A 122,105-nucleotide genomic window follows, 5' to 3' on the forward strand; every position below is an offset into this window, starting at 1 on the left:
AAAAAAGGCAAACCGAGTTCGAGAAGCTCAGTGACTGCGCAGAATCACAAGATCTTGTCTGTTATCAGCTAGAACAAGATAAAAAAGAAAGTAAACTCAAATCGAATGGCCTAAGGAATACAGAATAATAAAGTGAGGCCGAATAAAGCAGTAGAATCAATAATAAACAAAGAAAGAAACAAAAAACAGAAAAGAAAAGCAAATAGAATGAATGAAGAGAAGTATTCACCAGTAATAACAGCTTACGGATTAGAGAGGACAAGAAAAAGGCAAAAGATTGAGTTGGAAAACGATCACGTCGAGCAGTCGCTTTCCATAACTTTCAATCAGGACCCGTAGAAAGAGAAGAGAAAAAAAAAACAGATTATGAAGAAGAAGAAGAATGAGGAAAAAGTCGATTGGATTGGAAGTAATCGAATCGATTTGGAATCGTTGGGATTAGAGAAAGAGGGTTTCTACGCTACAAAAGAAACTTTAAATACACAAAACTCATCAGATTCTTCCTTCCTTCCTTCCTTCCTACAATCGCATTCATTCATTCGCGCAGGCTTTAATCTTCTTTTTGCTTTTTTGCTTTTTCGTTTGTGATGATCAGCGTGAAAGCCAATTACGAGGAGTGAAATGCACTCAATGGTTTCTTCATCTTCTTCTTCGTTCTTTTTCCTCTGGTTCGTCTTCTTCTTCCTCTTCTTCTCTCTCTATGGACCATTGAGATTTGGGCTGCAGCAGCGTACAGAGACAGAGCCCTACGCTCCGTAACGCTCGTTTCGACGCGGCGCGGCGTAGCGCAGAGCCGGCCTATGTGGCTAGGTCTTCAATGCATAGCGCAGCCGAATGCCGCCGCCGCCGCCGCCGCCGCCGCAGCTGTAGAGAGAGAATGAGAGAGGCGTTTTTGTGTTTGGGAATTTGATATGATTCACTCACGAGGATGGTGCCCCCACTCACGTGCGGTACCAACGTTTTTTTGGATCCAAATAAATTCTAAAGTAAATATTAATTATTATTATTATTTTTTAGTCAGATTCGAATATTTGACATTTTTATTTAACAATAAACTAAAACACTCAATTGGATTATGAACAATAATTCATCCTTCCAACCGGAGCTCATATCAACCAGCACTTATTTGTATTTGAAACTAATAATTTTTAATAATGAATATAATATTAGTTTCAACTTTTAACTAATAATTTTTAATAGTGAATATAAAATGAACTTTTACACCAAATGAGAACTCTACCCATACTCTCTGTACTAACCTAGACATCGGATTGTGTTCAATTTTACACCAAATTAATGCGTACTCTCACAAAAGTTAGGAGTGAACAGCGACTCTCGAAAAATTGATCCAAACGATCGAAATCGACCGAACCAACATCTGATGGTCAGTTTTATTAAAAATACGATGGTGGTCGGTTTAATTAAAATATTTCAAAAACCGATCGAAACTAACTCGTAGAACATTGTTGTTGGTTTCCCTTAGCATAAATCGACTAGGTCGGTTTTCGGTCCATTTTTTTTGTACAAAACTGACCCCGTCCAACCGATAATCACCTCTAACAGAAAATAGTTCGAATTAAAAAGTCTAATCAAAACACCCATAAAAATCGATATTTAAGTTTCTCGAGCCAACATAACCTATGACCTGTATTTGTTAAACTTAGAAATGAGAGACAAAATAAAATAATAAACCTTTTAATTCAATTAAGGAAATTATAGTCATGAAGCCCATTCCATTGTACTAAAAATAATAATAATAATTAATTATTATTATAAAGGGATGCAAACAAATTAAATTAACGTTAAAAGGAAGAAATAGAGAAGAGATTGGCTGTCATTTTGGCAGTAGTGAGGAGGAATAGGCTCAATCCTCCAAGCCGTTTAGGATCCGAGTCGACTTGGGAGAGAGAAATTGGCTCAACCTTCACTTCCATGCAAAACCCAAGGGAATGGAAACCCAAGCACTGTGCGCACCGTTTTTGTCGCTAGTTGTGTTTTTGACCTAAATCCAAAATATTCCATTTTGTTATTTTTATTTTTTTAAAAAAATTAACCAAGTTTATGTTAAGAAAAATATTAACTAAAAATAATAATGTTATGAGTTTTTAATTTACTCTAACAATAATGCCGAATTAGTGAAAATTGGTTTAATTATAATTAATTTAATTATTCTAATTTAATTTATAAACAACCAACTAAAAATTTGAGTTTTGTTTGTGTTTTAATCTCTAGATTTCAATGTTTTATATTCAATCATTTTTTATTTTAATCTAAGATATTACAATTTTATAAGTTTTTTTTCTATTTGTATTTTTAAATATTATTTTACCAAGCAAACTTTGATATTTTGCATCAATTTTTACTTTATTTCTTATTCTAACATTGACTAAATAATTAAAAATATTTCAAAGTTAAAATTTTGGTTTTGGTTTATAAAATGGATGGTATAATATCAAAATTTAATTATTAAACTTAATCAATAAACATGGATGTTTGAAGCAAGAAATGAGTTATTGTAGTCTAAGATTATTCTAGTTTGATTACAATGGTTTGTGTTTGATGCATAGATTATTTTAGTTTAGGTTATAGTAATATGTATTTGGTATGTAGATTATTTGTTTATATAATAATTAATAACAAATTGAAAGTTTTGAAATAGTATTTATTGTAACTAATTGTAAACTTTTAAATAATATGATAAGGAAACGATTGGCTCTTAAATTAGATTCGATTAAAAAACAATTGTTTGCGTCTAACTCCTTCCGCAAGTATCTTTATAAAATATAATTTTCAACTCGACTCGGAGGTGTAAGAAATATATTTTTGGAAATATTAAAAAGGATGGAATAATGAAAATTAGGAGAAGAGGCGAAAGCAATAGGGCAACAGAAGCATGTGAGATTGGAGCGCATTCGTTTGGAGCATTGGTGTTTGGTTTGTGGTCGTCCCCTACTCGAGGAATACGGCGTGTTTGGATGTGGGCGCAAGTTGTCCCTATCCCAAACAAACAAAAACCTGTCACTATAATAATAATATTAAATAATAAATAATAATAATATGGATTTTCTCTACCTATGTGTGTGTGTGTGTGTGTATATATACACACACATTTATATAACAATGATACTATTTGTACCATCATGTCACTTCCATGTTTCCTACTAACCCAAATCACACCAACAACATCCTATCCATTTTTCTTAGTACACCTTAATAATTATTAGTATTTTCAATACAAACATCCCCCCTCCATATATTATATGATTATTAATTTACAAAGAATATAATACACCTCCCACGTTGCAATCTTAATATACGTTGATGTCAAAATTTGGATGGGGGAGAACGCACCTGACCTTCGATGTATAATTTGTAAAAAAATAACATGGAAAGTAAGTTTGATGCGACAAAGTCGTAGATATGGAGAATAAATTAGAAGTTTTAGTTGTTTCATACGAATCTGTAATAAGTGTTTGTAAGAGATTTAATCTAAAGTTTGCTTAATTATATTAGGATTGAGATCATATGAGTTTTTTCTTGGCTCGAATATGTTAGGATTAAATTGTACTTTATCTTATCCTATCATTATTTTTGAGTTATTATTTCGTCATATGATCAAATTCATCGCTCCCATACACAATATCAACATTTTTCATAAATGTTTCAAAGACGAGTACTAGCTAATAAAATTTATTTGAATAATATTTTGTTCTCTTAAGCAAAAAGAAAACACAAAATAAACCTTGTGTTACGTTGTAATCATATATATATATATATATGTATGATCTTAAACACACACAAGGTATTGACGTAGCAGCGATTTTTTTTTTTTTTCTTTAGACAAACGTATTAAAAAAATTGAGTTATATTTAAGTTGACATTTATACACATTCTACGCTTTGTTAGAAAATAATACTACAAATTAAAATATGAAAATTTTATAATTCAAGCTTCCAACCTATAAAAAAAATACTGCAAATATGATGTTTAATAGATAAGTAATCCTTAAGTTGACTTCAAATAAGTAATTAAAAAAAATCAATATAACTAAGAATAGTTTTATTGTTTTAGAACTAAAACGTTTTAAATAGTCAAATTAATTTAGAGTCTAAAATCATTATGAATTGTTTGTTTCTAAACTTTAAAATAATGATGAATTTGCTTTTGTATGTGCATATATATATATATATATATATATATATATATATACACAATATTTAGTATATAATTAAAATACATGTGTGTTAATATCTTATTGATTAAGAAAAGCAACACATGATAATGAGGATGCTTTTGTTTGGAGTGACAAGCATCGATTATGTCTTTCCAAACTCGATAAAGTCATCAAAATAAAGCTTTATAATAATATGTTTCATACATACATTAATATAACATGTAAAATTAACTCATAAACTTTATATTAAAAAAATGAAAAATAGTATTTGGGGAGACTAAGATTACAAAGTGTATTATATATAGTAATGCTTAATTAACTTTTTGGATGTCTCCTTGCAGGCTAAGGTTGGAATTTATGTAGACTAAAAGGGATGGAGTGTTTGTGAATTTCAAGGCAATGGGGTTATTGTTATTATTATTATTATTATTTAAAATTTTATTTATTTTGTAGTCTTAATGATTATTCATAAAAATTACAAAAAGCAAAAACTTTAGGACTTTATGCTTTGCTTGCATTTGGTAAGGTTAAGTATGTGAAAAAGGTGAGGGTTTTCCAAAGTGATATAAAGAAATGAACTTTTTGCTTTTGGAATATCAACTGCCTAACTCACTAGATATTGTGTATGTTCCTTCTTTGGATTTTTGGATGCATTTAATTTATATATATATATATAGTTAGCATAAAGTGTACTAAATATTGTACTTTTAATTTTAAATAAATAAAACAGTCCAAAACCCACATTTTAGCTTTAAAAGTATGCATTAAAAATAAGTTTACTCGTACTATATGTTTTAAAAACAATATGAAAAAATGCGACCTTATTATTTAGGTATATAATAAAGTTATGATATTTGGTAGTTTTTTTTAACTTATATTTTTATTTTGTCGACTATTAGATTCGTAAGTATTTATCGTTGGCTTGACTTCTAATTTGTTTCTCTTAGTTTAATTTTGCTTTCTGGGTAGACTTACAACAAAGATTCTTCAATTATGTGGTGATGAGCCTACCATGCAATGTCTAAGTAAGTACAAATAATGTATAATTTAGCTAAACACATGTGAGTTCGTTTTATTGTATTTCAGTTATATGTGATTAATTGGGATCCGTGAAAATTTGAGCATCCATGAACTTTTTGAATCTCAAATTACGTGTACACTAATACAAATTGAGTTAAGCTCCTGTTGATATATGGAGAAAGTTTGTTCTTTCGTTGTATTCATAATTTTGAAGCTCTTCATTGCAATTCTTAATTTGTTTATAACCTTTTTTTTTTTTACAAATCAAAATCTTTTTAACATCAGAGAAAATACTGTTTTATTTTTCCTAAAAACGTTTTTTTCTTTTGTTATTAATGAAAAACACAAGTCAATTCCACTTGTTTTTACTCAAACAAATATTCGTATACTCGTTGATACAAAAGTACTAAACCATTATTTGTTATTCTTTGACCTCTAACCAAACTATACAAAACTCACTATTCATATTCACGTAAAGTTATCTTCTTTCTTGCTAAAAACAAAAATCTTCCCAACAAACAAGCATTACGATAGTTGTATTTGATATACAATTGATATTGACATTTTACACAAAATTAGATTATACAAAACGATATTGATTGATTTTTAAAAGAAAAATTACAAAAATTAATCATATATAGTTACCATTATGCCCTTAAACCTTTCGATGTCAATCAAATGTTAAGGCCAAACTCTCAAACTCTAAGAGCGTACAAATTACGATAATTGTATAAGTTTAACGTTGAATTTTTACAAATATTGTAAGTTCGAGGGTCAAATTTTAATACTTATAGAAATATAAGGGTCGAGTTGTTATTATGAAAAGTTTAGGAGTTTGATTATTTTTAAAATTAAAAGTTTTAAGAATTTTATATTTAAAAGATTAGTGCTAAAAGTGTAATTTAATTTAAAATTCAAATATTGTCCTCATCGTCCCTCTAATTAAATAATTTGTAAAAAATAGTAAGTAGGTTTAGCTTTCGGTGTACATAAACACAATAATTATTGTTAATATAATTAATTTATGAAAATGCTTAAAATAATTAAATACAAAAATTAATATTAATTAATACTATGCCTTTAAGAAGGCAGCCCCAGCAATCACATGCAATTGTATTTTGGTGTAGGTGTGGAGGAAGTTGTAGACATAATTTTGTAGACTTCTTAAATGGAATTAATATATTTATTATTTTAATTTATGGCTACTAATTAAATTAAATTATTAGAATGAAAACGACAAAAGAAAAAAAAAAAAAAAAAGAAAGAAAAAGAAAAACAATTAATATAAATGAAAGCCGTTGGAAATTCAAAACTTCTCTATTTGGAAAACCCTAATTCCCAACCAATAATTTTTAATAAATTCTTAATCCCATCATTATTTTAGATCAAGTTGTAAGGAATTAAGAAAGTTTTAAATTCTCCAATTTCAAGTTGTCAAGAAGGGGTCTCCTTTAGCTTTAAAATAATAATTTTTAATCAATTCTTTTTCCTTTTCTTTTATAAATAGGCTAAGTCTATATATATATATATATATATATATATATATATATATATATATATATATATATTTTTCGATTTAGTTGCTATTGTTATAAAGTTTTGCTTAGTCGATAAGTTATGAAAATCTTTATAACATCGTTTATTGGTTTAAAAAATTACGAGCATAACAAATTTTATCATGGATAGAAATGGATAGACCATCATATAAAAATCACTATTTTTACAATATTTTATAAACGCTACTATATATATATACCAGTTTTTAAATTTTGATTACTATATTTGCAACTATCTCTATGTTAAATTATAAATTTGTTATCATTATAAGCCTAATTTAACTGCCCATCTATCTATTTTTTAAGACGAGAAGTTTCGAGTTCAAATTCTTTGCCCTCCCATCATACTTAAAAGGACATTTAGGATATGTTTGAGATGAGATTTTAGGGGGAAAAGGATTAGGAAATTGGGTCAAACCATGTTTGGCCCAAGGACTATGATAAATGGGATTAGGGTTATCCTAATCCCTAAATAACCTTATATTATCCTCTCTTCTACTCTTTTACAATCCTACATTGTTTTTTAAATTACTACGATTACGACCCTTTCCTAAACACATGTTATTATAGCACTGCTATCATAATCTCTCTCCCAAACACATACTATCATAATACTACCTTTCATATTATTTCCCACAAACACATACTATCATAATACTACCAATAATAACTTTTCCCCCAAAAAAATACTTTTCCTCCCGTAATTTTTTCCCTCCCCAAGCACACCCTTAGAAAAAAAATCTATATTTTAGTTCATAGGTAAATAATGTTGCAAGGTCGACAAAAACAAGGACAATCACCAAACTGAACTTCTCTAAAAGCCCAAGTGCTTCCTTTCTATTAGAGAGATGGAACTGTCCCCTAAGGCCCAATAGATAAACGCCGTCTCGCTTCATGGGCTAGAAGTAGATACTAACTGGACCTACATAATGGGCCAGTTTCATATGGCCCAATTGATACACAATGACGTTCAAACAATAAAAATAAAAATAAAACAAAAAGGTGAGCCGTAGCCTGTAATTACATCAAATTGAACCCTACAACTTATACAAAACTAAAATTAGACTTCCAACACATGCAATAGTTGTAAAAAGAAATTGAATCCAAAATTTGAACCTTCATATGCTAAATCAAACATGAATACATACACCTTTCAATATGTAACCTTATTCGAATGATATATATGTTAATAATATGCTATATATAATAATAATATATATTAAAAGAATAAAGGTAAATAATAACGATAATATAACTTTTGAAAAGAAAGGGGGAAAGTTCGAGGTTTTAAAGGAATTATCGAGAAGTAGCATAATGAATGTTGGAAAAACAAATGGGGGCATCGCATTCGCATCTTATTACATATTTTCGTGAAGACAATACGACGACGTACGCGTGCGACTCACACATGTTTCACGTGCCGGGGCCCATGAGACATTGGAAATTAAAATCGAGTGCAGTTGCGCACACGGAAAAAAGAACGGTCCTCCATAATCACGTCATTAAAGACAGCCAATCAAAATGGATCAAAAGAAAATATATAAAATAAAGAAAACACTGGACCCAATAAAACACTGCCACGTAATTAGAGGAATATCTAATTTTGAAAAAAATTGCAAATTTTATCGATAAAGAAAGATCGAGTCAAAATCTGAAAGCAATAGCAAACACGTAGAGCCAGCACAGTTTCGTTTCTTCGCCATAATTTTGCTATCTTGCTTAGCAGTCGGCAGCGCAGCTCCTCCCGATCCGACCCGCCATTGATTTGATGAGCTAAAGCTTCTGTTTGTAACTGCTAAAATGTGACGAGAAAGCTTCCATTTCATTTCCAAGGAAGTCTTTCGGTTATTTATCTCTTTAAAACGGCGTTTTCTTTAGCTTTTTTAGGTATTTTTTTTTCAGCTTTGAATTGCCGCTGTTTGTTTGCCCAGAAAAGCAACTTTTTCCTGGTGGGAAAGATACATTCCTTCTTGTTCATTACATTAGATTTTTGATTTACAGATTGTTTGGGTTGTTGGGATTTCGTTACCTTTGTTTTGCTTCTTATTGTTCTGTTTCTGAGAGAATTTTGATGGAAATTTTGGTGTAAAGAATTTAAACTTAGAGGGTGTTGTAGAGATGATTAATTTGTGAAATTTTAGTTAGAGGTTCTGTGATTGAGTATGCCAAATATGTCTTTGATTCGTCGTAGAAAGGGGGTGGAAAAAGATCCCAAAATTCAGAAGGATGAAGACGAGGATAAGAAGGAGAAGGTTAGCGGAAAAGGAAAGGAAGCTAAGGCGAAGAAAAAGTGGTCGTGTGTAGACAGTTGTTGCTGGTTTGTTGGGTGTGTTTGTACAACATGGTGGCTCTTGTTGTTTCTGTACAATGCGATGCCTGCGTCATTGCCCCAGTATGTGACAGAGGCAATTACGGGGCCTTTGCCGGATCCCCCGGGTGTCAAATTGAAGAAAGAGGGGTTGAAGGTGAAGCACCCTGTGGTGTTTGTGCCGGGAATTGTCACCGGTGGGCTTGAACTTTGGGAAGGCCATGAATGTGCAGAAGGTTTATTCAGGAAGCGTCTGTGGGGTGGCACGTTCGGTGAAGTGTATAAAAGGTATTTGATAATATGACCCTCCTCTGTACCTTTGTTTTGATGGTTTAATCTTTTCACGTTTGGTTTTCTAATTGTCGGAGTTTTATAAATAATGATAAGTTTTAGTAATTCTTCTACATGAATTGAAGATTGATATACAATAGCTATATCGTGTGAGGTTTTAAGGTTATTGATGTATTAGATTATCTGAAGTTGTGGTTCCTGGTTGTCGTTGATATTTTATGAATTCGTTACGAGGTTGATATTTGCAATGAACTTTGATGATGTGCACATTCAAAGAAATTTGTTGCCATGCCGGTTGGTTTTATATAACTGAATTTGGTATTCTTGTTGAACCTTTTCCCTTGCAGACCTTCTTGCTGGGTAGAGCATATGTCATTGGATAATGAATCTGGATTAGATCCTCCAGGAATCAGGGTCAGGCCTGTCAGTGGCCTTGTTGCTGCTGACTATTTCGCTCCGGGTTATTTTGTGTGGGCAGTCCTGATTGCTAACTTGGCTCGAATTGGTTACGAGGAGAAAACTATGTATATGGCTGCATATGACTGGAGAATTTCATATCAGAACACCGAGGTAAATCATTTGGTGGAATACAATTTTATACTTGATAAACATATCATCATTTTCCTGCCGAGCAAGTTGTTCCATTTTTACCATTACTAACTGTTTGTAATTGCTTGTTAAATACATAAATTCTCAAATGATGAAGGTTAGAGATCAAACTCTCAGCCGAATAAAAAGTAACATAGAATTGATGGTTGCTACAAATGGTGGAAAAAAGGCAGTGATAATTCCACATTCGATGGGTGTTTTATACTTCATGCACTTCATGAAGTGGGTTGAAGCTCCAGCGCCAATGGGTGGTGGGGGAGGACCGGACTGGTGTGCTAAACATATAAAAGCAGTTATAAATATTGGTGGACCTTTTCTAGGTGTTCCCAAAGCCGTTGCTGGGCTTTTCTCTGCTGAAGCCAAGGATATTGCGTTTGCCAGGTCTCTATCGCTTTAATTCACTGTAGTTGGGTAATTTGGCTGTTTTGAATATGCCTATGTGATACCATGGTTAGGGAAGGAAATTTCTACTTCTATAGTCGGTTCGGCTCATGTACCTTGTCCTTGAATTCATAAGTTTGGAAGTTTTCTGGGGTGGAGTTGTCTAGGTTACTTAGTATGTCGGCACCTGCTTTTATGCCACAAATCCTCGGCTATAGCAAGCTATTTCACTCCTTAGTCTATGCCAATAGTTATAAGGCTCTAATTCTTAGCTTGTGGATTTCTCCTAGTGTGCCTAGATGAACTTCAAGTCACAATGATTTCCAATTTTGTTAAATACCTATGATCTTTTTAATCATATATGCAGTACATTTTGGAGTACTTTTTTTCAGTCAGAAGGCTGCTCTGTAAAATAAAATGCTAACAGCTTTTAATTTCTGTGAGATCACTTCACTGACAATAGTTTTGTTTGATTATCAATCTAATTGAATTCTTACGTTTTTGTTGACTGAAAGATTTCATGTCTCTTGCATCCCGCAATGCAGGGCTATTGCACCGGTCTTCTTGGACAATGATCTGTTTCGCATTCAGACATTACAGCATGTTATGAAGATGACTCGTACATGGGATTCAACCATGTCAATGATACCAAAAGGAGGGGATATTATATGGGGTGACCTTGATTGGTCACCTGAAGATGGCCATGTTCCCAGCAAAAGGAAGAACAAAAACAATGAGACACGTAATGGTGATGGAGATACTTCTTCAAAGAAAGTTCACTACGGACGAATTATATCGTTTGGGAAAGACATAGCAGAGGCAGATTCATCTGAGATTGAGAGGACTGAGTTTTTGGTAAGGCTCTATTATTTAGCCTAATGATTTTTTCTAATTAATCAACCCTGGATGATTTTCTTCAAAGAATTCTTATGTTGCACATTTTATTATCTTGTAGGATGCTATCAAAGGACACAATGTTGCAAATGCTACTTGCCAGGACGTTTGGACAGAATACCATGACATGGGAATTGAGGGTATCAGAGCAATCTCAGATTACAAAGTTTATACAGCTGGATCTGTCGTAGATCTACTTCATTATGTTGCCCCACATACAATGGAACGTGGGAGCGCCCATTTCTCTTATGGGATTGCCGACAACCTTGATGATCCGAAATACAACCACTACAAGTATTGGTCGAACCCGTTGGAGATGAGGTGAGAATCTTATTCTCTTTATTTTACATATAGATATAGTTTTAGGTTTCATAACACCATTTTGGTAGACCTCCTATCCAATACACTAATGTTAGAAGAAAGAATGGCGAAGATGTGGGGAGTTTGGAAGGAAATTTGCTAAAGGAGAAATCATTGGTTGGGATTGGAACCATCATGAATTGATCAAGTGGTAAATAAAAGGTTTGAGTTGTACTGTGTACTACTTTTATCAGATATCACATATTGAGATTCTCTGATAGCTTTTCTGGCTCCTGCTTATATAATCTGTTTAGTAGTGGTTTAAAAAAAGAGAAAAAAACTAAGAAGTAATGATCAATACGTGGTGGTTACATACTTAACCTTTGATATCCTACAAGTTTCCTTGAGATTCAAATATTGTAGGGTCATGCAAGTTGTATAATGAAATAAGCCGAAGTACATGTAAGCTGGTTTGAACCCTCACAGAAATAAAATTGTTTTGAGTGTGTTACAAGGCATACGAATGTAAATTTGGATCCAACGGTTATTTGGAAGCCACCACAATATTACTGAGTGGTAGCATGTTGATAGTGTGGTAGAAGTGTAGGACAACACAAATTATTGTGTGTTTTCTAGCAATTTTGGAGAAGACTTATGCCTCTTGAATTGCCTAAGACTCGTATTTTATCCTCTCTTATGCTATATTAAACTTTGTTCAATATTAAAACTGCTCTACAGATTGCCAAATGCTCCGGACATGGAGATCTTTTCTTTGTATGGAGTTGGGATCCCGACCGAAAGAGCTTATGTTTATAAGCTATCTCCTGCTGCTGAATGCTACATTCCATTTCAGATTGATACTGCAGCTAATGATGGTGATGAAAACGGCTGTCTGAAGGATGGAGTTTACACCGTCGACGGAGACGAAACCGTGCCTGTTCTAAGTGCTGGTTACATGTGTGCCAAAGGCTGGAGAGGCAAAACTAGATTTAATCCTTCAGGAATCCGAACATACGTTAGAGAGTACAATCATTCTCCTCCATCAAACTTGCTAGAAGGACGAGGAACGCAAAGCGGCGCTCATGTCGACATAATGGGGAACTTCGCATTGATTGAAGATATAATTCGAATAGCATCAGGGGCTCAAGGGGAAGATTTGGGAGGTGATCAAGTCTATTCTGATATATTTAAATGGTCAGAAAAGATCAAATTGCCTCTGTGATGATCCTAGTTGTTAGTTGATTATATATGTTCTTGAAATCATAGCAAATTCAGCACACCCACAAAAAGAAAAAAGAAAAAGAAAAGCTTGAAACTGTATCATTTCAAGCAACTTGGGAAATTTTTAGGATTATGGGAAAACCACCCCTTAATTTGGTTGTCCAATATCATTTTTACATCTCTTGTATTTTTCCATCAGAACTGGTTGAATTAGCTAAGCCCAAAATTTTCTTTTTACCATTGTTTTTGTTTTACATAATTAATATTGTAAACATTAAAATTTTCATATCTTGATGTATAAAAATTATAAATTATCGGTGCAAATTTGATAATCTTAAATTTAGCGAAGGTTGCAATTATAGACCGAAAAAGATTACTTCGTCTCTTTTCTGTAAATTATTTATTACATTTTCTAATACTTGGATTTAAGTTTAATTGTAAAATAAAGTTTTGTCTCTTCAAAATATAAATATCAAAGAGTTACCGACAATTTTTTTTTAGAGAAAAGTAACATACATCTTTTTTTTGCATTTCGCAAAAATGATAAATATCTCAAGTAATTAGATATATGATATAGGTCTTATTATCATAAACTTTTTTGCTATTTTTGCAAATGTCCCAATATCAGAAGATTAATACTATTTTGGAATGTCTATGTTCAAAATGTTCCACTTAGTTCATTTTAGTCTATATAATCCTAAAAATGACCATTAACAAACCAAACATAAAACAACTAAGATTTCTGATAAACCAAAATCGAAAATAGATTGAGTAATATTTAAATTCAATTATTATAATATATTTTATAAATCCTATTGTTGAAAATAGAAACAAAATATCAAGCTTTATTTTATATAAAGATGTATTTTATATATTTATTATTATAAGAATAAACTATTAAAGGAAATGAAAAAATATATTTAAGTTTGAATTAAAATTAGAATAATATTAGCATTTAGATCCAATGATGGAAAGATATTGAGAGATCTCAATAGCCCGACTTTACCCTTTCAACAAATTCAAATTTCGCTGTTTCACGATCTATAGCCATATATATATATATATTCCTTTCGCAAATTGTTTGTTTTCGATTCTCTCTCATTGTTTAGGTAATCTGCAGTTTTTTCTTTGATTTTCTTTTCCAATTTTCGACTCTATTTCGTCTCCGGAACGAGGAGGAGGAGCTTGAAGAAAACCGCCATGGATGGAGGTGGAGCAGTGCACAATCGCTCAGTTGAAGATGTTTTCAGTGATTTTAGAGGACGGAGAAATGGCGTCATCAAAGCGCTCACCGTAGGTATTCTTCTTTCCTTTTCTCGTTGACTCTCTCCAGGACTCGGAATTTCGAAACTACCCGTGATTGCAAATTCATTGTATGTTTTTGCTCTTTTCATTGCTTTAATACTAAATATTTTACGTCCTTCACCTTTCTTTTCGGAATTGATTCTTTTCTCCTTCGTTGTTTATGGTTTATTTTGGCTGATTTTTGGCGTTTTTGCTCGTGATGTTGCTGTTTGATTCTTAAGAGAAAACTAGGATGAAGGAATTTGTGTTGTCTAATGTGCTACTCTTCGCTTTACATGACTGTCGCCGTGAAATTTTGAATCTCAGTCTAGTTTTCGCCTGTACAAGCATTGAAATGTATTATGAATTTTGTTCCTGAATGCGGAACGATTTTTGTGTACATGCGCGGCTCTTGAAATAAGAGAGAGTATCGGTATTGTAGCCGAAGAGCTCTCTTCCTTTGCCTGTAATTCTTAAATTGTTGCGACTAATCTTGGCTGTATGTCGATATTTTGGGTAAATTTCTGCAAAAACTTACGAGTGTATGTTTCTTTATAGTTTGTTCACGACTTTTTTAACAATGGACTAATTTGTGTTTGGATGAAGTACTTGATAAATGTAGAATGTAAACTCCATTACTTACATTGTTCAGTTAGTGGAGAGTTCTTTATTAGTTTTATACTGTCCATGTTTTATGTCTTGCTGATTTTTTTGTTCAAGAAAGGTGATGGCTGGAGACTTTATTCATGTAAATTTGATTGAGAGCTAGAAATGCTTGGTTGTTTTGGTTACATTTTGGAGTTGTGAATGTCTAATTCTTTTCAGTTTTATCATTGCAGATGTTGAAGAGTTCTATCAACAATGTGATCCTGGTACATTCTTGTATCTCTTCTTATCTTCTTAGCTACAAATTTATTGTAAATGAAGTTGAGTTGTGTGTTATTGTTATCTGGAATATTAACTTTTTCCCCATCTCCTTTCGTTTAATACTATGTACATTTAATTTGTCCATTTCTTGCTTGTCTCTTGTTCATCACAAGTACTAGATTTTACATTCTTGATCTTAAGTTTAGAACTCCCTTCTTAGCTATGTATATCGGTTCTTTGATGCTTACAGAGAAGGAAAATCTATGCTTATATGGGTTTCCAAATGAAGTATGGGAAGTTAATCTACCTGCTGAAGAAGTACCTCCAGAACTTCCAGAGCCAGCACTGGGTATTAATTTTGCAAGAGATGGCATGCAAGAAAGGGATTGGTTGGCTTTGGTTGCTGTACATAGTGATTCATGGTTGCTCTCTGTTGCCTACTATTTTGGTGCGAGATTTGGATTTGATAAATCTGATAGGTATTTTGATTTTGACTTTAGTTCATATAGGAGTTATTTCAATAACCATGATGATTGATCTTGCTATAAAATATTTTTCCATGTTCTTTTGATGCAGGAGGCGACTATTTAATATGATAAATGATTTGCCAACTGTATTTGAAGTGGTCACCGGTATTGCAAAGAAACAGGTTAAGGAAAAATCATCAAGTGCTAATGGTAGCAAATCCAAGTCAAGTTTTAAATCGGTATGTGTATACTGATCTTCATTTTTTCAGTTGGTTAACTGATTTTACTTGTGGCAATCTATTTCTGAACATAACTTTTTTTTTTTATTTCATATTTGTACTAAATGATGTAGCTTAGGCATTTCCCCCTAATTCTACATATAGTAAAAGAATGAAGCTGGGACACCGATACTAGTTATGATAATGTTTATTGCTCTGCTAGACTTTTTTAGACAATTGAGGGGTGGGGGAATCGAAACCCTAATCTTGAGGTTATCGTACATAGTTGATATCAGTTGAGCTTTCATCTGTCCAGTGTCCTCTGCTGGATAGTCTCCAATTTTTCAGTTTGTTAATGGTGTCTTATTATTATTTTTTTATATATCTATTTTTACTAGAAATGAATTTATTTTCACTTGATGCCTGTTCCTGGGGCTCAACTAATTTCCCCTCCCACCTATTCAATGAAGAAACTGAGCAGGGATAAGAGAAGAGACAAGTGTATTTATTAATGGATGGGATAAGTGTGTACTTGTTAATGGCACTTGTTGATATGATGTAATTTACCATGTTGATTACTCGGATTGGTTACTTATTCTATGTTTTAAGAATTTTCAGAGGGAAGCTGACGCGCAAGGAATGTACGCAAGGCAGTCGCAGGCACGGGAAGAGGTAGAGACGTTGTATGAAGAAGATGAAGACGAGCACGGCGACACCTTATGTGGGGCATGCGGTGAGAATTATGCTTCAGATGAATTCTGGATTTGCTGTGATATTTGTGAGAAATGGTTCCACGGGAAGTGTGTTAGAATAACTCCCGCAAAAGCCGAGCACATTAAGCAGTACAAATGCCCATCCTGCAGCAACAAGAGAAGCCGCATTTAAATGGTAAAGGAAATTTTATGTTTTGATTGATAAATTTATATCACAAGGGCCCCAAATGCTTTTGCTTCTTAGCACATTTCATGTTTCTTCTAGTTTTGGGCAACAAAAATGCCTTTTTAAGTTTCCTATGTAAAGTCTAGATCGCTTAGTCTGTAAGATTGCTCTCTTAGTCTTTCTCTTTTAATTCTCATCCATGAGAGTTAGCTTATAACTTTTGAAAGCTCTCAAGAAATGAACCATTTTTTATCTTTTGATTTAGTAAAGAAATACTCAGTGATCTGGAAACCGTGCTATTTCTGATGATTGCCTCTTAGATTTTTCTCTCGTGGTCGAAAGATTTTCTTTAGGTAAATAGTAAAATCCTATCACGAAGTTGTATTCACACCTTCAAACTTTCAAACTTTCAACAGCGAGACCTTCTAACTTACTAGTTGTACAAATTATAACAATTGTGTCAAAGCTTCGATGATTCAATTTTTATCGTTGAAAAGTTTATTGAATCTATGATTATGACCCCACAAATAGCCAAAATTAGAACATACTTTTGGTCTCACCGCAAACGTTATAATTTCAATTATCATTAAAGACTCATAGGGGCATTCGGCCCACTTATAGTTAGAGTACATGAATGTCTTTTCTGGGCGTTATGATTTATTTTGTTGAAATCTTAAGTCTGAAGATGGAATCTTTTAATTATCATTTATATCTATGGACTTTGACAAGGACAATCTTTTAATTCATATGGATAAGCTTTATTAATCTCATAGTTTTGTTGGCGACGTTCTTTTGTTTTACAATAAGGAAAATCTCACGAAACTGTTGAATGGCAAATCCAATTTACTTTTGTTTTTTTTTTCAAATGAACTAAACAAATATAATGTACTGAATATATATTCAAAGTTGAAATAAGCGAATAAGCGAAGAGAAGCCACCAATTTTACAGAAAGTAATTATTTCTATACATTTTATATATGAACAATGGCTATGCCTTACATTATATGAACAAGGTAGGATTCAGATTGGATTCATTAAAGTAGAATTAGAAAGAAAGAAGAAATAAAAAGAAATCCAAGAAGAAAATTATCAGAAACAGTTTTTTAAAAAAATGACAATCTTCACTCACCATGAAAACTCCCATCTTCCTGCTATGCGCTTTAGCTTGTTAAACTCTCTTGATTCTTTGTTGATAGCCGTTTCAAAAACTCATATGTAGTGATCATTGTCGTTGCAGACATCGACATCGATGCACACCGTGGTGCCAAGCCTCGGTAACAAGCCGTCCATCCTCCTTCCCTCACCAAATTCCTCAATGTCTGTCCTATAGTTGGTCCTCTTCTCCCATTTTCATCCCCATCTAACACTTGCAATCTCGTCTTGATTGTATCGAGTGGCATTGTTATCAAAGCTGATATACTCCCTGCCATCGCTGCGCTCGCTCCTTGAACCGCAATCACAGTTTTGGAATCGGGTTTGTAGACATTGCTACTACAACCTCCGTTTTCATTATCTTCATCAACCTGAACCTTCTTTGCATGATAACAGCACCCAATTCCACCCCAAACCAGCCGCTGTGCTACATAATAAGATGCCCACCACATGGCATTCGACGGTGCGTAGGTCAAAATCGATATCCCAAATCCTCGGTAGAGGCCACGGATGCCATCGGCGTTGAGGATCTTTCGAAACGCATCAATTCCATTGATGTAATGAGTTGAGGGGGAATTGAGATTGTTGTATCTAGGTTGAACCATGAGTCTTTGACTCACAACATCAACAGGAGTCCATACAAGCTGAGCTGCCATTGCAGCACTCAATCCAGCAGCTGCGTTAGCAATTGTAGCTGCACTAGTTTCTGGAAATCCGACTCTAATGGTGGCAGTTCCGACATAGCTCTTTGTAATCTCAAGAGCTCCCATGTATAAAGCTCTAGCAGGGATAGTTCCCATTAGAGAAGTACCAAATCCTCGGTAAAGAGCTCGGAAACCTTCATGGCGGACAAGAGAAAATGCGGTTCTGATGCAAGAAAGTTGCGAATGAGAAACCTGTTGACGAGTTTTCAACACAACCATAGGGTAAAGAGAAGCGGAAACACCTGAAAACAACGCCGCACCGAGAAAGAAGAATTTAGATTTATCGAGCATTTGCCAATCGATTTCGGCCGGAATATGAATTTCTTGCGGCGATTCTTCCTCCGCCGCACCTAGATTCATCTTCGCCACCTTCTCTAAGCTTAAAAACCAGAAAAGAAAAAACGAAAAAAAAAAAAAAAAAAGAAAAGAAACAGTCAAGAATTCCAAACTTCAAAACTCAAATCTCCAGCGCCATTTCTTCTGTCTGCAACCGAATCTAAGATAAACTGTACAAAATTTTGGATTAATATACAAATTTGAGAGAGGAGATGGATCTGGAGTGGATTCAATTGAGAAGAGTTTTTTTCCTCTTATGGAACAAGGTTTTGGATGGAACAGAATCAACGACGTATTGTTCCACCATTATCAGGTGAAACGACAACATTCAGCAGAGAAAAATTCGTCGGCAAGCAGAGGAAGAGAGAAGGAGAATTAGGGTTCCGATTAAGTGGCAATGGCGGTCGGAGAAGGAAAAGGAGAAAGGAAACCGGATGAGTGTGGAGAGAGGAGTGAAGGGAAAGATAAAAGAAGAGGAAAAAGATGACTGACACGTGGCGGTATGTGATTAGGAAAATTGGCTGGCTTTGCTTTGTTAGGGTTTCCTTCTTTGTTGGGGCGCTAGGCGGCGGCTCGTTCGAACCTATGAGTGACGTGTCGACTCTATCCATCTGGACCGTATTTTTCTAGTTTTTATCCTCTGCGGCGCGCTACATGAGTATCCCACCAATCATATTTCATTCTTTTTCTTCACACACACATAGATATATTAATAATTTCATCCTTATATAGTTATATTAATACTTCACTTCAAGATTTAAGCTTTTTTATTTTTTATTTTGATGATATAATTGATTATAAACAAACTATTTTGATAAGAGAATAGTACAAGCACGTGTTAAGATATTGTGGAATACAAACTTTTTTTTTTTTTTTGTTGGTGAACGTATGGTGATCTAATCAAAATATCTTTAAAAAGGCAACATGTAATTTATAAATATTTGTAGTAGACACGTCCAAGTCAACTTTTTTCTTTTTTTAGTTGTTTGTGTCTTTTAATCAATAGACAATAATATATTCAACCATACTAGTCTTTTCTTCCTACCAAAATAATACTAAATAAATAACTAACACAACAAAATTTGAATAAAAAATTACGATTACTCCAATTTAGTTTTGGTCTAAAAAACAAGACCAAAATAAGTTGATGACAGGACACCTCACGAACTTGCCTCCTTAAAATCATGTTCAAGGTCTCATAAATTTACAAGGGCAACAGAACTCTGAGTTTAAAATCGATGGGTATCATATGTAAGAGATTATTTTTTGTTGTTTTCATATTCCAGGTCATTTAGCCTTTAGCTAAGCGCAATCAAATAACTAAAATTTAGGTGATCCGAGGTAAAAAAGAAGGAAAAGAAAAAAAGAAAAAACAAAGAAGGCAGGTGAAGGAAACTTGTGATCATATATTGATAATAATTGTGATCTTAGTTACATTTTTGAGTAAAAGATACAATTTAAATCGATGTTCCCTCCACTGAAGTTCCATAAATTTAGTCCCCGGAATTTTGCATAAGCTCAAACCACTGCAACAGGGAAACAAAAAAAAAAAAAAAACGAAAGAACATCATTAACGTCGATTATGTGAAGGGAAAAAGTAAAAATGAAAAGAAAAGAAAAAGGAAGAGGAAATTAATTTTACTTGTCTCAGTAGATCTCCAAGGGTTCTAGGAAGTGCTTCAATATTCCTTAGAATTATGTAGTATGGGAATGGAAAGGAGTCCAAGTACTTTGAGAATTTAACATTTCCACCGTCAAAAGAAGCTTCCTGGAAAACCAAAGAGGGATGGATTGTAGTGAATGGGAAGAAGATTTGTAACTAAAATCAAAATCCTCAAGTATTATACTTCATATATGAAAAAGAAAAAATATTGAAGGGAATACCATGAGTTCCATTATGGATTCTTGAGGACTATCAAGAAGCAAAAATGCAACCATACGTTTTCGACTTAGAATGTCCCTCACATAACGTTTCAATTTATCCTGCAAAAGGGAAAAATGGTGTTTGTAGAAAATAGAAATAATCCAATAAAAGAAGAAAAAAATGGCCCAAGATAAGATGTGTTTATCACTGCGTTTATATTTTTATTAAAACTGATGATAAGAGTTGGTTACCAAACAAGTTCTGACAGTTTGGCTCATGACTAAGAATAATAACCAAGAAAAAGTATTACCTTCTCATGAAATCGTCCATCAGCAATGATTAAAACAAGCTGTTGTAAAGGATTGTGTCCAGATGGAAGGCGAGCTTTGGTGACTGCATTATCCAATGTGTCATTGAGATATTTCAAAAGGTCAACAACAGGTTCGTCGGTGATGCTATTCTCTTGTTTGAATGTTAGATTGGAGATCATCTGTGTCCACATTCATCGGACAAAAAAGAGGGTTGAGTTTGAGTGTGGTGTAAGATAAGGCGTAAGCATAACAAAAGAATAAAGAATCTTTCATTTCTAACGTCCTAGTTTCTAGATGAGCAACAGAAAAGTTGATACCTGGACACCAGCCTCTGCTGTGAATGATTGATCAAAATCATGCAGTAACCTTATGTTTCCCTTCTTCCCAAAGCTTGCAACTGCTAAGCTTCCCATTTCCAGTTGGGACATGGCACGGCATACAGTCACTAAAGCTTCAGTAGCAATATCTCCACAACAACTTTCGGACATGCTCCGGGAATCATCCACGGCAATAACAATTTGGTAATCACGTTTATTAGGTCTCGTCCTTCTCATCCATATCTTATCTTTACGATAATGACTTGCTATATAGGGAATGACCTGGATGATTACAGAATTGAGTTTTTTCAAGGGTGAAAAAAAAAAAAAGAGGAGAAAACAAAAAGTTCAAGAAGATTTCGTAGAAGGTACCTTTTTCATATTGATCCTTTTGCCAGTTTTGTAATCCCCCTGGAGCTTGCTAGCAAGAGTTGGTTCCATGACAAGACGCAGTTGTTCAGCCAACTCCTGAGATAACCTAGTTGTGCGCAGTTCATATTTCCTCCAGAGAGTGGTTGCACTATCTTTAACCTCGTTAGATACTACTTCAGTACTGTTCACTTTCCCCAATTCATCATCATTAACAGTTAGCTTTTCAAATTTACGCATTGGCTCGTTCAAGTAAGTTCTATTGACAGATACCAAGTTATCTGAAATGGGTGTAGATTCAACATCTTCAGTGTTATGATGTTCCTGGGATTCCTCCTCAGTTGGATTCTGCAAATTTGAAACAGGTACGGCATCATCTACTGTACTTTTATGAATGGAGGTACGACTCAAATCACGAGTTTCAAGATTCTGTCTCTCAGGTTCCATTGGCTCGGAGATGTCAGACTTCATGGCAGTACTATCTTTGTCGAAGTTATTACCATTGGCATCTGTATCGATCTGCTCAGATGTTGCGGGTCCCATTGCCTGTGCAGAACCCTTTTCCAATTCAGAAACAAATCCATATTCTTCTGCATCTTCGTCCTCCATCTCGTCTTGTACATCTTCATTATTTGCCTGGAGATCGACAGAAACTTTTGCTCTTTCCTTCCACGTGTTTAGTGCATCACCAACATTACGGTAAGGATTTGGTTGCATTTTCTGAAAAGATGATGCTTCAGGCTGAGACAATTGAGTATTTAAAGGATCGTCAGTGAATCTCCCACCACTTGATGAGTCTGCTGCCAAGATATCAGTCTCAGAACCATCGCCATTAGGCATGCTTCTTGATGAAGTACCATCATTTTGTATTTCATTACTTCTAGACCAGCTTTTCCCCAGGTCAATTTTCCTCGAGTCTGATGACTGCAAGCCACCATTTGGTTGTGTGGCAGATTCTGCATTTTGTGCATTTTCACCTGCCTCTGACGCATCATTTCTTGGTGCCATAGCATTCAGCTGATTATTTTCCTCATGGTCACCACCCTCAGTGTCCATTTCAGAGGTTTCATGCTCAGTCTCCGCTTCAGTCATATTTTCATCTATCTGATCTGTCATGTTCTCCTCGATATTCCCATTCTCGGTACAATTTTCATCCTCGTCAAGATCATCTTGCACAGAAGATGCCTCCTCTTTTTCATCCATCTCCAGATCTGAACATTCATTCGACTCTTCATGCTTCGATCCTGATGGTGGTTCAGCAACTTCTTGCTCTTTATCAAAATTCATGTTTTCATCTCCCTCTGCATCCGAAGGGTCAGTATTATTCTCACCTTCATCATTCCTTTCTTTATGCTCATCATTCATATCTTTCTCACCATTTTCATCTCCAGAAGCCGAAAGTTCATCGTTGGCTCTAAGTTCACAAGAGCTGACATCCTCATTCTCAACAGGAGGCCCTGATTCAACCTTTTCATTCTCCTTATCAAGACATTCATCTTCCTCCTTATTCCACATTTTCTCATCAACTACTTCACTTTCAGCTCCAGTTTTTCCCATGGTGGACTCTAATTGTTCATCTCCCTCAGCTTCATTGTCCTCCTCCTCGTCGGAATCCTCACTAACACTATATGTCTCTGCATCAAAATCTTGCTCCATTTCAATACCTTTGTCACTTTTACTTGGGTTTGGAGCATCCATCTCGCTTGCCTAAACAAATAATTAATTATTCGAGAGAAAAATTTGAGATCGGAGAAATGAAAAACAAAAAACAGTATCCAGCAAGAGAGGGACTTGTACGATTATGCATACCTTCTCATTAGCACCAAGCAGCTGATCCTCATCAATCATCTGATCACTCACGTCATTTAATCCTGCACCCTCCCCCATGCCAGTTCCACTCACGTCTTGATCCTTTTTATCAGTAACATCATCGTCTGGATTTTCAGTAGGAAGGCCAAATCCTTCAGAATACAAATTAGCCAAAACTGTTGCTAACACATTGGTTGTTACTGATACCTGGCATTGAAATTTCGTTAAAACCAAAAAAAAGGTGACTTCCAGGGGTCTGAGGTATACTGCGTTAATTAAGGAAATGACAATGCCATTGATTTACTTCTAATTGTAAATCAAATTCACAAAACGATAAAGAGATAAAAGAGAAACAAAAATCATCAAAGTGCCACGCATCTAAACATCAGCAAAATTTGAAAAGAAATACAATTGAGTTATGACCAACCTACCGAGCAATTGAAGTCGAGAACATCTTGTAGCAGGCGCTCACCAATATTCTTTATTAAGTCTAAAAGTACATGTAATTGCTGAAAATATGCGCCCACTTGCAATGATAACGTGCAATCTTCAGAGAGAGAATTGCCATTGAGTTTCATACCAGAAGTATAAAGCAGTTTATCCTGGACACAACTCCAAATGAGAACCCACCATAACTTCAGAAAGGAAATGCAGAAAACGAGAAATATCAACTTACAGCGTAAGAGACTGTATTGAGAAGTTTATCGCATAAAGTGTCCAAACTCAAATTTTTCATAAACAAGCCCAACAAAGGTTCCCAGGAGGTAACATTCCCTATATTTTCTGCTGGCAGACTATGCTCAGAGCACGATGAATTAAATTTTCCCAATGCACTAAAAATATGCCGGAAAGTGTCCTCAAGAGCTTCATTAAATTTGCTACAAATCTCGGAAAAGTTTTCACCATAACTGATACTACTCACTGCCTCCAGACCAGATCTGAACTCTTCCTCAACAATACTCGCCTATAAAAAAATTAGTTTTCATATGACCATATGTGAAAAGAGACCATTTTATATAATATATTGAATAAATCAAAGTGTACATAATAGCCTATTACGTTGGTGAATAAATAGAAACCAAAAAACTAATAAAGGAATAATACAAATATGGGAAATATTAAATAGGAATAAACCCAATAGACCCTAATTTACTTTAACAAAAAGTTGAGTTCACTTGCAAGCATTGGCATCAGTCAGCACAAAAGTAATGGGGATGAAAAATATACAGGCATACCTTCTCAAATACTTCATCAAAATGACCAAGCAGAATATTTTCAATTGATCTTTGATTAGCAACACGCTTGGACAGACCAGAGAGATGGTCCCTGAAGATATTGATAACTTCAAAATTCTGACTGACAAGCTCCTTCATTTGTTCCGTAACAACATATGGTCGCAAGACCATAGCAGGGGTTGATATAACTTCCTTCTGGCCAAGAAGGCAATTATCAAGGCATTCCTGCAATATGGATTGCATGATTTTTATTTAATAAAATACAATTTAATCGATAAACGACATAATCCAGTCAAAAAATGAGAGCCCCTACATAGGGAGGACAAAAGGTGCAAGGAAGTGCAAAAAGGATTAAACATTAATTGCAAACATATAGAACATCACTGCATCCAAATAATACAAAATTACGTATTAAATTTGAACCTTTGACTTCTGGAACCCAGGCAAAAATGTCTCTATTGCTTCAATAATCCAATGTTCTTCAGATTTGATGCTTCGGCAGGACTTCAAATGCACATTTTTGAAAGATTTTAGCAGGACTAATTCCTCGTGAGCCATTGTATTCAAACCGTCAAAGATTTTCTGTAAAAATCAAGAAGGTCAAACATTTCTCACAAAAGGATGAAATAGCATTGATATCACACAATGAAAATCAAACTGACCTTCTGCTGCCACATGCATCTATATATGATTTCCTGATTACAACTAATTCTGCTTTCATAACCATTCCGAGCACTGGGATCCTTAGAACTGGAGTACAACTTTTCCAAAAGAGATACACAGCTTTTCAAATGACTCAAATGCTTAGCAAAGCGATCAGCAACAATGTGTTGCTTCTGCTGTATTGCAATAAGTTGGTTCAGAAAAGAGCATGACCGCTCCACCTGGAAAAGAGAAAACCAGGATATAAGGGTCAGGTTTAAGTTGTTGATCCATAAAATCTGAAAAAACAGAAGACAGTAGAAACCCAACCACAGTGCATTATGTTATAGCAAGACAGTGTCACATAGCAACAAGAATGGGAAAACATTATTTAGTTAGTACAGAAAACGATGTCCTAGAGAAAGACGAGCAATCCTGCTGGTTACCTGACAGCTGAATTTCTAAACTATTGACTACCCACAGATTCAAAATAGGAGTTACCTGCTCGCGTGTAACATCTTTATGAGAGTTCAAGCAAGTCTGCTGCAAGAGCAACACTGCTTTTACACTCTTGAAGTAGTATTCAATGGCTTCACTTCTTTTCACACCTAATCCTAAATTCTGAAATTCTAGTACATCACTGGAAGGAGTATCAACTGAAACTCCACGTAGTCTACTTTGAGATAGAAGCAAATACTGAATGTCATCTGATTGCTGAAGGAACCACCAGGATTTACGATTCTCCTGAGAGAGCCAAGCCAATATTTAAGCAAGCACAACATACAATTCAAGTCAAAATTTAAGGAAAATTTGACAACTGACGTTCACTACCTCCAAATAAATAGACTTATGCCTCGACAAACCACTAGTTTCCAAAAGCTTCAGAAGTTCAGACAAGGCCCTCCGCTTCCCTTGGCTCTTTTTTGATTCCTTCCAAATAACGTCACAATAGCATGCTCTTTGGTATATTCTTTCAACTGTGCAACTTAAAGATTTCCATTCTTCTTGATAGGAAAGGGACTGGGTCTGAGATGCTGGTAGCTGAATAATACTAATCAAATCTGAAAAGTTGCAGTATCCTTATGTTCATAACAATTAAATAGGAAACAGAACTAAACAATCAATAATGTAAATATGAATTAAAAACCTTCAGCACTTTTTAAACTCGAGAATGATTGCTTGTGTTCAGGAGTTCCATTCAGACACAAATTCTGCAGCACACTTTCTACACTTTTTCTCCAGTCGGAAAACCAATTAAACCTAAAAACCATACAAGCCATATTCCAATACAACGAGGTTCAGGTCACAATCACAAAGGAACAGATTTTTCCAAAAGAAGAATAAGAAGAGGAACAGGAAGATGAAGAAAGCTAACCTATGTTCTGCACTGGATTGAAGAATTTGTATTTTGCTCTCTTTGCTCTCTTTTTTTGCTGCCTCTTGGTTGAAGAAAAGCAACACAGGTTGCTGCAACAGATCCTATAACGGAAAGGAAAAAAGTATAAACAAAAGAAAAAATATAAGAAAAATGTCAAGGCTTGATTCATGTTGATGCCTATCATCCTTTCTAACAGTGGATGCAACCCAAGAGTTACATTTACTCACAATTCCAGATTTGATTTCATGAATAGAAGAAATTACCTACAAAATCAGTATCTGATTTATAGATATTAATATTACACCGATTTTTTCAATGAAGGCACCCAAGACCCCAGTAACAGACAAAAGCAAGTTGAAATGATTGTTTATCACTTACACTGTATTTCTTAATAAGTTTCCTGAGCTTCAGCCTGCTTCTCCTTGAGTTCTCAAGAGAACAATAACTCTCAACGCGTTCCCAACGACATAATTTCTGAATTTCCTTCAACTCCATTTCAATTTTCTTCCGACAACCTTCTATATGCTCCAAAATTCTGAAGTGGAAAAAAAAATCACATCTCATAATATATCAATAAAAGAAGCATCCAGTATTCTAAAATGGGTGGAAAAAAATCAATCCTCAAACTCACATTGGTAAAAATTGAACATAATATCCAAATAAGTTGTACAAGGCCTTCACAAGTTCCATCTCATAAGGACTGCAACATTTGGGACGATTTCATAATTAGAAGGAATAAATTTAGAGTACAGATAGCTAACTGCAGAAACTAGTCAACATCAAGCGAGAAGGGTTGCTTTTGCCAATATGCTTGAATTTGTTTGTACTAGATCTTAATAGAATGAATAATAATCACAAACAATCCATTTTGTCGATCTTTCTATTTATACTTCTGTTACCTGGAAACTATAACACATGCACCAGTTCTAATTTGTCCAAGGAATGAAAAAAGAAGTTCAAGGCGTTTTCTGAATTCCCCAACACTTGATGTGTGAATGAAATCCTCCAAACTGCAATAAAATGATACTATATGAGATAATTAGCAGAAGTACAAAGAACATTTAAGCTGCATGGAGGGTTTTAGGTAAAGGACATGCCTACTGATGGTAGAGTCAGAATGCCCATGCCGTATAATTGCAAAAAGAGGAAACCACAACTGCAGCAAATATGAGACAGACGAGCGTTATTAGTACTGAACAATGTATCGTATGGGTTTTTTAGGACAAGAGACACTTTGGCCAGAAGCAGAAATGAAAGTATCTATGCTTCAGCCACTTGAGACTTTATTTAAATAATAGTGCTAATAATAAAAGTAAAAACAATGCAGTTTCCCCCGATTTCTAGTTCAGAATTAGTGCTTTTGTAGTTTTGACGGACTTTAATATGTATTTCTACCGTTAAGTTTTTACTTTTCAGCTTTGCTTATGTCTAACGTAGGTAGCTTATATTGTTATTTTGGTCGTTAATTTGGTCTTTTCATGATCTTAGTATTGTTTTTGTATTTTGGATATGATGAGGGTGCTACGGGGGTGTCAACCTAGGATGTCTGAGTGCACCTACTAATCCTCTCTCTCTCCTCCGTTTCTAGGCTTCTCTGCTATTCTCATGTATTTTTATTAATAATATAGAAGCTTGTCTCCTTTTCAAAAAAAAAAAAAACGGTAAAAACAAAAAAATAAAAGAAGTGAAATTTAGGAGGTCAAGACTAAAACAATTCAATATTAAGCACGGATCAAGGCAATGAAAGAAAAGATTTTCTATGGCCAAATTAAAATTTAGGACCCTCCCTCATCCCATGGAACAAAAGTGGTCTTTATCAATCAAAATTGGTCCATAATATCACCTTTCCACAGTTGAGTTCGTACTGGTCCTGCACCTCATCGAGCAATGCTGGCCACGAGTCAAACTCGATCTTTTTCCATGATGAAACTAATTCAATTATAGTCTCCAGTTGCTCTGCAAGTCATTATAAAAGAGTTGTAGACGATGGGTTTCCAAGAGCAAATCCAAAAAAAATTATTTAAAAGTCCTTACCAGAGGAAGAAAACTTTGACCCATGTTCTGGTAATGTTTGCACCTTGTTAACCAGGATTTGCAAACCTGATAAAGCCTGTAAAGATCATGGTGTGAATCAGGACAAAAGGTTTAATACCTTATAATATAAAATGCAAAACATAAAATCTTCCAAGGAAATTATAGAACGACAAAGGATATCATCAACAGCTGTATCTATGCTGCTTTTTTTTGGTGTACTGATTTGCTGGCTATTCATAGCCATAGCTTCCCTTTCTCATTGCAAATAGGAAACATTTTTTGTAAGCCCTCTGAATGGGTCTCTTTGTTCCATCATATCCTTGGATATCTTTGAATATGTCATTCAATCAATGAAATCATTTCTTATTACAAAACATAACTACAAGAAAATTAGAATTCCCGCATTTAGTACTGGAGTCCATAGCTTTTAACCAAGGACAAATTATCTTTGGAGGAAGTTACATTCTTGCCTTTTCTTGCATAAGAGTTCACTCAATGCAGAATTGATACTTACGTACCCCCCCATCTCGATAATCAATGATGATCTAATGGGTTGCTCTTACGAATAGCAATTTCAATCAATAATCATCTTTGAAGGGAGTTACATTCTTTCCCTTTCTTGAATAAGAGTTTATCTGTGGAGTCTGAGAAATTGATATATAAAAAATTCCCTAATCTCAATAATTAAGGATGACCTAATGGGTTGCCCTTACTAATAGTAATTTCAGTAAACAATCTACACCCCCTTGAAAAAAAAAACTATCACTATTACAAATTAGCAATACATAGCAGGAAATGTACCTTTGCTACTGGAGTGTCTGTAGAAAAATTTTGAAGCATGTCAATTATATCCAAGATCTTCTGAAGAACATGATGTTCTTCGTGATCCAGCAAAAGTGAAGAAACACGTTGTCGAAGAGGATCAAGTACCTTGACCATGTTTGCTATCATTGAAGGATTTGAGTCCTGAATAAAAGTATTATCACCATAATTAAAAAAATTGCATAGTACGTTAAAAATTACAACAATACATAAATCACTTTGCAAAACCTTGTAGAAATTATATTTCCCAGCCACTCTTTCAGGAAAACCCCAGTTTCTGTCATGCTCCAAACACAGACGTAATACATGCTCTGGTGCAAGTTTGGCATCCAGACTTGACATCGACAAACCACCAAAATCTGAAGAAAAAACAACAAGCAAATTTCAACTTCAACAGTTCAAGAAAATAATTACAAAAAAAATGACCAAATGTCTCATAGACATGAATACCTTTAAGTAATGCTAAACCCAAATTATATGAACCAGAAAAAGAAAGTAACCGGGATGCATCTGATACTTTGAAAGTTCCAGGCTGAAACCAAAGGAAAAACATCAGATAATGAAGTGCTACGGCATCCTAAAAAAAATGACATAACAAAAGTAGGAAGCAGAAAGCTATACATTTAAAACCATAAAACCGAATTTGCATTAGTGTTTAGACGGATACAACTTTAAAAGTTTCTTCAAGGCCAGTGGTGAAAAAAAAAGTGGTGCAATAATGTATCTGAAGTAAAACTGTAAAAGAGCACCAATTTCCCATAATGACTAGAAGTACAAGTTACCAAGGAAAGAACTTACAACTAAAACAAGATCAGGAGAGCCAAACAGCTGACTATGAATATGGATCATCTGGTCGATCATAGACTCATCTATTGACGTCCATTCATCTTCTGAATTATCATATTGCTTGCTGGCATCACTCTGGAAGATACCATGTCACTTCAGCCAATTAATAAATGAAAATAACACAAGAACAACGATGCATTAAATAACTGCTTATAAATCTGCAGGGGGATGGTACCGTCTCAGTGGCCTCATCATCTGAGAGTAACTCCGTTTCTGAAGAATTTTCGTTATCAAATGACTTGCCAACATCAGCTTCAATAACCTTTTCAATTTTGAATATACGGGGCCTAAACTTGTATAATTGAGAACTAATGTCTTCTTTAGTTGTTGACTGAACTTTCATACTCATCCAGAGATTCGCAAATTCGTTGAAAATTTTATCCAATAGCTGTAGAGTACATACATAAAAAAGATTGTTGAAAATCAGGACAGGTATTTGCAATTCTCAAATAAAACATCGTAAGAAGCTTCACCAGAAAAGATGAAGTATCCATCAGCCTGGAATCAGCAACAACATGTGAAGCACGAACCAAAATATTGTATTGTAGGGCACTTTTAAGTTGCATTATGCAGGCCTGTATTAGAACGAATGATGTTGAAAATAAATAAAGATCAGATTTTAATAATTATTATTTATTTAAAGTGAAATAAAAAATACAGACCGTATCATTATCTACAGTTTCTTTCGAACTAACAACCAACTTTTCCAGCAGGCCCACATCCATTGCGTAGAAACAATCTGTATCAGCACTAATGTTGAAAGAAAACCCAGCCAGTCCATTGTTTAACCTAACAGACATCTGATTGGAAGGAAGCCCTCGTGGAAATCTCATGAAGGAATAAATTGATTTCTGGCACAATTTTCAGGATCAGTATTTGGACTAATGAAATTTAATATTAAAGTTCACAAATAAAAGCAGATACTGAAATAGAATACCATAACTCGCTTCCCGTTATATGGTTCAACTGTGCCAGTAAAACACAAACTTGATAACACAAGTGACAAGCCTAATTTCATTTCATAAACTGCAAGCTGAATGGGTTGAATTATATCAAGATATTCAGTGAATTCATCCGATAATCGATCGATAAAACGAGTAGCCATCTCCTGTGTATTAAAACAATGTAATGTAAAATGTGCCAAAAAAATCAATAATATTACTGAGAAAAATAATAAACTAGAGAGACGCAACAAATACCTCCCAGTTGCATAGTCTATCAATTTGGTATGAGTCTGTTGCTTCAATATTTGTCAACAAAATATCAACAAACTCAAAAAACTCTTCACACTCGTGTTTCAACTTCTTAAACTTCCCAGGTTCCACACGGAAAACAACCTGAACGAGAAAAGTTTATCACAATGACAAAACAGTGACTATAAATGAGTATCCACAAGTCCACAATGTAGCTTCCAACACATGGTCGAATAATGTATAATGGGAAGTGGTTTTTACCATAAAAAACGCCTAGCATATAGAATGCAAGCAAAATATTATCTACTTAAATGAACACCAGATACAAGAATTAATGAAAAAAGACAAACCTTTTTCTGCAACTTGGTGCTCTCCAGTTCAAGATTTTCAAGGGTCTGTTTTCTTTCCTTATCAGCTTCTCCGACAATGGAAAACAATCCTGCCAAAAGTTCGCACTCTTGCCTCACCTAAAACAACATTTTTTAGCAGCTTCAACTTATCATCTAACAAATAGAAGGTTGGCTTTTGGTTGAGAGTAGACAAGAGTTTACACAAATGAGCCTGAGGGAAGTAGTTGCACTCAATACAATGTGGTTTAGAATGTTGTTAGCAAAACACAGAAAGATGTGTGAGCTGTGGGTGTAAAGACTAAAATACCGTCCTTATTTTACTATGGCTTGTTTGGCATGTAAGGTTTGAAAGATCAACAAATCTTCTCTTGAGAAGAGATTAAAATTAAAAAGTAAAATAATTATGAATAGTATGAGATAATACCTCAGTTTCAACTTGAAGTGAAGATTTCTTTTCCATTAATTGTGAATATTTGTAATAATATTTGATGGAAGGATCCAAATGACAGCAACTGAGCAACAGATACAATCGCAATCCTCCAAGTCGTAACCACACACGACCAAGGTTATGATGCAGATCTTGAACAAAGAACAGAAGTTGTAAGAAAACACAACGGAGAAGGCTAAAGTTAAGCAATTGTGTCATTAAAGGGATTCTGGTCAACAAACCAATAGTTACTTGTCTGCATAAATGTCAATCATATTAAAATTTTCAAAATAAGATAAAAGTAAAATACCGTGGTAGAAACTTATGCAGTGGCCATCTAAATCCAATATACATAGTTAGTTATCCATATGCAAGATAATGAAATAATGCAGAGATGATATTCCTCCATGAGTTTCATCAATTATGTTATATGAAACAACGGGGCTGGAGTAGGATCCCCCATCTGTTCATTGTTGTTTCACTAGATCTCAGAACACTGAGGCTTTCAGAAACATGTGGATTATCTCTATTTGCACATATGTTTTCTGATTCCAAAAGATTGTAGAAACTACACCCCAAGAATCAAGGATCTTGGCAATAAACCTATGCCTCAAGATTGTTGGGCCTGAACCCTAAACCCTAAACCCCAAACCCTTCCCCTCTTCTGTGAATTAAAAACTTTACTTCATCGGGTAGAAAATATTTTCAGCAGCAATATGGAACTTTTGAAGAATGATTGAACCCTTTCAAACTCGAATTCCACTGAACCCCTTTGTTAATGGCCAATTACGTGTATATCTTTTTGACCTCCTTAGCTCTAGGCTTGGGTTGAGTATCTAGTCAGCTTCATATATGCTTCTTAATGATAATGCACGTAAAAAGTAGTTGACACAATGCAAAGTAATACTGTTAGATGCTTACCTGTTGTTACATCATGAATAAATAGATCTTTAAGCATTGGTTCAATGAACAAATGCACAGAGTTTCTCAATCTTTGTTGCCCTGACTTCGCAACAAGGGAGCAAAACGACTGGATGTTTTCTTCCTGTTCAAAAAGTAAGTAGAAACTTGAAGGGAAAATGATGAATCATATTTGTAAAACCTAGAAAGCAAGCAACCATTTTATACGAACACTTTTTCTGAAAAATTGAACAATAGAGTAGTTGACTCAACTAGATGCAAGGCATCTCCCTGCCCTGTGGTTTAAATTGATCCACTTGTCCCTTCCTTGGGATATTCTTATTTCATATTTAATCTACTTGTTTCTCATCATTATAAACACACATCCACACTCAATACAGTATGCCTTGACCTATAGGGTACCACTTACAGCAACAGACAACATCCCATGAACGTGATATTAATTGAATATTTTGTAAGGTGCATAAGTCAATAACTTTCGAGGAACATACCTTAGTTTTTTTGTTGTAAAAGAATCCAAAGGACTTTATCTCAACAAACTGGTCTGGATCAAAAGATTTCTCATGAGAGTAAATAATCTGCAAGCACACATAAAGCAGGAGTCAAGTCAAATACTCTGACTTCCACACATGATAAATAGGATCTCCAGAACAAAAAATGTAAACTACCTGCTGGAAAAGATTACAAGCAGCCGATAAAAGAGAAGAGTGCGCATCTACTTCCCCTAGTGGTCTGTGCCAAAGATAACAAGCAGCTATTTGTATCTTCAAACTCTTAGCAAAAAAGTCTCGGATAGCAGTAGGACGCCACCTGAATGGAGAGAAAATCATGAGGAATACACTCTGCAAAATAGCAACCTTTAAATGTGAACCACAAAAGAGACCCTTTCAAAGGTATACAAAAAATGATTTAGTGAAAGTCTTAAGGGGCAGCCTTCTCAACCTTCTTAGAATCTCACATTTCTAGATTTCATAAAAATTAATCAACGATTAGTGGCACCCAAACAAACATCAACCAGCACTCTCGAGCAATTTTCCCCTTTTTGCATACTAGGTTAAATATCATATCTCCTGATGGAAAATGCCAGCTCAATTTCACTTCTATCTAAATAAATAGTAATTTAACAAATATCTTACAAAATCTGTGAAACTGTTGCCGAAATCACAGGCTGAACAAGTACATGAGGAACAGGAGTTCTGTAATCAACAACCTTTGTGAAGTTCTGCACACAAGAAAATCATAAAAAAGGGTCCCTAATTATATACCAGAGGTACATATTGATAATGAATCTAAGAGTGTAAACCTACCTTTACAAAATCAGGGCAATGAATCCACAGGGACTGATGCCATCTAAACCACATCTCAAGAAAAAAACCAGCTGCCTTAGCACGCACTGAAAAGCAAGTCAGATCAATTTTATGAGTAACGGAACCATATATGAGCTAGACAAATGCATGCATAATAGGAGAGTTTCAAATTTTCATCCACTACTGAAAATGCAATAACTATAATATGAAGGTGAAATAATTACAATATAATTGTTGTACAAAACCTGTATCCATAGAATCACACTCATCCAATGTCCATAGCAAATTTTGATGAGCAATAAACGTCTGGGGAGGTCTTGAGGAGAATTTCAATGAAAATTGTAAAGTCTCTTTCATGAGGTTGGACAGGCCGTATAGTGCCTACCATCAAATCAAAAAAATATTATAATGAAAGCATGTAAAACTAAAACTTGGGATTGAAGCTTATAAGACGTGGTACATGAAAACAAAACAAATAAATAAATAACCCTAACATCTATTTGCAGAAATACCAATTTGCACAATGGAAAAGAGCTTGTTTCTGTCATGATTGAAGTTTTACAATTTTCAGACTTAAAAAAAATTGGGAAATTTGCTCAAACCACCCCTAAACTATAGGATTTGTTACAATTACCCCTTGATTTTTTTATTTGATCAATTAGTCATCTAGGTTCATTAAGTGTTGCAATAAGCCCCTTGTGTTAATTGATGATCAATCAGAAAATGGCAAACTTGTCGATTCACATATTTCTATAAAAACCCACACTCCCACCACCGCTGCACCACAACCTATAGTGAACCCACCTCCATCCTGAATATATGCTGCAGCCCTAACACCCTGGTGCCAGACAACGACCGCCACAATAATCCTTCTCTAGACTGAGATGAACATACTCATCAAACCAGACACCTCCTTCCCACTGATTTCTCCACTTCCAATCCTTGGATCAAACCGGTCACCTCCCCACTGATGTCTTCCTGTTTGAACCTTTTTCCAATAATCACTCCCCCACCATCCTCCAAAACATCAATTCTTCAATTTGGGCTCCAATTCCAACAACCCATCTCCTGATTTCCTCGAAGATCTGGTTGCTGCTGCCAATTGCTTCGATTCCAACGATTTCCAATTTGCTCATTGGTTTCGCTCCCTTCTCGACATTTTGCCATCAAACAATAGGGTTCTTCTCTCTTTTAGTGGAAGGAGTATCGGAAGACATAAATTTTTTATACCCAAGTTTATACGAAAAAGAAATATTAGAGACCTCATCAGCAACAATCTACAGATCAATGGCAAAATAAACTTCACTCTTCTTCTTTTACATAGCGGGCTTCTTGCAACACTTTATAAATTAGAGGGCCTAATTGATCACATTAAAAGTTTAAGGTCATAACAAACCCCATAACACATAGGTGGTTTGTGTAATTTTCACAAAGAAAAAAAACAAAAGAATTATTCTTCTAACAAGATAGGGGTTTCTTAAGAATAATAAAAAAACAAACTATATACACTTCATAGCACAAAGCCACTATACTTGATTGTCATGAAGTATAAATATTTTGCGCACTCTGCCATTTTTGACAATTCCCCAATAAGATACATAACTACAATTTTTCGTTGATAGATGAGAGGAAAAAAAGTAATCACTACCGACAAAATTGCACAAGTAATTTTTTTTAAAATATGTTGTTTCTTTTTAATCAAAATAAATAAATGTAATCAAAGAAAAGAGGATTATAGGGAAACTTCAAAATAACAAAATTAATTATTGATGAGCTGATTGTGTGCATATTATGAAGCATAAGGATTATAGACATACTTGCTTCAGGCTTCCCCGATCAACCAAAAGAATTGATGAAAGCTCCTGCAGCAACAACATATCTAGGAAAAAACTGGTACCATCATTTATAGGAAGAGTGTCCAACCAAACATCAGGATCTGCCTTTGTAAATATATCACAGCCAGACGGACGACAGATAAATGACATTTCGTCCTGAATGGGACGGTCCTTTGATTCCAGAATGCACTTTGCATTGTTTTTCTCATGTTTGAACCTTGCCAAGAGCACCTATCACAAACAACGATGATTTCCTTTCAGTTAATGAAATTATCAACTTGTACAATTAAAAAGGTGATACTAAACCTGATAAATGTCTTCCATATTTTGAGCAACATCATCTTCACCAGATTTACCAAGTATACAAGAAGACATGGAAAGGCCTACAAAAACATGTCCACTTCATCAGTTAAACCAGCAGTGGCGGCAATTTCCAGAAACAAGAGAGACTTAAACTAAAATTTTATAGTGAAGAAACATCATGAAGATATTTTACATAGGTCCAAATTTTGCATAAAGAAAACTAATATGTACTTCAACCATTCTAAAGAACTAGGCGTATTATGTTCCTTCGATTTCCACATGGAAAAGAAGAAATAAGAAAAAGGTGCGACCCAGTTCCAGTTACCAAAACCAAAAAATGTACAAGTGAGCACATGTACACACGCACTCTTTTACATGTACCCCCTTGTTTTCGCCAAAAACGCAAGTCCCAAGGAGATATCAAGAAAACTACCTTCCATTGCAAGACAGCGTAGCTCGGGATTGGATGACGTGAAAACTTCAATTAAAAGATCCTTCCCTGCTACAGCTGAGACTGCAAAACAAAATGTATACAGCTTGTTGTTGGTCTTATAAAGATATAGAAGATAACAAATGAACATAAACTGTACAGGATGGAGTATCAAAGTCTCTTACCTCGATCATGTAATTTTAGCTTTATTGGCCATAGAGACTCACATAGTCTACAAAGTTGCTGTTGCTTATGATACAGATCAGCAGAAGAAGGTACTGCTGGGTGACCACCATGAATCCATAGTAAGGACTTTTCCAAGTGAAAGGACCAGGAAGTCTTTTCAAGTTTCTTAGTCTCTCTCTACAAATAAGAAAATCCATTACCAACAGAAGAATATTAATATACTAACAACCTTTCCAATCCATTACCAGCTTACCAGTATGATTTCAACGGCATCTGCAAAGAAATCCTTGAATCGGAGGATATCTTTTATCAAAAATCGTCCAGAAACTTGTAACAGCTCAGAATTCAAAGAGACGAGACCATCCCACAGCAATATGTGATCATCAAGAAGAGTGCTGTAAGACTCAATAAGCATGTCAAAAGTATCCGACTCAATAAGCATAGAAGATGGATCTACAAGCTTGATAAAGATTTCCTGCTCCAGTGCTCGCAGAGAATTCAAAACTGGCAAGAACCCTCGAATTTCACTACTTAGCTCATGCCTGCTTTCAACATTCCACTGTTGAAATGTAAGCATTAAAAGACCAATGCACTTAATAGCATTACGTAGGGATGTGCAGGACAACTGAAGCTCATCTTTTGACAATTCTAATATGCCTTTTGAAACATTCAATTCAGCAATCTTGTCTTCTTCACCCACCATAGCAACAAACTCAGATGATAAAATTGGAATTGGTTGCACATCAAAATCTATTCCAAGAAGAGATTTGATCTTACTGCGAAGGTGACAAATAAAATTCCACAATGGATGCTCTATAACCTGTTTGATTGATGTCAAATACAAATTGAAAAATTGGCAGAACGGCTGCAATTTAGAGCTAAACCAGCTAAACCAGATGATATAGAGATCAAGATCCATTTCGGAAGCTTGCTCCATAGCCCAGTTGGCAGCAAAAAATAACTTGTTATTATCTAATTTCAAGTTGAATTCATTTTTTACTTGAGAGTTCAATTTCATAGTGTTTGAAGCATTTGGAAACAGTAGTTTATGTAACGTTTTGAAATCCACTAAATATCTCTGAGCATATCCATCAGCAGACAGGTTAAAGTCAAGAGAATAACCCTTAGCAATTCCAAGTTCATGCAATGCACATTGAGCTCCCAGGAACTCCAAATACATACAATTTTGCTTTACACAGGCTTCTTTCGAGTGCCAGACAAAATCTGACAATTTTATAGGCCTTGGCCATCCTCCAGGCAAACACAGTGGTGCAAATAATGCATCAGATTCAGAGAGGCAAGTGTCAGATAAATACAAACGTTTTGCATTTTGGACAATATGCATCCCCTCGGCCTCACCAAAAGAAGAAAGATATGTATGCTCCCAACTGACATGAAGGCTCCACTGTGGCTTACAGCCATTCATGATGAGTTGCTGAAACAACTGCACCCAGCGTGCAAGTTCAATGTGCGTTATGCGAACATTAAGGTGACAACCTTCTTCCCTTGCATAGACATGAGAATTTGCCATGGATTCAACCAATTTTGCACCAGGAATACCAGATAAAGCAAGAAATTTCTGAGTGTCATTCAGTTCAATGTCTTTTTTACCACACTGAGCTCCATCTTGGAGCCAATGCGGCTGTAACATGAATATTTCCACTCCCCTATTTCTCATTGCACGAGAAACCTCACCATGAATCGGATTAACCGTAAGGAATATCCGAAAATTAGCATGTGGATGCAGGACTACTGGTTCCCCGTCAATGGTCCCACATTCATTGATAGTAATTGAGCCGCACGACTCCACCAATGAATTGATTCTATCAAGTACCTATGTTACAAAGAAAAAGTAAATTACACGACAGGAAGTGTAATTTATCATAGAAATGAAAGACAAAAAGGATGATGATAGCTCTCACTTACAGTGGGGTTGCAAGAATTTGCGTTCTTGAGAATGATCCATTCACCACGTTCAATAGCTTTCACTAGTATTCCAGTTACCCATTCAAACTTTGCTGAGAATGGATGTTTCTGATTACTCTCTTCCAACTTTAAAACTGTCTTCAAGCATCTTTCAAGTTCCTTTTTGGCAGGAACCTCTTGCACGAACAACATTAGTTGTTTAATGATATCAACTAGCAAACCAAGAGAACACACAATTCTGTTCCAATTCTTTGCGTACACACAAGCAGAACTTGGCAACTGGAAGCTAATTTTTGATGAGAAAGATAGCCATTTTGTCATTATACAGTTTCCATCACTATCAAACTCTTTCTTAGAACATCGTATCTGCACACTACAATATTTGTTGACATGAAAGCCAACTTGATCGATAACATGATGGAAATTCCGAATGGCGTCATATTGCTCAAAGCAACCAAGCAATTCTGATATGTCAGTTGTGGACGAAAGATTCAACTCATTTAGTACATTGCCTGTGAGCTGGGCAAGCAACCTTACAAGAGAAGTTTTGCCAGATGAAGATGGGCCAACCAAAATGCACATCCACTGATGTTGAATGCAATGTGCAACAGCTTCTAAGCTTTGACGAATTCCTGGCAAAATCTTAAGCTGGCTACTTGCTACGTTACATGCTTGAATGCTATTCCTTCCAATGTCAATATTGCCCACAATTAAAAACCGAGAATTAAGTTGAACTCGTGGATAAGGATTTATTAAATATTTTGCACCAAATACTTCCTCATAAAGTCGCAGAACTTCCCTGCGATCAGCAGCTGTTCGCATCCGCTGAACATAGACAATGTTGAGGAAGCAATAATTTCTTAATCTTTCAGGCGCACCTACAAAAGGTTAAAAACAAATAAATAAATAAGCACGAGTGGTTGCAAAGGAACCAATCAAGTCAAAACAAAGAGGATCTCAAACCTTCAATTATCTGACAAGATCGAAGAACATCGCGGAGGTTGAATTCCCAAGGTGACCCATCCTGAGCAAATTTTTTATGCAGCATAACTTCTTCATGCAACCTTTTATTAAACAAGATCAATTTTGATAGCAATGGCTTAGGGATTGATTCATAAAGTGAGCTACAAATGAAGAGGTAGTCGTCCTCAATCAACTCATCCAAATATACCTGAAATCAAATTGAAACTCAACTCCCAGCCTGATTTATATAAAAGTAGGAGTAAATAGTTCAAATCAGTAAAACTGTGCAGCAAAAATACCTTGGTGAACCGATTGAGGAACGACTTAGGAAGGCCTTTCCTTCCACCTCCTTGATATGAAGGATTCTGACATGCAAAAACTCTAAAGGATGGTGGACATTTAAAAGTAAGTGCCAACTCAGGAATAAACACCTCCGCTCGATGGTCTAATATGGCATTCAATCCCTAAAAGAAAAGTTACATTCATTACATATCTAATATGAGGAAGAAAGTCAACTGCATAAAAAATTATTGGATCTTCAAACCCTACCTCTAAAACGGATTGTGGAGCAAGATTCAGTTCATCTAGCAAAACCCAACACCCTTCCTTCAGAGCCTGCAGAAAGATGGGGAAAAAGTTATATACTAAACTTCACGACATTGTTATTTCCAATACAAGAGACTCTAACCTGCAACAAGATTCCATCAGACCATGCAAATTTTATTCCCTCATCACTTTCAACCGGTAAATCAGACCCAAGCAAATCCATCATATCAGTCTGTATCACAAAGATAGAGCATTATTTAGGTATAAGCCAAATGATAGACGGAATAAAAATGAGCAAAGATAGATACGTGGAAAATTATTACCTGCTCAGACAAATTTATGCGTACAACCTTATGTCCAGAAAATTGTCCCAATGCCACAATCAAACTCGTTTTCCCAACACCTGGACTACCCTCTAGTAAAACTGAAAAGTACAATTCCGTTCGGCATGCTTAAGTATGAGAATTTCATAGAAGATGAAATTAAGAAATGAGTTTACTCAGACAAACCAGGTTTTGAAAGCTGCATAGCTCGTAGTACCCTTAATGCATTTTTGTATGTCGTTGGTGCCATGAACTCATATTTACCCGTGTCACCAAGCTGACAGCCTATAAATAAGGGCACCATTGCTTAAGTACTATGTGAAAAATGAATATTTCTACACTAAATAAAAAGAAAAAATCAGATTTTGGCTTCACTACCATCATTATGAACACAGTAAAATGTATACCTTTCTCAATAAAAAATGGATCAATACCAAAGAGGTTGCTGTCTTGCATATAATCGGTGTTTGAAAAATTAGAAACTGTTCTAAGCTCTCCCCAGCCATAACTTTGAAGTCTCACAAGTTTCGAGCATTCAAGTAAAGTGTCATCCAACTGCAAAACCAAATTCTGATTGTTAGAGCTGGGAAAAATCCACAGAGGAAGAAGAAACCTCTCATCAAACAAAAAGTATCAAAATTCAATTGACTTCATAAAATAAATAACTACAGAACTCCACATGAGAATGCACCCAGTGATTTTTTTCTTTTTCTATTTTCTTTTGATATCCGAGAGTGTCCGGACCAACTTACGAGCACCTCGACTAATCTCACAGGACAACCCACCCAACCCTACAACATTTGGGTGTCAAGGACACTCGTAGGAAATTAATTCCTAGGTAGGTGGCCTCCATGGATTGAACTCATGACCTCTTAAGTTAGATATTGAGACTATATCTCCTTCTTTACCACTAAACTAGGCCAATCCATGATGGTTGAGAATGCACCCAGTGTTCTAAAAGATGTTGCGGGTGCACACCGGCTCAAGCCACAGATTTGGTGATCACCTTAAAATGGCGAGGTTCACAAAATAAGCCATGTCTCATACGCATGTCTTCTGTCAGTATGTGAAGATCCAAGGCTCAAAGCAATAATATTTAAGATTTTTCCTTCTTTATTAACTAAAAAAAATCAAATTTACCAAGTCTAAATGAAAAGAGTTTGGTGTTTAGGGGTCCTTTTTTCATATTTCTACTTAAACTCTGTTTTCTCTTCTTTAAATAGCACTTTTATGTAGAGTGCGCCTCACAACAAAAAGCCCGTGTCTTTTTGGTGCCTTGAACATAAGCCCTAGAAGACTTACCTTGAGCTTTAAAAAACGCTGAATACACCATCTAAACCCAGAGATTATTTTATTTTATTGTAGAGTCGAAAAGATGTCATCAAAGGCTCACTAGGTCATTTCAACCAAATAGCCCAAATGACCACATGCTCTCGATTTCCAAACCTTCATCTTGAAGGAAAAAAAAACAAACAAACAAAAAACAAATGGAACTCATACCAAAGGACAATTGGGATATGACCTTTATATGTTATAAATAGTTGTAAACACCATTATTACATTTGGAGTCACTCTCCACAAACTTAAAGTTGGAGGGCAAACACCCCCTAAGAGTTCCACTGATGTAATGAAATGGTTCATATTGTTTCCTATCAAATAACTATTTTATTGTTCTTAAAGCAAACTAACCCTCTCATTTATATAATTATTTTATCAAACAATTATTTTATTGTTTTATAGCAATTAACTATCAAGAAAAAAGAACGTATAGAACAACCCCAGAGCAATTATACCGAAGTCATATAACATGAAGTTGACAGAAGATTGATAACCTTTAGTTTCTCTAAAAGAAATGAAAAGCATTTTTTCCGCAATTCTTCTGCATCTCTTTTTGACATACCAGTCCCTGAAAATAAATATAAGAAAATGAATTTCATTATAAAAGAAGAAAAAAAAGCCACACATCTGTAAACAAATGGCTAATAACATATAAGCAAGTACCATAAGCAACCAACATGAAGAAAGGACATGACAATAACACAATTCACGGGTTAAAAAGCACGTGGTCCAGTTTCTTTTAATTCCCAAGCAAGGAGGGAGAAGGTTTTCCATCCAACACATTTTTTTAATACAGCCACCGGACCATGGCCCATTGGCAGTTTATCACGCTCTAGCTGCGAGGTAGCAGTTCATCCACCAGACTTTGGTTCTTGACTCCTTAGAACTCAAGGAAACAAATGTACAACCTATATAACATATCCTGTTCAAGTAAGATCGTTTCCCATCCTAACACATTTGATAACCAAGCAACCAATACACCCATTAGTGAAGAAGGTTCTTACCAATTTTACACCTGAAGTCTCTTCCAACAATTTTTAACATTAGAACGTAACTTTTCCTTGAATTAACAGTGATTGCAAGAGAGAAAACACAGGCGAGATTCAAGAAATGATACTAAAAATTGAAGCAGACCAGCCTCAACCTCTCTGTTCAAGAGAACATTATAATATCATTCACTCGTTTGCCATCAGCTTAATAAAATATGTGTTCCCTAGGCTTCATGCTGCTTACTTCCCTATTTTTACTCTACTTGCTTCCGTTTTTCCATCCAATTCCGATTATTCTATCAAGCTTAGTCCCTTATTAAAGTTTTTGACTGTGTTTCTCCATCAATCATATTTGGCGATCCTAAACATAAGCATAAATCTTCTATAGAATATCATTAAAGAAATGCAAGGAACTTAGCAAGCAGATAAAGAAGTAACACTGCAGGATTTACCTAAACTTAAACCATCTAGAAGAATAAGGAATGCTCCATGAAGGAATGCATATTCAGGCCCTAGATTCCTCTCAGTTGAGTCAATAAAGGAAACCCAAGAGAGTAGATCTCTCACTGTGAGCATTCTCCCAGACTGAAGGTGATTGAACCACTGTAGTAGAAAAAGACAAACTATTAAATCGAAATAAATAACCCAAGCTGCAGAATTGACATAATAAAGAGGTGCTTTCTTAACTAGCTGGAGTATCAGAAACCATCTATTTCATTCATCAATGAAATGTTTCACCCAGACCGAAGGTGAGTGGTGTTTAATATTAATGGTAAACTACAAATACACTAAGAAAAAGCAACACATCCCTAAAAGAACAAATTTTGTTCATAAAGCAATGGAACATACCTCCCAAAAACTTAGCATTAGATCCACCAAATGTGTACCTCCAGGGTTGGAAATCCTGTAAGAAAATATACTTGTAAAATCCATGGAAGATTACAATAAAATTTGGGGCAATGGTAAAACATGTTGAAACCATACCTTGTCAGGGCAATACTCCTGAGCTCATCCAGCTCCCCAACAGGAGGAACCCATATCTCCGTAAACCGATTACGAAGTGCAGGAGATAGCTCCTTCTTGCCATAATCACCACCAGGATTCATTGTTGCAAAGAGAGAGAATTCAGGATGAGCAGTCACTGTTTCCAAAAATTCTCCTCCTTTCTCAGCCAAAGCCTACAAATTAAAACACAAAGTAAACAATAGTGCAAAATCCAAATCGAAATGGTAAGCATCATAATAGGTACAGCAATTACAAAGGAGCATGAATCTTAAACTCGTATATAGAGCAAAAAGGGTTTATTGAGGGAAGTGATTGCTAATTGCAGAAATATCCCAACCAGAATTGAATTTCACATCATCTGCCTATCACATTGTCAACTATGTAAAACAGTAAAGCTAACTGTCCTAATGTTAGTTAAAACTATGAATTAGCATTCAACTGTGTTTGCTTTTATCCCACGTGTGGAAGCAGAGAGGATGCAAAGAGGGGGAAATAACATTTATACTGTGAACGAAGATATAAGATAAAATAAAAACGAAACCAATACAGAGAAAATAACAAATTAATGGGTCAGAAAATAAACCAATAACGAAAACAAAGCATAAATGATATCGAGAACTTTTTAAAATGAAGAGAAACTCTTTAAACATTTTCCAAACAAGTCCTAAGACCTTTCAAAGCCAGAAGCATCAGTAGTCCTACAATTCCTTCCCTAAGTTTCCCACCAATGTTTAAAGTGTAATAGTTTCTTTCAATATCTAAGATAAAAACTACAGTAGCATATCCACAACTCACTAGCTTTCCCTATAAAAACGACAGCCCATTAATAGATTTGAAGAAAAAATTTAGCTATTTTATCAAGCCGCTGAAGTATATTTGAAAGCAAGCTTTTAAAAAAGAAAAGAGAATAACAGGCACAAGCAAATATATTTGCATGATATGTGCAAGTCAATTGCAGACAAGAACCCTAAAAGGATATTTCTTTTATTACCGAATAAAAACCTGTTTCACAATACAAGCTAGAAGAACGGAAAAACTATTAAAATCCAGCAACTTCTTGTATGAGACAAAAATATGAGGGTTTAAAAAAAATTAAGCCCAAAATGGCAAAACAGGTAATCATAGAATAGGTTAGTAATATTACCAGCTTTCTTTCCGGTTCCAACACGCTGTTAATTCTTTCAAGCACACTATCATCAGCAAGAGAAATTTCATCTATAAGAAACATATCACCATCTCTCATTGCTTGCACCAGAGGCCCATCCTGCCAGGTGAAAATTGTCTGCCACTGTTTATACAACTCTGTAAGCTTTGTTTTAATATGCTCAATCTCCTTTATGCATAGACTATGGCAATTACCCCTGCCTTCTCTGAGAATTTTCATGATCCGGTCCATCGAATCAAGGGTTAAGGAAGTTTGACCTATATCAGAAGAAATAGACTAGAAATGCAAAATTATTAGATAACCTTCACATAAACCAGAAGTATTAAAAAAGGCAAAAAAGAACTTACAATCCCAAGGTTGTACTTTGCTATCTTCAATATTAACTCGTGAACTTCTTTTTCATATTGTGATGTAAGCTTTGATCTCTCTCTATTCGGATAAAACCCCTAGCACAGTTCATAGTTATTAGATTAAGGAACGGTGAAAATTCGTAACATTTAACTCACATAGGCTGAAGTAGAAAGCATTAGAATAGATAACACACCCCAATGAAGTCTGACGTCTCCGTGTATTGATGGCAATTCAAAATGTGTAATTTTTTTTTCATGTGAGCACTCAAAAGTTGACAAATGGTAGTCTTCCCACCCCCAGTTTCACCAACCAAGAGAACAGGTTCACGGTTTCTGGCATTTCTATAGCATCTTTCCACAAGAAACCATAATCTTTGCATACTCTTGGTCAAGGTAATACTGCAATTAAAGATAAAAGTCAGGAAAATGGCTCATCCAAGCTACTAGAACAAAGTGGGAAACAGGGTATTTGAGCACTTACTTTGGAAGAATTCTTGAAATTACCGCACCATCACTCATCCTAAATGAAAACTCCCCTCCATTAGGGTCCTGGAACAAAATTGTGGATACCCATCGTTGAATGTAAGTTTTCAGTAATCAAATGAACAAACACATCATAGCATAACATCTGACTATCCACTGCATTTTTATGATATACTATTAATTATTATTCATTTTGGTTGGTCACCACAAGACCTTCATGCTCTCCAAAATGTCTATTAATCATACATCAATTATCAAAACCACCAAACCGATACAAGTGCCAACAAGAATAAGCAAGGAGGAAGGAGCTTCCTATTACAAAAACATAGTCTTAGTTCCTTTCTAACAAGTAAATATAGTATTTAGCCGAGAGGGATCCATTTTATTGAAAAATTATACTAGATACACAAACGAGAAAAGTACCTGCTTATACAAGTCATCGATCACAAGTTTAACTCGGAGATTTCTCTCCAAAACATCTCGTACTACTGATTTCTCATCCAGATCGCGTAATCGCTCTGCTAAAAGATAATAACCATCTCTAGCTAAATCTTCATACGAACATCCAAATTCCTTAAAACGATATGCCCAACGAAACAAATCCCGTGGTGTTATAAATCCGTGCTTTCCAGAAAATACTTTACTACGTTGCCTGAATAACTGCAATTCCTTCATCACATCTACCATTTTTTTAGCATAGTTTTGGGGGATTTCACACCTTTTCTCTACTATTGTGCTCAACTCGTCTTCTGGAATTTCATCCACATGGATCTCCACAAAACGATTGCGAAAAGCCCGAGAAAGCATTTTACGACCGCCATAGAAAGTGGGAGGGTTTTGGGTGGCAAAGAGCATAAAATCTGGATGTGCCTGTATAGTTTCCCTAAGTTCAGGTACAAAAAGTTCCCTATTGTCATCAAGTAGCCTATTCAATGCTTCAAGAACATCAGATGGAGCCAAGTTAAGTTCATCGAGAACTATCCAGTAACCATTCCTTACAGCCTTAACTAGCATACCTTCTTGAAACACAAGATTGCCCGAAGAATCAGTTAGGTAAGAACCTAGATATTCCTGCAAATCCGTGTGCTCATGATTATTGATCCTTACAAATTCATGGCCCGTAAGTGCAGCAAGGTACTTAACTAAACTAGTTTTCCCACTCGAAGTGGGTCCTTGCAGAAGAACAGGATAGCGTTTAATCAGCACAGCACGTGCCAAGTTCCTAAGATGCTCCTTGACACTCTTAGTCAATACGTAATTCTCAGAAAGCTCGGGACGGATTTCCTTTTTTGGGGATAAGTAAGCATCAAAAGATAGGTAAGGAGGTAACTTTCCCCCCAACAAATGTGATAAAATCAACTGATTCACTATCTGTGAACTTGGATTATCCAACATAGTCAAGAAAAACATGCAAAAACCGTCATATAGTGCTCTGAGAAAGCCAAAACGCCTTTCAGCTTTTCTAGTGTATTCCAGAGCACGGTAAAGTGACCGTAAACTATATTGTGGCTTCTGGTTAGCACCATCTTGTAGCCTCTCTTCTGAACCCTTTTTTACTGCTTTATAGAAATATACAATTCGATTTACTAGTTCCCGATTAGATTGACAGTCATCCATGAATTGATTAACAAATAAAGCCAAATCTTCATCATCTAGAACATCATCCACAAAGAACTCTGTAAATCTACTCCTAAGAGAGACAGGCAAATCACGCTTTCCAGCATCGGTTGCAGGATTCATACAGGCAAATATTCGAAAATTTGGATGTCGGGATATGTACGTGACATCACCTCTTTCAGCCAAACAGAGTGAGCTAGTATCCCCTTCAAGAACTCCAATGACTCTCTGCAAAGTCTCAGGCGGTGCCAAATTAATCTCATCAAGTAAAATCCATTCTCCATTTCTAAGTGCAGTAACAAAAGCTCCTTCAACAAATGAAAAAACCATTCCAGACGATGCATCAATCTGTACATTTGCAGCATCAAGCTTCAAAGAAAAATCTTCCCAAGCTTTAATCGAATCTTCAACAATTGGCTTCTTCCGTTTTTTATCAGAACTAGCTCGCCCCACTTCAACTGACTTCTTGAAAAATTTAACACCTTTCTCAAACCCAGCTAGTAGCATTTTCCAATTCTTATCTCCAAAATACTTCTGCAAATGAGCTAAAAATTCGACATTGACCTGAATTTTAAAATGGAACAAGTTAATTAGGATTACAATATAAGACTCGCAACCACAAAAGGAGAGAATTAATAATTATGTATACCTTAAGAGAGAATGTTTTTGAAAAGAGATCCTCAAACTCCTTATAAAGGGAAAAGCATATAAACCGTGCATCAATAGGTTTAAAACCACCTAACAAATCTGCGACGTCACTTTGCTGGCTCAAATTCTGAAACAACACAGTAATAACTCAAAAATTTAACTACTGTAGAAGTTAACAAATGGAAAAAGAATATTAGAAAAAGAAAGAAAGAAAGATAAAGAAGCATTTTACCAAAACAGTAAAATTATGACCAATCCTTCTTGCCAAGCTCTGGACAAGCGTAGTCTTCCCCGTACCAGTTTCACCAACCAGAAGAACAGGTTCATTATACTTAATAGAACAAGCTATCCTCTCAAGCATGTGCAAAGAACTACGAATCTCAACAAAAGGCTGCACTACATGTTTCGACTGCAAAGCAGACATAAAAATAAGCAGAGAACATAACATATAAGAGAAAAAACTAAATAAATAGACTTAACAGTTGGTTCAACTCGTTGAATATCAACTCGGCCAACTCTTAACTCTGTGATTGAATCCTGCAATATATTTGCAAAAAACAAAAAACAGAACAAAGTATATGTCATTCTAAAGGTAAAGATGAAAGCAATGCAATAAACCAAATAAAAGCTCCTCCAACATAAGCAAAAAGAGATGCATGAAACATTAAAATGCGTGTCACCTGAATTGCAGGTTTATATTGTGGGTACAGTGTCCCAGGTACTGAAGCATCTCCTAACCATAACTTAGCTATTTCCTTCATAATAGTCAACCGGTTCTCCGGCGAAGTTGAGAAAGCAGCAAATATATCAATTGCCTAGAATCAATTCACAAGTTAACTGATTTTCTATGGCAACGCAACTTTTATAAGAATAAAAAGCTAGCATAGATAAGAAGCATCAAACCTCCTGATAAATGGACTGGCATTGATAAGCTGAAAAACCATCGCCCATAAAACTGAAACCTAAACCTACAATGCGTTTGCACCACTTAAGAAGATCCCTGTCATGAAGCATTACAACCAATTAAATCCAGATAACACCAAGCACCACACAGAAAAGATCCAAAAAAGTACCTCAATGAGAACCGGTTTGGATAACTAACAGAGGCAGATTCTTCGCAGCGGAATCCTAGAAGTTGTTGGGTACAAGAATTCACCTTTTCCAAGGTTTCTACAAAACAAAAGAGAAAAAGAACTGATAAACCACATATAACTCATAGGCAATGAAAGGCAAAGTTAAGAAAGCCTTGTACAAAATTATAACACACCAACTAGTTTTGAAGCAATAGACTCAAGAATTGGATACTGAGTTTTAACTATACTCTGCATGTCCACGTTGTTTGGAGGTCCAATCATCACTTTCCTCCAAAGCATACCGATTGTACCTCCACCTGCCACCAAATAAAAAAGACAGAACAATCACTTCTTAAGAACTTTTTCAATCAACAAAATGATGCAAATAAAATATGCAAAACCTTAATAAAAAAGACTGTGAATCTATTTATCAAAGAGAGCAAAGAAAAGGAAGGGGTGGAAGGAGGAACAGAGGGTAGCTAAATTTTGTCGACAAATTACTTGAAATATAACATAGGCTATATAGTAAAGGCATGTCCATGATACATAACTCCACATATAAAGACTCCTAACCTCTCTACTTTTCAAAAAACGTGTGCACATGTGTCTGTGTGAGAGAGAGAGAGAGACAAAACAGAGAATTGAAACCCAAAGAATTCAGAGACATGGTCGGAGGAGAAACTGGTACCGATGGTAATTGTTCAAGCATTGCAACCACGACCCATAATCAGATACAGTGCTCTAACACTGAACTTAATAACATCAAGAGTCCTACAGTTACTGTAATAATTTTTGGGCTTAAGTGTGAAGCAATGCATTAGTGCAATGAATATTTTAATTTTAGAAACACATGCACACAAAGTATTGGAACTCCAAACAATGTTCTAAATGTTTCATATCAAATGCAAGTAGTTGAGTGTTCACAAATGGATAAAATATTTACACAGCAAAAATTGCAGAAATAAATTTGACAAGGACATCAAAATTAAGCTATATTAGTTAACAAACCTTCTTTATTGCGAAATTGATCAAGCCTAAAGGCCGATATGGTAGCAAAAAGCCTAAAATTTTCAGCCACTCTTACTTCCTGCAAATGCACCCTAAACTTTTCAAGACAAGGAAGAAACGTAGGATAAAAAAGAAAAAGCAGCATAGAGGTGGAAATAGAAAAATAAATAAATAAATAACAATAAACCCCTAAAGACCCCACATAACTTGGAGGCCTTTTTTTATGAGAAACAAATAATCGAAACCAACGAGAAACAGATAATTTTGTAAGTTCAAAAGGCCTCCAAACTTAATGATCTAAATCAATCCAACTATATCCAAGGATCTCAAAGACAATCGTGTAAAATTTACCCATTCACGAAAATACAAAAGAACAGAAATGAGAACAACATTAAGGACTGCAATAATATTGCCAGCATGAATATCAAACTCAATGTAAAAAAGAAAAAGAAAATACCTCCCCACCCACACCCAGTTGAAAATAAAAATAAGAACATTAAGGACTGCAATCATATTTTGCTTTTGGGTAAAAAAAACATTCCATTGATAATACTAGTCCGCATGAATGTTGAAATCAATGGAGAAAAGAAAAATAAAATACCTCCCCACGCCCAGTTGAAAATGTGTTTCCACCTTCTAGTAATGGTAATAAAATGGACTGCACATCAGATGGTGCTTTGTCTACATCCTCAAAAACAACCCAGAGCCCGTTCTGAACAGCCTGAAAAACAAAAAATTGACAGAATAGTTGAAATGATAAACATATACGAAAGCAGAATGAATATGTCTTCATATGATAACTAAACGCACCTGTGTAAGTGAACCAGGCTGCCATCTGAACTCACCAGGACGTTCAGCACAAACATAACTTCCAATCAACATCTTACCGTCAATTTGATCATCCATGTGGATAAAAAGAACTGAAGAGGGGGGGGGGGGGTGTCAGGACCTCAGAGGAAAGAAGTAAGATGGGTGGAAAAATAAATAAAGTGGGGAGCAAAATAATCAGTCAAATCTCAAACAAATCAAGAATCAAGAAAGTTTTAAATTAAAAATTGACAACCTAAAGCTATTTACGGCCCATAAATCCTGATGTAAACAGAAATCTAAAGTGACTAAGAAATTCAACCAGCTCCAACTTATGAGTTCAAAAAGCAAATGCTCAATAAAGGTTTAGACGGTAAAGGGAATCAATGTGTGAACCAGTTTTGACATCAATACAAAACTAAGAGAAGTTACCAAAAAACTATGAGTAGGATAAGAAAAGGTTACCATAAAATATACGAAAAAGATAAAGAATATGCAGATGCAAACATATAAACTTGAACAAAATTGTCAACAGACACAAAGCAGGAGATGTGAAGCTTATAAAGAGATCATGCCTACTGAACCATAAAAACAAATACTACCTTGGTTATGGCTGTCGCTGGCTATCTTATTTATGAGAGCAGATTTCCCAGCTCCAGGGGGGCCATACAAAAGAACTGGCCACTTTTGACTTAGTGCCAACATAATCATCTCATAACCTTTCTTTATAGATGATGTCATAAAAAATGAATTTTCAGCCTTCAGACTGCCCCTGTGTGAAGTAAATTATTGTCTCAAATATAAAGAAGGAAACAAAGAAAAGGAATCCCCAAATTATCGCTAATGAGAAAATACAGGATCGAAATAATGCAAACTCTTCTTCTGTTCTTGACAACAGAGAGAAAACAAAACAGTTTACTTTTTAAAAAAAATGAAACAGAACTTAATAAGTAGGCTAAATTGAAGTGTCATAGCGCTACCATGTAGCAAGTCGTTGACTTCTAATTGGTCGTTCAATCTCATCATGATTCCAGAGAATGGCAGGACCACAGAAGCTAGAATTGGCAAGCAGGCAGTTTTCTGAGTCAAAATCAGTTTTCATGCCTTGAGAAACCGATTCCTTCACAAATAACTCAGCATAGGAGCCAGCCTTCTCCATGGATACATCCTGACAGAATTCTTCCCATCTGCAAAAAAGATTATTGAAATGAGCGGATTTCATTGAGAAAAAGAGAAAGATTACTGGGCACACAAAAAACCAAGCCCCAAAAGACAGGGGACCCCCACTACAGGAAGGGGGCCCAGCTACTGCAAATGAAAAGGGCAGCATGAAGTATAGAAGTAATTTTTGTTATATTACAGAAATCAGCAAGGTTAAAAGCAAACCGCAATAAGCAAGCTAATGTTTCTTCAGACCCAGACAACAAATTTGTGGTTGCTTCATAACCCAATTTAAGCAAAATTGATAGTATCTGTATCCCACACCATCTTATGTCAGGTAAAAGTAAAAATTTCGCATGATCAAGGTCAATGTTTGGTAGCTGCTTCATAAAGTCCAAGAAACATGACCAATCCCATAGTTGAGTAAAAGTTTCAGGCTCCACCAGTAGGAGGCGATAAGACAACCGAACAGCAAGCAATCCACCCTATATAAGGAAAAATCAACAGGTGACTTATGTTCTTGAAAGATATAGTAGTACGCTTTAGTATGACTTACATTCTTGGAGAAAAACGAATAGCCAGGCAGAGAAATTAAGGATTATTGGATTGAAGTCTTGTTGATACATATAAATATATACATAAGAAACAGGACTTATAGACGAAAAGAAAATGAGAGTGCACCTTATAGGTAGAGGGATAGAAAAGAAAATCCCATCTAAAAAAGCAATTACAAGTTAATTAAAAAAACACCAAGATTACAGGGTGCAATGTAAATGACCACAATATAAATGAAGTCTTTCTGTTTCTTTGGTAGAATTATTTGGTTTTATCCCGTCCAAGTAAGCCGTAATAAACTCTAGCCACACAACTCCAAAAGTTTGAGTTAATGTTCTAATAAAATCCATCAACTTAAGAGTTCATATTCGCTCAATCAGTGTTGGTAACATCCCTGCATATGTCCATTCTATCTTTAAAATCCCTAACAAAGTAGCTAAAGGGTGGGAATGAATATTAGAGAGTTTCTGTTGGAGGGGAAATAGAAAGAGGAAACACAGTTACTCCACCTTCGGAGGCTGGCACCTTGGTCATTGGTAATGAGACTTCGTTAGCAAAGAGGATTCAAGACACCCTGCAGAAGGTGAACCCCTTTAGTATATTAATTCGAGAAAGTATGAGAAAGACTCTACCTGCTAGTTAACTGGACGGGATTGTTATTATGACAATCACAAAATCACCCAGGAGTGATCGCTCTTCAAAATGGCTTGCAAGGGTATCTGGTGAAATTATGGCAGCACAAATGGCCGATAAGGTCTTAAAATATTTTTCTTTATGGCATGCCAAATATTATGCATATGTTCGACTGCTGAATTCATGAGGCCAGAGAATGGAACCTTTGCTTTACAAATTCAAATGAGGGAGAGAGAGAAAGAGAGAGGAAAGGGCATGTTTGCCCCAAATATTGCAAATTCATTCCAAATGCTTCAAGGTATAATTCTTTGAACTTGTAGAATTCTGATCAATTATAATAAATCATTATCCTATAGAAGCGGATAAAATCTGAATTGCAGAAGACAAAGGAGAAGCTACAAGTTGTTGAAGAATTAAAAACTCCATCATTTATTGGTAGGCCTGTTTTTGAAATCTCAATCTCAGTTTCTATGGTTAAATGCAGTTAAAGTTACTCTTGCGGAGATTTAGTTTGAAAGAATCAGCATGTTTTACAAGAAAAGTCTCTTCTTTGGTTTGAGGTTTGATCGGTTTGAGTTCCCCTAGTTAAAGCCTCCTCTTGGTGCTCTTTCTCCAAATCGTTTGCAGAATTCTCTATTCAAGATTTGTGTTTAATTTGGGATGACTTTGTTTTCCTTGCTTTGTTCATATGTACTATAGTAATTTCCTTCTCTTCTTATTTTTTGTCTTTGTATTTTGAGCATTAGCCTCTTTTCATAAAATAAATGAAAAGTTGCAATCCATTTTAAAAAAAAAATAATAAATCACGATTCTTAAACTCACAGCCTTGTTCCTTTGACCATAATACGGAGAAAAGTTGCAAGCTTTTAAGGTGCTCTTGACAGGGATGGAAACTGTTCATTTTTTCTTTCTTCTCATGAAAACCAACTCATTAAGAAATATGCTAATCGTATTCAGAATGCAAGACAAATAAGCTCAATACAAATCTTCTATAAAACGCACAGGCATGCATTCAGAATAGATACCTTGTCATAAACCTCAGAAGTTGTTCCTTTGACCACAATGCGGTGAAAAGGGCATGGAGCAAACTTGAAATAATCTAAAATAGTCCTGTGCAAAAAGAAAATAACATATATTACAGGGTATATTGACCATGGAAAACATGAACGCAAACATAAAACTAAACAAACCCTAAAAGCTATAAATCCGAAATCCAGCAGAGTAAGTGGCAAACCTTAATAAGAAAGGGGCTAAATCAAGGGCACGACAGAATGCTAGACAAGCAAGCTCGTGAAGATCAATCCCCCTCCCTCTGTGATCATAAAACGAAATTATATTGACCACTCCATCCAGCTCCTTTTCATGAATTTCCAAGTACATGGAGTTTGATCTTAAATTGGGAACAAGCCTTAACAGTCCAATTACCCTATCCACAATCTTTTGAGCAAGTGGAAGGAAACAACCTAGTAAACATACTGAATAATTTGGATTCAAAAACAGCTCAGCCAAAAGACTCAAGACTTCCTCTTCAGTCACTCCATATCCCTACAAAAATCAAAGAACAAGAGCGATAGATTAAGATGTGATTAGAGGCAGAGAAACAAATCCTTTCATTCCTAACAGCAACTTCGCATATCAATCAGAGGCAGAGAGCCTTGCTGTGCCCATTCATTGAATAGCATTCAAAAGTAACAATATCAAATTTGTTGCATCACTAGACAATTCGAGAAACCCTTTAAAAATGTATATCAAAAGGTGAAAAAGAAAATGCTTGTACTCAAATTAATCAAACATCACATGCATGTGTGATAAACAAAACTACCTTTTTAATAATTGTATCAAACGGAGATTGGTGTGTAAGAGATGGGCAACGGGAAAGAAATCTTTCCACTGCAGATTCAAGTTTGAAACTACCATCGATGGCCATTGAAACAGAATATCTCCTGGCTCAAAAATCTGTAATAATAAATATACAACTAATAAGTATGAAACGTATTCACAAATATAATTGATAAATGATGCCAAATATCTATAATTTAAATCGTAAAGATAATGAATTCCAAAGGTAAATCTCCCGTCTTCCCAGCTTCAATCTGTTAATGTTACAAAATCAAACAGTCAATAACGCATCAAAGGAAAAACTCATATGAACAAATTTCACATTAAATAAATACAAAAGTACATAAATTTTAAAAAAAAAATGCACCACAAAAGCGGCTTAAACCATGTTTCATATAAATTTCAACATCTCCATTGGGACTACATATTAATATGAAGTAAGGAATAAAAGGCATATATATGTGTGTGTTCTGGCAATCCAGTCCGAGGGTGAGTGATGTAATTAGTTGACTGTTGACTTTTGGGTTTTAACATAAATACCCGTAGTTTTTCATTTTGAGAAAATTAATAAAAAAATTCAGAGAACATTTTCCAATCCAGTCTCGTGTCTTCCTTCCAAGAACACAGACACACACCAAATTGGTATCAGAGCTTCACCAATAAAGGAAGTTGTGACTGCCAAGGGAAAGGATGTAGTGCCGACTGAAGAAGAAATCTCATCCCCACGCACTTCGGCTGCCTGATTGATGGCCGTTGAAGAAAGTATGGTAGATATATTCGACCGAATGGGAAATCTTGAAGCCACCGTGGAGAGACTTGCTCAACGGCTTGAAGTCCTATTGACTGCCCCTCCTCGATAGCAAAGAGTCGACAACAGAAACCACCAAGAAATTCGGTGTATTGCCAGCCGAATTTCCGACCAATCATGCCACGAAGACCCCCGAAATCATCAAGAAAGAAGGCTTGAAGTGAATTGGAGGAGACAAACCTAAGCAATGGGACCTTATCCTAGCCCAAGCAGAATTCGCTTATATCTCTTATAATCATATGAAGAACCGAACAACAGGGAAGTCAACATTTGAAATTGTTTATACTAAGCTACCTAGACTAACTGTTGATCTTACTAATATACCTTCCAACGATTGATCTTAGCTCCGAAATTGAAAATATGGCGGAAAGAAAAGCAAAGCTCCATAAAGATACAACCGCCCAAATTGAGGAGATGAACCAAGCATACAAAAGTTAAGCCAATAAACATTGAAGATTTAAAGAATTCAAGGAAGGAGTCCTAGTAATGATACACCTTCGAAAGGCAAGACTACCGGCTAGAAAATACAGCCAAAGAAGATAGGACCCTATCCAATAATCAAGAGATTTGGAGATAATGCGTACAAGATTGATCTCCCCGATTACATACACATCAATGTATCTTCAACGTGGCCGATATCTTCGAGCATTTCCCACCCGACCAGCTACATCTTTCAACCTTAAACTCAAGGACGAGTTCATTCTTCCTAAGGGGGAGGAATTTGATGGAATTAGTTAGTTGCTGTGGTTGCTGTTATTTTAAATATGTTTTTGTCATTTTAGTATATTATTCATTCCCATACAAAATACACAATCTTGGTTCTCGGAGGATTTCTCGTAGAAGTTACTTAAATTACTGATAGCGAAAAACAACAACAAAAATAAAAAGGAAAAACCTTTAAACGCAAGTAACCATAACCGAGGGCGAGACACAAACAAAAAAAAAAAAAAAAGGCGAAAAACCTTTAAACGGAGAAGCAAGTAACCAGCGCAGCTGGTCTGATCGAGTTTCAGTCGCCGGAGTCGTCTGACCGGAGGAAAGGAGCCGAAGTTTAAAGATTGGAGAGGACCAGAGGAGAGTGGAGGGTGTTGGGGTTTATTTTGAGGAAAGGGTTTAGGGTTTTATTTTTTCTTTCAAATACTTTTTTTAGTGATGTTAAAAAAATCTATCTTATCCTAACCTTAATGGATAAAAGGGCGGGTTATTACCTACTTTACTTTAGTTAAGAAAAATAATATTTTTGTTAGTATAAATTATTTTAATTTAAGTTATAATAATAATTTTGTGATATATAAGATATAGTTAATAATATAAAAAAAATATTAGAGTTTTGAAATAACTTATTTTTTATTTATATGTGAACATTGTAGTATTGGTCTCAAGCATTCCCAAATAATTTGTTTTTTTATTTTGAGTAATATTTAATTTAAAGAATATATATCAATTTCAAAAATTTTAAAAAATTATACACGTGAAATTTGATACTATTTTTGGGAAATTATAAATTTTCATGTTTATTCCAAAAATTTTACCATAAACGCATAAATATATATAAAGGAGTAAAAAATATCAAAATTTATCCCAAATAATCCAACAAAAATTCATGCCAAAGCTTATATAAAGTTTCTTTAAAAAAAAACCAACATACGTACACATAAGTTTTTTATAAAAAAAAAATCAGAAAATTAGATTGTTTGTGATAAATTAAAGAAAATACATATTTCATGATATTTACGAGTTATTTTGATTTTATCTATGATGATCAAATTTTAAAAAGTTACAAATAACTTTATAAGGTTGACACCGTCTTAAAACTATCTTTTTATAGTTTATAAGGTATTTTATCTCTTTTAAAACTCAAGCATATTTTTTGACTTCACAGATGGAAGCACGATACTCAACAATTACATCTTTAAATCGAACATGGTTGTTCAATTCACGATGTTTCAATTATTTTTCGTCACATCTTGAAATACGATATCGATGGTTTGAGTGATAGTCGTTCAAATTATTTTATGTAGATATTATTACTTTTTAACTTGATTTGACTCATGTTTCGATTCTCGACCTTGCATTTATATTTTTTAAAATTGTTTTAAGTACTTTCAAAATAGGAAAGTCTATGTAGCAAATTCCTTGACATATTTATTATAACTTTGTTTTTTAGTAACACTTTGCAAGTTGGTCATTCCCTTTTGGAAGGGAAGCAGTGATGTGTTGCTAGGGTGGCCCAATTAAAAAGTGCATGTTGAATATTAGTGTCAACGTGGTAATAGGATTCTCACAGCCTGGCTAGCTAAGCTGCTGTTATCTGTTGCTTTGTTGGTGGCCAACCTTACCTACATTTTACCATATGCATCCCTTCTATGTTCTTTTCTATTTCCCATAAATTTCATTACAAAGTTTGGAAGTTCATGCATCCACTTTCAATTATGTTTTCGAATGTTTCAACTTCCTATGTCTACTTGTAGTCAACTTAAATTATCGATAAAACCTTTTGTGTTACTCGTTCTTTTTTTTTACACGTTCATTGAATAAGGTTCATCCAATATAATCATTGATTGCAAGCACAAAATGCCGTAACTCAATTCATTGCTTCAAACATTCTTATGTAAATATAGAGATCGATGAAGATTTTAGTTATATTTACATCGATAATTAGATAGAACCCTAGCGTTTTGTCTTTATGTGAATGACATATTCCAATAAACAATAAAGTCTAGGTGTGAACTGCAATCATAATATCTCTTTCTACATGTCTAATAAATGCACGTTGTTACACGACCCACATTAATAATTAAAAAAGAAAACCTTAAATTCAACTTCAATTTTGATTATAGGAAAAAGAAATCAATTGAAAGGATATCAATAATTCACACTATGACTGAAAGAATTCAAGCCATGTCTTTTTCTCGTTCCATGTTGCTTAAATTAATATACGATTCTTATTTAATATAAATATCTTTGATATAGATCGGAAATATTTAAAGTGTAAAATTCCTTTTATTTCTACCAAGCAAATAATTAAAAAAAATGAAATTCCTTTTATGTCCAAAATATTTCACAAAAGCAACATAACCTTACGTGTCTCTCTAATTAAATTATCATCTCATAGTATTCTAAAAAATCTTAAAACAAACAAATAAAAAAATTTGAGAATTATTATTATTATATTGTTGAAAAAAAAGGTATATATGGGCTGGGCCTTATCTAGTTTTACTTGGGCCTGGACCTGAGGTACGGCCTAGGTTAGATCTCTTCCTCGTCGTCTTCTCTTTGATGGAGTTCATCTTCTGCAACTTCAAATCGGCTCTGAATCTTGCAATGAACTTATCGGCTTTACTGTTGACGTCCGGGCTTGAACAGAACATTGGAATTGTTGGGTCTTTCACGAGCTTTCTTTCGCTGGTCGCCGGTGGTGCATCGGCTTCACTTTCGTCCATTTCCGGGGAAATGGCTCTTGGTGTACTGCTATTGCTTCCTACACTGTCAAAGTCTCCGTGCATTCTGAATGGCGGAGGCGGCGGAGGTGGAGGAGGGATCGGATGGTATGGCGACTCACCGCCAATGCGGGTGTGGTACTCTTCGTCGTTTAAACTGCTCAGTCTGTCGAGCTCCATTGGAGGGTCTTGAGGTTTGAGGATCTGGTTTTGATCTTCGGTCTTTGGTTTAGGCTCTGAGGAGGCTATTGATGGTGGAGGTGGGTCTGGTAGAGATGTGGACTGCACTTTTTTGTGTTTACCTTTCCTGGATGAAAATAGGTTTTGAAGAACTGATGGGGAGGGAAGCGGCGGCGGCGGAGGAGGCGGTGGTGATGGTGGTGGTAATGATGATGTTGAAGCGCGTTGCGATGCGATGATAGCCTCGAAGCTTTCGACGCTTTTTTGTCTTTGCTTTTTCTTCCTCCTTCTCAGTGCGGACCAAATTTCTTTCGAGGCACCGGTTCTCTTCTTCTCGTTTTTGCTGCTCTTCTGCTCCGATTCTCGATAGAACAATGGCGGTGAGAGTGGTGGAAGCTGAATCCGTTGAAAATTCGCGACGTCGGAATCGCCATTTTCGTGCTGTTGATTAATCTCTTCTTCAGGTGTATGGCTATGGACCTTGTGCGTTCTCTTTGGCCTTCGTTTTACCATTTTAGGAATGGTATTAGCGGGCGGCGGAGGGGTTGGAGGCGGTGATGGAGGACGCGGAGGAGACACCTGCGGCGGCGGCGAACGTGGCGGAGAAGGTATTACCGGTTCTGAATATACATCACGAATCTCAGATCTGTCGAAAACAATACTTTTCGCTTCAGAATCTTGCCGTTCAAGCTCGGGCTGAGTTTCACGACGACGATGAAGCTGATCGGAAGACGAATACCGATGATTAGTCACATGAGTATCGTCGTAAAATCGCCACCGGTGATCACCAGCATCAAATGAAGACTCCTGCAAACGTAGATCCGGATACGAACTGCTACTCCTCATCCGATTAAGAGTAAAATGATTCGGCCGATGATCGGTATATCCATCCCATCGACGCGGAGTCGTAGGGTTTGACTTCATTGATCGTCTCGAAGAAACGCTCCGATCTTCAAAAGAACCTCTACTATCATCTCCCCCAGCGTTTCTACCTAAAAATCCACAAACAATGGCGAAGAGAACCAGAAGCAAATTGAGCGAATCCCAGCTCTTCTTGACCGACTGAGGCCGAATCAATTGAGAAGTGAACTGTACAAATTTTGGAATGACAATCAAGATGAAACAAAGAACTATTACTAACAAAACAATGAGAAAGGCGCTGGAGTTAAGAAGGAAAGACGATGCACGGCTTAGACGACGGCGGCGACTGTAGTGAAGTTCGTGTAGAGAGGAGTTGGAGGATTGAAGCCAGAACGGCGGAGAATGCGCGTTGCCATCTTCCTCCATTTTCGCCGGATTTCTCCCTTTTTCTTTTCTTTTCTTTCCTTTTCTTTCCTTTAGCTTCGGCTTTGAGTTTGTTTTTGGTTTGAGTGGGCGTATTATTATGAGATCGCTTTTGCGTTTCTTTGATTGATTGCGTGTGAGTATTTATAATGAAAAGCTAGTGGTAAAATGCTCATTGCTAGATGGTCATGTGACCCACTTTTCATTCCCCAACCCTTTTTTGTGTCACGCCAATTCTTGGTGGACTAATACATTTTCGTATCCGTATCCATGAAGTAATAATTTAGTTCGTAAATTTACAATGGTTTAATTTACTGATCTAGTTTTTACGATACCAATATAGACCTTCAAACTTTTTGATAAAAATAATTCAACTCAATTATTATTAGAACATGTTATTGTTTCGGTTTTTGTGATCTTTTTATTGTTTTATTTTAGTTTATTGGTTCGGTTAAATCTTAAACCTAATATAAAGACTAAAATTGATCGATTGGAATTGCAGAAACTGAATATGAACAAACTTTATAATATGACGATGAAAATTGTATTTTAACCATAAATTTGATTTTCAATTAGTTTTTCGGTCTACACTTATAATAATTTTCATCCAGTTGTTATCTTTTATTTTTACGATATAAATTAAATTCTTACAAAAGACAAAACACATAGACTCAATTCTTACCTATTAAACTTTATAAGGGGTCGTTTGGGGTTTAGGTACCAAAGGTATGTTTTAACCAAACTTCCACGTTGAGTTATGTCATATAAAACTCTCAATGAGCTCAATACACTTTTACTTTAAAAAACAATAGTATGAAAATCGATGTAAATTAAGGGTAAGATTGAGGTTTTAGGTAAATTGAGAGCATCGGGTTGGGTAGGTAGAAAAGACTCACCCCACCACTTATTATTGTTCGCATCAACTTATATTTTTCACCCCAATATTCGTATCAAGCGCTAATTAACTTTCTTGCAATAACCACCAATTCAATCAAACAAAAGAGTGTGGTTTTATAGGCATTAACATCCCTAAAGTTCTAAGTACAACTACTTTTTAAAGGTTGAGATGTCACTTTGATCTCTTTTATGGATTTGTTACACTATACCTTTATTTTATTTTTTATTCTTTGTCAATCTTTTCTGAAAGGACAAAGGATAGAAATAAGAATAATATTTTTTCCATGAACATGATTTAATTTAGTGATTTGAATAAGAGAAGCCAATTATCCAAATGTCTAATTGGAGAAGAAGTATATTGTACAAAACCTTTTTTTTTTCTTAACTTATCATGTTCTTGTAAGAAAAGCATTAATAATTTATTTAATTATGATTGACTAATCTTCACGTACAACTCGTCTCTAACCAACAATTGAAGACATTAAAGTAAATGACGTTTTTTTCTTTTTTAATCTTGAAGTTAACATATGAAAACTATTTACACCATTTATGAGAAAGTATACATTTTATACCTTTTTTTAGATCACATCCTTTATGAATGATTTTATGTTTCAACTTCAACCTTTTACAACTTTTTTGTCGAGTTGTATTCATCGATAGTTTTCTCTTATTTTGAGAAAAGAAAAGGAAAAAGATCATATTGTTTCAAGTAATTATAAACACATGTGTGAGAGGTACAATAGGTGACGTGTCCATTAAAAACAAATTTATAGTGCTTAATTACTTTGACTTTTTGTGGTATGTGTTTGACATGTAGACTATTTTAGTTCGATAAAAAAATAATAAACTTTTGAGCAAGTGATAAAAAAAATGATGAACGTCGAGCAAACAGCAGCAAATTGGGAATTTTAAAAAGTATTTATTATAACAAGAGGTGGTTATTATAATCATATATAATATTTTCCCCAATCTTCCCCTTGGTTTTTAGTTTTAGTTTTTTCGTTTCAATGTTGTTTGCTTACTATTTGGTTGAGATGTAATTTTCATATTTCGTAAAAACAGATTTGGATTACTAGGTGAATTTAAAAACATGAAAACAAATAATCGATAACCATTTGAGTTTTTTTTTTTATTATTATTAAGTCTATAAGTATGACTCATAGTTATAAGTTGTTTTGTTATTAACCTTCCACACGCCCTTGAAAAATATAAACCAAAATTTAAAAGTAAAAAAACAAAGTTTAGAAAGGTTGTCTTTGTCTTTAGAGTTCGACTACAAAATTAGAGTACTCGTATAACTAATAAGTACCGAAACAACGTTAAACTTTGTTTTATAACTAATAGTAAAAACACAATTTAAAAAAAAAAAAAAGAGTGATTCTCACTACATGCAGATACTAGTCGAGCTGATAGAATGAGTACTGGTTAGGTCAATCAATTTACTGTCTTCCAATTTTCATTATAAACATTATGTAAGTACATTTACTTTGGCTAACTTTGTATTACTGTTTTATAGTTCAACATGGACTATGTATTTGAAACTCACATATATTTTAATCAATAACACGTACGTTATGTCAATCGAGCCATGCTCACTTCAACTAAATCCTAATCAACTCGTGGTAATGAATATAGATATGGTCACAATTGTTGTATATGTTTTTCCCCAAACTTAAAACTTACGAATAAGCACATGTTGGTTGTCAAAAGTCAAGGTCAAGCACGCCACAACGGACACTCCTGCCAAACATCTAATTTCTCCATTCATACATAGTTTGTTTGTCTTCAAATAACAACACTCAACTATTTGTTGTTTTGATTAAAATGATAGTTTGGATTTTTTTGTGCATAGGTTTTGAAGTTTGTTTATTTATTTATTCTTTCTTCTTAGTAGTTTTTTCTTGGTCAGATCTTAGGATATGCATATTAATAAACTATAAAATATATACCTCTAAAATTAGTAAAATATTTAAAATTATTTACAAAGTATAACAAAATTCATTAATTTTTTTTTTAAATTTAAATTTTCAAATTTATTTTTTACCAAAGGTGGTTAACTAATAGAAATAATTTTAATGTAATAAAATGAATAGGTAAGTATGTCGTGAAAAGAAAAACTATTGTGAATAAGAAAAAAAATTGAAATTATTCCCATGAAGCAAACAAAATAAATAAATAAATTTTAAATGATTTATAGACTTATTTTGAAAAAAAAATTTGAACTAAATTTTTTACCATAGGAACTAAAATAGATTGAAACTAATTTTGAAAATTACTCATCACAAAATTTAAAAAAACTATATTTGATAAATCATGATATTCAATATATAAGGAAAATGGTAAAAAATATAACACTTGACAAAATATTTACATTTTATACAACAATAGTATAATAATTTTTTTGTTTTATTAAATAGTTTGTTAACTTTTTTTTTTAATTTTTGAAAAAATTCACAATATTATGTTATATTTATAAGGTTTTTAATTTATTTTTACTAAAGGTAGTTAACTAATAGCAATAATTTTAATGTAATAAAATGAATAGGTAAGTATGTCATGAAAGGAAAACTATTGTGAATAAGAAAAAAAATTGAAACTATTCCGATGTAGCAAACAAAATAAATAAATAAATAAATAAAACTTAAATGATTTATAAATTGATAGATTTTGTTACATACGTACATAATTTTAATTTTCTTATTATATTTGATAATATCCTAAACTTTAAAACGATAATTCAATAATAAAACAAACAAAATGAGAACCAGAATTAAGACTTATTTAAAAAAATAAATAATATTTTGAAAATTATTTGTCATAAGATTTCAAAAAACTATATTTGATGGATATCAAGAAAATCGTAAAAAATAAAATATTTCACAAAATATTTACATTTTATAAAATAAAAGTATAATAAATTTTTTATTTTATGATGCGTAAATAGTTTGTTATTTTTTTTTTATTTTTGAAAAAAATCATAATAATATTATGTTATATTTATAAAATTTTAAATTTATTTTAATTTAAATGAAATTCGAAGTCGTCGGACTTTTTTCTCACTTTCTTCCAATAGCGTATGAAGAAAGGAATGATAACAATGGTGAATGCGTGATAAGGCGACGCGGTTTTTGGTTGTTCATTTTAAAATTGATTTGGTTGTTTATAAGAAATTAATGTCACTGTCAACATTAGAATAATAATGACAATTTTATATGCAGAAAATGGGAGCATTGGCTGTCAGTTTTTTGTTTTGTGGACTAAAATCAAATCACTATGCTAAGCTTTGGTTGTAAGTATAACCCTTTTAAAATTGACCATTCACATTTTAAACTTATGGTGTAGTCAAAGCAAGTTGATTATTGAAGTTTTGTTATTGGGATATCTAATATTGACTTTAAAGTATTTATCATTGTTGTTTGAGGCTCAAGCATGGATTATAGACTGCTCGACTTTTAGAATATATGGGTATTTTATCGAGCATCACGGTATTTAGGTTATAATAGTTTGTTTTTTGAACAAACTATGTTAACACGAGCAAAAAATAGTAAATAATGTAACAAAAAAAGAAAAAGGATAATCAATAGAAAAAAAGTAAATAGTGGAATTTCTTTTGGAAATCAAGTATAGTAATTGTATAGTGATGACCTAAATGATGTACGTGATCCAAATTCTCATAGTAGGCTATTGTCATTAGTCATTGGAAAAGCATGGTTGATCGAAAGATCGAATTGATTGACCAAACAAAAGTTGATTAGTCAGATAATGAGAGGGGTTTGTCGGTATCAGTTTGGAAAATTTTAAAATAAAAGAAAAGTTTAGAAAAAGAATTAAACTGATTGATTGACTTTTACTCCTTAATAATGAAGGATGGTTCGAACATCAACTAAGTTGACCATAGCCAATTTAGCGATGATTTGGTTGAAAAATCAATCAACTTTGATCGGCCGATGAACACCTCTAATTGTCGCACATATTCACGTTACATTCAAGATATTTAGTAAAGTTCTTATTTTTTAAACAAACGTACAAAATCGAGGTTATTATTTCTTTTTATAATTTTACAAAAATTTTATTCTATGGTTGCATAAAACCCTTGAAAAACCTCTTACACACACAAAGGGTAGCAAATTACAATTTTTATCCAAATGGGCTAAATTCGTAAATAAACAGTAAAAGAAAGAGAAGAAGAAGAAGAAGAAAAAGCCCCTAAACCCTTCGTTCCCCCCCCCCCCCCCCCCCCCCCCGCCCACTTCCTCTCTCTTCTTCTCTCATATTTTTTTGCCGCCACGCCTCTCAGGCCGCCACGCCAACCACCAATCGCCGTCGATGTATGTCTGAATCAAATGTTTTTTCTTTTATTTGTTATTTTTTCGATTCGTGATTTGTAACTAGTAAATTTGGAGCGATTCTAATATGGCTTCTTTTTTTGTATCTGTTCTTTTCGTGGACCGACCCGATCCTTTTTTGCCCTTGGTTCCTCATTCAGCGTGTCTTGCTTCAACCGCTGCAGCCGCCCCCAGTACCGACGGAAAATAAGTCTCCGCCGTCGTTCATTGCTGTCGGACTGTAATTCCCGAAGCCACTTCCTTCCTGTCCGGATTCTTCGGATTGATATCTTGAAATTTAGAGTTCGTCGACGGAATCAATGGCGGAAGACACGAAATCTCTTGAATTTGAAGAAAACCATAACGCAGAACCAGACGCAAACTCACAGTCTCCAGCGAAGAAGAAGAAGAAGAGTGAAAAGAAGAAGAAACGAGTTCTATCAATGAATGCTAAAATCCAAGTTCTCAGCAACCAGCCCCAGAAAATTCCGCCGGTAGTTGGTTATTTCCCGTCTGGGTTTGATCCTCACAAGGATGCTGACAAGGAACAGTCCCATTCTGTAAGGGCTAGGGTTTATAAGCACAGGAACAAACCAAATAGGATGCAGCTGGTTGTGAGTCCAACAGGGTCGAATGTGGATTTTGTTGGTACCAATTATTTAGGCGAGGCTACCGCTGGGAAACAGCATTGCACCTATGCTCTGGGTGTTCTTGATAAGGCCACACAAAGCTTAAAGATAGTGCCTATTGCATCGAATATGGTATTTTATTCTTCATAGTGAATGTAGAGAATTAGAATTTGTGAAAATTTGAATTCTACTTGATGCATTTTTGTTTTTGTTTACTCACTTAAGTTATAAACGCCTCTTCTTCTTCATCATCATTATTTATTTACATATCATCAATTTTTTTGTATATTTTCCTTCGAATGAATTGGGCTCCTAGATCTGCTTTGCTCGATCTTTTCTGGAAAGACCACTAAACGGGGTGTGAGGCTGGGAGATTACACCACTGAAGTTTCTGAACTATTAAGTTTGTGCTATTGTGAACTTTGTTGGATATGGTTTTGTTTTTTTCATTTTGTTTCAAACTTACTACATAATTTTTTTAGAATTAGGCTTACCTTTGTGATGCATTTTATCTACTTTACTAATTGTTAATACTGTACCTAATAATCATAATTGTGTTGCTAAGTTTGATATTTATGTCTGCAGATACTTAGATTAGACCCAAAAGTCAGAGGTTCAGACGTTTCTGAAAATGAATCCCCAAGTGTGGCAAATGAAGAGCTCTCTCTGCAGGAGAAAGCTAATAGAATGAGAGAGCTCACCGCACTCTATGGAACAAAGAAGTCAAAAAAACAGGTAGAAATTGAATACTGGAATTGCTCTCTTGCAACCAACTTTCCCTTGGGCATGTTTGAAATGAATTTTCGACTGCCCAAGCTTGGGAGTGATTTAAAAAGGAGTTAAAATAATTTTTGTCATATTTAAATTGTTCTGAAACACATCTATAATCACATTATCGTATCATCAAAATTGGTTTAAATTGGTTTTGAACTATGAAAAACATGTTTAAGAATAATTTTGAAAATCACAAAAGCAATATAAAATGTTTTGAAGTCAATTTCAAACATGGACTTAGTACCAACGCATGCTGGACTTAACCTTATTAGCAAGTGGAGAAATCTTGGGTGGCATGTTATCATGAAAGAGGATTACATCTTTTCTATTTACCTGTTTTGTTGCTTTTAGTTTGTTTCGGATGGGATCTGTTCCATTTTTCCAATATCATCATCTTGACCCTCTTCCTGAAAAAGAATCTCTTTGACACTTGAGATGGAGATGTTTGACCATGACCTCTAAGTAAAAGAAACTATGTTTTCGATGATGAAGTCACTTACAAATGGCAGTTTTAGGAAGTAGCAACAAAACGTTTGATATTTGTTAATTTGTTGCAGGCACAGAAGCTGCATGCATTGAAGCAAGAGGATGATCCTGAAACCAAGAACGATCTAGATGGGAGAATGAAAAATGTGGTGGTAAACAAAGAGGCCTTGGAAGGTACGCAGGCAGAGATTGCTCGTAATATACCAGCATACAATGCTTCTGCAACTACTCCACAAGAAGTTTACCCGCTCGACAAGATTATCCTCAAGGGAGAATGGAGTTTTCTGGAAGATCTTTATTTCCGTTTGCGAGAAACAGCTGAAATAAATGCTACTTATCCTTCTTTTGTTCGCAACAGAATTTATAAATTGCAAGACATTCAGGTACGGTGTCAAGAAGGTTCTGGTTGTAATTGTCTTTATGAATATTCTGAGATTAAATATTCTTCCTTTCTGATACATATTCATGAATCATGTGGATGGCCAATATTATTTGTTAAGTATCATGCCTCATTTGTTGGTTGATTGATGTTTTCAATCTGCGTGCTTTTTGAAACTACTCGACTTCTTTGTTTGATTCTTTGCCTTCATTTCTTTAGTGGAAAAAGAGCTTGCTCTCAAGCCTTGACTACTAACAGGCATTCGCTATTTATTCATTTTCTTCCTATTGCTTGTTCTAAGTTGTATAAAGGCTTTCAGTAGGTGTACTTGTCGATTTTTGAAACAAGTATTTTTCTGTTGAAAAGGAGCCTCTTTTCGGAACAGAACGACTGTTTATTCAGGGCTTTCTATTTTTCATTATTTGTATTGAATCTTTTCTTTTTTGTTTTGATGTTTAAATCATCTTAGGACGAGGAAGAGAAAAAGAAGCTCTGCTGCATATTTTCATATATCACTCATCTGATAAAGTATAAGGATCAGCATTCTATGGGTGATGTTTCTTCTGCAAAGGGTCATAAAATTCCCAGCATGCTACGCCAAAAGTTCTCATCCATGTTTCCAACTGCCGAGTCGAGAAGACTGTCAGCAGATAAAATTAATCTTCTCATTAGCCACGTTTTGGTGCTTACGCTATTTGCCGATGAATTCAGCAGCGATCCTGCAGACATAGCAAAGGATTTGAGAACTAGTCCTTACGATCTAAGACTCCATTTTGATAATTTGGGTTGCAAGTTTATACGCAAGAACAACTTGTCATTGGCTACACTTCCTGTTCCTCTTCAATTTCCCGAGTTGAGGCAAAAGCGACGACGATAGGCGTGATGGCTGGATTATAGAAGTTTCACTTTTATTGTTGTTGAAGAAGCTGAATTCTTTCTAGGCAGCAAAGTTGGAGCAATTTTGTGGAGTGAAACGGGTAAATGGTCATTTTTGTAATTCAGATGTTATTTCTTTCGTATTGCAAATGGCAATGCCAACTTGTTTATCTATGAAGTACTTCTGCTTAGAAAGGTGTTTCATTATTTGGAAGTTGAAACTTTGGATAATCACAAATTTATTTGGAAACAAGTCAAATGACTTTTCTTTTTTATCTTACAAATCATTAACGTGTTTTTTAGCTAATTTTAACATTTTAATTGAAAGTTTTTAAAATGATAAAATACATTTTTGGTCTTTGAAGTTAATGTCTATTTGGTTTTTAATGTCTGTTTGGTTCTTGAAGTTTTAAAAATTACATTTTTGTCTCGATTTCTAGAAAATGTTTCTAAATAATCGTTTCATCCATTTTATCGATATGACATGTTGTCAATTCTAATTTCAGAATTTCAAGGAAGGAGAAACGGCGTGTGAGAGGAAAATGGAAAAAGAAAACACATAAAAATGAGAAACCATCTAATCAAGAAAAATTATTTAAAATTAATAATAATTGTACCCCAACCAAATTTTGCCAATTCAATTCTTTGTTAGTCAATTAACGATAAAATAGAAAATAAACGATAAAACTATTTAGAAGCATTTTACAAACCTGATGGATCAAAATGTTATTTTTGAAATTTCATAGACCAAGTAAACATTAGCCCCAGACTTCGAGGGATCACGAGTGTATTTTGTCCTTTTTAATATCATAAAATTGAAAAATGAACGTAATTATCTATTTCTTTATTTTACGAAGGGAATTTGATATTTCTGTTATATTATAAAACTCGTGAAATAAAAGATACATTATTGCAAATGTAAATTAATATAAATAATAAATATTTAACTGATTTAAAAACATAAAATACATATTTATTAATTAAAAGTAAAAAATTCAGCCTTTTTTTACAAATTTTTTCACTACCATCCATGTTATCACTATTTCTATATATTTAAGAGTTCAACAATTTTATTACAAGATATTTTAATTTTTTATCGATACTTATTAGCATGATAAATTGAAGGCAAACCGTAAAAAATAGCAAAATCAAAAAAATGAATTTTTGTTTTTAGTGATTTTTTATTTTTTATATTTAAATTTTCAATATTTATATATATATTTAAAAGTTTTACCTTTTCATTATATGATATTTTAAATTATTTGTAGAATAGATCGAGATAAATTATCAAAAATAACAAAATCAATAAAATATTTACACGTAATCAATTTTTGTAATTTAGTGATTTTTTTTTTCTAAAGGGTAAATAATTTATTATTATTATTTTTTTATAGATTTAAATTGATAATTTTGTTTAAGTACTAAATTATAATTATTATTTCTAAGAAAAGAAATTGATAAAATTATTATTAGTTGAATTATAGGTGGATATTTCTTTTACTTAAATAAAATATAAAGTAAGTAAAAAAAAGGAGGCTTAAAAAAGTTGATATTTATAAATAGAACTAAAATAATATGGGGAGCGAATTTTGGGAAGACAGAGCATGCATTGGCGGGAAGAATTGGTTTCTTCTTCGACTCTCAAAATCAACCGCATCGCTATCAGTTTAGAAATTCCCCTTTACAGAGAGGTCAAGCTTCATAATCTTCTTCATGAACCCTAAATTTAGCAATCACAGATTGGATTTGATGTTCTTAGCGAACAAAATGGTGTTCCCTTTCTGGTTTCTTCTCCCCAAATTTAGTAAAACAATCGTAATCAAACCCAGTCCCCACTCCCTTTTCCGCATCTTACCCTTTTTCCTCATTTCCCCTCACCCTATTCCAATTCCGTCACCTCTGTCGACGGTACCCGGTGGATTTTTCGAGCTCTGGCGACTCCCATGGCGGAAGAAGAAACCATTGATTCCTATTCCAACAACCATACGATGATTGCGATTAGTAGGGACAAGAACAGTCAATATGCGGTTAAATGGGCTGTGGAACATTTGTTCAATAGGAAGAACACTGGCGATTGTATTCTTATTCATGTTCGGAGTCAGGGCTTGCATCCCCGTAGGTATCCGTCTCCCTTGTTGTTTTGACGTCGTTTGACCGTCGTCATTTATTAAAATTTGAAATGTATTATGGTGTTTGGAGACGAATCAATGATTTCTTGTGATCTTACCTTTGTATGCAGAGGAGGCGGATTCGATTCCTAAGGAGTATCGGCCACCAACTGAAGCTGAGTTGCATCAGTTCTTCCTTCCCTATCGAGGATTTTGCGCAAGGAAAGGGGTAAACAATTTCCCAATTCCTTGTCATAACCAATAATGGATAGCTCTTGATTTTTGATGCGATGATGAATCGTTTATGAATTAGATCAAAATGTTAGCAAACACTCCTTGAATATTATTATACCATAATATTACTTCGACATATATCAAATCAGGAACTATGAGCATGTCATATGACACATTGAGTTGGTTCCAAGAAACACTTCGATTTAACGAGGGTTATTTCCTGCCGTATTCATCCATTAAATGCATTTTAAGTCAGCTTGTTTAAAGGAAATATTTGTATTTTTCGCAATTTTCAGATAGTTGCAAAGGAGATAATCATCCATGATATTGATGTTCCAAATGCACTTATTGACCATGTCAGTAAACACTCCATTAGCAATATTGTTGTGGGTGCTTCCAACCGGAATCCTATTATGAGGTCTGTCACTCTTGTTGCCTTGGTGGTACGGAAGATTTTAGAGTGTATTTAAGAAATTAGTCTGAGCTATTAGCATTTGCATTAATGCAGGAAGTTCAAGAATCCTGATGTTGCGACGTGCTTACTAAAATCAGCCCCAGAATCATGTTCTGTATATGTCATAGCTAGAGGAAAAGTTCATACGAAGAGGTTGAGGAAGCGAAATAAGTCACAAACTGACATGAATGAATCACAAACCGGAACTCCACGTGTCGGCAGTTCTCTATCAAAAACACGAAAATCAGCATATTCTAGTATCTCTGGACTATCTGAAGATAAATACAGGTAGAAATTCAAAATATACATTTTTTGGTATATAGAATATTCCACAGCAGTCATCTTTCTTATATGTGACAAATTTATTTGATTAAACTTCTTTTTCTGCACCTTCCCTAATTTCCTCCATTAGCTGATTGGGATGATGAAATTTCCTCAGAAGTTTGTTTTCTATGTCTTCTTTTTACTGGTTTGCTAAGACAAGCCTAAATTTCCTTTTACGCTGCTCATTCAGTGGTCTTTGTTTGCGTAGTCATAGGATATGCATACAGGCTTTCAATGCTTTTTCCTCATCATTCTTGACCAGTAGCTTTGGTTGCTAGCCTAGAACTGCCTTTAGAGGTGATGGTTGTAATTTGTAACAATTGACTAAGAGCAGTTTGTTTCAATTGCAGGGATAGTTCTGGCACCAGTAATGATTCAATGTCAGGAATTAGTGACTTTTCGGGGCCCCTCAGTTTCAAATCAATTGAAACATCCTTTGAGAACCTAGATTTTTCCCCAAGTTCCTCAGAGACTAGTACGAGGAGCTATGTTTCCTCTAGCACCCCAGTAAGTAAAAATTATACAATTTCTTGCCCAGCTAAGGAGCTGTCTAATTTTGGTCAGTTAATGGTTACATTTAGAACATCAGTTGTATTTAAGTTTACATTTGGGTGATGAATTTTTATATACTATACGTTATGTAGTTAAAGAAATGGACGATTGACTAAATAAGTTAGCTTTTATCTGCATTTGTAGCCTTCAATCGAATCTGAGATGAAAAGGTTGAGGTTTGAACTCAAGCAAATGATGGAAATGTATGACTCGGCTTCCAAGGAAGCTGCGGTAGCAAAACAAAAGGTAAGAACCGATGACTAAATTTTCTATATCAAATGATATATTCGTAGTCTCAGAAGTTCTAGATGGAACATTGTTTGAAGCCTGTTGATCCTGAAAGAAAAATACTATGTTTGATGACTGATATCAGGCAAAAGAACTCGAACAGTTGAAGATGGAAAAGGAAGAAGACGACAAAATTGAGCGTGGTAAATCTGCAGATGAGGCTCTAACAGCATTGGCTGAGTTTGAGAAGCAAAAGAACAAGGCTGCAGCAGAAGCAACTTTAGTGGCACAGAAGTTGGCTGAACTAGAGACCCAGAAAAAACAAATTATTACTGAAGAAAAAGCTAGGATTGAGGCAGAGGAGAGGAAGAAAACAATGGAGTTATTTGAACGCAGTAATATTTGTTATAGACGATACAGCATTGATGAGATCGAAGTTGCAACAGATCATTTTAACGAGTCAAACAAGATTGGTGAAGGTGGCTATGGACCTGTTTACCAAGCCTTACTTGATCATACGTCTGTTGCCATTAAGATCTTGAGACCGGATAGATCACATGGGCAGCGACAATTCCAGCAAGAGGTAAATTTCCTTTTTCTTTGTTTATCTTGGCTGGAAATACTTACACAGAATTATCAGCTATACATAAGAGTCCTGTAATAGTACATCGTTTAGTTGATTGTACTTCGTTATGACAAGCTGTAATAACATGAAACTGAATAAGAAACATATGTTTATAATAAATGACATCATGTAAATTTTCATCCATTTCATGCATTTAGAAAGTTCCTGAAGATTCGCTGTTTATCGTTTGCAGATTGAGGTTCTAAGCCGGATGAGGCATCCACACATGGTTCTCCTCTTAGGTGCCTGCCCAGAATACGGTTGCCTTGTTTATGAATATATGGAAAATGGGAGTTTGGAAGACCGTCTCTTCCGAAAAGATAACACTCCTCCAATCCCTTGGAGAATCCGTTTCAGGATAGCTTGTGACATTGCCACTGCCCTACTCTTCCTTCATCAAATGAAGCCAGAACCTGTGGTGCATCGTGATCTCAAGCCAGCCAACATTCTCTTAGATCACAACTATGTGAGCAAAATAGGTGACGTGGGTTTGGCCAGGCTAGTTCCACCATCGGTTGCTGATAGTGTCACTCAATATCACATGACTGCTGCAGCTGGAACCTTTTGTTACATTGATCCAGAATATCAACAAACAGGAATGTTGGGTGTGAAATCAGATATTTACTCATTTGGTGTTCTTCTACTTCAGCTCATCACTGCAAGGTCACCGATGGGTCTTTCATATCAGGTTGAGGAGGCTATTGAACATGACAAATTTCCAGAGATACTTGATCCGACAATAACAGATTGGCCAATTGAAGATACTCTTGGACTCGCTCAATTAGCCCTCAAGTGCTGTGAGCTAAGAAAAAGAGACAGGCCCGACCTTCGTACGGTTCTAATGCCAGAACTGTCCAGGTTAAAAAATCTGGGGTTGGGTGAAACACCACCGAAGAGCAAGCTCGCAAATGTCAGCAAAGCACATGATCAACAACCCCCTAACTCGGCTCCAGTCTTGAAGGGATCAGAAAGCGAGGTTAGTTTTCACTTAGCATCTTAGTCCCTAAATCAAAACTGCAAATTGTTTGTTATTGTGTATAGTTTCAAAAAAAAAAAAAAAAAAAAATCATCATCAAATGGAGATGGGAGTTTGCATCTTTAAAATCTCATGCTAAAACTTGTGTGAAAAAGGTTGAACAAAAAAGTTTGGACAATGTTTATTGTTACCAGGCTTGAAACTTTTTTTACACAGGAGAAAAACCTTTGCATTTATATGTTGCTTATTATGTATAATCAGGAAGGAATGAGAAACAATCCTAACGTGCCAATGGAAATTCAACGTAGATCTATGTGAGAAAAAGATGGCAGCGATTGCAAGTGAGTACGAGATTTTGGAGCCAAAAGGGTATTGGTGTGAATACCATTTCTTCACAAATAAAGAAAAGATGGAGCATACCGAGTATACCAATCAGTGGAAAACGAGTTGATGTAATGAAGAAGAAGCAGCAACAACAGCAACACCTGCAAAGCTCTCAACGTTGTTGGTCTTTTGCAAGTTGTGCTTCTGCCGCTAATATGGGGTGGAAGAAACTGAACTCTTTTTCATAAAATATGAGAATTTTTCAATTTGTTCCGTCTAAATTTCATTCTTGTTTTTGTATTTCCGTTCTATCCACAGTCATCTAATCTCACTTGTTAATGGCTGCAAATTAATATGGTGTTTGTTCTCACACACCCTTTTCCTTCTCAAAAACTCATTTGTAATGTATTTTATTTCTTTACACTTGGGTTTTATCCTATTCATTCTAAATCAGCTGTCTTTCTAATTCACAAATCTAGCAACGTTCAGGCTTATCTAGTCTCTCTAGTTTCGCTTTAGTCGATTTTGATTATATCACATTTGAACCAAATATCTTTTGGCAACTCCAGTTGAGTTATAGTGGTCTCAAAGACACAATTTACATGTTCATGAGGCAAAAACATGACTAAAGATGATACGTGTTATTAAATGTCAATCTTTATGGGTTTTTTAGTTTAGAGATGACGATGTGTAAATGACCAATTTATTTTATTATTATGCTTAGACTTTGATGATAATAGCGTTTGAGATTGTGTCAATTTAATAGGAACATCTATGTGCACCTATTGATTTCTTACTACTAATTATTAATTTTGTTGAAAATAGCTAACATTTTTAAAACATGTTCCAAATTATGTGAATACACAGTGGCAAAGGTAAATGAATATTAAATTCTAATCTCTTAGATCTCATAAACGATCGAGAAAGTAAAAAAAAAAAGTTTTTTGATAGGGATTTTTTAAAGAATATAACAATTAGACAAAATATTTTTAGAACAATTTAAAAAACGGACAAATTTTACATATCTACAATGTAAAATACCAAAATTACCTAGGTCAACATGTGATAAATCGACATGTGTGTGATACATGATCGTGTAGACTTTTGATACATGATCTTGGACATACCGTGTCCTAGGATAAAAGAATTTTTCATTTAGTTATTCGATCTCAAGCCTTTGACCCGAGATGAAATTTTTTTGCCTTTATTTTATTTGATATCGAGCATACATTACCTTGAAATGTTCGGGGTAAAAGAATTTTGCCTTTAGTTATTCAATCTCGAGCCTTAATTGTACCGGTATGACCCGAGATCAATAAAGAGCAAAGAAAATATAAATCGCAAACATATATGGAATTTATGAAACAAATGATTGAATGAATTTTTCTTATTTTCGTAGTAGGGCTGTTAAATATTTTATTTTTTTATTACACTTATCGAAATTATTCTTACCAAAAATTATTTTTATTCTAAAAATTTGACTTTTTTTTTTATTTACTTAAAAGAAAGATGGAAAGACTTGTAAAAAATTGAAAATAAATAAACTTAATTTTCCAACAAGAGGATAACCATTTTGTTTTGTTGGCTTAAAACATTACGTGAGACTAAATTAATCCGCTGCCTTACAAAACCGACATTGTAGCTTACGTGTTTTGGTTCGGTTAAGTTGAGCCGCCTTATAAGTATGGTTTAACTCGATCAACCGGAGATACTAGAGACTGCTTAAGGGAAACCCGAACCGGAAACTCCGGTTTACTTGGCTACCTACTGAACCGAGAACCGGCGCGATTCTTTTTCCCGCATAAAATAGGGAGAATCGCATTTCTTAAGAATCTCTCTCTCCGCTTCAATTCTTTCTCTCTCTTGGAGAGAATTGAGCGTAACCCTAAGCTTAGAACTCAAATCAACTATGGCGGTCCATTCTTCCAATCGCGATACTGATTCAGAGTTTGATCATAGCTCATCCCAACCGCGTCTTTACAATCCTTACAAGGATCTCCAGGTTCCATATCGAAACTTCCAGCTTCCAACCTCCCCAGAGTTTCTTTTCGATGAAGAAGCTCGCCGCCAGCGTCGATCTTGGGGCGAGAATCTCACCTTCTACACTGGTTGCGGTTACCTCGCCGGTGCAGTCGGAGGCGCTTCTACAGGACTTGTATCCGGTGTTAAATCTTTTGAATCAGGTGATACTATGAAACTCCGGATCAATCGGATCCTGAACTCATCTGGTCATTCAGGGCGTCTCTGGGGAAATCGGCTTGGCGTGATTGGGCTGCTATATGCTGGTTTGGAGAGCGGAATTGAGGCTGTGAGGGATACGGACGATGTCTGGAACTGTGTTGCGGCCGGGCTTGGTACTGGTGCGCTTTATCGTGCAGCAAGAGGGGTAAGATCGGCGGCGGTGGCCGGAGCTGTTGGCGGTGTCGTGGTTGGCTTGGCGGTGACGGGTAAGCAGATGTTGAAGCGGTATGTGCCGATATGATGTGGGGAAATGGAATGTTTTTCTTTGAAATTTTGATCGATATACTTCGTGTTAGGGAGTCATAGTCATAGTTTTATATGGGAAACTGTGATGAGAATGTTGAGGATTGAATTAACTAATTCACTTGATATTTTCTATACGAGTTTAACTCGTGCTTCTTCATTGAGTGATGTAATTCGTCGAGTTCTCTGATAATGAATAATCTTCAAGAATTTAGACTTGTGGTATGGGAATGATCAAATTATTTCCATTACTTCTGATGATTTGGTTGTAAGTAATGAGATTATTTGAGGTTTGTTCGTTGTCTTATTTGGCCAATTAGTTGTAGCATATTGTTTTGCTGCTTCAATATATAATTTTCAAGTTTGAGAACAGAGTAGAGATTCATGTTTGATGCTTTCATCGCTCGATGGAGTTCACAGGATTTGTGATTCCGTGGTCAATGCTTGTCCATAATGGTGAAATTTGTAGAAAATTATAATGCCCCTTTTGAGCTGAGATATTCGGATAGTCTTATACGCCTTGTAGGAGCAAATGAATTCAACTTTAATCTCTTATCTGTTCTCATTCTAATGGTGTTAATATGTGAGACTATTCAAGGTTGTAACTTTTACCTTGCCGAATTGCTGATCATCCTCGATTCATCCGTTCCAATCCTTTTGTTGTAGAGAACTCTTACCTTGCTTATTCTTGACCACTGTTTGTCATTAAACCAAAGTTCTTCAAATGAAATACGTTTTGTTCTTTCAAGTTACCTTGAAACCTTTTATCAGAATTTAGTTCGACTTTGCATAAGTTAGGCATGTTTTTTGATTTCGATCAGAGGTGGGTATTGGAGCAGGGTCGTTTTGAATGGTTATGGTATCTCTTTAGCGTGTTGCTAGTAATTGGTTTAGTTACAAATGAAATGGTGTCTCTACAGAGTATAGAGTCTTCTGCTATCTTGATTTCTATTACAATAAAAGTCTTGATAAATGCCCCTTCAAAAATGATATTGCACATTGATTGAACTCGGAAAATTGCCAAATAGGAAAAATATGCTTTAAAGCTCTCCGTACACTACCCTTGATTCTCAATGTCCTTTCAATGCTTTCAGCACTTGGTGCGTCAACGCCATGATCCTCGCAGGTGCATTGCTTTTATCGTTTCTCGTAGATATTTTACATCAAGTTTAACTGTTATTCGTTTTAGCAACATTAACAGTTACAAACAGTAAATGAACTGGCAGGTCCTCCCATATTCTTACTCCACAAATGCTCTCATCGAGAGGCACATTCTTTGTCTTCATCAACGTGGGATATTTACTAGTGTAAGCCTTCTTTATCCCAAGTGAAGCTATAGAAAGGATAGTTATTGTAACAAAAACTTTATTGGATTTGACTGGAATTTGATTTATGAACTACAGACAGTTTGGTATTTTGAACAAGTTGAGGAGAGGCATTCATCTCATGGAGAATGACAAAAGGCAAAATCAACTGTTTGCTGAGGTATGTAAAAGGTTTGAATGAGATGTAATAGCTTCTCCTCTGTTCATAAAGCTCCATTTAAATCAGTTGAAGCTTTTCCTTTCCATTGATCTTTTAATCAATCTTACAAGATGGTTGATTAAAAAAAGAAAATAATGATATTTTATATCAGATAGCAGCCACCTGAATATTTCGAACACAAAAGATTCTTTGCAAGTTCTTTTAGTATATTCTGTTTTATAATTTTTTAATTCATGAACTTTTGAGTTTACTCTATTGTAAACTTTCAAAACGTCCATTAGTAATTCTTGTTCCATTTTAGTCTTTACTTCCGTTCTAGTTTTAACAGATTAATAACAAACCTTTGATCATGCATACTAACATTTATATTTTTTAAATACCCTCGCACTACAACATTTGGGCGTCAATGAAATTCATAGAAAACTAATTCTTATGTAGGTAGCCTCCGTAGATTGAACTTATGGCTTCGGTCAGTTATTGAGATTTTAATTCTCTTTAACATTAGGCTAATCCATGAGTTTACGTGTGCTAACATGTTAATATGAAAAGTATAGTAGAAAAGTAAAATAATATAAATAAATAAATTGGATTGTTTTGAAAAGTTGAAAGATTAGAATATACATAAGATTCTGAAATATCTCAAATTTTTGACCCAGCAAACTGAAATTAGCCAAAGTAGGTTGTGTTGTAAATAATTATACTTTATATTGTTCTTTTTGTATAAGCTTTTATGTGTCAATGACAATTTTAACAGCTAAATAATTTAAACAGAATATTGCCAAGATGGGTGGCTACAAAAATAATTGTAAATAGAACCCAATAATAATTAGTTTAATCAATTATGTTTTTATTAACTTGTAAATTAAATTTACACTGAAAAGTTGAAAGAGTTTGGAAAATATTTTATTTGAATAAATCAAACAATTGAATACTAATTTGCGTAAAATACGTAGTTTAAAATATATATATATGTATATATATATATATATAGTGTAATTTTCAAGTAATAAATAAAATGAAAATTAAAGGTTTAAAAATAAGCTAATGGGTGCTTAAAGTATCTACGGAAACGAGATTGCATTCGACTCACGTACGACATGAAAAAGATATAAATGAATTTTACATTAAAACTATTAAATTGCACATATGATTGTCCAACAAGTAAGAAGAATCACAATCAAAGTAAAAAGAATCACAATCAAAAGAGAATGTATCTAATGGATGATGACAATTTACTTAAGATTTAAGAATTAATCTAAAAATTTAGAGAGAGGGGTAAAGATATCAACTTTTATTTACCAGAACTAAAAATTATCCTTAGGCCTCAATTGCTTTAGTAATGGATATATATATATATATATATATATATATATATATATATATATACACATCTACCTAACAAAGCTTTAATAATAGTAATAATAAAAATTTAAATAATAAATAAAAGAAATCGACCAATATAAAAACATATAAAAAATGTATAGTTAAAAAGAAAGAGAGAAAGAGAGAAAGAGAGAAGAGTACATGCAAGAGATTTGATTTGGAAGGAGCACATAATAGGACAAGAGAAGGGTAATTTTGGAATTTGGGTCAATTATTCTTAGTCCAAGGGTTACACTACAAAAACCTAACAGCCTTCACAAATATTTCCCTCTTTCGCTCGCTTCGCTTTGCCCAAACACTCGCCTCCAACTCCACGGATCAGATCCGAAGAGTTTGGCAAACCCTAGCTTCCTCTCTTCAATCTCCATCTTTTTCTTCTCTAACAATCCACAGGTTTGTTTTTCATTCCTTTCTCTTTCGATTTTGCCTTCCTCTTCTACTTATTCGACTGCACGAATATGGTTGTATGTATGTTTCCGCCCTCTTTTCATATCCCTTTTTGTTCCTTTAGCCTTGAACTACTCTGGGTTTTCTTTTCTTTTTTTACTTTTTTCTATTATTGTATATCTCAAGATTTGACGCTAATCTGGTCTGTGGTTGTGGGTTGAGTTCGTTTTTATTCGTTTGTTTGTTTGTTTGTTTATGGCCATGGCTTGTAATTGCTTCTGTAATCTACGTGAATCTGTTTTTGCTTTGGAACGTTTTTGTTGTTCAACTCATACGAGAATCGTCGTCTATAGTTGGGTTGGGTTTTTTTTTTCAGTAGCATCTTGCTTTGGGAAAAGGTTAATGCGGTGTCTTTTTTTTTTTTTTTTGGAGAAAAAAAGTTATTAGACATCCCTCAACTCCTTTTCCTACATTGAGACAGAAGTTTAATGCTTGTTTTCCTCTTTATCTGGATTGCAAGTTTGGCTTTTCTGTTACAGATTTCCTTTCTCAGGATAGCTTTGAACAGATTTGTAATGTTGTTCTGTTTATTCCTTGGTGGGGTTGATAAAATGGTTATGATTTTTTGTTTGTTGGCGGCATAATTCTGGATATTTTTATCTGTTTGGTCTGTGTTCATATTTGCATTGTTTTCCACTTACAGCTATGGCAGGTTTAGCTCCAGAAGGAACCCAATTTGATTCTCGCCAATACGATGCTAAAATGAATGAGATGTAAAGATTTTTCTCTTATTTCCTTTGTTTATAATTTTCCCTTACGACATTTCCCCTTCATGTTTGTGGACTGATTCAGTTTTACTTTCTTTCTCGATGCAGTCTTTCAGCCGAAGGGCAGGAATTTTTTACCTCATATGATGAAGTTTATGAAAGTTTTGATTCGATGGGGCTGCAAGAGAACCTCCTCAGAGGCATTTATGCCTATGGTAGATACTTATTTGCTTCATTTTTTTTCTCTTTCAATTATGACTTTTTGGCCCAAAATATTCCTTGTAGTTCCGTATATAATTCCTAGAGTTTTCCCCATTGTTTAAGGTTTTGAGAAACCATCTGCAATTCAGCAAAGAGGTATAGTTCCCTTCTGCAAGGGCCTTGATGTGATTCAGCAGGCTCAATCTGGAACTGGAAAAACTGCAACTTTCTGCTCTGGGATACTTCAGCAACTAGATTATGGTCTGGTCCAGTGCCAGGCATTAGTTTTGGCACCGACTAGGGAGCTGGCTCAACAAATTGAGAAGGTTATGAGAGCTCTTGGAGATTATCTTGGAGTTAAGGTTCATGCCTGTGTGGGAGGAACAAGCGTCCGGGAGGATCAACGCATTCTTCAAGCTGGTGTTCATGTAGTAGTTGGAACACCTGGTCGTGTGTTTGACATGTTGAGGAGGCAGTCTCTTCGCCCAGATTGTATTAAGATGTTTGTATTGGATGAAGCTGATGAAATGCTTTCCCGAGGTTTCAAAGATCAGGTGAATTTCTCATCTTGATGCAAACATGTTATTGATGAACTAGCACTTTCATAATGATTGTGTTTAAGTAGGCAGGAAATCAGACTTGAATATTGTTTTATTAGGTTAGTCAGTGCTGAATTCGTTTCTTGTGCCTGCTGAAAGTCAGCTTGCTTAGCCTTGCTGCACGTTGGTATTTTATTCTATTCATTTATCATAGAATTAAAGATTTGTAATTGTCTTCTATGTTTCTTGTGTGGTGCTAGATCTATGATATTTTCCAGCTGTTGCCATCAAAAATTCAAGTTGGGGTGTTCTCAGCCACAATGCCACCAGAAGCATTGGAGATCACTAGAAAGTTCATGAACAAGCCTGTCAGAATCTTGGTAAAACGTGATGAGCTTACTTTGGAAGGTATCAAACAATTTTACGTAAATGTTGATAGGGAAGATTGGAAGCTTGAAACTCTATGTGATCTGTACGAGACTCTGGCTATCACTCAAAGTGTTATCTTTGTTAACACACGTCGCAAGGTCGATTGGCTTACGGACAATATGAGAAGCCGTGATCATACCGTATCGGCCACTCATGGTGACATGGACCAGAACACTCGTGATATAATCATGCGTGAATTTCGCTCTGGGTCGTCTCGTGTTCTTATCACAACTGACTTGTTAGCTCGTGGTATCGATGTCCAGCAAGTGTCCCTTGTCATAAATTATGATTTGCCGACCCAACCCGAAAATTACCTTCATCGAATTGGTCGAAGTGGGCGTTTTGGAAGAAAGGGCGTTGCCATCAATTTTGTTACAAATGATGATGAGAGAATGCTTTTTGATATTCAGAAGTTCTATAATGTGGTCATTGAGGAGCTGCCAGCCAATGTTGCAGATCTCCTATGATGAGGTTTTTGTTTGTTTTTTTTTTGTTTTTGTTTTTGTTTATAGGGATGGGATTTCTCTCTTATCTCTGAATGACACTATTTAGCCTCCCCCCACTTGAACTCCTCTATTTTTATCTTCCCTTTGTTTTCATATATTAGTATTGTCAAACTGACATTTTGTTAATGATTTATTTCCTGCTTTCTGTGCAAGATTGAGATTGTGTCAAGTTTTGTTGCATTTGATCTTTGTAAATCTTTATATTCTTTATTCTTTCTGAGGAAGATGCCTTCTGCTGTTTATCCAATACAGTTCCAGTTGTGAAGATGGTGCTTTTAATTTTATTATTAAAGTAAATTAGTGGGTGAATAATATCCACTAACAAACCAACTCGTGAAAATTACTACTTTTATATGTTTTATTTATTTACATGTGGTCTTGGTGTCTAAAGTGATTCCTTTCTGTTTACTTTTTTCCATGACAGTGGTCATTATTTATTAACCATGGTTCAAGCCAACATTAAATTCAAATGATAAAACAATTATCAAATTATTTAAGTCATGACATGTTTGGTAATTGTAGATTCACTTTGTTCATTTTCACTATTACTCTACATTTTTACAATGTAAAATTTTAATTAAATTATGTTTAGAAGGTGAAAAAAGTAACTTTCAATTCTTTCAAAATCACACATATAATATTAATTAAGTAAATACTATAATCTACATGTTTGTGAATATATTTATAAAAAAATTTCTTATCGTTTTTTTCAAGCATCTTCATAATTTTTCAAAGCCTGTAATATTCGAGATATTTGAAGATTTAAACATTTTTATTTCTTGTAACATATTACAGATGTGATGTGGCTAACACCATCTAAAAGTATCTTCAAGTCTTCAACAGTTCTAGATAAATAATTTCAAATTTTAAAGTAATCGTAGCACTAAATTTACCTATTATCAATTAGTTCTCATTATTTTACTTCTTCTTACCGCCATCAGAGAATAATGATTATCTGTTCGACCAATCTATAAGCAAATGCTCTCATCTCCATGGTTAGTCATTTAGTAACATAAAATCCCCAAGTATTAAGCTTTATTACATAAACTGATATATTTCACATAACCATTGAAGGGTGTTAGGAGTACTACAGCAGCACACAACTGCTTTCTTGCATGTAGGTCCAAGTCACTTCCATCACTTCTCTTTCTCTTTCATCTTTGTTGGTCATGAATAACTTCGTCCGTTTAGCGAGACATAGACAACTTTCCAACAGAAAAATCTTAATATGATAGCCTATTTACTAGGACTGTCTCCACATTCCTTCACCAATCAAACTTTAACAGAATGTCCTCCCAAGAACTCGTTACTATATTGAAGCGAATACCCTTTTATTTACCCCTCAGGGGCCCCCATTATTGATGGCCAAAACCTTGGATCATTCATCAATTGGAATGTGTTACCAAAGCCAGCCAATGCCTAAGCTTAATGGACCATCTCACTTCACTGGCTTTAAATGAATGAACTAAATGAAAGTTTGTGCTATTGGGGCCCTCTACCTTTATCAAAGAAGAAAAAGAGAACTATACATCAATTCAATTGAAGAGAGAATACAGCTGCAACTAGCTAAGGATGGAGGGCCATTGGATCAACTTTATTGTACTCTACAGGACTACAATAATAGAAATGGATGATGAGATTGATATCTTAAAAACCCCTCCACCATTTGATGGGCAGTTAGACCCACTTCACTCCAACAATCAATGAACAAGCAGTATCAATTCTCTCTGTTTTTGTTTATTACCCATCTTTTCAATAGTTTGAACTTCCTAATTTTTCTTAGCAGATATTCAATACATCTTCCGATACGCAAAATTATCACGACAAAATTACATACAGTAAAACTTACTAGATCATAGAAAACTTTCGTCATAATACTTTATCAGTTTAATTGAAATAACTTTTAGTACCATACCAACTACGTCGAAGTCAATTGTACCACTTCTCTTTCTATTTCCTTCTTGCTAGTAATGAATCACCTTGTTGTTGAGAGAGTTAAAACACAAAATTTCAATGGAAAATTGTAACATGGTAAGTAATCTACTTTTCAAAAGACTTCACAAGCATTTGATTCTTTCTCTAATGAGCAAAATTTATTCCGTCCTGATAAAATCACATACAAGGTAAATTTTAGTTGAATCTTTTTTGTATTTATTATGTAGTAACTACAGGAAAAGTTGTTAAATTTACATTATGATTTTGACGTCATTTTAAAATGTTGTTAACGAGGGAGGAGCTGTTGGAGCCACTCACTTTCATGGGGATGTTGACTTGATGGAAAGGGTATTTTGTGAGCCTCGGTTGAAGTGTTTGTTATTCATTTAAATAAGAAGTGACATTATGACCTATTCCACGTGCCAAAGAGTCAACATTTTGCAGCTCATGCAATTCCCTCAACTGAAGACAATTTGAAATGGCAATCCCTAAATTTATTATTAAAGGCCTGGATCTTGAACTGCTCCAATCTAGAGAGAAACTTCAATATTACTTATAAATACACATTACCCTCATCTAAAACCAACATAAAAAGCACATCCCAAAAGCCTGTTTTTCCTTTTCCTTTTTCCGAATTTAGTCTCTTTGAAGTTTGAGTAATGGAGGATTTCAGATCCAAATCTTGCAGGGAACAGAGAATGCAGATTGAAACCTACAATGAGAACAGGATTGCTCCAACAAATATGCAAGATCTAAGGTCTTACAGTGTGAGCTATGGAAGTTCCTTTCAGCAGAATCAATCAAACAGAGAGGTAAAGATGAAGAAAGGCAAAAGCAATTTTGGGTCAACTTCTAAAAGCTGGAGTTTTAAGGATCCAGAATTGCAAAGAAAGACGAGGGTCGCTGGATATAAGGTTTATGCAGTGGAAGGGAAGATGAAAGGGTCTTTGAGAAAGAGTTTTAGATGGATCAAGAACACTTACACTCAAGTAGTGTATGGATGGAGGTGATGATTTATAATAGAAATTTGTTGTGTAAGTTTCTGTTTTGAATCTTGAATTTCCTGAGTATTGTAAACTATATGAATCTTGATCTTCTTGTTCTTCAAGTTGGTGAGAAGAAAGAAAAAAGAAAATGAAAGTTTGAGTTTTGAATATGCTTTTTGTTTTTTTTCTCGGATTCCATTGAGTTTGTCATTGTAACTATGTTATCAGTAAGGTCGGTTTACTCTGTTTTTCCTTTTGATATCTATAAATCTCAATATACAGAACAAAGAAGGCCTTGAAAGTTGGGGCATAGAATGAGTTCGTAATGTAATTCAAAACCAGTTTGAACTGAGCGTCCTAAGTGGATTTACTCTTTTCAACTGTTTTCCTGATTCACGATTCATGATTCATCTTTTGTTTACCCTCGATGGCTTGCTCATTCCAACACCATTAATTTCTGTAATTGTTTTCTGTTCAAAATTTGATGTAAATGGGAAAAGTGAACTGGGTTCTGTTTGAAATGATGTTTTTCTTCACAAAATCATGTTTTCTGATCTTTTTTCTGCATAGTGAGAGAGAGATGACAAAGAAGTTGCTTTCTCTCTCTCTCTCTCTTCTTCTACCGACACCAAACAAGAATGGAAGAGTAAAAAGGTGGAATGAATGATTCAGTCAAGAATTGGGAGACAGTTTCACATGACAATTATTGTTCTCATGTTCCAACCTATTAAATCAGGCATTGAAAATTATTTAGGCTCTCAAGTCGGTGTAAAACAGCATAAATCTTCAGCTGCAGATGATGGGGATGCCTTTATTATGCCAATCCGAAACTAGTTCAGTGAATAACGCACCAATTACGGTTTCAAAGCAAAGTCAGACCGAAAGATCTAGCTGAAATTGATGAAACTATGTATAGTTTATTAATCATATGGTCATATCAGGATTGAGCCGATCAAAATTGACAGTAAAACAAATGGTCATTGTGGAATATATAGATGAAAATATAAATCATATATAAACTTCAGATGATTAGAGTGAATGAAACAGAGTTGAATGAGGTGACATGGTCAGTTTTTGAATCTCTGAATATGAATAAGGGGATATACAAACAAACAAAGTGGGGGAAAAGAATGGGAACAACAAGCTTTTAGGGTATCAGCTATTCTACAAGCTCTTAACATTTCAAATTCTTTTTTAAGTTATGATACATACATAAGCTCCGGATTCACATTCTTTCTTGTTATAACCAATGGGGGGGTGGCAATAACCCATTTTCCATAACAGGAAAAAAAATTCAAAATAAAAGAAAAAGATTCAAATGGGCCGGAAACTCTAGGAAAAAAAATCCAAAAATTTTGAAGATTTAGGGTGGAGATATTTTCATGATATAGCAGTAGCAGTAGCATTTGGAGGCACACCAAGTGAAGAGTGCTTCTTTTGCAGCTTTCCTTTTAACTGTCTGATCTTTGCTTCTACTCTGGCTGTGAATCCTATCTTTGTCTTTTGCCTTGCTTTTGATCTTTCCCTGGTCCACATGTGCGTATCTTCAACATCCTTTCTGTAGTATTTGATTTCTTGGATAATGTGATGATCCATTGGATGGAAGCTTCTCTGGAAGGATATGTGAGCAAGATATGGGAGATTACAGGTAATCGTTACTAAAAATGTGGCTATCCAGTAAACAGGGGCAGGACCTAGAGCTTCGACAAAGATTTTATACGCATTCCCAGAGGATATGATCATTCCATAGAGTAAGATGAACAAATACCACATCGCAATACTACCCCAGACGAGAAGGTGTTGGATCCAGGTGAAATGGCTCATTGTGAGAGCAATCTGACAATTTACTGCCCATATGATGCAAGTAAACATAGTGGTTCCTACAGCAGTCATATCTGCAGTTTGGCCGCCAGAACGGAATGCCTGGTCATAGAAGATGATGAGATTGAGAAAGAAAGTAACTAGAGATGAGTAGAGAGCATTCCCCATCCATCCGAAAATTCGAGGCCAGTCAAAGAACAAGTTTCGAGGTCCTTGCTGATATAGTGCAGGGAACTGCAAAATGTATGATAGTTGGTTAGCATATGAACTTGGAACACAAATCAGTTCGCTTATTTATATTCAAAATGCTGCGTCTTTACCTGTAGGCACACCTCAGAAGAGACATCTTGCTCAAATACTCCGAGGGAAATTACAGGCAATGAGGTGAGTATGACATTAAATGATAGCATGTAGAAATCATCATAAATTGATTGCCCAGAAAATCCAGCATATGCTTCGAAGTAGAATAGCGTTAATCCAAATGCAATATTCTTATAGAAGAAATAGCAAATCTGCAAAATGAAAATTACCATGTTAGATCAAAGTTAAATTAAGAACGTACTACTGATAATTCATAACTGGTTCATTGAAACAAAACTTGGCAAACATGACATAACATAGAAACATAGTCGAAACTTTACCATTTGTGCTATCCTCTTGTAGCACCAATGACCATGGACTACCAGAAGCCTTTCAAGAAACCGAAATTGAGCAATAGAGAAATCACTAGCCATCACAGCCTGAAAACATAAGGGGTTAAAAAAAGAGGGGTAGAGATTTATTTAATAGACAAGGTTGAGAAAGGAGAGTCATTTGTGCGTACCTGCATACCTTCAACCCCACTGATACCGACACCAATATCAGCCTCTTGAATCATTCCTACATCGTTTGCACCATCGCCAATTGCTAAAGTAGTTTTCCCAGTACCTTCTTTCACTAACCTTGTTACCTACAGAAACGGAAACAAAACCAGTTTACTACTAAATTGTCCATTCAATGAACAGCTTAAGTATGATATACGAAAAATTGATAGTATTCAAGGTGGTTAGCCCTAAAATGAGAATGGACGTCCTACCAGTGCCTTCTGCTTGGGGGAGACACGGCAGCAAATGACCGATGCACAATCAACAGCGAGTCCAAGGAATTGAAGCTTCATATCATCCTCAAGAGCATATGTTAAAGTCTTCCCATCAATGATTAAAGCAAATGCAGCATGAGGATCATTTTCCAGCTTGATCATTTGTGAGGCATTGGTGATTTGATTCGAAATATTTTCTTTCATGGCCTGGGGTGTAACAAAAAACAAAAAATCCTAATTCGTATGAAATCAATTTCCTGTAGCTAGTTTCCTGTGCTCTCTCTCAAATTATCAAATACCTCTTTCCCATCCTGTGCTAAGGAGTCTGAGGTTGTTGATATGCAGATCCGCTTCATTCCCTGTCGTAGTAAACTGCATGCATATCTGAAGACAGAAATAATTTCTTTTAACACAGGAATATATATTTTTCAACATGGCATATAAGCTGTAAGAAATGTCTTTCAACCAATTAGCAAGACCGACCCTATGTTGATAGCAGTTTCCATCTTATCTCCTGTCAGAACCCAGATCTTAAGACCAGCTTGTGCAAGTTTGTCTATGCATTGAGGCACCTAGAACAACCAAAAACATAATACTAGGTTAAACAAAACAAACCAGAGTGATAACAGACAATAATGGTTCTAGATAAATAGATATTATTCTCACCCCATTCTGTAACTTGTCCTCCACAGCAGTAGCACCAACAAGGACTAATTCTCGCTCCATGAGGTCGGATACTCGCTCAAGCATTGCATCTCTATCTCCTCCGATGGACGTCTTAGCCTTCTGAAACTCATTGTTCCAAGCATTATATTCGGCTTCCTCAAGCTTCCTATAAGCAAGTGCCAGAGTTCGCAGCCCTGCTTCTCCATATTCATTCAAATGCCTTGTGGTTGCTTCCTCATACATTCTTCCATTCTTTGATAGACGATCGAAGATGATGCTGCACGATTGGAATACAAGAGATTCAGAATGAAGAAAAGTGTTTATCATCCATACAAAAGGAAAAAGAAAAGTGCAGTTTGTTAGCCAGTCTTCCAAAGACAGAACCTGGGCTTTTTCTCACACACTAACTTGAAAGATGTAGCTGATATCTCTATAAAATTCTCAAAAATAATCCGTACGAGCCTCTACTGATGAGACTCACCTATCGGCACCTTTGCAGAGAAGAAGAATCTGGCCCTCCTCGTCCTTAACAATTACAGACATTCTCTTTCTCTTGCTTGTGAAATCCAATAGATTCAAAATTTTGTATTCCCTGTACAGAATCCCAAGACACATCAGCAATCGATGACACAGAACATTCAGGGAAAAATAGACCTGAGCGACATAAAGTTAATCTTACCTTTCAACTACTTGATCAGGTGAAGGATATCTTTCACGGACAACCAGGGTTGACTGTGTTCTCTTACAAAATTCAAAACCAAATTCTCTTGCTGCAACAAGAAAAGCACCTTCATCCGGGGACTCTGCCTCATATGTATAAACGCCAGTCTCCTCATTCAGCTCAGGAATTGCAGTGTGACAAATTGCTAAAATACGGAAGAATAATAAAAGAACGTCATGATTAGGCTCATTCAACCAGTTTCCACCTGTCAGGCGGCTGTCCTCAAAACTAAAATATTTTATGGCAGGCTTCTGATCCTTTCCATCAGTTGAAGTAACAACAGTCTCCAGCTCAATCTCCGAACCTAATCTGCTATGTGGCATTGAAGGCTGCTGGCTATTCTTTTGTCCATGGACATCGGGATATTCTCCGTCCTGCTCCTCGAAGTCATATGCCATCTGCCTTGCAGCTGCAAGTTCAACCTCACTAGATTTAACACCATACGCAGTGCCAGCAATGGAACATTTCAGAAAGTCCATCTGATTGCAAGTCAAAGTGCCTGTTTTGTCAGATAGGATTGTGTCTACCTGACCCAATTCCTCATTCAAATTGGAAGTTCTAGCTCGAGCTGGATTGGCAGTCTCCTCACAGTACATGTTAATATCTTGGTTAATGAAGGAAGCTTGCAGAACCTTAACAACTTCGATGGAAACATATAATGAGATGGGTATCAAATATCCATAAAGTATAAGAGCAGTGATTAAATGTATGAGCCCTGATAAGGTTGGCTTACGAGGGTTGTACAGTGGATCATGGTCATCACCAGTAGTTCGTAAATACCACCAGTCTGTCATTTGGTACTTTGTTTTCACAGCAAAACCTATTGAGCTTATTGATGAGATCAGTATAAGTAGAGTAAAAAGGATGTAAATAATTTTGTCCATTTTTCTCTCTATTCTACTTCTTTTCGAAGGAGATTTTGTAGCATTCTGCATGACTTTGCTATCATGTCCAGTAAATATCACCACCCCATAGGCATAAGCTGTATTCCTCAATTTCGAATCTCTAAGGAGAATCTGATTAGGATCAAGAGGATAAATCTGCCGATCATACTCAAAGTTACCTACAAAGGTGTAAAGGTTTGGGTTTGGATCTTCACAGTAAATTTTTCCAGAAAAATCTTTGAAAGTTGCATCATCATCCAATGGTAAGGTTACTTCCAAAGCTCTCTTTACTTTGAGATTGGTTTCACCATCCAAATTCATCGTTTCCACATAACATATACCATCCTCATAGCACGACGACAAGAGGAGTAGATCGGCTGGAAAGAACTGATCCTTCTCTACTTTCACTATATCTCCTACTCGGATCTTATGCCATGGTCTATAACCAAAAACACCTTCCCCTTTGTGGACACTCACTTTCCTGAGGTTAACCTTCATATCCTGCACAAATCGACGCCAGTCCTCAAGAGCTTCTTTAGCCATACTGAGCCCAACAACAAATACCAAAGGAGCAATCATGCTCACGGCAGAAAATGGGGCAACTGGTGTGAGCGATAACAACGCAGCTAAAAGAAAGTACAAATTGGCAACCCTTCGGAATTGCTCGAAGAGAGCCTTAGGCACGAAAGAAAGAACATTATACTTGGTCGTGGATATGTAATTCGAGCAGTATTTCAATGGCTTTCTCTCATGGGTTTGAGGCTGATTACAACATACAATTCGTGAGAAGCCAGGTCCTGTTAAAGGATTTGAATCGTCAACCTCCCGTGCGCTGTCTGCCCGGAGACAAGCAAACGTATAAAGATGGCTTCGGCGGATCCGCTCCCTTATCCTTCCCCGTCTCGTCGACTCGATCTTCATTTTGAAAGGTGTATGATAAGGACACCAATGTCAACACAAAATCCTACCGGTCTTTACTGCAATTTCTCCATTTTCATCCTAATAACAAACATGTAAATGAATTAACAAAGAAATCATCCATTTGGACAATGACGCAAATCCACCCCCAGAAAACGAATACCTAAACGGGTAAGCATTCTAACAAACATTTGAGCTGCATTCAAAAATCCATCTCACAACCATCAAGGTAAATCACGAAAAAGCAATACAAATCATGAGAAACTCTCCGAATTTCAGCTAATACCCTCGAAACAAAACCAAATTATTTTTCTTTTAAAACGAGATTACACCCAGCAATCCTTCCCACGCCACAAAAGGGAAATGGATCAAAAGAAGACGCAAAAACACAGCTCAACAAATTGAATTCACCTCAAATCTCAATCCCCATTGAGGGAAATCACAGCTCAAACAAAGAAAAAGAAAGAGGGGAAATCCAATTATTACTAAAAACCAATAATGTAGAGCTGAAACGTGAATACAATCATCACCAAAAACCAGATTCCTAAGTCTAGAACACAAAAAAAAAAAAAAAAAAAAGAAAAAAAAAAGAAACCCAGAAAGCAAAAAACAAGAAGTAAGAGAAATATAAACAATGGTACCTGGGAGAATCAAGAAAGAAATCCATCCACGAGCAATGGGAAAAAGAAAAGAAAAGGAATGAAGATGGGAAGTAGCAGATCAAGGAAGAAGAAGAAGAAGAAGGAAGAAAGAAGAAGGAGGAAGAAGAAGAAGAAAGAAGAGAGAGAGAAAGTGGTTTTTGGTTATGTAGAGAGAGGAAATCTAGAGAAAGACAGAGAAACAGAGAAAAACACAGGGTTTTAGGCCAAAAGAGAAAGAAAGAAAGAAAGAAAGAGAGAAAGAAAGAAAAACAAAATGTCCTTTCTCTCTCTTTCTCTCTCTCTCTGTCTCTCTCTTCTTTTCTTATTTTCTCTCCCTCTCTCTCCCTACCCTTCAAACTCAAAACCAATGACACGAAATTCCGGGCCCTCCCCTCTCTATATTTATATATATATTAAAAAATAAAAAATAAAAAAACTTAAATTTTAAATTAATTATTTCTTTATTTTTGGGAGAGAGAAGAAGAAGAAGAAGCAGAAGAAGAGAAGAAGAAGAAGAAGAAGAAGAAGAAGAAAGGGTTTAGAAATTACACAAAATTACATGGTGGGTTTTGTTAATAAAAATGACCTGTCAAGTTTTTCAAAGTGGAACAAAGGCAACTCCCAACAGAGGGAAGAATCAGTCTCTTCCCCTTCCCATGCCTTTCGGGGACCCACATCATCCTACGTGGCCTTTTCTTTTTTATAACAAATGTCTTTTCTTTTTTTTCTCCTTCTATTTTTCTCTTTTTTTTTCTTTTTTTTTTTTAATTTTTTTGTAATATATATATATATATATTATATGTACATGTGGAAGAAGTGGGGTGGGCCCACCTAATCTTGGAAAACATGGCAGTTAAACCAACCTTCCTTAAATTTAGACTCAATTGTATTTCCCCTCATTCTCTCTTAAAAATGGTTTCTCTTTGGAACATTGATTTTATAGTGATTAATCAATCCTTTCTCCTCTTTTCTTTTCTTTTCTTTTTCTTTTTTGGAGAAAATATAACCTTCTCCTATTTATGTTATTTATATCTATATAGTGAAAAGTTTAATTATTGTTTTAAAGTTGGGTTTAAGATCATGTTATTTATATATATATATATATAGTGAAAAGTTTAATTAATGTTTTAAAGTTGGATTTAGATCTTATAAAACTTTATGTTATACACTATTATATTTGTTTTCTTTAGTTCGCATATTCGTAGCTAAGTCTACCTCATCGACATTTGTAGCTTTATCTATTGAGTTAGTTGGTATGATTAAGTTATAGATTTACTGTCAGGAACTTACGTAAATATGTTAACAGGGTGGGACAAGGCCAAAAATAATATCCTTGTCTCCATTTGAACGGTTTCGATTGAAATCATTTGTTCATTTCTTTTTAGAAAAAAAACAATTACATCCAAAATACGATTACTAAAAAAAATAACAAGTTTACTTTGTCATTTTCGTCGTAATTTTCATATGAAGAAAAAAAATGTCGAATATTTCGTGTAACAATTTTCGGTTTAGCTAATAAGAAGAAAATTCTCCTTATTCCCTCCCTCATTCTTTGTCTCCATATGGTAAATACGCGATATATCAATGAAAAATTTCAAACTAAAAAGAAAAGCAAAATAAATTAAAAGTTACATTACAAAATATATGCAACAACTTAACCTATTTACAGAAGATTTTAACTTAACAATTAGGTAAAAATAATTAGTTTCATTTAATAAAAAAAATCGAACTAATTCTTAATATGGGATGAGGTATAGTCAAATTAAGGGTAAAGTTTGTGTATTTTTCAATTAAATAAATTGTTGAATTGACTACCATTTATTTCCACGAGTAAGAACAAAAAAAAAAAAAAGAAAAAAAAGAAAAAAAAAAAGGTCCCTTTCTTTATTGTGTTCATTTGGGATTTTGCTTAAAAGAAAATCCAACATCATGAAGACTATTTTAGTCCAAAATATCTTTTCTATTGTTTTTTTATGGCTTGTGTGTCATTATTTTTGGATAATTTTACTTTGATATTATCTTATTAATATACTTCATTTGTTCTATATATATATATATATATATATATATATATATATATATATATATATATATTAAATACCTTATTTAATTATTTATAATTATTGATTATTTTCATATCTAAGGGTGATAATGAAATTTGATTTGGGTGTTACTATAAAGATTCATTGCCTTGGTATTTTTACATAGTTTAGGTTCACATTCTTGCATATTATGAATTAGATTTTTTTTAAAAAAAAAATATTAATAACTTATATTTCTATGTTATTTTTGGACATATTCAAATGAATTTTCTTTCTATAAAACTAGGTAGGTTGGAAATTCTTCAACTAACCAATAAAAAGGTTGAGAAACAAGAGACTTTTCAAAATTTCAAATTTAATTTGATCAAAATACTTTAAGATTTAATTCATTTGTGAGATATATATATATACATATGAAACCCAACAAAAACAAAATAGTCATTTTCTGAAGTCATTTGAAAAATTTGAATAGGACACAACATCAAGTCATTTCAACATCAAAATTCATATTTAACTTTGCTTCAACCTTACTTGTCTCATTATTTTGACAATTCCATTCAACTTAATTTGTTTAAGCAAAAATCTCTAAATGTGTTAGGTGGAAATTTCCATCTAGAGTTTTAAATTTTTTTAATTACAAATTTTATTTAAAACTTTAGACACCTTATTGGAATGCCCATAGAAATGAATGCTATTTAGATACCCCCATGTCCTTGACAACAACATTTATACTCAATTATTTTTCCTTTTCTTGCCAACCATATCATTTGACTTTCATATCTTAAACTATTTGTATTAGGACTATAGTATAGTAATGCTCCTAAAATTTAATTAAAAACACAAAATAAAAGAAAGCATAATGACATTTAAAAGGATGATTTTCAATAGGTTGAAAATAATTAGGTTAAGTATCCACATCTTCTCATCCAACTAAGAAAGAATAAGGAAAATATCAAAAGATAAAAGATACCTTACTTATTACCTAAGTATTATTTTGCCTTTTAGACCTTTCCCTCCTCTCATATACTTTCTTCACAGTGAGATTGAAATCTATACTTCCAATAAATTTAAATTTAGTTCACACTACTATTTTATTATTAATAATTTTTTATTATAGAGAATAAAATTGAACCAAATTGAAATGAGAAATGGTATTTAAATACAAGGGTGATATTTGAATTGAAAATAAAGTAAATAGATATGGGTATTATTAAAGTAGCATAAATGGAGGATGACATATACATTTAATAAAGTCATATATGAAGTGTTAGTAACGATAGTTCCTTATTGTGTGATGAAAGGTTGATTGGTTCAAACAAGTAGTGTGAAACAAATATTTAACATCAAAAATTAATTCATCAAAAACATCACATCATCTTTCCATGATTCAATTTAAGTAATGCTACCTAGTAAGATGGAGTCAATACAAATGTCAATACTTTCACAGGTAAAATAAATACATCAAATTATCTAATAATTCAATGTAATTATGATTGCTTTTGGAAACTTCGAAATTTCAACTTACATTCTGGAATTAAATTATAAATTAATAACAATATCTATTTAAAATCATAAAATTTCATAAATGGATAGATATCTACAACTTTTCAATTGAATTCATAAAATCTCAAATCTTGCTTATGCATAGGCTTCTTCAAATATGAAATTAATGAATGATTCATTATAATTGAGCTTAAGTCAGTAAGTCAGTAGGTAAGTGTAAATTTAATATAATATACATTTGAACTCAAGATGCTTTCGTATAATATCTAACATGATCCAACAAGTAAAAATCAATACTAAATAGAAAAAAACAACAATTCATGAACTTGAGTATAAGATACCCACTCCGATATCATTTTAAATTAAATCACCAATAGATAAAAATTTTAAGCCGTAAATTTGTAAATTTATGGAATATCAAACCATTATTAAGCCCAAGATAAAAACTCCAACGATCTATGAAGCTAAAAACACAAATCTCAAAATCAAAAGACTAATTTAAGGCGAGAAAGGACGAAATGATAAGAGATTAGTGGGAGGTGAGGTTATCAAATGGATAGAGATAGATGAATTGAATATGGAAATTGGAACCTAGATAGTGGAGCCCAGAACATGAGTTCCCAAGATTAAAATTTTGGGGGAACGTGTTTCAGCTTTCAATATAGGTGGGCGGAAAAAGAAGAAGAAACAAAACAATATGACTAAATTACAAAAATAATCAAAATACTAAACCTATAAAATTAAATACAATTAAATTATTGAGATAATCAAAATCTCTCCAACTCAATTATTGAAACGATTGGTACAGATGAGACTGAGCCAGATGGAATTAAAGGCAGCACGACATGGAAAAAATAATAATAAAGAAAAGAAATGGAAGGAGGGCAATTCTAAAATCCAAATGGCATGGAATGAATTAAGCTAATGGTGGATGGTACAAGAGAAGAGATGAGATGAGTACTATTATTTAGAAAATTTCCAAAGAAGGGATTTGGGGATTGGAACTTGGAAGGGCGGCAGATAAAGAACAAGAGTGGACCATATTGCTTGGCGTTTTGTAGAAAAATCTTGTCTTTAGCCATGTAAACCTGCTTTCTTGGTCTTCTGAATCTCCCACGTGCCATTTCTCCCTTCAAACATTTCTAATTTCTAAACCCACACTATTCCTATACATGTGTGTGTAATGTCGAGTAGAATTTAAAAATATGGATAGAGGCAAGTTGGATGCCTATCGGTTAGGGCCGGTTCAGGGAAGATAAGTTTAAATTATGCTTCTAGACCTTTAAAAGGTTTCGCTTAATCTTAAAAAAAATTATATTTACAAGTGTCTAGACTAGCTTAGGTATACCTTAAGGATACTTGGTTTGATCTACAATAAAATTTGACTAGCTATTGAATCCTAAAATGTGTTGCAAAAATACCTTTAGAAAGTTCTATTTTTCTGTAAAATATAATGAAATTTGACTCGACCGCTAGGGTGTAACAACTGGAAGGCATGTGTGAAATTATCAGGGTCAAGGGGCATTTAATAATAATATATTTGGGAAAAGTAAATCACCCTTGGGACACGAGACAAGATTACCAAAATGGCATTCAAAGAATATCGGTTAACATTAAAGTAGCCACCCCCCCCCCCCCCCCCCCCCCCACAAAAAAAAAGAGAGAGAGAGAGAGAGAGAGAGAGAACATGTGAATGGCGATGTCATTGCTGATTGCTCACAGAATGGATCTTGAAAAAGCCCAATCAATAAAGATAGACAGAGACGGGGGAGTGGACCAAGAGGTGAATATACAAGAAGCAAGATGTTCATAAATTAGGTTGTGACTTATGTCAAATTTTCGGAAATGGATTCGGGTTTAGACAGTTTGAGCTGTTGCCTACTAGAAAACACAAAAAACTGTACACAATCAAGTACTTCAAGTCTTACTTTGCTTATTTGATACATCAAACTATGAGTGTAGTATTATGAAGAAATAAATGGGGTAGGTTGGACTTGGGACTTCAGTTATGTTTGGCTTTTCTAGGTTGTCGATGTTTTCAAATACAAAGAAAAGAGTAGGAAGAAGTTCAAAATGCCCGTCTAAATACAGCTAAGTCCCCTATAGGACAGAATTTAAGTTCTCAAGATACAAAGGATTCCCTATATTGTTCCCAATTTTTGAAGGTACTAAGGATTCAACCTCTACATAAGAGAAAAACAGAGTAAAAGAATACGAGAAATGGCAATAACCAAGGCAAACTGATTCACTTGCATCCCTAATGACAGCCCTCCCTTTTCAGAGTTTGAGACTGATTAATATAACAGGGACTCCCTTTTACGGATAAACACTTTCAAGAGGCACTACTAATTCCGTTTTGGAAGCCTAGAAATGAGCGGCCTAAAATTCGAGATGTCTCAAACAGGGATGTTTATGTTGCTGAGTAGCACCTTTCATTACAAATTTCTTTTTTCATAAACGCACACATAAATTGTAGGCATATGCTCACCATAAAAAAAACTAAAGTATAAAAGGAACACAATCCAACACAAGGTGAAGGAAATGTGGGTTTTGTTGGTCAATATAATACAGTGGTACCCACACAGGTATACGTAGACACCTTGATGGTATTTCTATAATTTTTTTTTAAACGAAACAAACTTTTCATCGATACAATGAAAAGAGACTGTAGCTCAAGATACAAAGTTCAGAATGCAAAGATACAAGATGGTATTTCTATGTTAATTACATACTTTAAACAGAATGCAAGACAGATCAACCATAGTCCAATTTTCATGTCAATCTTCAAACAAGTTGTTTTCCTGCTAATGTTTTCAAAGAACAAGGTAGATGGCATGGAGTTGCATGATAAAAAGAAACTAAGAATCATGAAGAAAGCAAACCTTATTACAGCATGGAGTCAACTCTCTTCCTTGCTTTAAAGAAAACTAATGACTGCCAGAATCCTTCTTGGGATGAATTGCTCCTACAAGGGCCTCAACCTCTTCCTTGACTCTTCCGAACACTCCGGGGGCCTTTACTTCATCAGCAGGCGTAGTCTCGTCAATATCATCGCTTCTTCCATGTGTTTCTTTGTGATGCCGTGGTGATTTATTACAGTGGGTCACAGCCTCTATCTCTTCTTTCGCTCTCTCGAAAATATTGGGCGATTTTGGTTCTTTTTCTTCTCATTGCACCCAAGAGGGAAAGAAAAGAGAGACATCGTGTCAGTCAGCCAAACACCTCGAACAAAATCAAACTATGAAATCTACAAAAGGAATTGGATCAACGCCTTAACAACCATAAACTCGAAATTCATGCACTGTGAAAATAACTTGCTCTAAAAAACTTAAAAGGACAAGTATCACTTCAGAAATGACAACAGATTCCTTTTGAACTAAACATAATTCCCATTAAATCGGTTAATCCTAGATATCTAAACCATGACAATGCTTTGAAATCAAACATTGCCTTACAAATAGCTAACCAATCAACGCCAATAATTACTGAAAATACGGACTCTCAAGTGTTTTCTAGCTCGATTACACGACAATCGCCGACAAGAAATCACTCGAAAAGTTGAAATACGTTATCAACCATATGCCACTGGATGATCTTTACTTAATGCAACGATTTGAAGCTCATTTTATTCCAGAAACAGCATAACATCAGAGCAATCAAAACAATAGTGCCAAAAATGGAGTTGATGAGAACGATAAAGAGAATGAAAATTAGGAAATACCTGAAGAAGAGCCTTTGATCTCAGCCTTCGGCTCCTCCATTTGAGCTTTTCCGCGGGATTGATTAACCTGGTCTCACTCTTGTGTCCGTTCGCTGGGTGGGCTGGACTATCCCTTTCCCCGTTTTCGATGAAGCTAAAGGGCGGTAGGTACGTAACGACGGTTCCAGCTGCGGGACGACTTGTCGTTTCGTTCTAACTAAATGTTAAAAAGCCCAATTGTGGCCCATGATTAAACATTTAGGACCATTTACGGCCCAAATCAAGTAATGGGAAGCACATTCCAATATTATTATTATTTTTTTAACAATTTTTTCTTTAATGTATTGACTATTGAGTTATTTGATAACAAAAAGAGAACATAAACCAAAGTTAAGAATCTAAAAAAGAACAGGAATCTATGGATAATGGATGTTTTTCTAATCATATTGTCTTAGAACCTACTATTTTCACGAGTATTTTAAATTATATTTACAATCGATGTAAATTTATGAATGTTGAAGTTCGAAGAAGAAAGTGGTGTTTGAACTTCGATAGCATATTTTATTTTTACTATATTGAGATTTTTGAACGAGGATAAAATTTGAATGATTTTCTACTACAAAAGAAAGATATATGCCTCAAAATCTTTAGAAACGTCTTTATGGAAAGTAATTGTCTCACAATGGTATAATTGAATCAATCAATCCTTTTTGTGACTTTTCAAAACCAACATGATATAGGCATTAGAATCACGAATAATTTTACTAAGAAAACTACTTCAACATTCACTTTGAAGGAGTGAAGAGAAAGACGATACCAAGAAGTAACATTTTGAACAAATCTCAAAGTAGTATTTGATGAAGCAGAGGAACTATAAGGTGGCTAGAGATCGACCTACGATCCAAGTGTTCCACGCCTATTAAATAAAACCATAAATGTTTAGATTTGTTTCCATTTAGTTTCTAAAACAAATTAAGAAAAACAAATAATGAATCCAATTTTTGTTAACATTTTGGATAGTGTTTTAATACAATCACACATTCAAAAGTTGATTGATTGGTATAATATATATCAATTTTGTGTATAGTTGATCTATGTGCAATATACAAAAATTCGAATTTCAAGAAGAGAGTCTAGAATAATACATCGTCTCTGTCTAGAGAGACCCACGATATTGTCTATCGTTCTTGTATAAATGTTTAGAATGAAATTTAACTAGATAATCTATATTTGAAATAAGTTAATTTTTTTTTTTTTTATATACAACATCTGGAGGGTAAGATTCAAAACTCTAATCTCAACTTAAAGTCATCATATAAGTCGTAGATTAGTTTAACTATGCTCATTTCGACAAATAATCTTATCAAAAAAATAACTCAAAAGTTAGATAACATATGAAAAATTCAAATTTAAGTTTGGACAATTAATGCAACGTCGTTTTGTCTTTTGATTAGATTTAAGAAAATTAAGCGCCGGAAGGCATTTAAAATCGAATTAGATATTTAAATTCCGTAGCCGTTAACATTTACACTGCAGCCTTTCGTTTTCCCCTTTTTCTCTTTTTCACTTTAGACTTTTCGAATTTCAAAATTTAAACGGCTCTTTCAATGGGACCGAGCTTCCCTCTTCCATTTATTCAATCTCCACCAACGGCTCTTCCTCCAACGCCATTACCCAGTTTCTTCTTTCTTCTCTAAATCCCATTCACACAGTTCTAAAAACTCTAGAAATCTGCAAATTCGTAGACGCTTCTGTTCTTCACAAGTCGATTCTAAAATCGGTTGATTCTAATGGGTTCTTCCAGAAGTTGGCTAAAATCTCTCATCAGTCATAAAAAGTCTCATCCAGTTACCGAGCAAGTAAGCTTTGCGTTTGCTTTGTTTGTCTGAAAATTATGTGCCCTAATTTTCATTTCGACGGATAATGACGTTTTTTGGGTGTGATTCTGTAGGAGAAAGTTGGTGATCGGAGCAAGAAGAAATGGAGGTTATGGAGGAGTGTGTCTGATGGGTATGGATCTTCGGGTAAAATTACGAAGGGGGAATTTGCTGAATCGACAGAATCGCACGATTCAAAGCTTTTGGCTAACGCTGTGGCTGCCGTGGCTCGAGCTCCGTTGAGGGATTTCGTGGTCGTGAGGCAACATTGGGCTGCCGTTCGAATCCAGACGACCTTTCGTGGCTTCTTGGTATATAGTACTCTTACCCACTTCTCTAAATCTGTAAACATGGATCTGGAAATCTGGATTTTTAAGAACCCCTCATTTATTGTGGGCAGTTTGCTTTATTTTCTTCTCTTCTTCACAATGGGCTTAGGGTTTACTCTATATTCTTCATTTTCGTCAATTAGACTTCGGGCTAGGAGAAGTGATGCAGTCTTTCACTTAAACTTGACTAATTGCCGCTATTTTTGCTTTCAATAACGTTTTCACTTTTCAGGGAAATTGTTGGAAGACAGGTCTTCTCACATACATTTGAGACTTCTGTGTGAGTTAGTGTGCATTGTTTTTTTCCCATAAGGAGGATCTGCGCTTGGGACCTGGTTATGATACGATTTGAGTAGAACTATTCTGTGACTCTCTTTAGGAGTCGCCATTTTTTGACCCACTAGTTGTTTGATAATTTACTACTCTCACACCATGACTTAAGTATTTGGATTTAGTTGCGATTAAGTGGAGTTGGTTACCGTGTGATCTGATCTGACTATAACTGTTGAAAATGCCTTGATTCCATAGGTTTTCAGGCAAATTGTTGGAATTCTTTCTTCTGTAATAAAATTGTTCTTCCTTGGTTGGTAGGTGTAGCTATCATATTGGTAGTAAACTACTGTGTCACCTCTTTCGGGATGTGCATTTTTTTTCGAAGTGTTTCGATAACATTCTTTGGTCTGTGTTCTGCAGGCAAGACGGGCTCTGAGGGCATTGAAGGCAGTGGTGAGGATTCAGGCCATATTCCGGGGTCGGCAAGTGAGGAAGCAAGCGGCTGTGACTCTGAGGTGTATGCAGGCACTTCTACGAGTTCAAGCCAGAGTTAGAGCAAGATCAGTTACCGCAGACGCTGACCAAGAAGAAGTTGATCCAATCAAACAGGCTGAGGCAAATTTCTGAAACTAACATGACTCCTGTTTCTGTTGTGAACTTTGGACTCAAACATTATAATGTGATTGTTTTGCAGAAAGGATGGTGTGACAGTCGGGGAACTGCGGAAGAAGTGAAAAACAAGCATCAGATGAGAAGAGAGGGAGCTGCCAAAAGGGAAAGAGCTCTTGCTTATTCCATCTTACAACAGGTAAGAAGAGTTGTCTAAATATACATTTTAGTCGTTTATTATTTAAGATGGCTTGATTTAGTTCTCTAAATTAGCTGTGAATGTGTTTTTAAGTCTAATGTTTGTGTAAACGTGTTTGATTAAATGGTGGTCTTGAATTTCTTCCCATTCAGAGATCAAAATCATGTGCTAGTCCAAATAGAGGCACAAGCAAACAAATGCTCCAACACAGGAAGTATGACAAGAATTACAAGCAACAGGATTGGGGTTGGTTAGACCGGTGGATGGCGGCCAAATCATGGGAAACTGGTTCATTGGACACTGTCCCGCCAGAAATGACACCGTTTTCTCGGAGAAGTGAAAATGTTGGCGGCTACTTTCCAGACAGTGTTCGAACAAGAAAGAACAATGTCACAACAAGAATCTCAGCTCAACAACCCTCCTTTTCATCCAACCAAATTTCTCGCACTCCATCTTCCTCAGAGTCTGTATATGACGAATACTCTCCCTCCACGTCATCATCGTCCTCGGCACCGGTGGCGGCAGGTGAAGAGGAGGTTGGAAGCAAGCCAAGTTATATGTATCCCACGGTGTCTATAAAAGCAAAACAGAGAACTTGCGGAGGGGGCAAGAATTTACCAATCCCAGTCAGTACGAGGATGACGACAGTTGAAAATCGAGAGACGAGCAACAGTACATGCTCAGAGAGTTCAGGGAGGTTGTTCCGTGATATGTATCAAGAAGTGCCATTTGGACGGCGAGATTGGATGAGATGCTGAAACAAGACATTGGTGGCTTGCAGTGTTTGTGATTTGAATTTTCCTATTCTTTCTTTTTTTGAGTTCAACAACTTGTTGTTCTTTTTTTGTGTGGTTTTGTGGGTGGTGTGGTGTGTTTGATACATATACAACTTTTGATCACAAAGAGGAAGATGTATGTAATATTGATACTCTAATACATAATACAAGGATTCACATTTTCTTTTTTCAAAGTGTTTGCACATTTTAATCTATTTTGTTAGGAATGAAACAATATCAATATTTCAAGTATGTGTTTCTAAGATAGTGTGCATAATAAATGGGTATTTAGATGAATGTATTGTTATTAATTCTTAGGGTTGAAGTGTTTCTTAGCTCTTTAACATTTATTATGGGTTGTTTTCTAATTTTAATTCTTTAACTTCCTTTAATCCATTGAGTTGTTTATTTATTTAGTTTGGCATGAGATAGGATAAACCAACATTGAAACCATTAGCAAGTATAATATAGCAAAATTTTGATTTAGCTATCAAAGTTTAGTCATTAGATTTTATGATTTTTTAAAAATGCCTCTTTACATCTATTAATATCATTTTTTATTAGCTTACCTTAACTGGCCTTGTTTATTCACAAGTACAAAAGGTTTCAAATTCAAATCCCCCATTGTAGTTGTACTTTGATATTCAAAATTTTGATTTAGCTATCAAAATTTATTAGTTAATAGAGTTTACGATTCTCTAAATAATGTCCATACATCTAATCAATCACCCAACAACAGTACCTAGAACTCTTATTCAATAGTGTAGTTCAAACAATAGAAAAAGAAGTCCACGAAAAGAATACTAAATAGAGTAGAAACATTTTTGAAAAAATAAACCGTAGATTATAGTTTTCATAAATGAGAGTACAATAATTTTCAGCTTCAATATCGGAAGAAAGGCATTACAATCAAGAGGTTTGCAATGGTGAAAATGACAAAAATTTCGTCCAAACATACGATCAATTAGAACATGATAAAAGTGAACCAATATTGAAACTATTAGCAAATATAGATTTAGCTATCAAATTATGACCTTCGTTTAACCGCCATCGGGAGGGTTCAAATCTCAAATCCTCACTTCGATTGTATTAAAAAGACATCTAAAAAAATCAATTATACATCCATATCAGACAAATATTGGCAAGTATAACCTAATATATCAAAATTTTGATTCAGCTATTAAAGTTTATTAGTTAATAGATTTTAAGATTTTTTAAAAATATCAATTCCCATCAACGTAATAGTGGGTCAAACAATAGAAAAAAGCCCACAAAAAGTAGTGATGGGTCGACGGCCCAACTTTATGATTTTTTTAAAGATGACGAAGCCCACAAAAAGTAGTGATGGGCCGACGGCCCAACTTTATTATTTTTTAAAGATAGACGCAAAATCTCGTAATCATAGCTATTCAAAACTGAAAACGATAGCTCGGTTTCCGCGCGATTTACTGAAGCCCTTCCTCTGTTAGGGTTTTACTTAGTAGAGGAGAAACATTTTGAAAAAATAAACGGTAGATTATAGTTTTCATAAATTACTACAACAATTTCCAGCTTCAATGGCGGAAGAAAGGCATTACAATCCTGATTTCAACCTCTGCCATGGTGAAAATGGCCAAAATTTCCTCCAGACCTGCAATCAACAGGAACAATTTGATATGAGGAATGAATTGGAACAAGCCAATGTAGATAGTACAAGAAGTGAAATTAAGAATTCAACGACTCAGTATGATTCTTCTTCCAGTGGGTTAGTTTTTATGGTTCCTTTTTTGTAAATAAATTCACTCATAATTTATGGGGAATTAGTTGTTGAATCCAAACATTTTTGGAGCTTACACTTGTTGTTTTCTTATTTGGTAGCAAACTTTTCGTTGGAGGTGTTGCTTGGGAGACCACCGAAGGTAAATGTAAATTTAGTAAGTTATTGATTGCTGGGATTTAGGTATACTCTGAAAAAAAGGTTCTTTTTGTTCGTTAATGTTTAATCATTATCGGTTTTTGTATTTCAGTCATATGATGACAGATGGTATTTTTGATACATTACTTTCTTATAAGATGAACACTTTCTTTAAACTAGAACTAACTAAAAAACATCTAATGTTAGCTAATTAGGCATAAATCAACTTAATATGTGTCTGTAGTTGTACAAGTCTATGGTGAATATAATTTGGTCATGATTCTTGTTACTAGTCTAGCTTATTCATTGTTATCAGTTCCCAGTTCCCTCTATAGAGCTCTCTTTCTTTTGTCTTTTAATTCCCTCATTAACTTCATGTGCATCTTGATTATTTTGCTAGGGGCCTAAATAGATGTCATTCCCTTGTTGCATAAATTATTGGATTTATGCTCATTTGATAATGCTGTTAATTTGGCCTATTCGACTGGTTAACATTAGCATAACTCAATGATAATTGACATATACTACTTTCCTATCCCATGCCCTACATTTGTTGTAATCATAAGACTAGTTAACATTAAGGAACTCTTCTTGGGTTGGATGTCCCCCAATCCCATCTCCCAGGCATCCTTAGGAAAAGAAAAAAATAATCTTTCTTTTGTCACATTGCCATTGTGCTAATATGTTATTAATTCCAAGTTATTCTTTCTGAATTCTGACTGTCATCGTCCTGTCATACATGTCTTAAAAACTATTTATTTATTGTTATTTGGTATTCAGATACCTTTAGCGATTACTTTAGCAAGTATGGGGAGATAGCAGATTCAGTCATAATGATAGACAAACACACTGGAAGGCCACGTGGGTTCGGTTTTGTAACATTCTGCGATCCTGCCATTGCTGACATGGTTCTGAAGATAGATCATATTATAGATGGCAGAGCGGTAGCATAAGTTTCTTTTTTGTAATCGTAAACTTGTTATCTGTACGATGGGTAATGGTCAATGAAATATTTTTATATCATTATCAGGTGGAAGTGAAGAGGACAGTTCCTAGGGCTGATATGAATGACAAAATGGTATCAAGAACAAAAAAGATTTTTGTTGGAGGAATACCACCTGGTTTAACTGAAGGTAGTATTATTGTGTAAAGACAATATATATTTTCTTTTACGATTGATTCTTGATTTCAGAATTAATATTAATTGAAGGATGCTCTGTTTGGATGTCTCATAAACATTGCAGTGGAGTTTAAGGATTACTTCTCTTCTTTTGGTAGAATTATAGAACACCAAATCATGATAGATTATAAAACGAAGCGATCAAGAGGATTTGGATTTATCACTTTTGAGAATGAAGATTCAGTTGACAATATCTTTTCTGGTGATAGAATACATGAGCTTGGAGGCAAGCAGGTAAATTCTATATATGTTTTGCTTACATGAAAAAAGCTTTATGAGATTGTTTACAGAACTTGTCAATACGACCAAATGCAGGTGGAAATTAAGAAGGCTGTACCAAAAAAAGTTGCTTATGATTTCAATAGTAACAGTGGACATACTTCTTCAGGATATGATATGTATAGATGTGGAGGTTTATATGATGATATAATTGGCACAGATTTTGGTCCTTATGATTTATATGCACCGTATGGTGGATTTGGTGGAAATTACGCCAGTTTTTACGGTGCATACAACTATGGTTTTGGTTTTGGTGCTTCCATGTATATGAATGGTAGATATGGGATGAACGGCTACGGCGCCCCCTCTGTTGGATATGGAATTAATGGATATGGAAAAGGATATGAAGGAAATGGTGGTTCAATGCCTGAGAGATTTCATCCATATTGGTATTGAGCAGACTTTTCCTAGATGGTTTCTTTTGTGAAGAAACTGATGGTTGATTTTGAACAGGCACAAGTGTTATTATCCATCTTTCTTGCTGTGCAGTTTGAGATTTTTTTTAAGTGTAATATAAATCTTGTAGACAATTTTTCATTCTCTATTTTATGTTGTTTTTCTTTCTTGAGACATGAAATGATTTGATTGATAAAATAGAATGGTGAATATATCTCTGATTCGAATCTATACTTTCCTTATGTGAAGTGACATTCTCAAATAATGAATTCAGTCACATTTGAAGTGAGGCGAAGCATTTTAACTTTCCTCGACTCCTTCCATAGAAGAGGATAGGATAAAAAAGCTTAAAGGAGATATATCTCTAGGTGTCTATCAATTCGGACCCTTTGTAGGATGATGATGTTCATGATCATGTGACCAAATCATTCAAAAGGAGGATCGTATCTTCGGATTAACATTGTACAGTTTCATTAGCTTTTTTCTTCCTTCTTGTCTGAGAGAGAAAACGTGAGTTTCACTCAATTTTGATATGTTTTTTAATCTTCATAAGAAAACACAAAAAGAGAACAACTTAATCACATGGGAAAGGCAGAGTTATCACATGTATTACACAATCCACACATAATTTGGTGGCAAATCCAAGACAGTTTCAACGGAAGTCACACTAAAGATTATGTATATAAAAAAGAAAGTTAGAAGGGGTGTTTTATTCAATGGCCAATTGGCTTGTCCAAGTGCATAAAAAGAGTAAACAATTATGGTTTATCAAACCCTGTCTTCTATTTAACTGATAACAGCTTTCTTCATGCTCCAAGCAGTGAGTTTTGTAATGTTGACACTGTCTGTTCCATTGTTGAAAGCATAGAGACCAACATTGTCTCCAATGGCTAATGTTGGATAAACTCTTGCTGTTATGCAAGCTTTCCCCTTAGATCCAAAGCTCTCAACAACTGAGTGATCAATCTGTAAATGTTTCACAAATTTTCTTGTGCAATTAGTTGACACATATGATCAAATAGAAAGATATACGGTTCAAGTTTAATTGTACTTGTTCCTCCGTTATTTCTTCGATTAAATAGCAATTATTTTTTTTAGAAAAAGGACTGCGCTTTATATTGGTAACAACAAAAGCCGACAATTGTAGTATTATTAAACCGAACTAAATTTCTTTTTCACCTTGTTTAACTACTCCGAGTTCCTTTTTAGTTAAAATATCATTAGTTCCTATATTTTAAAGTTCGTTTAATTTTAGTCCTAAACTTTTAAAAAATCTTAAATTGAGTCCTATTACTATTTTATTGAAGTTTCTTTTGCTACTGTTTATATTTTATTATCGTTTTCACTGTAAATTTGAAAAATATATTCATTGATTTTAACTACATATATATATGAAATAAACTACGACTTTAAATAGTTCAAGTGAGGTGAAAATAAAATAATGAATATCAAAGTCTTCCCTATTATGCACACAAAAGTATGCACTTTTTAAATTGATTAGCAAATGGTGTACTATAAATAATCTTTTAACTAACTTCTTTGTCCTAAACCAAAACCCCTATTTAAACTTTTTTTTTTGAACAATTTGATTCCATAAATTAAGCTTGATTATATATTATCAAAACTCACTAGAGAACAAAAGAAGACAACCTTAATATAACCAAATAAATAATAGTGAAAAAAAAATCTCACCAAACTTCTTAATGAAAGATATTCGCTAACGAGGTCCACATCTAAGAACGCTCCATATGTTGTCTTGTCATTAGTCGGGTTTAACGAAGATCTATCCACAAAAAAAAAAAAAAATTTGAAAAGTGACATAAATTACAATTAGACTATCACAATAATCCATCATTACGATATTGTTGTTCTGATCCCTTAAATAAACGGATTACAATTAGACTATCACATACCTGCTTTGGTCGCTACACATGAGGACAACGTATTTGCCTTGTTTTTTGAATATGGTAAAGGAGACAGAAGTGTACTCTTTGAAGTCATTTGAAGCCAAAACTAGAAGTCCAAAAGGACCAACTCCACCTTTTGTAGTTGCTGTTCCCTTTTGACTACAAAGCAATTGTGGGTTTTCCCAATATTGAGGTTTCAATATTTGAGCTTTCTTGAAGTTTTTCACTTTAAATGAAACCTCAACATCTGCCTGTAATAATACCAAAGAGAAAACAAAACCAAACAAACCTTAAACAGTGACGTTATCTGTTTTGTTGTGTTTGTATGGAACAATTAAAATCCAAATGGACTCTTTGTTTTTACCTGCGATGGGGTAACACCTTTTACTTCAATCGTTGATCCTTTCTTCAATACTTTGTTTGTCAATGTAACTTTGTTCTTTCTAAGCTTTTGAATCTCCTCAATTGGCCATTGAATTAGTTGCTTCCCAGAAGCATCCAACCAAACTGTCCTTGGAATTGCCTGTAAAGAAATAAAGAAATAAATAAATAAATTGTTTTCATCAAATCCATATGTGACCCCTACAAATATATAATAATAATAATAATAATAATAATTGCATTCTTACTTTATAATTCTTGACCTTTTAAAATAACTATTTTGGTCTCAAGTTTATGTCTTATTCCAATTTTGATTCTTCTTTGGTCTTCATACTTTACTATTATTTTTTTAAATCACTTATACTTCTTTTAATATGCATAATGTGATTTTGATGGAGAAAATTAAAGTCTATTTGGCAAACCTTTTAAAAACAATTTTTTTTTTTTAAAAAATAATGGATTCTACTAAAACAATGTTGCATTTTCCAATTGTATTTTGTAATATATTTATAAACCAATTAATATTAGATGGAAAATAGGCTATTATGAACTAATTAATTAATTTTGCATCACATATTTAAAACAATGTTAAAATTGGATCTTAAAACACAAAACCCTTGAGAAACTGAAGTAAAATAAAAACAAAATAGAATTCAAATTCATCACTTTTCATGTCGGTAGATCTCAAGACTTTTCTTTTCAAGCATATATATATATATAAAAGAAATGTTCTTTTTTAATGGTGAAAAGAAGAGAATGGGATTGGATCATTGACTTTGACTTATGAAAAATTACCTGGATGCCAGACCATCCTTTCTTGATATCATCTTCAACACTTGATGATTCATTCACCCAACCCCACAAAACTCTCCTCTTCTTTTGTCCGTCATAGAAAGTTTTTGAAGCATAATATTTCCCATAATCATATCTCAATGCATTGTAACCTTCTATTGATCCTTTGTTTGGTACATAAACATCTTTCTCCAAATCATATGTTCCTATCGTATAAACGTCGTGCTTCGTATCATCCAAGCTGATTTTCAATACATGCTTCGTGTTCTTTCCACTCACGGTCGTGTCAACCCCGCTTCGACCGGTCTTTGCTACCGGGAAGAAATCTGGACATTCCCACATTCCCGTCCCCTCCGCATAATGAAGCGGATGGTCAACCTGTATATATCATCAACAAAAAGGATGTTATAAGTTGGATAGAAAACTCAAAACAATACTTGAGTATTGCATCTATTTCAACCACACATAAAGCTTAAGTAAAGGTAGATAGTTTTTTGAGTTTAGTGGCAGTTTAACGCGACCTGCTTCCACTTAACGAAATCTTTACTTTGGTACATGAGGGCGAGTCCACGAGTGTGAACTTTGCTTCCAATGATGACTCGCCACTCACCGTCGCGACCGAGCCAGGCGGTGGTGGGGTCCCGGAAGGAGCTGGCATTGATGTGGTTTTGTGGGGTGGGAGCCATGAGAGGGTTTTTAGGGGATTTCACCCATTCTCTTAGATATGGGTCGGAGAGGTTCTTGGGGACAGCCAAGTTTTGAACTTGTTGGTTTTTAGGGTTAATTCCTGTGTACAAAATGGCCGGTTTCTCGCCGGGGAGGATGGTGGCGGATCCCGACCAGCAGCCGTTGATATCAGACGGCTGAGATGGGTAGATGGCGTGATCATGGGGTTCCCAATTGATCAGGTCCGTTGATGTGGAGTGAGCCCATACAATGTTGCCCCACACTGCTCCTTTTGGGTTGTATTGGTAAAACAGATGATAAATTCCTTTGTATATCATTGGACCTGAAATATCCAACATTTTGGTATTGAAATTTAGAAACCCCCAAGAACCAAATTTGTGATAATCTTAGTATTTATTCATGTTGCAAAATTGAACAAATGTAGCAAAAAATTTAAAAAAGAAAAAAGAAAACAGAGGAGGTGGAACTAACCATTTGGATCTGAGAATGATTTCAAGTGAATTTCATTACCAAATCACATGTAAAAGAGAAAAGTTAGTGGAAAGAAAAAAAAACCCAGAAGCAAAAAAGATAAATTGAAAGAAATGAAGAACAAGAAAGTGAGAGAGAGAGAGAGAGAGAGAGAGAGAGAGGGAGGGAGAGGGAAAAAAAACCATTGATCCAATTCTTGGGAGGTTGAAAATGGTAGGAAGTTCTATAAGGTTGTTGATGATAATGATAAAGAAGAGAGTTAGAAGTTTGAGCTTTGTAAACATGGTGAGAAGCTTGAAGTTGAAAAACTCCATGGCCAAACAAGAAACAGAGGAAAGATATGAAACAGAGAGAAATGGAAGCCATTGGAGAGGAATTTGTTAAGTCAGTATTGGGTTTTACAGCTCTCTATTTATAACTAAAATTCTGATTTTGATTGGTCTTTTTTAGAGAGAGAGAGAGAGAGAGCAAATCAAGAAACTTAAAAGGGTGGATTTGTATATTGACAAGTCAATTTGATGTTTGTGTCTAAGTCTTTATGGACGGTTTGTTTCTTGGGAATAAAAAAGAAAATTATGGATCGGATATTTGGATTACCACGTTTGTGACGAACTAAAAACTTAAAACAATGGGTTTGTATCGATCTATCAATTTGATGCTTGTGTTTGGTCATTGACTAAATTTTAGGAGATTATTTTCTTCGTGGGAATAAAATTTTTTTACGAAATGGACAATTGGAGATTCTTGAACATCTTAAAATATGTTCATTGAAAGTAGATTCTTCATGTCGAGTGTTTTACGTTGTTTTTGTTTTATTAGAAAGTTATTCAAATTAATGTTTATTTTAGATAAAATAAAATTAATGGATGTTGTTTTGGTGAAAAATGTTAATATATAAAGTTAATATAAACTAATTTGAGTTTTTTCAAACATAAAATTAGTGAAAATAAATTTGTTAAACATATTTGAAATTTTATTAAATAAATTATAAATTAACGATTTATAGTAAGAAATTACTACATATTTTGAAGTTTTAAAATCATAAATACGTTCTAAATACAATTGAATATTATGACTAATAACCCTTCGATTCTTAAAATTTTAAAATTAAATTTATAAATACTATAGGTTTGTTCTAAAATTTGAGACCAAATTTAAAGAAATAAAAGACAATGAAGAAGTTGCGAAAAAACAAACACAATTTCTCAAAACAAAAGTGCTTTGTATTGATACCATTTTTGAAATTTATACTAAGTTTCCACCTAAAAGTAAAAATTATTTTTTGAAAACATGAGTAGAAAAATAAAATGACAAATAATAGATATTTATAGGTGTGGAATTTAGATGGAGACGTCGTTTACTCCTCAAAAACTAATAATTAACCAAATGCGAAGCCAAAAATTTCTAATTTTATGTTCTATAAAACTTATAAATTTTACGAGAATGTCAATAAATCATTCATCTGAGGACTTAATTAATTGATATGAATATATATGATAAGTTAGAATTATTTTTCGATATAATAAAACGCGGAGATTTGAAGGACTTCTTGATCACTAACACATACTTTGTCTTTGTCTTAGAAAAATCAACACATAATATAATCTCTTTTATCTTCAAGACAAAGAGAGAGACAAAGACAGACATGATGTGCTGGATTGTAGCTACGGATACGATTAATAATATTCTAAAGTAAAACTTAGGATTATATCAAAGTAATTTAATTAATACACACTAGAAATAATGTTCAATTTTAGAGATTTAAGTTATTAGACTTACAATTATTAGAAAAAAGAAAATTATAGAGTATTGTACTTGGGCTATCTACATCATTGAAAAAATTATTGTTGACTTTATGATCTAAAACAACTTATCAATTCTTTTAATTTCCAAGGATTTATAAAAATAGACATAAAGATGAGTCATCAAGCAACATTCAACCTTTTATTACATTTAGATATTACGTTTAGGACTATAATTGCTCTATATATATATATATATATATATATATATATATATATATATATATATATATATATATATATATATATATATATATATATATATATATATATATATATATATATATATATATATACTCTCGATTACATAATATAATGTTAATATGTAATTTTTAATTAATCACATCCTTGATTAATAAATTTTTTTAGTATTATAATATGAAGGAATTCGAACCACAACATCACTTTTCTTAACTATTAGTTGAGCTTTACAAAATTCTAATTCATTAACGATTTTGATTTAATTAATTAGTTTTAAAGAAAATAATAATGTTGTATTTTGATAAACTAATTAACTTCATATTCAATTTGTTTGAACTTAAAAAGAGATCATATTAATTAAATATAGGTATATTATAGATAATTTTTTTTGATAAATATAACAAACTATTAAAATATTTACAAGTCGTGTAACAAAGCTATAAAGTTAGTTATTTTTAAAATATTTCAGGTTCGTCTCTCCGTCTTTCTTCTCTCCTGTGCGATTTTTTTTCTATCGTTTTTCTTCATTTCCTCTTTTTTTTTTTTGCTGCGATTTTTTTCCATCGTATTTCTTCTTTTTCTCTTCTTTTTTTACGTCATTTTTTCTATCGTCTTTCTTCTTTTTCTCTTTTTTTTTTCGCTGCAATTTCTTTCTATCGTTTTTCTTATTTTTCTCTTTTTTTTACATCGTTTAGATTAGGGTAGCCAGAAAGATTGTGTATAAAGAAAAAAATCATTTAGCCAAATCTAAACGATCTTGTAAAAAAAATAAATGATTGTGCAGCAAAAGAATTAAAAAAATCATTTAACAAAATCTAAAAATCGTGTACCAAAATAATCTTGAAAATTTTCGTTTAGTGAAATGTAAATATTTGTATACCAAATTTTGGAAAAAAAGTCATTTAGATTTGGGGTAGCCAAATCCAAACGATACTGTAATCAAATTAAAGATAGAATTGAAAAAATAAATTGAATCTAAACGATCGTGTACCGAATATATTATTTGGGTTGTTGACGACTTTTTTCGTTTTCGAAATTGTTCTATACAATGTACATATTTTGGTTATATTTTTTAAAAGATCCCTATATTATATTGATATTATATTGTGTGATTTTTTCAAGGAATACTAGGTATAAATTAATATTACAATATTAAAATAATATAGTGATTGAAAGGTGAAATTATACTTATAAATTAAGCTATATAAGAAAGAAAATATTAATATAGTTTTAGTGGATATGAGATGTAATAATAATATAGTAAACATTAACGGCATCATTGAAACAACTATTACTTAATTTTCTTAATTTGTTTTAAGAGTCAATAAATCTCACTCATAACTAATTATTTTAGCAAAGCTTTAGCTCAAACACAATCCATCCCACTTTAGCCTATGGGTCAATGCAAGCACAATGAAACTTATGAATCAACATTTGATTTTTTTATTGGTCACAAAGCTTATCGTTTTCATAGATCTATGTTAAATAGTTCATGATACCAGTTAGGGATGAACACGATAGACCGAAAAATCGAACCTACTAGTCAAACTGAAGTCAGTCGATCGGAAAACAAGAGGGGTTGGTCGGGGTCGGTTTAGAAAAGTTTCAAATCGAGAATTTCTAAAAATTATTTTTAAGTGTTTAACCGACCGACCGATCTGATAAAATTAAAACCGCCTGATCAATCCTTCGAATGTCGATGTTGAGGTCAGTTTGACATTTTACTAAACTGACTATGATCACGATCAATGATCATTCTTATACATGTACATAAAACATACTAGACAATTTGAATTGATATATCTATGAAAGTTTAAGATCTAGTTTTGATATAATTATTAGTTTAGGGTTTAAATTGATACAACTCTATTGTTTAAATTGATAAAATAATTATTTTAATGGTTAAATCGATACCCTACTCTAAAATTTATGGTTTAAATTGATATTTACCTTAAATTTATTTTTTTTTAAAAAAAAAGATAGTTGTAAATGTAGCAATTATATTCAAAATAATTAAGTATATAGCAAAATCTGTCAAAATCTATCAAAAATATGAGTCTATCACTGATAGACCATGTAGCAAATGTTGGTTTATCACTGATAAACCATAAGAGTCTATCAACGATAGAGTGATAGACTTTGCTATATTTAATTTTTTTAAAATATTGCTAATACTTAATAATTATTCTAAGAATTGCTATCTATTGTAATTACTTTTAAAAAAGTTGTAATCAATATTAGAAAGGAGTGAATTGAGGTGTAAAAAGAGAGACTAAACTAGACTTAGAATTTTCAAAAAGGTATTGTGTTTTTCTATTCTTATAGAGAATTAATTAATTTGACTTTTATGATTAAGGGTCTCATTAAAGAAAAACATCAATGCATGTTTTGAAGTCATCTTTATATTAAGGGTGTGTTTGGGCCTCGGGTTTAGAGGGAAAAGGAAAAAGATTTTGGGCCAAACCTTGTTTGGCCCAAGTATTTTGTTGAAAGGGGATTAGGGTTATCCTAATCCCCCTTTTAACCTATCTTCTCTACTTCCTTAGCCGTCGTACGCGTCTCCTAACCCTACCATTTTCCGTTCTGATGCCGTACATCTTCTCGCGATTTTCCTAACGTTTTCCCTTCATTATCTTCCCTTTTTTTCTCTGATTACTTCCCTTTTACCGATCTCTTCTCTTTCTGTCTTGAAATTAATTTACATCTCCTTCGTTGAATTCGAAGGAGATGTTCGTGTTCTTCGTCCTCCATTTTTTGCCCTACTCTTCCCGAAACCCTTCTTAATCTCTCTGTTTCGTTGATCGGTTGCCACCAACGTGCGTGACCTCCGAAACATTTCTCATCCTCTCTCCATATTTCCATACCCTTCGTATGCCGAACAAACCCTTGCCGCTCCCCACTCTTGCCAGTCCTAGAACGAGTTTACTACACTTTTTTCATACCGAACAACCATTTATGGTAGATGCTACACTAAATCGTGAAAGGAATTCGAGTACGGGCATGGCGGAGCACGGCAGGGGTCTTCGGTGTGCACCAAAGGTATGGTCAGCCGATGATGAGCATTGTGGTGGTCAATCTGATTACATTATGCAATTTTTTTTTCTTATTATCAGTCTAATATTTATTCCTCTTCGCGGTGCTGAGTTTAATTTAGGCCTTATGTTGAAATTTTGTTTACTGCCTCGTCTGTGAAGTTCATTAATCATCCGCGCTCTCTGTTTTTCATATGAATTCCGAATTTCTTCTATCATCCGCACTCTCTGTTATTCACATGTATTTCATATGTTGTAATTCATATGTTCTTCTGCCTCCTAATGAGCTAAATTTTGTGGTAATATCCATGCTGTTGAACATGTTTTTATTTGTTTTGCCTACTGTTCAAAAAAATGTCATAATGTCATGGATACTGTGTGCTTCTGTTGAAAAAGATTACCTACTTCCTTCAAGTTTGACTGAATTTGTGAAATCCCCTTTTTTATGGGATTCTTGTTGGGTTTCTTTACTGCTGGTTTATACTCCCTTTACTATATAATGGACCCTTCCTCCTTCCATTCCATATTCAACTAACTATCCTTTTTGGTATACTTGCATTTGTATTTGGTATGTTATTCAAATTCCATTGTTATACTTGCATTCCATTCTTTGTTATATGGTATGTTTATCATGTTTCCAACGACAATTGATATTTTTTCAACTATGCTAATTTTTTTTTTCAATTCAGCCCCTGTGTTTCACCTTCTTTGCCTTTGTCTGTATTTTACAAAAGAGTGCTTTTGTAAATTTGTTTCCTGCTGCACTGTGACAAGTAATGCTTTGTTTCCTTCTGCACTGTCACAAGTAATGGTTGCTGTATTTTATGTCTGTATTTGGTTGCTTCTGTTTTACATATGATGTTATGAACTCCACCGCAAAAAATGGTACCGTAACTGCGTTCTTCTTGAACGTCTTTGCGGTAATCAAATTAACTCTGTGTTTCGCCTTCTTTGCCTTTGTCTGTATTTTACAAAAGAGTGTTTTTGTAAATTTGTTTCCTGCTGCACTGTGACAAGTAATGCTTTGTTTCCTTCTGCACTGTCACAAGTAATGGTTGCTGTATTTTATGTCTGTATTTGGTTGCTTCTGTTTTACATATGATGTTATGAACTCCACCGCAAAAAATGGTACCGTAACTGCGTTCTTCTTGAACGTCTTTGCGGTAATCAAATTAACTCTGAGGCTATGTTCTTTTACATACATTATGTACTCACACCTTGTTTGATTTTTTGACCCGTTCCATGGATTTGTGAAGTTTCGTTTCGGTTAAGGTATGTTTCATTTTCGTTTTGTCATTCATTTTTTTACAATACGTTATTCTTACCGGCACGCATATGTAATAACAAACTATTTTTTTGTCTATATCTTCAGGTTGTAAAGGTTGAAGCATTCGTAAACGAGGTACTACGGTTATAAAACTCCTTCTTTGACGAAGTCCATCTATATATTCCTGTACTTAGTTGTTTTATTACATTTTTGTTTCAATTATAAATCCTCAGACGTTTACATTTGTTTAACTCTCTCTCTATCTCTCTCTCGCTGTCTATATATATATCTCCAATAAACCATCATACGGAATGTGTCATTTCTAGATTTTCAAATAGTCCTCTATTTCCTTTTTTGTTGTGTTGGTGAGTGATCATGTATGTCTTCCAACCACTGCATGTTTGGAAGTTTAAAATCATTTCTCATGTCTTCAAAATCAATACTTTTGAAATTTGTACTACAAATAAAATACATTTTAAATACTATAAATAAAATTGTTTTTAACTAATTAAAAAGCATTGCTCGAGTCTTTTTAAAATTTTTTTAAATCACAATGAACGTGCCCCTTCTTCATAAATGATGAAGCAATAGGTAACAAATTCATTTTATTTAGGGTATGTTTCGACCATTAACAATTCTTCTAAAAAAAATAAGAAACCAACCACCTAAGTAATTTCCATTTCTTTGTAATCTGTTTGTTTTTTTCCAACCATAACTTGAAATTTTATTATTTTCGAAATAAAATATTAGTTTACTTTTGCAAAGAAAAAAACTATTATTTGTACTAGTTGTAGTCACATCTAATTTTGAGGTAGATTAAAAGCTGCTTAATTTGACTAGTTTTCAATTTTGTGAATTTTTATAAAAAAAAATGTTATTTAATTACTTTTGTAATTTTGAATTATTTAGAGTACATTAAAGAATATAGAAACGTTCCAACAATGAGACGCTATAAAATACAAATTGAGTGGTCAAATTGGAGACATATACAGGATGATGCATAATAACGAGAATAAGGGAAAGTATAAAAAGAAAAAAGAATTGATTTCTTGAATGCTACTATTTATATTAATTTTAGAAGTCTGTTTCCTACGAGCAATATAATTTATATTAGGTGGAAATTTTTTATATAAATGTCACGTAAGAAAAATTATATGGATGATACTATTTAGCAATATGTTTTATTTCGTAAACTAATTATCACGATAGATTTCAATTGATAATTAGCAATATGTTTTATTTCGGAAATTTAAATACGTATACTTCCATATATACATAAATCAAAACATAAACATAAATGAAGTTTGCACAAAAACGTATTTTCAAAAAAGTAGTAGAAGTCAATTACTTAATTTGTAAACATATTAACTTAGTTTACCTTTGAAGATATTTCCAACATTTCAAAACCAACATTGGTATTATGTGATTAGGTTAACAACAGGGTGTCAATCTATAATTTAGAATGGACGAACACGAGTTGGCGTCTATTGTAAATGCGTTCATAGCATCCCAACGACAGTTGTTACTAATGTTGGAGCTCTTGAAGAATGATACGAAGAGGATAACGCACATCCCGTATGAAACTAGGCATAGGATTAGACAGTTAGCTTACTTTCGCATGATTCATGGGTCAGACCTTGTCTGTCGCCAAAGTACGAGAATGGACTGAAGATGTTTCGCCATTCTGTGTCACCTACTGAGGACCATTGCTGGACTAACGTCGACGGAAGTCGTCGATGTTGAGGAGATGGTAGCAATGTTCCTCCACATTCTTGCGCACGATGTGAAAAGTCGTGTCATTAAACGAGAGTTCATGCGGTCGGGTGAGACAATTTCCCGCCATTTCAACATGGTCTTGTTGGCTGTCATTCGACTTCATGAGGAGCTGTTGAAAAAACCACAACCAGTGCCTAATGAATGCACAGATCAAAGATGGAGGTGGTTTGAGGTACACATTTGCCTCGAACTACGTACTTCCAACACAACGACGTTAGTTCTTCTCAATAATTTTTAGTTATGCGGTGCAGAATTGCCTAGGTGCATTAGATGGCACGTACATAAAAGTCAACGTTCCAGCAAGTGACCGGGCTAGGTATAGAACACGCAAGGGGGAGGTGGCCACAAATGTACTTGGCGTGTGTGACACGAAAGGAGATTTTGTTTACGTACTTGCCGGTTGGGAAGGATCAGCTGCGGACTCACGCATCCTCCGTGATGCCCTTTCAAGACCTAATAGGCTTAAGGTGCCCAAGGGTAAGTAACAAGGGCATTGTACCTATGAATGGAATTTTAGAAGTAACAACTGCGACATTTTAATCGTGCATTGTGCTTACAGGCTATTACTACTTGGTTGATGTCGGGTACCCAAATGCGGAGGGTTTCCTGGCACCATACAGAGGCCAACGTTATCACTTACAAGAATGGCGTGGCCCTGAAAATGCACCTTCAACGTCGAAAGAGTTCTTCAATATGAAACATTATTCTGCTCGTAATGTAATCGAAAGAGCATTCGGTGTCTTGAAGGGTCGATGGGCGATACTGCGGGGAAAGTCATACTATCCTGTAGAAGTTCAATGTCGCACAATACTCGCATGTTGTCTCCTCCACAACCTTATCAATAGGGAGATGACGAACTTTGATATAGAAGACAACATAGATGAGGTTGATTCCACCCACGCGACTACTGCCGCGGATGACATACATTACATAGAGACGTCGAATGAGTGGAGTCAATGGAGGGACAACCTTGCAGAAGAAATGTTTACTGAATGGGAGTTGCGTAACCAATAGAAAAATTAAATGTTCCCCGTTCATTTTCATACTTAAGTAGTTCTGCCAATAAGTCTTATTCTGTCATAGTTTTTGTAACATGATTATTTTGAATGTATTGGTTAACCAATTAACTTACTGCCAAACTGTTTTTCAGCAGGAGTTCATTGTACTATGAAATTAATCGTATGTATGTTATCTAATCATACGGAACTTAATGAAACTAATATGTTTTGCGTTTTACGTCTAGCATGACAAGTTCATCGAGACTACCTAAACATACTTGGACTAAAGAGGAAGAGGCAGGCCTCGTGGAGTGCCTCGTGGAGTTGGTCA

At 34.5% G+C, this 122,105-nt stretch overlaps 16 protein-coding genes, 1 long non-coding RNA gene and 1 other non-coding gene across 29 annotated transcripts in view; 10 read left to right on the forward strand and 8 right to left on the reverse strand.

The window, feature by feature from the left end:
- Window positions 1-910, reverse strand: part of LOC103500705 (protein Brevis radix-like 2) — a 4,310-nt gene extending 3,400 nt beyond the window's left edge. For 2 of the 4 annotated variants that reach the window (XR_540131.3, XM_008464105.3), the window contains exons 1-2: window positions 230-910; window positions 1-34 (exon numbers count right to left, since the gene is read on the reverse strand). The exon at window positions 1-34 is cut by the window's left edge and continues 160 nt beyond it. The gene's annotated coding sequence lies outside the window, so the exon portion shown is untranslated. Of the gene's footprint in view, window positions 69-229 lie in introns of all 4 variants that reach the window. The other 2 variants (XR_007824891.1, XM_008464106.3) reach the window with 1 other exon arrangement.
- A 7,496-nt stretch (window positions 911-8,406) lies between these two features.
- Window positions 8,407-12,991, forward strand: LOC103500706 (phospholipid:diacylglycerol acyltransferase 1). The gene is made up of 6 exons (XM_008464107.3): window positions 8,407-9,346; window positions 9,697-9,919; window positions 10,056-10,339; window positions 10,885-11,194; window positions 11,295-11,554; window positions 12,272-12,991. The coding sequence occupies exons 1-6, from the start codon at window positions 8,913-8,915 to the stop codon at window positions 12,753-12,755; spliced, it is 1,995 nt and encodes a 664-aa protein (XP_008462329.1). The 5' UTR covers window positions 8,407-8,912; the 3' UTR covers window positions 12,756-12,991.
- Window positions 12,992-13,703: 712 nt separating this feature from the next.
- On the forward strand, window positions 13,704-16,760 carry LOC103500707 (PHD finger protein ALFIN-LIKE 3-like). 2 transcript variants are annotated; one of them, XM_008464109.3, is made up of 5 exons: window positions 13,704-14,051; window positions 14,878-14,910; window positions 15,156-15,384; window positions 15,482-15,611; window positions 16,209-16,760. In XM_008464109.3, the coding sequence occupies exons 1-5, from the start codon at window positions 13,955-13,957 to the stop codon at window positions 16,473-16,475; spliced, it is 756 nt and encodes a 251-aa protein (XP_008462331.1). In that variant the 5' UTR covers window positions 13,704-13,954; the 3' UTR covers window positions 16,476-16,760. The 2 variants fall into 2 exon arrangements, with proteins under 2 accessions (XP_008462331.1, XP_008462330.1); XM_008464108.3 differs by having other exon boundaries at window positions 13,714-14,051; window positions 16,200-16,760.
- Window positions 16,761-17,410: 650 nt separating this feature from the next.
- LOC103500708 (uncharacterized) lies at window positions 17,411-18,685 on the reverse strand. The gene has a single exon (XM_008464110.3). It carries the CDS (start codon window positions 18,683-18,685, stop codon window positions 17,630-17,632), a length of 1,056 nt encoding a protein of 351 aa, XP_008462332.1. The 3' UTR covers window positions 17,411-17,629.
- Window positions 17,411-57,605, reverse strand: LOC103500710 (midasin). 3 transcript variants are annotated; one of them, XM_051091811.1, is made up of 79 exons: window positions 57,440-57,605; window positions 55,653-55,923; window positions 55,065-55,375; window positions 54,856-54,940; window positions 52,868-53,127; window positions 52,462-52,668; window positions 52,084-52,253; window positions 51,485-51,594; window positions 51,276-51,395; window positions 50,675-50,753; window positions 49,861-49,983; window positions 49,667-49,763; window positions 49,497-49,593; window positions 49,274-49,408; window positions 49,074-49,130; window positions 48,826-49,002; window positions 48,595-48,720; window positions 46,752-48,509; window positions 46,327-46,394; window positions 46,040-46,244; window positions 45,843-45,941; window positions 45,475-45,771; window positions 44,310-44,503; window positions 44,175-44,229; window positions 43,778-43,928; window positions 42,831-42,904; window positions 41,406-41,553; window positions 41,185-41,283; window positions 40,999-41,099; window positions 40,818-40,907; window positions 40,679-40,744; window positions 40,429-40,593; window positions 40,130-40,337; window positions 39,167-40,044; window positions 37,494-39,074; window positions 37,240-37,417; window positions 37,058-37,138; window positions 36,628-36,704; window positions 36,304-36,552; window positions 34,732-34,867; window positions 34,487-34,572; window positions 34,316-34,401; window positions 33,848-33,989; window positions 33,671-33,757; window positions 33,180-33,303; window positions 32,256-32,410; window positions 31,832-31,948; window positions 31,488-31,625; window positions 31,226-31,396; window positions 30,951-31,139; window positions 30,762-30,863; window positions 30,464-30,676; window positions 30,241-30,363; window positions 29,893-29,974; window positions 29,671-29,801; window positions 29,422-29,586; window positions 28,621-28,696; window positions 28,430-28,542; window positions 27,684-27,742; window positions 27,486-27,596; window positions 27,218-27,286; window positions 26,965-27,121; window positions 26,584-26,687; window positions 26,365-26,468; window positions 26,040-26,269; window positions 25,710-25,952; window positions 25,229-25,450; window positions 24,990-25,148; window positions 24,567-24,791; window positions 24,008-24,295; window positions 23,763-23,933; window positions 23,332-23,538; window positions 21,526-23,229; window positions 21,154-21,435; window positions 20,836-21,015; window positions 20,546-20,644; window positions 20,304-20,429; window positions 18,568-20,187; window positions 17,411-18,488 (listed from the first exon to the last, which is right to left on the reverse strand). In XM_051091811.1, the coding sequence occupies exons 2-78, from the start codon at window positions 55,755-55,757 to the stop codon at window positions 20,155-20,157; spliced, it is 16,290 nt and encodes a 5,429-aa protein (XP_050947768.1). In that variant the 5' UTR covers window positions 55,758-55,923; window positions 57,440-57,605; the 3' UTR covers window positions 17,411-18,488; window positions 18,568-20,154. The 3 variants fall into 3 exon arrangements, with proteins under 3 accessions (XP_050947768.1, XP_008462334.3, XP_050947765.1); XM_008464112.3 differs by having other exon boundaries at window positions 26,356-26,468; XM_051091808.1 differs by having other exon boundaries at window positions 26,356-26,468; window positions 55,653-55,786; window positions 57,440-57,587.
- Window positions 43,026-43,724, reverse strand: LOC127151739 (uncharacterized). Its single transcript, XR_007824901.1, has 2 exons — window positions 43,341-43,724; window positions 43,026-43,244 (listed from the first exon to the last, which is right to left on the reverse strand). It is a non-coding gene; the product is annotated as an uncharacterized LOC127151739 (long non-coding RNA).
- A 1,896-nt stretch (window positions 57,606-59,501) lies between the features above and the next one.
- Window positions 59,502-61,642, reverse strand: LOC103500804 (uncharacterized). Its single transcript, XM_008464233.3, has one exon. The coding sequence runs from the start codon at window positions 61,382-61,384 to the stop codon at window positions 59,684-59,686; it is 1,701 nt and encodes a 566-aa protein (XP_008462455.2). The 5' UTR covers window positions 61,385-61,642; the 3' UTR covers window positions 59,502-59,683.
- A 4,787-nt stretch (window positions 61,643-66,429) lies between these two features.
- LOC103500711 (uncharacterized) lies at window positions 66,430-70,000 on the forward strand. Its single transcript, XM_008464113.3, has 5 exons — window positions 66,430-66,606; window positions 66,765-67,364; window positions 67,818-67,967; window positions 68,564-68,875; window positions 69,341-70,000. Exons 2-5 carry the CDS (start codon window positions 66,924-66,926, stop codon window positions 69,746-69,748), a joined length of 1,311 nt encoding a protein of 436 aa, XP_008462335.1. The 5' UTR covers window positions 66,430-66,606; window positions 66,765-66,923; the 3' UTR covers window positions 69,749-70,000.
- A 1,329-nt stretch (window positions 70,001-71,329) lies between these two features.
- On the forward strand, window positions 71,330-76,022 carry LOC103500712 (U-box domain-containing protein 35-like). Of its 4 annotated transcripts, none has more exons than XM_017047335.2 (9): window positions 71,330-71,866; window positions 71,987-72,084; window positions 72,386-72,507; window positions 72,598-72,831; window positions 73,218-73,374; window positions 73,564-73,665; window positions 73,793-74,230; window positions 74,466-75,248; window positions 75,557-76,022. In XM_017047335.2, exons 1-9 carry the CDS (start codon window positions 71,770-71,772, stop codon window positions 75,818-75,820), a joined length of 2,295 nt encoding a protein of 764 aa, XP_016902824.1. In that variant the 5' UTR covers window positions 71,330-71,769; the 3' UTR covers window positions 75,821-76,022. The 4 variants fall into 4 exon arrangements, with proteins under 4 accessions (XP_016902824.1, XP_008462336.1, XP_008462338.1 ...); XM_008464114.2 differs by having other exon boundaries at window positions 71,330-71,862; XM_008464116.2 differs by having other exon boundaries at window positions 71,331-71,862; window positions 75,510-76,022.
- Window positions 76,023-77,392: 1,370 nt separating this feature from the next.
- On the forward strand, window positions 77,393-78,266 carry LOC103500713 (mitochondrial import inner membrane translocase subunit TIM23-1-like). The gene has a single exon (XM_008464117.3). It carries the CDS (start codon window positions 77,482-77,484, stop codon window positions 78,052-78,054), a length of 573 nt encoding a protein of 190 aa, XP_008462339.1. The 5' UTR covers window positions 77,393-77,481; the 3' UTR covers window positions 78,055-78,266.
- Window positions 78,267-81,156: 2,890 nt separating this feature from the next.
- On the forward strand, window positions 81,157-83,905 carry LOC103500714 (eukaryotic initiation factor 4A-11). Its single transcript, XM_008464118.3, has 5 exons — window positions 81,157-81,317; window positions 82,015-82,084; window positions 82,187-82,293; window positions 82,403-82,833; window positions 83,079-83,905. Exons 2-5 carry the CDS (start codon window positions 82,017-82,019, stop codon window positions 83,712-83,714), a joined length of 1,242 nt encoding a protein of 413 aa, XP_008462340.1. The 5' UTR covers window positions 81,157-81,317; window positions 82,015-82,016; the 3' UTR covers window positions 83,715-83,905.
- LOC127144339 (small nucleolar RNA snoR98) lies at window positions 81,733-81,852 on the forward strand. Its single transcript, XR_007815995.1, has one exon. It is a non-coding gene; the product is annotated as a small nucleolar RNA snoR98 (small nucleolar RNA).
- Window positions 83,906-86,347: 2,442 nt separating the features above from the next.
- On the forward strand, window positions 86,348-86,698 carry LOC103500715 (uncharacterized). The gene has a single exon (XM_017047338.1). It carries the CDS (start codon window positions 86,348-86,350, stop codon window positions 86,696-86,698), a length of 351 nt encoding a protein of 116 aa, XP_016902827.1.
- A 1,025-nt stretch (window positions 86,699-87,723) lies between these two features.
- LOC103500716 (probable phospholipid-transporting ATPase 4) lies at window positions 87,724-93,777 on the reverse strand. 2 transcript variants are annotated; one of them, XM_008464121.3, is made up of 11 exons: window positions 93,404-93,777; window positions 90,919-92,843; window positions 90,721-90,831; window positions 90,240-90,516; window positions 90,057-90,145; window positions 89,873-89,957; window positions 89,571-89,780; window positions 89,319-89,444; window positions 89,137-89,235; window positions 88,816-89,007; window positions 87,724-88,729 (listed from the first exon to the last, which is right to left on the reverse strand). In XM_008464121.3, exons 2-11 carry the CDS (start codon window positions 92,763-92,765, stop codon window positions 88,055-88,057), a joined length of 3,711 nt encoding a protein of 1,236 aa, XP_008462343.1. In that variant the 5' UTR covers window positions 92,766-92,843; window positions 93,404-93,777; the 3' UTR covers window positions 87,724-88,054. The 2 variants fall into 2 exon arrangements, with proteins under 2 accessions (XP_008462343.1, XP_008462342.1); XM_008464120.3 differs by having other exon boundaries at window positions 89,571-89,807.
- A 5,737-nt stretch (window positions 93,778-99,514) lies between these two features.
- Window positions 99,515-100,835, reverse strand: LOC103500717 (uncharacterized). Its single transcript, XM_008464122.3, has 2 exons — window positions 100,670-100,835; window positions 99,515-100,111 (listed from the first exon to the last, which is right to left on the reverse strand). The coding sequence occupies exons 1-2, from the start codon at window positions 100,707-100,709 to the stop codon at window positions 99,876-99,878; spliced, it is 276 nt and encodes a 91-aa protein (XP_008462344.1). The 5' UTR covers window positions 100,710-100,835; the 3' UTR covers window positions 99,515-99,875.
- Window positions 100,836-102,271: 1,436 nt separating this feature from the next.
- On the forward strand, window positions 102,272-104,905 carry LOC103500719 (protein IQ-DOMAIN 8-like). Its single transcript, XM_008464123.3, has 5 exons — window positions 102,272-102,507; window positions 102,600-102,836; window positions 103,548-103,742; window positions 103,822-103,935; window positions 104,088-104,905. The coding sequence occupies exons 1-5, from the start codon at window positions 102,439-102,441 to the stop codon at window positions 104,691-104,693; spliced, it is 1,221 nt and encodes a 406-aa protein (XP_008462345.1). The 5' UTR covers window positions 102,272-102,438; the 3' UTR covers window positions 104,694-104,905.
- A 1,217-nt stretch (window positions 104,906-106,122) lies between these two features.
- LOC103500720 (heterogeneous nuclear ribonucleoprotein 1) lies at window positions 106,123-108,689 on the forward strand. Of its 2 annotated transcripts, none has more exons than XM_008464124.3 (6): window positions 106,123-106,455; window positions 106,569-106,609; window positions 107,386-107,549; window positions 107,636-107,738; window positions 107,850-108,019; window positions 108,101-108,689. In XM_008464124.3, exons 1-6 carry the CDS (start codon window positions 106,268-106,270, stop codon window positions 108,458-108,460), a joined length of 1,026 nt encoding a protein of 341 aa, XP_008462346.1. In that variant the 5' UTR covers window positions 106,123-106,267; the 3' UTR covers window positions 108,461-108,689. The 2 variants fall into 2 exon arrangements, with proteins under 2 accessions (XP_008462346.1, XP_008462347.1); XM_008464125.3 differs by having other exon boundaries at window positions 106,133-106,434.
- A 324-nt stretch (window positions 108,690-109,013) lies between these two features.
- Window positions 109,014-113,093, reverse strand: LOC103500806 (beta-fructofuranosidase, insoluble isoenzyme CWINV1-like). Its single transcript, XM_051091877.1, has 7 exons — window positions 112,699-113,093; window positions 112,062-112,549; window positions 111,544-111,918; window positions 110,732-110,890; window positions 110,374-110,618; window positions 110,153-110,243; window positions 109,014-109,426 (listed from the first exon to the last, which is right to left on the reverse strand). Exons 2-7 carry the CDS (start codon window positions 112,542-112,544, stop codon window positions 109,247-109,249), a joined length of 1,533 nt encoding a protein of 510 aa, XP_050947834.1. The 5' UTR covers window positions 112,545-112,549; window positions 112,699-113,093; the 3' UTR covers window positions 109,014-109,246.
- Window positions 113,094-122,105: the final 9,012 nt, after the last annotated feature.

Source organism: Cucumis melo, chromosome 1, assembly GCF_025177605.1.
Source record: "Cucumis melo cultivar AY chromosome 1, USDA_Cmelo_AY_1.0, whole genome shotgun sequence".
NCBI lineage: Eukaryota > Viridiplantae > Streptophyta > Magnoliopsida > Cucurbitales > Cucurbitaceae > Cucumis > Cucumis melo.

Coding starts and splice junctions, on each gene's coding strand:
- LOC103500716 (XM_008464120.3), bottom strand. CDS start 92,765: ATGAAGATCGAGTCGACGAGACGGGGAAGGATAAGGGAGCGGATCCGC. Junction 89,008..89,136: donor ACAAGAGGATAGCACAAATG/GTAAAGTTTCGA, acceptor TTCATTTTGCAG/ATTTGCTATTTCTTCTATAA. Junction 88,730..88,815: donor CTTCTGAGGTGTGCCTACAG/GTAAAGACGCAG, acceptor TACATTTTGCAG/TTCCCTGCACTATATCAGCA.
- LOC103500711 (XM_008464113.3), top strand. CDS start 66,924: ATGGCGGAAGACACGAAATCTCTTGAATTTGAAGAAAACCATAACGCA. Junction 67,365..67,817: donor TGCCTATTGCATCGAATATG/GTATTTTATTCT, acceptor TTATGTCTGCAG/ATACTTAGATTAGACCCAAA. Junction 67,968..68,563: donor CAAAGAAGTCAAAAAAACAG/GTAGAAATTGAA, acceptor AATTTGTTGCAG/GCACAGAAGCTGCATGCATT.
- LOC103500719 (XM_008464123.3), top strand. CDS start 102,439: ATGGGTTCTTCCAGAAGTTGGCTAAAATCTCTCATCAGTCATAAAAAG. Junction 102,508..102,599: donor CTCATCCAGTTACCGAGCAA/GTAAGCTTTGCG, acceptor GTGATTCTGTAG/GAGAAAGTTGGTGATCGGAG. Junction 103,743..103,821: donor ATCCAATCAAACAGGCTGAG/GCAAATTTCTGA, acceptor ATTGTTTTGCAG/AAAGGATGGTGTGACAGTCG.
- LOC103500707 (XM_008464108.3), top strand. CDS start 13,955: ATGGATGGAGGTGGAGCAGTGCACAATCGCTCAGTTGAAGATGTTTTC. Junction 15,385..15,481: donor GGATTTGATAAATCTGATAG/GTATTTTGATTT, acceptor CTTTTGATGCAG/GAGGCGACTATTTAATATGA. Junction 15,612..16,199: donor CCAAGTCAAGTTTTAAATCG/GTATGTGTATAC, acceptor CTATGTTTTAAG/AATTTTCAGAGGGAAGCTGA.
- LOC103500715 (XM_017047338.1), top strand. CDS start 86,348: ATGGAGGATTTCAGATCCAAATCTTGCAGGGAACAGAGAATGCAGATT.
- LOC103500713 (XM_008464117.3), top strand. CDS start 77,482: ATGGCGGTCCATTCTTCCAATCGCGATACTGATTCAGAGTTTGATCAT.
- LOC103500804 (XM_008464233.3), bottom strand. CDS start 61,384: ATGGAGGAAGATGGCAACGCGCATTCTCCGCCGTTCTGGCTTCAATCC.
- LOC103500708 (XM_008464110.3), bottom strand. CDS start 18,685: ATGAATCTAGGTGCGGCGGAGGAAGAATCGCCGCAAGAAATTCATATT.
- LOC103500706 (XM_008464107.3), top strand. CDS start 8,913: ATGCCAAATATGTCTTTGATTCGTCGTAGAAAGGGGGTGGAAAAAGAT. Junction 9,920..10,055: donor TTTCATATCAGAACACCGAG/GTAAATCATTTG, acceptor CAAATGATGAAG/GTTAGAGATCAAACTCTCAG. Junction 10,340..10,884: donor AAGGATATTGCGTTTGCCAG/GTCTCTATCGCT, acceptor CCCGCAATGCAG/GGCTATTGCACCGGTCTTCT.
- LOC103500712 (XM_008464114.2), top strand. CDS start 71,691: ATGGCGGAAGAAGAAACCATTGATTCCTATTCCAACAACCATACGATG. Junction 73,375..73,563: donor ATGTTTCCTCTAGCACCCCA/GTAAGTAAAAAT, acceptor CTGCATTTGTAG/CCTTCAATCGAATCTGAGAT. Junction 75,249..75,556: donor TGAAGGGATCAGAAAGCGAG/GTTAGTTTTCAC, acceptor AATTCAACGTAG/ATCTATGTGAGAAAAAGATG.
- LOC103500720 (XM_008464124.3), top strand. CDS start 106,268: ATGGCGGAAGAAAGGCATTACAATCCTGATTTCAACCTCTGCCATGGT. Junction 107,550..107,635: donor ATATTATAGATGGCAGAGCG/GTAGCATAAGTT, acceptor TATCATTATCAG/GTGGAAGTGAAGAGGACAGT. Junction 107,739..107,849: donor ACCACCTGGTTTAACTGAAG/GTAGTATTATTG, acceptor TAAACATTGCAG/TGGAGTTTAAGGATTACTTC.
- LOC103500710 (XM_008464112.3), bottom strand. CDS start 55,757: ATGGCCATCGATGGTAGTTTCAAACTTGAATCTGCAGTGGAAAGATTT. Junction 49,764..49,860: donor TATTGCTTCAAAACTAGTTG/GTGTGTTATAAT, acceptor TTTGTTTTGTAG/AAACCTTGGAAAAGGTGAAT. Junction 36,553..36,627: donor ATATGGAAGACATTTATCAG/GTTTAGTATCAC, acceptor TGTTTGTGATAG/GTGCTCTTGGCAAGGTTCAA.
- LOC103500806 (XM_051091877.1), bottom strand. CDS start 112,544: ATGATATACAAAGGAATTTATCATCTGTTTTACCAATACAACCCAAAA. Junction 110,891..111,543: donor AAGGATGGTCTGGCATCCAG/GTAATTTTTCAT, acceptor ATTTCTTTACAG/GCAATTCCAAGGACAGTTTG. Junction 110,244..110,373: donor ATGTGTAGCGACCAAAGCAG/GTATGTGATAGT, acceptor TTTTGTGGATAG/ATCTTCGTTAAACCCGACTA.
- LOC103500714 (XM_008464118.3), top strand. CDS start 82,017: ATGGCAGGTTTAGCTCCAGAAGGAACCCAATTTGATTCTCGCCAATAC. Junction 82,294..82,402: donor CAGAGGCATTTATGCCTATG/GTAGATACTTAT, acceptor CCATTGTTTAAG/GTTTTGAGAAACCATCTGCA. Junction 82,834..83,078: donor CCCGAGGTTTCAAAGATCAG/GTGAATTTCTCA, acceptor GTGTGGTGCTAG/ATCTATGATATTTTCCAGCT.
- LOC103500717 (XM_008464122.3), bottom strand. CDS start 100,709: ATGGAGGAGCCGAAGGCTGAGATCAAAGGCTCTTCTTCAG. Junction 100,112..100,669: donor GATCAAAGGCTCTTCTTCAG/GTATTTCCTAAT, acceptor TGCAATGAGAAG/AAAAAGAACCAAAATCGCCC.